Source organism: Panthera leo, chromosome A3 (genome assembly GCF_018350215.1).
Source record: "Panthera leo isolate Ple1 chromosome A3, P.leo_Ple1_pat1.1, whole genome shotgun sequence".
Lineage (NCBI taxonomy): Eukaryota > Metazoa > Chordata > Mammalia > Carnivora > Felidae > Panthera > Panthera leo.
The window spans coordinates 21,285,732-21,402,475 of NC_056681.1; the positions used below are offsets into that span (position 1 = coordinate 21,285,732).

The following is a 116,744-nucleotide window of genomic DNA, read 5'->3' on the forward strand; positions in this document are numbered from 1 at the left end:
TTCCTGAGAAATCAGGCAACTTGATCGTGGACAGCTCCTTCTTCAGGGTGGCTATTCCATAGCGGTGGGCTGAGGGGAAATGGGGGGAGTCAGCTCATTCCCTGGGGGGCAGCCAAGCGTAGCAGTCGGATGCCTGGGCTTTGAAATCACACGGCCTGGGATTGAATGTAGGACTTGTCATTTACTATTGGTGTGCTCCCAAGCAAGCCCCTTGAATTCCTTGAGACTCGCTTCCCCCCACCCGTACAATGGTAATAACAATGATACCACCCTACGCCTGAGAATGAAATTAGATCATGAATTCCAAGTGCCAGGTAAGTGGCAATTGTTATCTATTCATTCAACAAGGTCGTGGAAGCAATGATACAATACCGTGGGAGCTTTTGAGGAACGAGTTACTGCAGTGTAGTCAAACCTTCGGGGTTTTCACCATCGCCTGGACCCTGTGTTACCCATGCAGATTCCCAGGCCTCGCTTCCGTCGGTAGTAGGCGGATCTTCGGAATCCACATTTTACCGTGTGTCCCAGCAATTCCAGAACAGTCCGCTGGCCCCCCTGGGGAAAATGGCGGTCTAGCCCCACCCTTAGCCTCCGCTATTCAAGATGAGGAAACTGAAGCCCAGAGAGTGACATACCCAAGGTTTCTAAGATCCCTTGTCCTGGTTGCGACACCACTCTGGTGGGCAACAGCCGCACCAGAGGGATGGCCGACCCCCTTACCGTATTCCAGGCCTTTTCTGGTGATTCTGGCCACGAACCCAGGATTAGACGCCCCTTCTGCAAACCCAGAGACCTCCGCCAGCAGCAACAGGGCCAACACCACAGAGGACGGCCTGGCCATCATCCAGTTTTCAGCAGCGTCCTGGGCAGAGGTTGGCCAGGCTCTCTCCGTAGGAGCCTCCCTTATTGAAGGTGACAGCAGAACTGAGGTGCTTATAAAGCCAGGGGCCAGAGGAGGAACTGAGCCAGCTGGAAGAGAAGACGGGGAAAGTTCAAGGCTTTGGGCCAGTCCCGTTTTTAGCAACTTGAGACGGGGAGAAAGTCGCCTGTGGAATCGTTTGAGGTTTATTTCTGGCCTAAGGGTAGCGGAAGTGGGACCACAACCCCCACCCTCTTCCTCTTCTAAACTCTCCTGCCCAGTGCTGCCAGAGGAGCCTTCCTGCCACACCTCTCTCGTGATGAACACCTCCATTCATTCTCCGTTATTTACAGACTGAAATGTCAACGCCCCGTTGTTTGGCTCTGGCGCGCCTCTCCAACCAGACCTTCCACTGCCTTAGCCCGCCAGGCCTGTGCTCTGGCTCCACGGGCCCCCCCGCGTTCTCCCCGCTGACGTCTTGCAAGATGATCTCAAGTCAGGCCACACGTACGACAGATGGATTCTGCGACTCTAGGCTCCAGACAGTTGTAAATTTTCTCTTGTTTTTTATTGTTTTTGTTTTTAATTTTAACGTATATTTATATCTTTATTTATTTTGAGAAAGAGAGAGGGAGAGAGAGAGAGAGAGAGGCAACACAAGCAGGGGAGGGGCAGGGAGAGGGAGAGAGAGCGAGAAGCCCAAGCAGGCTCCGTGCTGTCAGCGCACAGCCAGTCGTGGGACTCGCACCCACGGAGCGTGAGATCCTGACCTGAGCTGAAATCAAGAGTCAGATGCTTAACCGACTGAGCCACCCAGGTGCCCCTTGCCTACATTGCGTTAAAGCAACTTTATTAAGATATGATTTGTATGCAATAAAACACGGACATTTTAAGTGTAGAGTTCCATGAGTTTTGACGCAGGTATTTACCGGTGTGATCACATCACGGTCAGGATAAAAACATTTGCATCACCCTGGGAATTTCCCTCGTGTTTCTTTCTTTCTTTTTTTTTTTTTTAACGTTTTATTTATTTTTGAGACAGAGAGAGACAGAGCATGAACGGGGGAGGGGCAGAGAGAGAGGGAGACACAGAATCGGAAGCAGGCTCCAGGCTCCGAGCCATCAGCCCAGAGCCCGACGCGGGGCTCGAACTCACGGACCGCGAGATCCTGACCTGAGCTGAAGTCGGACGCTCAACCGACTGAGCCACCCAGGCGCCCCTCCCTCGTGTTTCTTAGCAGCCAATCGCTGATCCCCCCTCTTTTCCCAGAAAACCACTGGCCTGCTTCCTGTGACCATCCATTCATTTTGTCTGTTCTAGAACTTCGTGTGAGTGGAACCATGCAGTGTGCATACTGACTGTGGTAACCGGCTTCTTCCATACAGCATTCTGTTTTTGAGATTAATCCGTGTTATTTATGTGTCAATACTTCCCTCCTTTTGCTCGTAGAGTAGTGCTTTACACAGCAGCACGATCAATCCGTTTATTGCCTTGTCTTGTATGTTTAATTTTCTTCAAATAAGAAGTACCTTCACATGGCTCAACAGTCAATCAATGTAACAAGATGTACAGCGAGCAGCCTGGCTCTCGACCCTCTTTTGCATCTTCCCGGCTCCCATCTCCTTCCAGTCGAATCAACATAAAATTCCACTGTGGGAAGTGCTAGGAGACACCGAAGGTGCTTCGACGGCTTCTATTCCAGGGCCCGTGGGAGCCCAGAGAGGGAGCAATCAAGACAGGAGACAGTGCTTGGTTTGGGTTTCGAAGTAATACCCGCAGGAGTCTGGCAGACGGCCACAGGGTGGAAAGGTATCCTGGACAGAGGGAACAGCACCAGCCGGAGCACGGAAGCCTGAGGCAGCACTGTGCATTCCAGAAAGCACAAGGAACTGTGGGAAAGCAAAGGGTTAGGGGTGTGTGGGGAGGGGAGAGAGTGATGGAGAACGAGGAGCACACACGGGCAGAATCTCCTCTGGAAGCACCTTGGTCAAGTATGAACACGCAAGAGTTTTCATTTCCCTGTAATTGACAATCCCTATGTTGTGTTAAATCCCCCTTTTGTCCTGCACGGGGGGGGGGGGGGGGGGTGGTTCTTTCATGACATCTCAGTCCTGATTCAAACCCTTCCATCACGGTCGGTTGAAGACTTGGTCCTGTCCAGGTAAACCTGCATCTCATATTCTACCACGTAATGTTCTCCCTCTGCCTCGTGCAGACTTCCGGAGGCTCTCGTGGCTCGGAGCGAGCAAGCGCGTATGTGCGCGCGTGTGTGCATGCATGTCCACACGTGTGTGGTTGTATACGAGCGTGTGTGTGTGCATGCGTGCGTGTGTGAGCTTGCATGGGTCTGCCTGTATGCGTGTGCATGCAGGGCGGTTTTCTCTTTCCCGCACCCCTCCCTCTTCCCTGCTCTGACCTGTAAGGAGGGGGGGAGGGGCTACCCGGGGGAACCGGAAGTCCTCTGTGTTTATCTCCGTGGCAGTGAGGTGACCCTTGCTGAGACTCATCAGCACCCACCAAACCGGGTATCTCTCAGCTCCGAGTGGGTAAACGGAGGCCCCCATAGGTCCTGTTAGTGACAGACTTCAATTCCAAGCAGCTGCCCCAGACAAAACTCAACCCTTGGGAGAATTGTCCTCTATTTGCGGCCCCCAATTTCACGTCCACAACCCGAGGCCTGTGGCCAGAGTTGAGTCCGGTTTCCTTCCCCTTTGGAAGACGGGACATCAGGGAGGTAGTCCTTGCCTCTTCTTCGTCTGCTTGTTATCGAGCCGACATTTCTAGGGGTGGTTCTCCTGGGGGCCCTTTTGTCTCGACTTTGTTTAGGGGGACAGCCAAGAGTCTTTCCCTCTCTCCCATCAGATGGTAGGGAGAAGGGATAGGAGGGGGGCTTTGTTTACAACTTCCTGGAAACAGTTTCACCAGGAGCCTGGCCAGGTGGGGTTTGGGTTCTGCCCTGAGGTCCAGCAGCAGTGGGAGGATGGAGAAGATCTCAGTTAAGGGTGCCCATGTGGTTGGCCTCCGGAAGGATTCGGGGGACAGATCATACTGCCCATAGTAGTTGGCTAGGGCCCCTGTGACCGCGTGAACAACCGGGGGGATTAAATAACAGAAGTGTGTTTTTTCACAGTTCTGGAGCTGCGACGTCTGAGCTGGGGTATGGGTGGCGCGGGGTCCTTCTCAGGGCTGCGAGGGAGAATCTGCTCCAGTCCCCTTCCCTCACTTCCTGCGGCTCTCTGCCAGTCTTCGGCATTCTGTGGCTTGTAAACACATCACCCCGAATTCTGCTCTCATCGTGGCGTGGCATTTTCCCTGTGCACGTCTGTCTCCAAATTTCTCTTGCATAAGGACACCAGTCACACCGGCTTAGATGCCCACCCGACTGACCCATCTTAACTCGTTACCTCTGCAATGGCCCTATTTGCAAACAACATCACATTTTGGGGTACTGGGGGCGAGGATTTCAGCATGGGAGTTTGGCAGGGGGCACACTCCAACTCGTAAGAGTGTCCCATCATCTGTAAGGAGTGAGGATGGCAGCAAAAGTCGTGGCAGTGCTGAAATCTGAGTCAAGGTCCCGTATGACTATTTCTCCGTAAGCCTGTATCCCATCCCCCAAATGGGCCTAACGCTACTGACCTTGTAGGAGTTGTGTGGGGATTAAACAGGAGCACATTTGGGAATGGCCTGAATGTCTGGTGCCTGCTGAGCCTAGGCAGTGAGGTCGTGTGCCCTGGGGACCGTTCCTTGAGCCGATCTCCTGAGACATCTCATCTTGCCAGAGACGTGAAGCCAGCAGCAGAGGAAAACTCCTAACTGTGGCTTTCACTTCTCCTGGCGCTGAAACTTGAGGTCATAGCCAGGAGATTGGAAGTTCATGTGTCAGAGCTCCAGGGTTAAAGCCCTGCAAAAGCTCTGTGCTGAAAACACGCCTTCGAGACGTTTTTACAGGCACTGCCCTCTTCATCGGGCCCCCCAGGGCCTCCTGCACCTGTCTCAGTGTTCCTTCCGCCACCTCATCCTGGGATTGGTCTCCTCACTGCCTCCCACCCAAGACCCTCTTCTTCCAAGGATAGGGGGTGCACACCTACCTGCAAACACCCACGGGAGGCCTAGCCACGGCATTTTACTTCTCTCCCTCAGTGGAACCGCTTGACCGCTCTCTTAGGTCCATCCCAGGCCTGCATAGACCTTGACCTGCAGCAGGGGCACTGTGTCTGTCACTGATCCTTTGGGCTCAATTCCATCCCGAGCTTCTTCCAGGACTGGGCTAACGCCCTAGTTCACCTGATTGCAAAATATCTTTATACGCAGTATCTATACACGATAAAAATGGAACAAATGATATCAAAGGGCGACCATAACTCTTCCTTCTACCTGTCCCCAGTCTTTCGGCTTTCTGCCCCAGAGGCAGTGTCTTTCTCATCCTTGCAGACGTACTTGGTGACCACAGACGCACGCATGGTAACACAAATTCTCTATGTCTGACTTTCTGCACTTGATAGATCTTGGAAATGGCTTCATAACAGCACATGCCGATCTGGCCCATCTAGTTTAATGATGGCAGAGTATCCCATGATAGGGAAATTCAGTTCGTTTGACCTGTCTCCTCTTGATGGACATCTGGATTAGTTCGATTCTTGCCGGGGCAAAACTTCACTGCGAACAATATCGTCGTGCCGATGTATTTGTGCGCATGTCTGTGGGAATTCTCCTTGGAAGCACATACGCTGGCTGGTGGGATATTTGCATTTACAAATTTTGCCAAATTGTTGCTATGTTTCCTTCTATCAAGTTGAACTCATTCACATCAGGTTGTTTCATCTAGGGAAAGGTTGGGGGCTTTGCCTCCGAAACTTGGGCCAGGAGCCAGAACCCACTGCTCGTTTGTGGCCTATCTCAGATCTGCTTCCTGTCCACATGGACCACCTTTCTTTTTTTTAAAAATCACTTTTTCCCCCGTCTGAAAAGTATTTGGTTCTATACTGTCAAAACCACATGCTAAAATACATATACCGGGTGTAAAGACGGTCTTCCATATTTTATTTACAACATATTTATTTACAACTTCCTTCCAACACACCATTGGACCCAGAATAGGCACTCAATAAATATTTGATGAATGAATGAATGAAAGAATGAACACTAGTAAACTTAAGACCTTGACTTTTCATCTCTCACACTCAAGTGAACAAAATGAAGAAACATTATGCAGGAACACCAAGTGGTTGCCTAAATCTGGGTTTTTATTATGTCCACTCCTCCTCCATGTGATTCTAGTAAATTCTGACTTGTCGAAGGCAGGCAGTATCGTTCCTTTGCCAGTGATTAACTTAGAAAAGGCATGCGATCCAATCCTGGCCACCGACAGGTGTAGAAGTCCCCCTGAGGAAGGTTTCCTAACGGACAGTACATAAGCTGCGTGGGGAGACATAGCCCGCGGCTGTTGGAGGTTGTCATGGAAGTACGTGATACCTGGAACTGTGGCAGCCACCTTGGGATATTGAGGGGAACCAGCCAAGGGTAGACTGACAGGCTGAGGATGGGTGGGTGAGGTTTTATGCCAGCACTGCCTCCCCTACCTTCTACTAGAGTCTCTGTCGCTTCTGTAACCAGTTTGCTCTACACCCCAGGGAATTTTCAGCCATCACACTCTTCTACTAACAGAATTCTAACTGAGAACTCTTTCCTCTTGCCTGCAAACTCTACACTTTGGCCCCGGGACTCTAGTTGACTCTAGAACTGTCAAGACAAAGTCTGATGCCTTTCACATACGTTTCATCCATATACCATTCCCTTTGCTCATCCCATACAAATTCATGGTGCACCTGCCCGGCACGCGCTAGAGCAAAGGTGTCATGGGAGCCTTGTCCCAAGGCTGGCTGCGACTCAGCAGTCGGGTTCCCGCTGGCAGTGTTCCCCTCTCAGTGAGGCTCTCCTGGGTGACCCCACCTCCAGGGGCCCCACCCCTGTGCCACCACCAACATGCTCTATCTGTGCATCAGTGAACTCTTCATTCCTTAATTTGTTGCACTGTCTTTCTTGAAGGACATTTTTGCTAGATATAGAATCCAATTGTTCTTTCCAACCCTCTAAAGATGTTAGATGGAGATGCTAGATGGAGCCTGTCTCTTGGCCTCCCTCGTTGCTGATGAGTCATGGATTCATGGATCCTTCAAATCACTGTGCCCCTGTTGTGACTTTGTGTCTGTGTGTGACTTCTGTCAAAACTTTCTCCTAATCTTTGTTTTTTAACAGTTGTATTATGATGTGACTGGGTGTGTTTTTTTAAAAAAAATTTTTTTTAATGTTTATTTATTTTTGAAAGAGAGAGACCAACAGAGTGTGAGCAGGGGAGGGACTGAAAGAGAGGGAGACACAGAGTCCAAAGCAGTCTCCAGGCTCTGAGCTGTCAGCACAGGGCGTGACGTGGGGCTCGAACTCATGAACGATGAGATCATGACCCGAGCAGAAGTTGGATGCTCGACCGAGTGAGCCACCCAGGTGCCCCTGGGTGTGGTTTTCTTTGCATTTATCCTGCCGGGATTAGCTGAACTTCTTGAACCTGCAATTTTATATTTTTCACCAAATTTGTGACACTTCTGAATTATGGTCATTATTTAAAAAACCTTTTTGGCCTCATTCACTCTGTTTTCTCTTTCTAGACCTACAATTACATGCACATTGGATCTTTTGACATCGTTATATTAGTTCCTGAGGCTCAGTTCTTTGTTTTTTCCCCCCCAATCTTTGCTCTCTCTGTTCTTCAGATTGGATACTTTTTCCTGAGGTTGCTCACTCCTGTTTTTCCCTACCATTTTCAATCTGCTGTTAAATCCATCCAGTGAGCATTAAGATTTCTGATATTGTAAGTTTTCAGCTCTTGGATTTCCATTTGCTTCTTCTTAAAAGTTTCTACTGAGATGTCTTATTTGTTCCTACACCATGAGTGTATTTTCCTTATGTCCCTGAGCACAGTTACAAGAGGTACTTTAAAATCCTTGTCGGGGCGCCTGGGTGGCTCAGTCACTTAGGCATCAGACCCTTGATTTTGGCTCAGGTCATGATCTCATGGATCTTCATGAATCTCAGGGACTGAGCCCTGCATTAGGCTCTGCGTTGACAAGGTGGAACCTGCTTGGGATTCTTTGTCTCCCTCTCTCTCTGCCCCTCTCCTGGGCATGCATGCTCTCTCTCACGTGCTCTCTTTCTCTCTCTCTCTCTCTCTCTCTCTCTCTCAAAAATAAATAAATAAACATTAAAAAAAATAAAATCCTAGGGGCGCCTGGGTGGCTCAGTCGGTTAAGCGTCCGACTTCGGCTCAGGTCATGATCTCACAGTTCGTGAGTTCGAGCCCCGCGTCGGGCTCTGTGCTGACAGCTCAGAGCCTGGAGCCTGTTTTGGATTCTGTGTCTCCCTCTCTCTCTGACCCTCCCCCCGTTCATGCTCCGTCTCTCTCTGTCTCAAAGATAAATAAACGTTAAAAAATTTTTAAAAAAATAAAATAAAATCCTTGTCTGCTAATTCTAACACTTTGATCCTTTAAGTGTTGGTCTCTTTTGATTGTCTTTACTTTTGGGTGCAGCTCATGTTTTTCTGCTTTTCGCACACTGAGTAATTTAGGATGTATTCTAGACATTGTGAATGATCTGAAAGCTTTAGATTTTGTTATGTTCCTCTGAAGAATATATATATTAAAAATATTTATATATAAATTTAAAAAAATATATAAATTTGTATATATTATTTATATATAAGTATATATTATTTATTTACATAAATATATATTATTTATTTATATATAAATATATTTATATATTATATTATATATAATTTATATATTTTAAATTAAATTAAAGTTAAAATTAAATTAATTAAATAAATTTAATTAAATTAAAAATTAAATTAATTTAAATTAAAAAATAAATATTTTATATTTATATATTATTTATATATTTATATATGATATATAAATATATATATATACACACACATATATATAAATATATATATTTAAAGCAGGCAGTTACTTTGGTTGATCTTAAGTGGAAAACTTGGTCTTCTCTGTGCTGTGAAGCAGCTGAAATCTCAGTTCAGTTCTTTCATCCACCTTCGGGCTGTTTAGAGTTTGCACTGTGCATGTGTCCTAGATCAGGTGTCAGCCAGAGAGTTAGGCAGACTTTATACACAGAATTTGAGGCTCCTCCTTTTCTTTTCTTTTCTTTTCTTTTTTTTAAATGTTTATTTGTTTATTTTGAGAGAGAGAAATAGAGAGTGAACAGGGAAGGGACAGAGAGAGAGGGAGACAGAGAATCTCATTCAGGCTCTTCACTGCCAGCGTGGAGCCCGGTGCGGGGCTCAAACTCGTGAACTGTGAGCTCATGACCTGAGCTGAAATCAAGAGTCGGATGCTTAACTGACTGAGCCACCCAGGTACCCCTGAGGCTCCTCTCTTTCTGAGAGGATTCTTTCTTTATTTTCAGCCACTATGGTTGCCCCAAACTCTGTCTTCTGGTTCTTCAAACCAGCAAGACTGTCCCCTTCCCTCAAATTAAAAGCTATAAAAAAAGTGGGAAACTCACCCAGTGTTGATCCCTTATTTCAGGTTTTTTTAAAAATTATTTTTAATTATTTTTAATGTTTTTTTTTAAATTTATTTTCAAGACAAAGAGAGACAGAGCATGAGTGGGGATGGGGCAGAGAGAGAGGGAGATACAGAATCTGAAGCAGGCTCCAGGCTCTGAGCTGTCAGCACAGAGCCCCAGTGTGGGGCTCGAACTCACGAACTGTGAGATTATGACCTGAGCCGAAGTCGGACGCTTAACCAACTGAGCCACCCAGGCGCCCCCCTTATTTCAGGTTTTAACTCCTTTCTGGTATCTTCCAGCTTTGGATTGCTGCCCGGTGCCTTCAGAGAGCCGTTCTGTACATTTTGTCCAGCGTTTAAAGTTGTTCTATAAGAGAGGGTGGTCAGGTCGGAGCTACCGGGCCAACACTTGAAGAAGAAGAATCTCCGTTCCCTTCCTTGCAATTCATATTTAAATTTTCCAGTTTCAAGCGTACCTGCCTTTGGGGACAATACCTTCTCTGGCATTTTCTCTTACCTCACTTAACCGTTTCTTCTCAGGATCCTTTGCTCATGCCTGCTCCTCTTCTCAACCTCTAAATGTTGGAATGTTCTGGGCTCCAGCCTTCGCCTTCCTCTCTTCTCTCACTTCCTAGGTGACCTCATCTAGTCTCTTGGCTCTACGTGTCTTCTATACGTATAAGGCTCATGTTCTATTTCCAGCTCCTTCCTCTCTCCTGGGATCCAGACTCATAGCACTAAATCTCGGCCCAGCATCTCCACGTGGGTGTCTGGTAGGCATCCCAAAGGGCTCCTTCACACATCCATTCAGTAATTAAGCCAAGCACTTAGGAATCGTCTTCCCGTTGGACTTCACTCCAATTCATTAGCAAGTTCTGGCAGTGCTAGTGTCCAGATCTGACCACTCCTTGCCATTAATCGCTGCTCATCCGAGCTTCCCCAATATCTCTACCTGGACTATGACAAATAGCTTCTTATCTCGTCTCCCCGATGCCTTTCTTGCTCCTTGTAGCCCATTTGCCGTGTAGCAGCCAGAACCATCCTTTAAAATAAGTTAACGTGATTATGTCACTTTCTTGTTTAAAACACTTGGATGACTCCCCATATCTCTTAGGACAAAACCTAAGCCCCACAAATCCTTACACGGACCCAGGGAGAAAGGTTGGCCTCACGTAGGGACTGGTTACTGCAGTCCATCAGCCAAGAGATGCCCCAATTTCTTTATTCCTTGTATCTTCTCGGTAAAGGAACATTGGAACTGGTGGGGAAGGGGCCGCTGGGCAGGTGGGATTGAGAAAATTGGCATTGCTCTAAGGAGGGGTGGGCAAAACTCATCACATAGTCTCTGAAATAGAAAAATTAGACTTCCCCCCTAACTTTTAATAAAAGTCAGTCCTTCCTGGTATATTTTTGTCTGTATTTATAATACCTAGCAAAGTATTTCATAATCCCCAAATAACCAAAGCCTAGGATGCTATGGGTGTGCAGCAGTGGGAAAAACGCCGTGTATGATTGGGTCCCTTTTCCCAAAGGGCCTCTGGATTTGGACTGTCAGGAAACTAATCCTCAAAGTGAAATTTGTGTCTCTTCACTGGACCAATATCATCTCCGGTGCCCTACAAAGTAATGTCTAAAAAACAGATCCAGCGCACCTGGGTGGCTCTCTCAGTCTAGGATCCGACTTCATCTTGGGTGGTGATCTCCCAGTTTGTGAGTTCAAGCCCCACATCAGGCTTGCTGCACAGAGCTCACTTCAGCTCCTCTGTCCTCCTCTGTACCCCTCCTCTGCTTGCACTCTCCCTCTCAAAAAAAAAAAAAAAAAAAGAGGATCCTATACTTGCCCAAGCACACTTATTTTTCATGGCATTTTTTGTGTGACAGTTTAATAGCATTTATATGTTACACATAAGTAACTAAATTTTGTAAACGTTTATTTATTTAAAAAAATTTTTAATGTTTATTCATTTTTGAGAGACCAAGCGCATGCAGGGAAGGCGTAGAGAGATAGAGAGGGAGACACAGGATTAGAAGCAGGCTCCAGGCTCTGAGCTGTCAGCATAGACCCTGACGTGGGGCTTGAACCTACGAAACGTGAGATTGTGATCTGAGCCGAAGTTGGACGCTTAACCGACTGAGCCACCCAGGTGCCCCTAAATGTTTATTTATTTATTTTGAGAGAGAGAAAGAGGAAGCAGGGGAGGGGCAGAGAGAGAGGGAGAGACAGAATCCCAAGCAGGCTCCACACTGTCAGCACGGAATCTGACTTGGGGTTCAAACTCATGAACCGTGAGATCATGACCTGAGTCGAAACCAACAGTCGGACGCTCAACTGACTGAGCCACCCAGATGCTCCATAAGTATCTAAATTTTATACATTTTGTAAATCAAACCTGAAAACCTATTCAGAATTTCTTCATTTTTTAAAACAGTCCGGGCACCTCCAAATGGAAAAGGTCCAAACTTGTTAAAAGGCTCCAAGCTGTTTTAGGTTATTCACAGTTATGGGTATTTCTCTTGGGGGTGATGAACATGTTCTGGAATTAGATAATGGTGATGTGTGTACGAAATACTAAAAAAAAAAAAAAAAAAACCACTGAATCACACACTTTAAAGGAGCAAATTTTATAGTGTGTGAATTACATCTCAGTAAAGCTGTTATAAAACAATGCGCCTGGAGCCCCTCCCACAATGGGCACGTCCTGACATGTGCAGCCTCACGCCGTCCTTGCTCCTTAAACCTCGTGACCCTAGTTTAGGTCAGTATTGCGCAGTAGAGATGTAACATGAGCCACAGGTGTAATTTAAAATTTTCTGGATTTCTACCAGGAGTCAAACCCGGACCCACAGCCTCCAGCCCCCCATGAGTTTAGCAGTGTCCCAGAGAGAAAGAGGGGGTGCACGCTCAGCCAAGCTCCCCAGAAGGGACTGAGGCTCTCCCCATCACCACAACTGAATCTCTCGAGTGCTGTTGGACTCCAAAGCTCTCCGATGTCTTTAAAAACATGCTTCTTATATTTTATCTACTTTTTCCAATTGTTCTCAGCAGGAGATTTGTCTTATTGCTGTCTTTATTATTTTAAGTTTATTTATTTATTTAGAGAGAGACAGAGACAGCGCTAGTGGGGGAGAGGTAGAAAGAGAGGGACACAGAGAATCCCAAGCAGGATTCGCACCGTGAGGGTGAAGCCCGAGGGGAGGCTCGAGCTCACGAAACCATGAGATCATGACCCGAGCCGAAACCAAGAGTTGGTCGCTCAACTGACTGAGCCACCAGGTGCCTCTGACGTCTTTATTTTTTAAAGATCTTCTTTTCTGTTTGGAAAACAGACCGAGGCAGGACAGGAGTGGGAAGCAGGGTGGCCAGGTAGGAGACTGAGGCAGTGATCTAGGTGAGGCATGTTGGTGGCTGAGACTGGGGCGGTAGAGATAGAGAATGAGAGAGATCTTTCCGTGCCAACGTGAAAGGTAAGGATGTCCTTCCAGGTGAATGAAGTCAGGAGCAGAGAAGTAGGTAAAACATGATATGATTTTTTGTTAAAGATTATACACTCAGAATGGGGTAGTAATCTTTTCATTTTGATGTGCTTTTCTCTTTTGCCCTTCCCAGCCATAATCTTTTCTCCATTACACCTCAGATATCTGTGTGGCCAGGGGGAAATTCGAATCTGTTGCAGAGAGAAGGCCAAGAAAGACCGCAGCCGTCAGTCTTTGCCATTCACACACTGGATTGTACAACAGGACACACGCCTTGCAAATCGACTTCTCCAAATTCTTATATCGATAAGCCAACTCGGAGAATCTGTCCCAGTAGAATTTTCAGGGATGTGGAGAGGCACTGCGGTCCACCATGAAGGCTTAGCTGGTGCAGGAAGACAGAAGATAAAATTAGGAGCCACAGAGGAAAAGCCTGTCGTCTTCTTGAGCTTGGGAGGTTGAGGAAGGAGATGAACAGAGGAGCAGAGATGAAAGGCTAAGCTGGTGTCCCAGTTTCCCTGCTTGGGACTCAGGTTTGAAGCCGGGGGCGGGGGGGGGGGGGGCGGGTGGTGGTGGCGGGTTGTTGGTGGTGGATTAGAGAGAACACAGAAGACAAGGAGGGGGTCATTGGCCCTGCTTGCGGTTCAGCAGTCTGCAGGAGGCGTCCCCCGGGATGTTCCCGAGGCGTTCCCGGCGCTAACCTGTAGCACAGCCTGGACAACCGGACAGCTTCGTGTGGCTGGGCAGAGGGGGGTCTGAGTCTGCTTGGGCTGTTGTAATAATATACCATAGACTGGGTGGCTGAAACAACAGAATTTCCTTTCTTTTCTTTTTAAAGTTTATTTATTTTGAGAGAGAGAGAGCGAGGGGCGCCTGGGTGGCTCAGTCGGTTAAGCGGCCGACTTCGGCTCAGGTCACGATCTCGCGGTCCGTGAGTTCGAGCCCCACGTCGGGCTCTGTGCTGACAGCTCAGAACCCGGAGCCTGCTTCAGATTCTGTGTCTCCCTCTCTCTGATCCTCCCCCATTCATGCTTTGTCTCTCTCTGTCTCAAAAATAAATAAATGTTAAAAAAAAAAAAAAAAGAGAGAGAGAGAGCGAGAGAGAAAGCACACATGAGAGACAGGGAGGGCTGGAGAGAGAGAATCCCAAGCAGGCTCCACGCTGTCAGCGCAAACCCCGACGCGGGGCTCGATCGCTCAAACCGTGAGATCATGACCTGAGCCAGAGTCAAGAGTCAGAGGCTTAACGGACTGAGCCACCCAGGCGTCCCAACAGAATTTATTTCCTCGTGGTTCTGGAGACTGGGAAGTCGTGGTCAAGGTGGTAGACACTTTGGGGTCTGGCGGGGACTCTCTTCCCGGCTGGCAGACGGCTACCTTCTCACTGTGTCCTCACAGTAGACAGAGAGAGAGAGGGAGAGAGACCTTTCTGGGGTCTCTTCTTATAAGGACTCTAATCCTACTGGATCAGGGCTCCACCCTGATGACCTCATTTTTACCTTCGTTACTTCCTTCCTCCAAATACAGTCACATTAGGGGTTAGGTTTCGACATACGAATTTTGAAGGGACACAGTTAAGTCCACAGCAGGGGGCCTTGGAATTTAGTTTCCCTGAGATACCCTGAGAGCCTGAGGGGTCTGAGCAGACCCAACCATAGGAGGAGCTGGCTGCAGGGCTTGCCAGAAGGGACCAGATCTGCCCTCTGCCTAAAATCCTGCCTGTGCCACGGTGAATTGTTGGCCCTGGGCACATGTTTATTGAAAGAATCCGTTGTAAGTTCTTTTTGCGTGCATGACGGTCTCCAGCTCTCCAGCCTTCAGGAGTCACTCTTTCCTCGAATAATCCACTGAATACCACCCCCACCCCCCAGCTCTGCAGGAAATCCATTTGAGTCTTTAGAAAATGCTGGTATGTTTCACTAGGTTTGTCCTATAGCTGTGTGTTGGATTTTTCTCTGAATGGCTCTAGTGCTCCAGGCTTCTCTGTGGTCACCCACGGCTTTTTCTTAACTTCTTCTGTGCTGTTCTTTGCCCAAGCCGTTCTGCTCCAAACATCCTTGTGATGCTAAAGCTGACACCAGGACAGCACAGACTCCAGACCCTGGCCTGGTCTTGTTTCCGCCCCAGAAGCGCATGGAGCCGTGGCCTCAGGTGGCCATCACAGCGTTTTCTAGTTCACCCAGGCAGGTTTGTTCTCCAACATTCAGCTGGGAGAACGTGAGAGTTTTCTGGAGCTTGGTAACCTTCCGTCTTCCTCGTGATCCGTGGGGTCTCACCACCCCGATGGAGTGCTTCGATCGACCCCAGGGGCTTCTGAGACGGTGTTGGTTTAGAGGGGAGGACAGATGGGTGAGGACAGGAAGGAAGCGTGGGGGGTGGGAAGCGAGTAAAGATGGAAAGAAGAGAAGGCGTCGTAGCTGGACTCCACTCCAACTGGGACACGCAGCCCAGCTTGTTAAGACAGATATCTGGGCCCCACCCCCAGAGTTTTTGATTCGGTAGGTTTGGGGTGGGGAGCCAAGAATTCTCACTTCTCACAAGGTCCCGGTCAGGGGACCACACTTTGAGGACCACCGACTTCATCCCAGACTAACTTGGAGACACCGCACCCCAGTCAGATAGAGTGCTTTGCTCTTTACAATGGATAGGTGGATCCGTTCCTTCCAAAACATCCTCGCAGCCAGGAGCCAAATCCATTTGTTCGTTCGTACGGCAGCAAGATGTCCAACAAATCCCCAAAGAAGCTAATGAGCAACTTGGATCCAACTCTTTATTGTCTGTCAGAGGAAAGGCATCCATGCTTGGTAACTAACGAGCCCTCGGTAGCTCTGTGGCCAGAATGAAGCACCTTGTCAGCTGGCTGGTAAAGGCCTCACCCGACGGTGGTGGACCAGAAAGCCTAACCCCGTCCCACTTTCCTGAACAGCACCTACTTAACACACCCACTAAATCGGAGGAGCGGTGGGTAGTTTCTACTTGCAGAATCCCGTTTATTTCTATCTTGGTGGCATGGAGGGCAGCAGAGGGTATGCGTGCCACATTGCACGAAGGCCTGGGGCATGATGGCCGCTACCCCCATTCACCCATTCCACTGGCGTTTAGTAGCCGCCTGAACCGTCCGGCCCTGAACTGGGTGGGAGCATGCTCCATGGGCATGGGGGGCAATGATGGAATGCATCCAGGATCTGCTAACAGCACCTGCTGGGCCTGGGACGCAGCTCCAGGCTGGGCACATAGTAAGGCCTCAGGAAATGTCAGCCTTGATTATTGCGGGTGTGATTAAGAAGAAGGTGCCCCAATCACGGTCTGGTGTAGAATTCTCTCGCTTGATGCAATACACAGTCCCTGTGGGAGGAAATTAGCATTCCTGATAAATGCTTAAGCAATTTTCTGATAAGCTTTAACACGATTAAAACCTCTTTGGGGAAATCAGCTACCCACACATCCAGCTGATTATTAGACATCCTTTGTCTTGTATCCAGTTTAATGGTGATGATCCAGCCACTCTCTTTTCCTGCAAAATGTCCTTAACAAAAGGGAACTGTGACGTGGCTGTGTGGCAAGACTGAAATAAAACTTCGACACGTGCTTATCACGAATTTAACCGAAAAAATGTAACGCCGTCACGATGGAGACAGGACACAGGAATAGGAGCTGGCGTCTATTAAGCACTCACTGCTTGCCAGACGTCACATGAAAGGGGCTGCAGGTATGGCTCGGCTCACTTTCTCTTCATAATGAGTTGGGTTATAATAGCTCTGCTTGACTTATAAGATGCTCAGAGAGGTGCAGTGACTTGTTCGAGATCACACAGCCAGTAAGTGGCAGGGTCGGTTTGGAATCCAGGCCTGAGTCCGTAGCCGGAGCGAGCAATACACTCTTCTGCCTCCGCCAAAGGAATGATGGCGGGAGATGGGAGAGTCGGAGAGTCTTGGAGGGAGGGCAGCTAGAGGATCCTAGGAGAGCAGAAGAGGTACAGTGTCCTCCCAGGGAGGGGGCATGGAAGGAACGTAGGTGGCTCAGCGCAGAAGAGGAGGGAGGGGAGGGCTACTGGAGGCGGTGAGAAGGGCGGCCAGGGGCAGCGACGTGAGCAGAGACAGAGCCAGGGCCCAGGTGAGTTGGGCCGAGACTGTGGGGTCCCATGTGGCAGCCGCAGGAGCGGGCCCCGGTCCTTTCAATACCGAGGTGGACTGTATTCGTCCCGTGTTGTGGACCCTACCTGCTACTGGGTGGGTTTTGATGACTCCGAATCCCAGTTTCATCACTTACTAGCTGGGAGGCCTTGGCACGCAGCTGTCTGAAGTGAAGATTTCCTCGTCTGACAACTGAGGGGGAATAAAAGCATCTCTCCCATAGGATTGCTGTGAGGACAAACAAGATAAATCTCGACAAGTACTTAGGACACGCCCGGCCCCTACCGAGGGCTTCATAAAAAGGTGGGGTGCTCTTGTTTTATTTATTTGTTTGTTTTTCCACTCTACGGTGTTTTACTTATTTTACTTAATTAATTTATTTTCAAAATGTGTATTTATTTATTTTGAGAGGTGGGGGGAGCGGCACAGAGAGGGAGAGAGAATCTCAAGCAGGCGCTGCACTGTCAGCACGGGGCCCAACGCAGCGCTCGATCTCACAAACTGCAAGGTCATGACCTGAGCCGAAATCACGAGTGGGACGCTTGACCGACGGAGCCACCCAGGCGCCCCTGATTCATTATTATTTTTTTTTCCAAAAGTATAGTTGACCCACAACGTCATATTAGTTGCAGGTGCACAACGCGGTGATTGTGCGAGCCTATATGGGGTGCAACGCTCACCACAAGAGTAGCTACCATCTATGAGGTGTTCCTGGTGTAATGACTGCGTAACTGAATGTATGCTGGCATTATGTCACTCTGTATTTTCTCAGGAGGGCTGTGAAAAAAAAATTAAACAGATTTCAGTGCAATTTCAGACTGTTAGAAAAGTTGCAGCAATGGTGCAAAGAATTCCTGAACACCCTTCACTAAGACTACACGTGTGCATATATTTTCCTTTTGAACTGTGGGCAAACTGGATGCAGACCTGGTGACCCTTTACCCCTAACGACCTCTGGGTGTGTTCCCGAAAGGCAAGGATGTTCTCTTGCAAAGTCACAGTACAATGATCAAAATCGTGAAATTGACATTGATACAATATTGTCAGAAGAGCCGTTGGGATTTTGTCAATTGCCCACGACATCCTATACAGCAAAAGAAAAAAAATCTTAGATCATATCTTGCAATTCAGTTGTCCTGTCTCTTTAGTCTGCTTGAGTTGGAAACAGTTCGCTAGTTTTCTTTGTATTTCACGAGCTTGACATTTTTGAAGAGTACAGGCCACTCTCTTTATTTAGGTTTGTCTGCTATTTCCTCCCAGTTAGTTTCAGGTTAGGTGTTTGGGGGCAGAAGTCCATCTCAGTTCATCACATCATTTTGAACACTTTTGTTCTCAACCTAACAGTGGGGGCCCCTTGTAGGAAGAGGAGGGGAGCACTGGACTGCCCGAAGGACTCATTAAACATGCGGACACCCCCAGCACCCCGAGCGTGTGGGTCAGAAACCTGCCTGGTTAACCAGCATCCTAGGTGACCAGTTGTTTACGTTCCTTCAAGCCTACCTCTCCAAGACATGGCCAGCAGGTGGCGGTGTAGCCCGCACTTTGAATGCCGTTCTTGGGCTTCTGGAAAGATCTCAGGGTACCAGGTTTCCTGCGAATTCAGGCTAACATCCATCCGAAGAGCTTGGTTCCTTAAGCTGCCTGCCTCCTGCTTTCCCTTTTTGTCCCTTCAGAGGGGCCTCTCTTGATGCGCAAGACCTCAAAGCAGCCAGAACTCACCTGGAGGCTCCTCAGCCAGAGAGGACCCGCTCTTGGGGGGAGACGCCCCTCTTTCTGATAAGGTAACCAGGAACTCTTAAAAAATAGAAGGAATAATGCCTCCGACTAGCATTTACTGAGAGCTTACTCTGTGTTGGGCACGGTGACGAGCACGTGACTCATTCACTGTCTCCTGTACGCTCACAGCAAGCCCTGAGTAAGGACAGAGGAAATAACCTGCCCGAAGTCACGCAGGAAGCCGCTGTCACCGCCTCCAGTTTCCATGTCAGCTGAAACTTGTACTCGAGTCAGAGGAGCGGATGGAACAGTATCTGCGCCGCAGGGACGTGCCCTAGAGCCCCGGGAGTGTTCTGAGAAAGGAGATGATACTCATCCCTGCCTGCGGGGGCCAGTGTGACTGGGCCAGGAGCTGCCTTGGACAGACACTGTGTCAGCCCCCCTGTGAAAGGGGCTCAAAGGGTCAGGGAGGCAGAACAACACGGGTCACAGCACACGGAGGGCCGACGGGACTGCTGTGGCTCGCGGACTCTGAAAGGCTGGAAGGGCTGGGGGCTTTCAAAGGCTGGAGGGACATTGTGAGACATTTGGTCGGTGTGATACCCATAACAGTGCAAATCGTACTTGTTACATTTGTTTCTATTTACTTAATCCTTTTCTAATAGACTACATTGAGGGGATCCATAGTGCCTGGGAGCATGCACGGTGTGAAATGAGCCTGGATATGGGGTCAGGGGGGAGTTTTTACCCATGGGTGTGGTCAAGAGAAGTGTCCTAGAGAACAGAGAAGTTTGGAGGGGCGCCGGGGTGGCCAACTTGGGCTCAGGTTATGACTTCGTGGTACCTGAGTTTTGAGCCCTACGTCAGGCTCTCTGCTGTCAGCGCAGAGCCCGCTTCAGATCCTCTGTCCCCCTCTATCTCTGCCCCTCCCCTGCTCACGTGCATGCACTCTATCTCTCTCTCTCTCAAAAAATAAAAGAAAGAAAGAAAGAAAGAAAGAAAGAAAGAAAGAAAGAAAGAGTAATTGGAGCTCTGGGCAATATCCTTATCGATATATTGCTATCGAAGCAAACACTGCCAATTGCTTACGTAAGACCTCATGTCCCCTCTTTCTGATTAGCAGAATCTTGGGTTGGCTGAAGCGGCTGCCTGTCCAGTGAAAGAGCCCTGAGCTAGTCTTGGCCAATGAGATGGGAGCCAGTAATGCTGGGTGGGTGCATTAATCTGAATTCGATCAGGAGAGAAAAACCACACGGTAATTGGAACAGGGAAAGTTTAGTATAAAGAATGACAAACTATCACGGGGATTGCAGTCCTGAGGGAGGGGCTAGTGGGAAGTGAAGAGAACACAGGATAAGGAGCAGCCGCTACTCTCAGAGCTGAGCTAGAGCTCCCACCTCCCCCATTTTCTCCCCCCAGAGGTGAGATCTAGACTTTGTTAGTAGGGCACGGTTGTGGGTCACCAGATGGTAGACAAGTCACTGCGGTCTGTGTTAGTGGAACTTGCCAGAAAATTGCCTTCTATGGTGCTGGGGAAAGCTATTCACAGAAGGTATCCCAGTGGAGACACTGGGATGTAAAATCGCCCCAGGTGGGGATGCAGGGGGAAGCTGCCGGCCCCTCAGTGCTGCTGGCTGCCACACACTGCAGAACTGGGTGCTGGAGAAGCTGCTTATGCCGTAGGAGGCTGCAGAATGAGCGCACACGAACCAGGAAGGGGTGGGCTCCTGGCAAAAGCCTTTAAAAGGGATTAGATCTGGCTGGCTCGTCCCTTTTGCACTTTGATTTTCTCTTTCTTCCTGTAGACCGGATCTAGAAGGAGGAGAACTTGGAGCAGGACTTCAGCTGACATGTGATGTGAGTGAGAGATAAACCAGGGTGGGGATGAGCCACGAAGATCTGGGGATTGTTTGTTCCGCAGCACAACCTGGCGAAAACTGACCGAGACACATAAAGAATGTTTTACATAATAATTGCCAGTTCGGGTAAATCAAAGATTACTCTGTTTCTTAAAAGACTATGAGAAGGTAAGAATTATGGTTAAAGGAAGAGCACATAAGCTCTTATTCAAAGGAAAAGGGAAAGAGTCATAAAAACACCTCCTGGGCATCAGAAATACTGGTGCTTAAAAATTTGTTACAGGATCAGGAGAAGGAATGAAAATAACAAAATGGAAAGGAGAAAGAGAAAGATAAAACGTTAAAGGAAAAACAAAGAAAGTTGGAGAGTACCGTGTTTCTATACCACTCAACGAACTCCCTGATGTCGCCCAGGAAGACAAAAGGAATATTATTAAACCAGTAAAGCCTGGTGGCCGCTTTACCTAAAGACCACGTGGAGTGGCCTGCGTGAGACACAATTCAGGGCATCTCCCTGTCCAAGAGACATGATTTGAGGCCACTGCGTTCTCTCCCAACAGCATCTTAACATGCCTCGTCTGTCCTCATCGGCGGGCACAAGGACTTCCCACTGAATTCCGGTTTCAGAGTGACCTTTGAGGTGTCCCCAGGGATCCACAAAGTTAATAGCTTTTACTTTGAGTCAGACACTTCAACACATAGTCTCTCAATTTCGTGAGGATCCAGCTACTGGCTTTCGTAGAATGTGGCAATAGACAGAAGCAATGCACTCGAATGGGTGTGAGGAGGAAAAGAGGGCTGAGTGAAAGCCCCCTGGTGACCCTCTCCAGCAGCACCAGCAGAGACAAAACAGAGGAGGGAGTCACAGTAGAACATGCTGTCTACGGTGAATTTGGCAGATGTGCGCAAACTGGCAAGAGCGTCTTCCAGACACAGGGATATCGGCCACACCTCTAAGGGCGATCTCGAGAGCCCCTGCCTATGTCCCAGATATTAAGGAGGTGCCAGTTTCCCAAAAGTAAGTGAGAGGACCTGGAAAGGTCAGGCCAACATCCTTACTTGGAAAGATGATGACTCTGGGTACAGGTGGACTGAGTTAGGGAAGGTCACACCTTGGGCCTGTCTTCAAGCCCCAGGGTGGTGGGAACCCAACCTGTAGGGAGACCCCAGTAACCTTACCAAGAGCAAGGAAAACTGAATCCGGCATTCAACCCAGGAAGATATAAAATGAGCAAGAAAATCGACCCGAGGGAAAAAGGACAGAATGAAGACAAGAAGAAATTACTGAGTCGGAAAACACAACAAAGGTAGTCTCGGTAAGTTGAGGAGCTGGTTTGTTGCGGAAAAGAGCCCCACACAGGAAAACAGATAAGCCGCCAGCTAGCCTAATCAAAGGGGAAGACAGACAGAGAAGGCACAATGAGGAATGAGAAATGACAGATAAGCATGATAAGAGGACATTTTAATATGTATCTTTTAATTGCATAAATAATGCATGGATACGTGTGCTTTAGAAACAAGAGTCAAACAAGAAGAAAATATCGAGTCAACAGCTAAAGCCCTGTCTTAGCCCGCCAGGGCTGCCTGACAAAATACTCCGGACTGGGGGGCTTAAACGACAGAAATGTACTTGCTTATCATCGTGGAGGCTGGAAGTCCAAGATCAAAGTGCCTGCACGGTTGGTTTCCTTTGAGTCCTCTCTTCCTGGGGTACGGGTGGTGGCCCTCTCACTGTCTCTTCACGTGGTTGTCTGGCTGTGCACGTGCCCCTGGTGTCCCTCTGTGTGTCCTAATGTCCTCTTCTTTGTAAGGTCACCAACCAGGGCACCTGGGTTGCTCAGTCGGGTGAGCATCCGACTCTTGGTTTCCGCTCAGGTCATGATCTCATGGTTCCTGAGTTGGAGTCTCGCATCGGGCCCTGCGCTGACAGTGCGGGGCCTGCTTGGGACCGTCTCTCTCTCCTCTCTCTGCCCCTCCCCCACTTGTGCACACTCGCTCTCTCTGTCTTTAAAAATAAATAAATAAACTTAAAAATATATATATAAGGTCACCAGCCAGCTTGGATGAGGGCCCACCCTAACAGCCTCGTTTTAACTTCATCCCTTCCTTAAAGGCCTTATCTCCAAACACAGTTACCTTCTGAGGTGCTGGGGGGTTAGGGTTTTTTTTTATTTTATTTTATTTTTTTTATTTTTTTTTTCGTTTTTTTTATTTTACTTTTGGGACAGAGAGAGACAGAGCATGAACGGGGGAGGGGCAGAGAGAGAGGGAGACACAGAATCGGAAACAGGCTCCAGGCTCCCAGCCATCAGCCCAGAGCCTGACGCGGGGCTCGAACTCACAGACCGCGAGATCGTGACCTGGCTGAAGTCGGACGCTTAACCGACTGCGCCACCCAGGCGCCCCGGGGTTAGGGTTTTAAAATGAATTTGACGGGGGACAGCATTTAGCCCATAACACCCTCATTCACCTTCTTCCCCGCAAGTCCTACCTCTTTCCCCAGAAGTAACATGACTAGGCCCTCACAGGACATTGGTGGAGCCCAGAACAAATGTTCAGCCAAGGCTCACATAGCAAATGTCTGCATATTTTTTGGTAAATCCAGCGAATAAACCCTTAAATAAAAATGTCCTATCCTCCTACCTCTAAACAAATATACCTTCATATAGACCTGGAAAACCGGGTTCAGATTTAGAATCTCTGGACTCTCCCGAGCTCCTTGCCAGAACGTGGCAGTGAGGCCACCCTGACCTTCCACACATGACTCTGTCTGCACCACGAGGGCCTGTGCACGCCTGTGTGTAAGGGGGGACTCCAACGTGTACATCCGAGCTCCTCCCCCACCTCAATACTGGTTGGACCTGGCAGGGGTCACATCATCCTCAGGAGGGGAGGCCCTCACGGACCCTGGAATGAATTTGAAGTTCCCAGGAGTAGGAAGCCTGGTCTAGAAGGAAGTCTCAGGCTCTAGAAGGATGTGTCCCCTGTGGGGTGGGATACATCTGGAGGGAACTTGAGCAGGTGCCTCAAAAGTGCAAGCCCAAGGCAGAAGGTACCTCTCGCTCAGGTCTCAGAGTAATATAATACTGTTACAACGAACTTTTATTTTGGCATTAGAGTCTCGTTTCAAAATAAAACATTGTTTTAAAAACTGGATTCTGTATTTTTACATCTTCTAGATTTTTCCTCGTCAACCTATATAGATCTACTTTATTCTCTTTAATTGTTGCATTTAGCAGAATGCAGTGGTAATCTGCTTGAAGATTAGGATGATCTCAAACCAACAGGAGTTAAAAAAAACCCAAAACAAATGACCAAAACTGACTTAAGAAGAAACAGAACGGCTAAACAGACTCATAACTGTGCCAGTGGCTGAGAAAGTTATCCAAGTGAACTGCATAGTTCCTCCCAAATCTGCAAGTGACAGGTGATTCCAGAGCTCATCAAACTCTTCCAGAGCATAAAGAAATAAGGGACACTGCCCCGTTATTTTTATGAAGGGTACCGACATTGCTGTGGGTTGTGCCCTCCCCCCACGGTCTTATGTTGAAGCCTTGACTCCCAGTGTGATGGTGTTGGGAGGTGGGACCTTCAGGAGGTGGTTACGTGTGGACGATGTCATGAGAGATCTCTCTTTCTCTCTGCTATATGAAGACACAGCAAGAAAATGGCCATCTGTAAGGCATGATTTGGACCCTAGCTGGGAACTGAATTGAGCAGCACCTTGATTTTGGACTTCTCAGCCTCCAGAACTGTGAAACATAAATATCTGCGATGTAAGTCACCCAGTCTATGGTATTTTGTTACACAGCCTGAGCTGACTAAGACAAAGCAGCAAACAAATTCACAGACTAATTTCATCTGTGGATATTGAAGCAGAATATTTCTATGAAGGATTAAGAAGTAAAATCTAGTAATAAAAGACCTCAATAAATGGAGAGATAGACTGTGTTCACGGATTGGATGGTTCAGCATAATGAAAATGATATTTCTCCCCAGATTTATTTGTAGGCTTAACATAATCTCTATCAAATTTCTAGTAAGAATTTTTGTAAATACAGGGGCGCCTGGGTGGCTCAGTCGGTTAAGCGCCAACTTCAGCTCAGGTCATGATCTAGCCGTTCATGAGTTTGAGCCCCACTTTGGGCTCTGTGCTGGCAGCTCAGAGCCTGGAGCCTGCTTTGGATTCTGTGTCTCCCTCTCTCTCTGCCCCTCCCCTGCTCACGCTCTGTCTCTCTTTAAATAAACATTAAAAAAAAAAAGCTTTTGTAAATACAGACAAGCCAGTTTCAAAATGCATGCAGAGGCAAAAGAACCAGAATAGTTAAAACACTTAAAATGAAGAATGAAGTTGGGGGAATCACCCTACCTGACTTTACTACTTGTTATGGAGATACAGTAATCAAGCAAGTGGTGTTAGTGTAGGGAAAGACACGTAAACCAAGGGGAAAAAAATAGAGTCCAGAAACAGACCCACACAAGTATGACCAACAGATTCTTGACAAAGGTATAAAAGCAACTCAATGGAGAAAGGATAGTTCTTCCAAAAAATAGCGTTGGCACGAATGGACTTACTTACAAAGGGAAACATAATGAGCCTTGACCTAAACTATACACTGTATGCAAAAATTAACTCAAAATGAATCACAAATCTAAGCATAAAATGCAAAACTACCAAACCTTTAGAACAAATTATGGGAGAAGATCTTCATGACCTGGGGCTTGGTGAACTCGAGTTCTTAGACGTTAGACCAAAGCACAAGCCATGGAAGAAAAATAATTGATAACTGGGACTTCATCAAAATGAAAACCATTTGATGTGTGGAAGATCCTACTAAAAAAGTGCAAAGACAAGCCACAATTTGGGAGAAAAGAGGTACAAATCACATATCTGACAAAAGACTTGTATCCAGAATATGGAAAGAACTCTCTAGACTCAACTTTAAGATAATAATCAAATTAGAAAATATGTTAAAGACTTGAACTGATATTTCACCAAAGAAGATGTAAAGATGGCCAATGAGCACATGAAAAGGTATTCACATAGCTATTAGGAAAATGCAAATTCAAGCCACAGTGAGATGCCATTACATACTTCTTAGGATGGCTAAATTAGAAATACTGACAATACCAAGGGCTGGCGACTGCGCCCTTCGGTATAGCCTTGACTCTCAGAACTATATTTAGTGATATTTAGTGAGAGATACTTAGTGCCCAGATAGTGGCTTCTATGTACCGTTTTCCTATTAAAAAAACCAAAGTTCTTTGAAGATATGGTTAACTCCAGAGCTTGCATAAAGATGAGCCTGAAACATATTATGGTGCTAGAGAGAAAGGAAGTGCACAGAAAAAGCTGGGGCCATAGTGAAAAGACAGAAGTGAATTGCTCCTAATGGCTTAAAGCACGGACTATTTGAGCAACGAAATAAAGACTGGATTATAACCCTGCTCTGTTTTTTCCCATAGCCATTATCATCTCTTAATTAACCACATAATTAACATATTATGTTTTTGTTTATTGCCTCTCTCTCCCCACTAGAATATAAGCTTTACAGAGGTGGGGATTTGGGGGTCTGTTTTGTTTACTGATATATGCCAAGTATCATAACAACACCTGCGCATAGTGCAGACTTAATAAATATTTGTAGAATGAGTAAACTTTCTCTCTTCCCCCATTGGCACGTAGATTGGGTAAACTGAATGTTCTCACGGAAACAAACCCTTTTTTCCCAAATAACTGAGCACCAAACAGCCACCATCATCTGCTTCTCTGCCTCAGCTCATGTGCAACTCACTTGGGCAGGCAGGGATGGTCTTGAGGGAGCTGAGCCCTGAGAAAAGAACAGGGCCACCTGGGAACCCCTCTCCCAGGGAACGCTCTGGAAGATTTTCCTCTCAAGAGGATCCCTGGGACACCTGTGCTTATTTCAGTGCGAAGACTTTTGTGTGGCGAATTTAAAGCCCATTGGTATGTTTATCTCCGCTGAAACCCTCCCACTCTTGTGAGGTTGACGTTAGGAGCCCATTTTATGGATAAGGGAAAGGAAGCATGGAGAAGGTAAGTATATTCGTTTGGGAGGGCTGCTGTGAAAAAGGACCACAAATTGGGTGGCTCAGAGAACAGACATTTATTGCCTTTCAGTGCTGGAGGCCAGAAATCTGAAATCAAGGTATCCACAGGGCCATGCTCCCTCTGAGACTTTGGAGAGAATCCTTCCTTACCTCTTCCTAGCATCTGGGAGCCTCAAGCACTTTTTTAGCTTGCTACTACATCAGTCCAAGCTCTGTCTCTGTCATCAGATCGCCGTCTTCACATCATCTTGCCTCTGTGTGTGTCTGTGTCTGTGTCCAAATTTCCCCCCCTTTTTTTAAGGACACCAGTATATTGGATTAGGGCCCATCCTAATGACCCCATTATTGATTATTACGTCTATCAAGACCCTACTTCCTCATAAGGTCATAAGGCCACATTTTGAGGTTCTGGGGCTAAAGCTTCAGCACATCTTTTTTGGAGGACACGGTTCAACCCATAGCAGTAAGGGACTTCAAATCATGGAAGGTTAGAGCTAAGAGGGACTTTTTCTGTTGGAGCCACCCCACTCTGTACTCCCTCTACACGACTTTAACCATGAATAGGGTCCCCTAAAATGGAAAGTTGTTAAGGAAATTCACCAAAACATTAACTATGGCAAAGGTCATTTCAATCTACCTACCAGGTCTCCCATCCCTGCAGCCTTTGATCAATCTCCAAAATGTAGGTCCTCTGGGTCCTCTCTTGCTTTCTGACGCCCCGGGTTTCCATCTTCTTAACTTAACATTTCATGGCTCATTCCCCCCACCGCCCAAGTACTCTCCGGAACCCCAACAGAGAGCTTAGGATCATCTGAAAGAGTGAGAAGACGGTGAGGAAATCCTTTGAGGAGCTCTGTGGTCTGAACAGCAGTGCCATGAAAGTGAAAGGCAGGGGCAACTGAGCATGTGCAGCACAAGCAGAGGCTTGTGGAGATAATTCCCAACTGACTGTAAATTGGAAGAGCTATGTGGTGAGGGCCTAAGGCAGCCCATAACTGGGGAAAAGGTTGGAGTATTAGGTTAAGTGATAAGAGACTTCAAATCAAATCACCAGGTACATGTTAAGTGCCCAACTCGGTATCGCAATGAGCCATGGGTGACACAAAGACACATAACATCTGTTTCCTGCCTTCAAGGAAATTATAATTTACTTAGGGAGGTTAGACGTAAAACTCGGGAGAAGTTACGTAACCAAATATTTAAATAGTAATCCACAATACTACAAGATCAGGTGCCAAATGAACTGTGGATGTGGTGACAAGCTTTCAGAATTCTGAACAAGGAGATATCATTTGTTTATGATCTAGCTAGTGCCTATTTTCTTGCTGGGGGGAAAGGAGGGGTTAACTGAGCAGGGACAACCGATGAAACTTAAGAGATGTTTTTTTTTTTTTTAATTTTAACGTTTATTTATTTTTGAGACAGAGAGAGACAGAGCATGAACGGGGGAGGGGCAGAGAGAGAGGGAGACACAGAATCGGAAGCAGGCTCCAGGCTCCGAGCCGTCAGCCCAGAGCCCGACGCGGGGCTCGAACCCACGGACCGCGAGATCGTGACCTGAGCTGAAGTCGGCCGCCCAACCGACTGAGCCACCCAGGCGCCCCAAGAGATGTTTTTTAACAGTGATCAGAAAAATGGGTAAACCTTTAGTTAGACGAAGAAAAAAAGAAGACTCAAATAGAATCAGAAATGAGAGAGGAGGCATTACAACTGATGACAGAAATAAAAAGGATGATAAGTGACCACCATAAACAATTATATGCCAATACATTGGGTAAGCTAGAAGAAATGGATACATTCCTAGAAACATACAACCAACCAAGATTGAATTAGGAAGAAACAGGAAGTCTGAGCAGACCCATAACTAGTAAGGAGATTAGATCTGTAATCAAAGATCTCCCAACAGAGAAAAGCCCAGGATCAGACAGCTTCACTGAGAATTCTACCACACATTTAAAGAAGAATTAATACCAATCCTTATCAAATTCTTCCAAAATATTGAAGAGGAGGGAACACTTCTTTTTTTTTTTCAATATATGAAGTTTATTGTCAAATTGGTTTCCATACAATACCCAGTGCTCATCCCAAAAGGTGCCCTCCGTAATACCCATCACGCACCCTCCCCTCCCTCCCACCCCCCATCAACCCTCAGTTTGTTCTCAGTTTTTTGTTTTTTGTTTTTTGTTTTTTTTTTATTATTTTATTTTATTTTTTATTTTTTAATATATGAAATTTACTGTCAAATTGGTTTCCATACAACACCCAGTGCTCATCCCAAAAGGTGCCCGAGGAGGGAACACTTCTAAACTCAGCTTCTGAGGCCAGTGGTACCCTGATGCCAAAGCCAGACAAAGACAGCACAAGAAAAGAAAGCTGCAGGACCACACCTCTGATGACTATAGATGCAAAAATCCTCAACAAAATAATAGCGAATAAAATTCAGTCTCATCCTAAAATGACCAGACCCCCTGACCAAATGGGATGTATCTATGGGGATGCAAGGATCCCTCAACACGCACAAATCACAAGTGGGGGAGGGGCAGAGAGAAGGAGAGAGAATCCAAGCAGGCTCCGTGCTACCAGGGCAGAGTCTGATGCAGGGCTTGAACTCAGGTCGTGGACCCTGAGCCAAGGTCAAGAGTTGGATGCTTAATCAATTGAGCCACCCAGGAGCCCCTTTCATATTTCTCTTGAAATGATTCTCTGCAGGGGCATTTCTTGGAGAGCCGCTCCTTTTTTTTTTTTTTTCCTATTTTTTTTTTTTTTTATTTTTAAGAGAGAGGGAGAGAACAGGAGGGGCAGAGAGAGATGGAGACAGAGGATCTGAAGCGGGCTCTGTGCTGACAGCAGAGAGCCAGGTGTGGGGCTTGAACTCGTGAACCATGAGATCACGACCTGAGCCGAAGTCTGACGCTTAACTGACTGAGCCACCCAGGCGCCCCTTGGAGGACCATTCTTGATGGCGCGACAGGTTCTAGAAATCTAGCTAGCAGTGGAGGGGTGGGGCTGGAGGAGACCTGGGCTTGATTGGGTCTGGGGGCTGAGGTGATGGGCCTACCCCTGTACCCCAACATAACATAGTAATGTCAAGAGCACCCTCTGAAACACAGCCTGCCTGTCCCTGGGATTTTTGCTGATAGGTCTGCTCTTAGGGCCCCACGAGATCACTTGAGGCGGGAGGAAAGCCTTCTCTAAGGGATGTGGAGAACAGAGCCCTAGATTCTTTAGTGGCCTCGGGTGGGAAATCATTTTCTTCTGGCCCATAAAACAGTTGTCTGTTCTGCTGTGTTTTACTACCAGCGTTCCCGTGCGGGCTGGGAGAAGCAGGCCCGGGCGGATGTGCCGGGGCGGGGGGTGGGATTTATGCACCAGACTCCAGTGGAAATCCTCAGGATGCCTTTACAGATCCCTTTGTCACACGGGCCATGTGCACCCCCCCTCTTCCCCACTCCTCCCCCCCCCTCCAAATCCAGTTAGCTCAAGGGGGATGTCAAGTCTGTAGTTAGGGGATAGGCCAGAGTCTCAGGAGAGGTCTGGACTCGAGACATATACAGAAGGGTCGTTGCAACAGATGATCTTCAAAGCTCTGGAGGCTGAAACCCCCTTCCTGCCTATACTAACCAGAGTGGATTCTGGAGTTTGTAGTTGGGAAGTCTGACGAATACAGAGTTTGCAGTGGCCACAAGAGCAGAGCTCAGGATGAGTCAGCTGGCAACAGGAGTGGGGGTCTCCCAGGCCCCGCCAAGCCACAGAAAACAGATATCAAGCGTCTGAGGCCAGCAATGTGTCTCGTGGCCAAAGGAGCCGGAGAACAGAAGATCCCCTGTGAAGTTAGAGGTAGGCTACAGTCCCCAAGACCACCCTCACTTCTGACCCCCATCGCAAGTTTGAGGGTCCCCAAGACCACCCGTAAGTTCCATGATTTGCTAGAAGGACTCATAGAACTCGCAGGAAGCTGTGCATCTCAAGGTGACGGTTTGTTAAAAACAAAAGATACCAGTTACAATCAGCCAAGGCAAGAGGTTCGGAGGGCAGAGCCCAGGAAAGTTCCAAACACAGTGCTTCCGGTCGACCTCTCCTTGCGGATTTGCGAAGGCCTTACTCCCCCTCCCCGCCCCCCACCCCCCTCCCCCCGTCAGTGTATAACAATGTGCACAGAGTGTTGCCAACCAGGAAGCTCACCCAAGCATTGTTGTCCAGAGCCCTGTTGTCCAGGGTTTCATCTGTGGGCACTGGTTGACCACCCCCTACCCCGCCCCATGTCAATGACTGTAGTCTCCAGCCCCTTGGGAGCTCCAGATGATGCCATGGGACCCAAAGCCCCCAGTATAGATCACACTGGTAGACACGCCCAATGCCCCCAGGTAGGCAAAGACGTTCGGATGAAGCAAGACTTCCGAAGGGCTTAGAGGTTACCTCTTGGCCTGAAGGCGAATATCAGACCTCTCTCTGAGCAAGGTTGAATCATTTACTACCAACGCCCCCACCCCCCACCCCCACTGCCATGATTCCGTGGGCGCTCAGGCCCCACCTCAGGAGAAGGAGAGAGTGTGTGAGAGGAGAGACCACGAGCAAATACTCAATCGCTGAATCGTGGAAGAGTCTCTTCCAATTATCGGATCCCATTTCTGGATATTGATTTCACAGATGTACCTGCACATATACATGAGTGGATATGTGAAGAGAAGTGATGGATGGCCCGAGCTCTTCACTGAAGCCCTATTTATTGTCAAGAGCTCGGCAGAGCTGGAGAGGGAGCTGGCCTGCCGTGTGCCTGGGTAGTGGATTAAAGCGACAACGAGCCCACATGAAAGTGACGGTGAAGTCTTCAGTCATTCACTCTGATCGTCCAAGCAAGAGGCTCACACCAGAGAAAGCACCGCCACCCCCCTGTTCCCTTTCCACCGTGGGTTGGAATGCAGAGGGGTCAGTGTAGACGTGGGGACTGTCTCACTGGAGAGGAAGACCCACACTGAAGCCTCTGGCAGTTTTATGGACCCTGGGCCAGGGGAGAGAGGGCCAGGGGGATGGGCTGGAGGTAGAAAGTCCTGAGTCCTGAGTACTGAGTCTTTAGTGGCCCCGGGGGTGGGGGGTGGGAATCTTGTCTGCCAGGCATCTCTCTTCTCTCCCTGTGTGGCAGGGGTGCAAAGGAAGAAGAAGGACATCTAGAGAAGCCCTGCGATGAAGGTCTTAGATGGAGACACTTAGGACCGCAGGCGGCTGGGCTAGGAACGCAGGTTATGTTAAGAGCGGGACGGGCTGCCACACGCAGGCTGTTCACCAGGTCTGGTGCGGGGAGGCCAGCCTTCCTCCCTGAGGCCTGTCAGGGAAAGGCTTTCTAATTGCCCATGGTCCGGCCTCAGAAAGCACATGTACGTTTTTGGCAAAAATGCCAGAATTTGGTTAAAATGAGGAGGTGGACGGACTCCTTACTGATAAAAGCAAAGTATTAGAAACAAACTAAGAACCGGTCAGTAGGGGGTTGGTTAAAGACGTTGTGGTAGATCCCCGCCAGGAAATCCTATGCGTCTTTCAGAAAGAGGAAGTCGTGGAGCACCTGAGTGTCTCCGTTGGTTACACGGCCGATTCTTGATTTCAGCTCAGGTCGTGATCTCGCGGTTCATGGGTTCGAGCCCCACGTCAGGCTCCCCCGCCGGTGGCACGGAGCCTGCTTGGGATCTCTCTCTCCCTCTCTCTGTGCTCCTCCCTCCCTTGTGCTGTCTCTGTCTCTCTCACAATAAAAACATAAACTTAAAAATAGAAAAGAAAGAGGAAGTTGTACATTCACAAGCACGGAACTCTGCGTAGCTGTAAGGAGGGGTGGTGGGGAAGTCAGGGGAGAGCAGAGGAGAAGCAAGAGCTCGTAGCCAAGAGGAGAGTCTCCGGGGTGCATCTTAGGTGTGCGGATGAGGTCCATGGTGCAATGAGACTGTGGTCTCGGGATGGTTCTTCGACAGCTCAGAGTTTTGATCATTAATAGCAGAATGTCCTGTCCCGAAGCCAGCTCATCTATACAGGTCTGAGTTGAACAGTTATATGTCCACAGTCAGATTTCAGGGTGTTGGAACCCACTATGGGCCAGCTGTGGTTTGCCCTGCACCTATCCCAGCAAGGTGCGACGACACCGTTACAAAACGAATGTGTTCAGTCTCACTGGGCAAGAACAGCCTTTCCCTGCTTCGGGAATCACAAATATCTTGTTCTTTTACAAGTAAGTGTTCTTCCCCTGTCTCATAGCAAAACGGTTGCCCCACATTCATCAAGGACTTGCCTGGGCTTCCCTGAGTCTTTTCTTGGAGCCGTCCCCTGGGAAGTTCTGGAATGTTCTAGAATGTTCAGAATGCAGGCTTGCTTGCAAACTAGGCTGAGTGTCTTAAACACGTGCATGGGAGAACAACTCACAACTTTTCCAGGCATGGTAGCAAACCGTTTTCTAGCCTGTCCAGGATTTTAAAGCTGGTGAGCTCTTACCCCATTGTAGGACCATATCAGTGCCCCAACCCATCTTCCCACAGCCGTGGACACCGACCCCATTTCTGCTTGCTGGCACTTGTATTTCTTTGCCTGAGAGGTTCCTACGGCTGCCAGAACCTTCTCTGCCAAGACTGGAAGAACTAGGGGACTAATGTCCACCAGGAGCTCCCCTCAACCAGCGAGTGATGGGAGATGGTGTATAAATATTCACGCTCCCTTGGCCCTTGGGTGTATACTCTGAGGAGTGTTCTGTGCTGGCTTCCAGAGTTTCCCCGGTGGGATTACGCTCTGGTCACCGTTGGATTGATCACATACCCTTTCTAGGCTGCTTTCCCTTCCCCATCCCATTTTCTCTCCTCCTGGAACTTCTTCCAAAGAAACTACTTGTACTCACGTGCTTGTGTCAGGGTCTGCTTTTGAGGACCCCAAAGGAAGATGGCGGGTAGTCACATTGGCCATTTACCAGGACCTAGTATGACCCCCGCACCCCCAAGGGCTTGACGTGAACTCATGGAGTCCCTTGTCACCCGGCAAGGAGGGATTCCCAGACGCAGTTGACAGGTGGGGAAACAGAGTCAGACAGGCTTTGCCTGGGGGCCCAAAGCAAGTAAACTGGAGTCAGGCTTCCACAGAACCCGGGGCAACACTCTTGCAAGTGGGGACTGGAACTGGGTCAGTTGCTGCCTCTACTTCCCTCACGCTGAGCCTGCGAGGAGGAGATGATCGGTAATCACGTCCAGCCAAGAAATGTCGAATCCCCACTACAGCTAAATAAATCCTTTTACGTGGGTTACCTAATATGACCATTATAACCGCCCCAGGAAGTGGCTACTGTTATTATTATCCTTATTTGATTTATTGATTTATTTGTTATTAAAAAAATTTTTTTTAACATTTATTCATTTTTCAGAGACTTTCTCGAGAGAGACAGAGCATGAGTGGGGAAGGGGCAGAGAGAGAGGGACACACAGAATCTGAAACAGGCTCCAGGCTCCGAGCCGTCAGCACAGAGCCCGGCGTGGGGCTCGAACTCACGGACTGCGAGATCCGGACCTGAGCTGAAGTCGGACGCTCAGCCGACTGAGCCACCCAGGCACCCCAATCCTTATTTTATAGATGAGGATCCCGAGGCAGGGGGAAGGGACCTGACCGAGGCCACGTGGCTAGGAATAGACGAAGCCCAGGTCTGTCACCCGTGCAGCATAGGGATGGGTGATGCAGGCAGACAAGTGAACAAAAGGAAAGAGGAGGGGGCACGTGAGACCATGGCCCACCCTGCCAGCAGCTGGGTGACAGAGCGTTGTCCCATCTCGGAACGCAGCTCTGTCACACACAGGGTAAATGGGTCTATTCCCCGTGAATTATCTCTTAGCCGGCAGCTCCATCCATCTGCTCATTAACCCAATAAAAAAAATATATCAAACGAGCCTTCTGATTCCCAGTCCCCGGGGGCCCAACTACATAACTTGGAAATGACTCTTTAGTAAGTCTGATCAAGGGCTGGTTGTTCAGTGATTAGAAATCATGGCCTCTTCCTCCAGGCTGGGGGCTCGTAAACAACAGTTGGATGAGCTTTTTATGGGGGTCGGACCGAAAACCTAGAGGGATCCATTTCTTCCTAATTTACACCCATTTCAGTGGGGAGAACAGCGGGAGGCTGAGGGTTTGCTCTGGGAGACCCAGCGGCTCCCTCGGCTGCAGCAGGCAGGAAGTGAGGACGGGAGCACATATTGAGGTGCGCCCATGAGCTGCCCAAGCACGGTGATAGACAAAGTGCCTTACAGACCGGGTGTCACTACCAGGTCCAGGGCTGGGTGGGGAGCAGAACCCCTTGTTTCCTCATTGAAATTCCCATAGTAGCAGCCAGTGAGAAAGGGGAATGTGGTCGGGGTTGAGCCTTGCAGAACATGGATGGGGCTGACCATCCAAAGACCCCTCAGTCAAAAGATGGTGGGTGGTAGGGAGGTTCAGCGAGAGTACCAAGTGGTTCCTTCATTGAACCATTCAATAAATATTTATTGAGGACCTACTACGTGCCAGGCACAGGGACCTGATGGTGTCTGCCCTTAAAGATAGTATAGGCCAGTGGGGGAAGATGGTCCAATCTTGGGGGAAAGTGAAGTCCAGAGTCAGAGAAGGTGTGGGTGCACCTGCTGAAGAGGAGCGGTGTGGGGGCCGGGGCCAGGCAGACCTCTCCCCCAGATCTGAGAACGGAAAAATCTTCATCTTCTCAGAATCTCCGGGAATATGCTGCACATCGGAAAAGCAACTTGCCGATCTAGCTGTGGCCTCCAAGCCCCCGTCTCTCTCCTTGCCCTCAAACTCTCATGTACTGGACATTGGCACCTAGGAACAGGAAGTCCTAGGAGAGACAAGACAGGACAAGATGGTAAAAGCATCCTCTACTCCGAAAAGATGTATCTCCACTTAAAGGGAGGCCCACGTCTGGGGAAACACAAGCTCTGGCAGAAACAGGTCAGTGCATAAATCGCGAACGTACCTCCATCCCCAAGGTCTCCATAAAGCACAGCTTTTGCCAGCCACCTTCTCTAAGGTGGCAATTTATCTGTCATTTCCCAAGCTGCTGCTTCCTGGCAGGCCTCATAAATGTCCTTTGTGTCACCTAAATTTTCTCTCCTTCGTGAATAACACAAAATTGTGCGCGGCTGGGATTTACTCTCCTACCTCCTGGTGACTTTCCATCACCCGAAGGGGCGGGAACTCTGAACTCCAGGCGAAGTCCAATTCTCTCCCACAGTGATCCATCCCATGCCTTTGGAGGTCAAACAAACGACCTCAAAATTCTAATGAGCATGATAGTGTAGAATAAATCTTCTGATGATTTCCCACGTGCCATCCTGAGGCCAGCTGTGTGAATTGTCAGTTTTGACTTCAATAACGAGCTGTCTGACTCCTTGTAATCACTCAGCAGGAGTTGGATGTTGAGCATCTCTGGGCCCAAAAGGACTTTGGATATTTGTTTTTCCAAATATAGCAGTTGGTCAGTGTCTCAGTGTCCCTGACCACTCTGCTGCCCTTCACTCCCTTGAGTGACTGTTATTTGCTGGATATTGACGATGGACCAGATGCGATCTGGCATCTCCTTTACTGCTCACAGGGCTGCCGACCCAGTTGTCCCACCTTGCAGATGCTATTCTAGAAAGATAGCCTGAACCGTGGGCACAGACAGACCAGAACATGCTTGGACAGCATAGTGAAGAGGAGAGTGAACAATCAGACGTGTTCCTTGGTATTGAAATCGTTCAGTAGGTTATGGTCTCTGATGGCCAGAACGGTATTTAACGTTGGAGCGCCAAGGACTAGTTTGCAACAACAACAAAAAAGAAAAACAGCAAAGAAAGAAAAAGGGTCTGGGCACCAGGAGTGCAACTATCCCAAACAAACGAACGAACGCATTTTAGAAATACCTAGAGGGGCGCCTGGGTGGCTCAGTCGGTTAAGCGGCCGACTTCGGCTCAGGTCATGATCTCGCAGTCCGCGAGTAACTGTAGGGGTGGGGGGTGGGGTATGGGGTGATGGTCTATGAGCGGGAGCACATCAAACCTATGTTAATAATAACGTTCCTCCACTTAAGAATTTAGAAGAAATGTTCAAAGCTTACAAATGGCTTTCACAACCTGGGCTGTTGCCATGGCAGTGTTTTCAAAATGAGCCGGTCTTGAAGTTCCCCATGGTGGGAGGGGGTGGGAGGCAGTGGGGGCAACAGACCGTGTCAAATGCCTCTTGCCCCGGTAGGGGTGCCACCTCTGAAGGACACGTCGATCACTGCATGGCATCTAGCCATGCCCGGGGCATCCCTCCCCAGTCCAGGCCTTCTGAGCTGTAAGGCTGGGCTGGCTCCGACCCCACTGAGCTATGGCCCCTGAACTTGGAAAACTAATCAACCCCCTGCCCCAAATCCTCAAAAGCCCACCTGAGCCCACTGACCTTGTGGATCTCGAGAACAGGGTCATAGAGCTGAATGTGCTTCAGCAGAGGGAGGGGGAAGCCTTCTGCCAACTTCTCTGGAGGTCGAGGCATAACATTGAGAGAGATTTGTTAATAAACAACAATTATAAGGTAAGTTCCTCTCTGCCAACTCTATACACGGTGTATTCCCATTTAGTTATCACCAAAGATTATGAGGTAGATAAGACTATTATTTCCATTTCACCGATAAGGAAATTGAGGTGCAGAGTGGCCAAGGAACCTGTTCGAGGTCAGAAACTGGCAGAGCTGGAATGTCAACCCAGGCAGGCTGCTACAGGAGCCTGAAATACCAGCCACGGTGCCGTATGGGAGGAGTGGCCAGGATGGGGCAGCACACGCTCATGCTAAGCTAGTGGGCACCTGCTCTCTGCCCTCCGCCCCTGTCCTGCCCTCTGTCGCAGCCAAATGAAGCAGGTCCTTGTGGAAACAGTGTTTAGGGCTTTATGCTTTATTTTCTGATTAGGGAGTTGGCAACCGACTGGGAAATTCAGAGATGGGCCGCCTCGTGCCCTCTGTATTAACTTGGTCCTCTGTCTTTTGCCTGCCATTTTGGGGTGTAGGGGGCACTTCTGTGGGCCCCTCCTTCTCTCTCAGGAGGAGGTTTCCTGTGCTCCAAAGAGCTGCCTCAGTGTCCAAATTTCGCTAGAGCCTTGGAGGGAGATGAGGCCACCTCCAATAGGCCCATCTCACAGACGGGCCGCTGAAGCTCAGAGGAGAAATGACTAATCCAAGGTCACTCAACCTGCAGTAGAGCCCTGTTTCCCATCTCCAAGTCCAGCTCCTTTCCCCCCAAAGAGTATTGTCCTTGATTTGGAAAAATCCATAGTGATTCTTACCGTTGACCTGAGGGTAGAGGGTGTTGAGAATGTGGTAGTTGAGCAGTGCCTCCAACAGCTCCACCTGGTGGAGAACAGGAGAGATACAACTGTGACCACACGCGCCATTTTGCCTGGGCTCAGCTAATTCTCTACGTGCTGCCATGGCAAAAAAGACGGAAAAAAAGCAAACTTCAGATAGATGGTTACATCATGCTATTTTAGGAGATAAAACTATTTTGAGATGCACATTTACGTGCGTGCAGAGGGATAGAAACATTTGAAAGATTACACACCCAACTGTCCTTCCTCAGAAAGAACATCAGGGTTTGGCTTAGCCTTATCTTTTTTTTTTTTTTTTTTAATTTTTTTTTTAACGTTTATTATTTTTGAGACAGAGAGAGACAGAGCATGAACGGGGGAGGGTCACAGAGAGAGGGAGACACAGAATCTGAAACAGGCTCCAGGCTCTGAGCTGTCAGCACAGAGCCCGACCTGGGGCTCGAACCCACGGACCGTGAGATCATGACCTGAGCCGAAGTCGGACGCTTAACTGACTGAGCCACCCAGGCGCCCCTAGCCTTATCTTTAGTATTAATTTTCTTCTTCTTCTTTTTTTTTTTTTTACAATTTAATTTTTCCTTCAAAGAATGTTTTCCTGAATGAATTTTTTTTTGGAAAAAATTTCAAAACGAAAGTTATGAAACCCAACTTTTAACATTCACCATGCGCCCAGTATAGGGCTCAGAGCATGACGTATACATCTGATTCAATCTTCACAATAACCCTTTGAAGTTGATATTACTGCCCCCATTTCACAGACAGGAAAACCGAGACCCACAGAATGAAAGTGACTTTCAGAAACTGAGCAGCAGGGGCCACATTTGAACCTGAATTTATCTGATTCTATTATTCTTGCTTTCTACATCCTCTGTTCTGGTAAGATGACTTTTTGTGAATTTTTACATTTGACTGTTCACCTCATAGAACATTTTTAATTTTTTTAATGTTTATTTATTTTTGAGAGAGAGGGAGAGGGAGAGAGAGAAACAGAGCATGAGCGGGGGAGGAGCAGAGAGCGAGGGAGACAGAATGAGAAGCAGGCTCCAGGCTCTGAGCTGTCACCACAGAGCCCGACGCGGGGCTCCAACCCATGAACCATGAGATCATGACCTGAGCCAGAGTTGGTCGCTTAACCGACTGCATCACCCAGGCGCCCCACCTCATGGAACACTTTTTCATGCCACGCACAGAGGCAATATTAGCGTGTCATTATTCCCTTCCTCCTTTGTTACGGAAAGAGGTCATTGTTTGGGGTCCTTGGGGGTAGCATCTCTCCCCACAGTTTATGTGCTTGTTTCTACTTGGTAAGTTCGTAAGGGAAGGTCTGGGCAGCAGAGGGCAGGGGGTGGTTGGCCAGAGGGGCCAGTGAGGGCGGGATGGTGTTTGCAAGTTAAAGTCTATCCATCTCCTGCTTGGCCTGAGGAGGAACTGCCGTCCTCCTGTCTTCCCTCTTGTCAGAGACTTTTCCCTGATTACTTCTTCCCATACTGATGTTCCCACAGTCTTTCTTCCTTCAATATGGGGCCATCCATTTCACTGTCTGTTCCTCCTTGTGGAATCACCTCTTGGGTTAGCCTGCCCCACAATCCATTCCTCTGGTTTTAATAACGGAGCTCTTATTTTCCCCTGGGGACCCCCTCCTTTCCAGGCTCAGTCCGTACGGTTTGAGACCCCACATCCTGGCCCCAGGAGTCCAGATGAAACCCATGTTTGGTCAATCGGCCTTGTCCAATTTTTAACCACAGTGAGTGTCTAAAGAACGGCCACGTGATTCAGATTAATCCAATGAGAGCTAGCACCCGATATCTTATCTTGTATTGGGATGTAACTGCTCCTTGGCCCTATGTTTCACGTCTTTGAGAACTTCTACCCTTTTCTAGGGCAGAAAGCAGATCTTCTAATTTTTCTGTTTTCTTTTTTTTTATATTTAAAAAATTTTATTTATTTATTTATTTATTTATTTATTTATTTTTGAGACAGAGAGAGACAGAGCATGAGCAGGGGAGGGGCAGAGAGAGAGGGAGACACAGAATCTGATACAGGCTCCAGGCTCTGAGAGTCAGCACAGAGCCCGACGCGGGGCTCGAAGTCATGGACTGTGAGATCATGACCTGAGCTGAAGTCGACACTCAACCGACTGAGCCACCCAGGCGTCCCTAATTCTTCCCTTTTCTACTAATGGGTGCCATAGCATTGCTTAGTAAATGCATGAAATTCACTAATACCTTAAACATTTCATCAATAAAAACAATAAGAACTTACATTGAATACTCCAACTTTAGATTCTTTCAGTTCCACTTGTACCCTGTAACAAATCCGAGAAGATTCAGAGATGTGGTCATTATGCCCATGGGAATTTCCACTCAAGTGATGTGGGGTCCCCAGAAAGGAGGCACTGGCTTGAGAAGACACAGAGCCAAGGATGGGGTAAGGATGGGACTGAAAAAGATGATTAAATAACAAAACCCCCTTATTGTGATACCCCCTTATCGTGAAGGCTTGCAGAGGGGAGATGGGTCGTGTAGAGGAACTCAATCTTTATCTGATATTAGAAAGTCAACAGAGCTGATGTTTGAAATTCACAGGCTAAACAAAAGCAGTATTAGTTAATTCTTTACTATTACTTTTTTAATGTTTATTCGTTTTTGAGAGAGAGAGAGAGAGAGAGAGAGATGGAGTGTGAGCAGGGGAGGGGCGGAGAGAGATACACACAGAATCTGAAGCAGACTCCCGGCTCTGAGCTGTCAGCACAGAGTCGGACGTGGGGCTCAAACACACAAACCACAGATCATGACCTGAGTCGAAGCTGGGTGCTCAACCGACTGAGCCACCCAGGTGCCCCAGTTTTTAAAAAAATTTTTTTCAAAAATTCTTTAGAAATTTGGAAGTAATGGGGATTAGGTGGGAAGGAAGTTTATGGAGGCAGGACCCATGGGGCAACTACTCATGTAAAATTTAAGTTTCCTTCCCTAGTCGTGGGCCCCAACGTTGAGAGGAGGCTCTGCTCACAGCCCCATCCCCAGCTACAGAGAATCAGCTAGAGGGTCCAGATGGACGAAGCCTAGTTGAGTATCCCCATGTGAGCGGGAGGCTGACTTACTTTCCTGGCTTCAGGGCCCCAGTGATCTTGCTGGTGTTGAAGGTCAACGTGGCAGACACATTGGTAGCCTGGGAATTCCAGTAGAAGAAAACAGGTTTTTATATGAGAAAGGTTGTCCCCTATGGGAAGGGTACCTATTAGTACCAACTGTTTCCTTTAAACAAACAGCTGAGCAAGTTAAAGCAGGAACTTGTCCACTAGACTGTAGGCTCCTAGAAGGCTCATCACAGGTACTCCATAAATGTTTGAACTTGGACTTGAACATTTTTTACTTGAAACTGCTGACTATGAACGCGTTTAAACTGTGAACAGACTACCGCGAAACGGTGTAGGGTGCCTGTCCCTGGATATCTCTAAAGGGATCGCTTTTAGCTATCTCAGGGCTAAGAATCAGCCCTAGTGGTGACAGTAATAAAAAATAATAATGATAAAATTTTGTTTTAGTTTACAATATGTACAATAGATTAAATGTACAATCCATTAAACAACAAATTTGATAACTGTAACAATAATATCAAACTGCAGATACAGCATCCAGAAGCAATTACCCTGCCAGAAATCGGTGTGGTTGAGTTTCAGATCTGAAACAAGAGAGCAAAGTTCTCCATCCGGTGGGCAGGAACCCAAAAGGACTCAGAATCCCTTCTCTCTTGGACGGGAGAAAGGAGAGAGCACTCTCAATATTTAACTCAGCGGGACTTTAATATAGGGAATTGGTTATGCAAGTGATGCAATTGCCAAGAAGCCAAAAAAAAAAAAAAAAAAGTTAGAGGGGTGACTCAGAGACTACCAAAGGCAGAAAGCTGCTTCTACCCCAGGACTAGAAGAACCGAAGGAGGAATTAGGGTTAGGAAAGCCACCGCCGAGGAGAAATAGTCAATGCCTGAGTCTCTGTCCAGAATCGAAAGAGGAAGAAATATTCTGGCTTTTTCCTTCCTCCCACCTGTAGCCTCTTGATGGTACATTCCATTGGCTGACCTCGCCTGAAACCAGCGTTCAAGGGCGCCTGGGAAATGTCATCTTCAGGGGTCAGATATAGATGCAGAGTAAACAGGTCAAAGACCCCCTCCACTTTCCTTCTAACAATAGCCCAGTCTCACTTGGTGGGAGACACATACATTAAACAAATAAACCTGCCAACAGCTATATAAGTATCTTTATAATTGCTATGCAATTATAATAATAGGGTGCTTTAAGGAAAAAAAATGACAGGGGCCTAAGGTGGGTCAAGGGTAAGGGGTAATCAAGAAAGGTCTCTCTGAGGAAGTGAGATTTGAGATCTGAAGGAATTAACCAGGTGGTGAGTAGGGGGAAGAGCATGCAGAAAAAGGGAACAGCATTTGCAAAGGCTTTGCACCTTACCACACCAAGCCTGAACACAGGCTCCCTGACGGAGCTGGGCAGGAGCACAAAGCCTTCAATCTCCATCTGGGGGGTCAAGGACAGATTCCCAGGGCTGAGGTTCAGGAATGGGGCTGAGGCCATTGTTCCCTGGAGCTCCAAGTTCATGTTGGGGTACAGTCTGGCTAACTGCGGGGACAGAATGAGGAGATTATGCCAAGAGAAGGAAATATGCAAGTTTGCCAAGGGTGCCCCAAAGGGAGTCAGATAAAGCTGAGAATGCTTTTTGATTGATTTTATTTTCACAAAATAATGCTCTGTTCTTCTTTCTCTTAATGGGTCACCTGGAGATCTTTCCCATCATCAGACATCTGGAGTCTGCATCACGTATCTGGTGGCTGCACTGGGTCCATTGTGCGTGGGTCTGTAACTGATCTAACCACAGTGAAAAGCAGGTGGTTTCCAAGGCTTCGCCATGATAACGATCACCCTTGTGTGTACCTTTGGCTATTTTGGGGAGGTGGGTGGAAGATGCTCCTAGAAGTGGAATTGCTGAGTCAAAGGGCAGGGATATTTTTCAAGCTCTTGACAGGTATTGTCAAACTGTCCTCCAGAAAGGTCGGGCCAATTTTCTCATGCCCCATCCCTCCTGGGGCGTGAGGTGAGAGACCTATTGCGTCTCGGGCCCTCCCTGCACTCGGGGAAACTGTGCACGCGGAGACCAGACCCGCCCCCCCCCTCCCCACCGCCGTCCGTTTTTGAAATATGACCAGACTAGATGGCACAGTTTCACCAGTGCTCACGGTTTGCTGTTTAACTGGAATTTAATTGGGGGGCAAGACTTGTTCCTTTTTAGGGGAAAGAACAACAGTCCCTGTGAGTCTTTTTTGTTATGCAAATATAAAACCTGCATCCTACAGTAAAAGGGAGATATTTAGAAGGTTGGGGAGGTAAAAGGCTTTACTGAGAAGCTGGGCTGAGTTGCGTCTGCCACGTCGTCGAGGCTGATGTAAGCAGGAAGTGCGAGGGGAAGAGTTTGCTCCTCTTTCTAGGGCTAAAAGGAGGTTGGAGCCACCGAGGGCTCTCCAAATCTGACAACTTGGTAGCCTGATAAGCGGTTCCGGAGCTCAAGGGAGAGAAGGAGCCTATGGGGGGCACCTTATGGAAGGATGCGACCCAGGCACTGCAGGACCTTAAGTTTAAAAACTTTCCCGTTATAACCCCCTCAGCCACCTGCAAGGCTTCTCCAAGGCCTGTTCAACACTCCTGACTGTCTGAGCTGTGTCCTGCGGGGGGCTGGGAAGGTGGGGGAGAGGACAGGTGGATTGCTGTCGGGTTAGATGAGATGCCATGCACAGTGAGGTTTAGCCCCACGGTGACAGAGTTGCGAGGATAGTCCCTGCAGCACTGATGTAGCGATGAGGGCAAACAACCCCCCGGGTCCCTCAGGGGAGACGGGTTAAGCTACAGAAGTCCACCGGATGGCAGGCTGGATACCCAATGGAAACAAGAGTGAGGAAGCTCCTTATCTACCTCGACGGAATGATCTCCCAGGCCAGTAAGGCGAAAAAGGAAGGTACAAAATCACGTGTGTGGTATGTTTCTGTTTGTGTAAAAAAATGGAAAAGACTCACGGCGTTTGTTTGGATCCACACGGAACATCCCCAGAAGGATATATACTGGGGGTGGGCACTGGGGGGTTCGGGGCCAGGAGCAGATGGGAAAATTTTCCACTCTAGAACCTTTTATGTGTTTTGAATGTGGAGCTATGAGAATTTAGTGTGGTTATAAACAAATTTCTTATTTACTGTTAGGGTGCCTGGTCCCTCACGTGCCTGCTGTAATTATTAATGTCATTAATAATGATGGTATTATTAATGATGGTATTAATTAGGGTGCATTTGGCAGGACGTGTTGGCATTCTTTGGGATTCTCAGGTACCATCGGTAAAAGACCGGGCCACCTGTGGCCCCACGAGACATGGGGCTCTGGCGTCTGTCGTTTGGGCTTTGGAGAGAAGCCCCCAAGCCTCCAGAACGAAGCACCGCCCCCGCTGGGGGCTTCACTGCTGGCCTTGGTCAGCTGAGAGTAGCACCGAGGTTTTAAAGAGAACCCCCCGGAGGCTAGTGAGCCTGGCCTGCACCTGCCCAGGGCTGAGAGAAGGCTTACCCGGGGTGCAAAGGGGCGGAAGGACTTGGTGGTCAGCCGGATGGTAGAGCCAGAAGGAACCTGCAGCAAAGAGACACGGTTTTAGGGTACTCCCGCTGGAGCTGAAGGTGTAAGAATAAGGAGGTGTGGCGGGGAGGGGGGAGATGTTCAAGACAGTAGCTTCTTGACTGCCTGTGTTACTATGGCAACAGTCGCCAGGGTCCCGGCTGCTCTCCTTGGGACACAGGCGACATGCGGTGTCCTGAGTGAGGGTGCAATCTGCAGTCACAAAGACTGTAGTAGGTATAGTTCCCGGCTTTGTTACTGTGTGGTCTCAGGCCATTCCCTTCACCTCTCTGAGCCTCAACTTCCTCATCTGTAGCATGGGGATAATAGTAGTCCCTGCTTATCAGGTCATTGTGAGGGCTAAATGGGACAGTGTGAACAACACACCTAGCCCAAGGCCCAGCACGTAACTATTGTAAAACACAGCTATTCTGATCCGATCCACTAAAAAAAAGGGACTGCACCACAGGCAGGGTGGGTTACTCAAATGTGATAACAGAAGTAAAAGGCCTGTGTGCATGTGTGAGAAATCAATGAAAAGACAAAAAGCCACTCCCTCCACCCGCCACACGGCCCCTATCTACCATCAGAGCCGGCTGGACCTTCCAAGCCGGCCCGCACTCTGTGCTTCCCCCATTATCCCGACGCTGTTCACGAGGCCTCAGCTTTACAAAAAGCGACGGGAAATAATTTTCTGAGACCCAGAAATACTAAAGAAACTTGAGAATTATTAAAGATGTCATCCATGGTAAAATTTAAGACTCCTGACAAAAAAAATCCCATTTAAGACAAGTATTTTAAAGGTAAGTCCTAGGAAGACTTTGCCTTTCTTTCTACCATGAATCACTAGATCATGGACCTTTTTCACTTTGGCTACAAGGAAGCTCCCAGAGAGATTTTTTATTAAAAAAAAATCAACTTGGGGCGCCTGGGTGGCGCAGTCGGTTAAGCGTCTGACTTCAGCCAGGTCACGATCTCGCGGTCCGTGAGTTCGAGCCCCGCGTCAGGCTCTGGGCTGATGGCTCGGAGCCTGGAGCCTGTTTCCGATTCTGTGTCTCCCTCTCTCTCTGCCCCTCCCCCATTCATGCTCTGTCTCTCTCTGTCCCAAAAATAAATTAAAAACGTTGAAAAAAAATTAAAAAAAAAAATACAGAAGGCCTGCACAAGAACGGCCTCAGTCTTTTAAAAGAAAAAAAAAAAAAAAAATCAACTTAGGGGTATAGTGTTTTCTTTAATTGTACTTTACTTGTAACTTGGTCTTAATTTCCTATTCCATGTAATTATATGCATTTATCGGGGTATTTATTATCCTGCCTCATTTACTAAATTTTTTTCATTTTTTTTTTAAACCTCCGCAACCAAGCATGAGAGAAAATATGAATTAGAGCAACAGGTCTAGACTGGGGCAAAAGTAAAACACAGACAAGGAAGCCACAGTCTTTCACAGTTCTAAGGGAGAAAGAATTTTGATTTGAGCTTTCTGGTGGCCAAAGAGAAAAGGGAAATTGTGCCAATTTGTATATTTCCTTGTCTTAATCTTTTTTCACGACAGCTTCCCATTTCACTGATGTAAATGGGGTAGAAAGGAAAGAAGGAAGAAGGACAGGTTACACTGTCACTCGTGAGTGCTATTCTGCCACCACCCTCACCATGTCATCTGTGATGGAGAAGTTCAGGTGCCCTGCCTCGTGATAAACCCGACTGGCTGTGTTGAAGACATAATCAGAGATGGCAAAGTAGACCATTCGGTTGTGCTCCTCAGGAAGACTCATGACAGGAGCAAGGAAGGTGACTGGGGAATAGCGATCGTGGTTAAAAATTTCACCCTGGAAAGAGAAATAGGATGCATTTGAACTTTTCAAAGTCCGTCTCAGAGCTGGACAGCTGAGCTAGGCAATCGCTCGCATAGACTGATGTGGGGGCACTGGCGAGAGTCACTGCCTGAAACTCTACCACGAAAGGCATTTTCCTAAGGGTCCAGAATCCCTTAATGACAAGCTCCCCAGCTTTGGCATATTAACCCATAGTACCCTCTACACCACCGTCTACACCACCTAGCTGGGTTCTGATTGACCTCACCTGCATGGTGGTCAAGATGAAGGAAGGGAAGAGCGTGGGTTTCAAGGTCTAAGGGTTGTAAGATGCCTGTTGGAACTCTGGCTCTTGAAACCCTCCCCATCACTCCATATCGCCCTGCCCTCAACACAGTGGGCACCGCTGGGGAGATGGGGCCAGATCTGAAGCCGGAGAGACAGGAGGCCCCGAGTGAGGGCCGGCCCTGAGGGCATGCCACCCTGGGGCCCAGCCCACCCCAGCCCCTCCTCTGGGCCTCTCACCTTAAACATCACGTCCAGCATTTGGGCTGTTGCCCGAGGGGCTTCCGTTAAACTGTAATCGATGCCAGCGAAACTGTCGATCTCTGTTGTGACTGTGAACCAGGAGAGGGGCGGAATCAGGAGCCAGGTGGTGGGGGATCTGATTGACCCACACCCTTGTAACTTTCTTCATGGCTCCCTGCCCCTCTGCCCCCAGACCTTCTACCCAGCCCAGCCCCACAGCAAGGAGCTGCTTCTCCAAGAAAGAGATGGCATGGTTCTATTGTCCCACTGGTGGATTAGCCATGAAGAGGGTAGTATGCTCAGCCTGGGGCCCGAATGGGTTCCAGGGTTACACACACACACACACACACACACACACGCACGCACGCGCGTGCTTGCGCGTGCGCGCGGGGGAGGGGCAGAAGGCGAGACTCCCAAGTAGGCTCCACCCTCAGCACAGAGCCCAATGCGGGGCTCAATCCCATGGCCCTGAGATCATGACCTAAGCCGGAATCAAGAGTCAGACACTCAACCAACTGAGCCACCCAGGCGCCCCTGCGTGTGTATATTTATATTTGCATATACAAAAGAAAATCTCTGAGAGGATACACCCTAAACAGAGGTTACCTCTTGGGAGAAAACTGGGGGAGAAAAGGGGACTTAAAATGATTACTTTCCATGTTTCTGTCCCGTTTAATGTTTTATGAGGTATGTATATGCGCGAGTATCCCAGGGACGGGTGGGATGGCCTACCTGGCAGAGTTTGGAGATACGGCTGTAGGTCAGAGGCCACCGATTTCTGGATCCTTTCGCAAATCTGCAAAACACAGGAGGAGAAGCCTGAGCAGGTCCCCCGGCTTTGGTCTGCCATCGTGCTAATCGCTCTAGTCACGGCCTTTCACGTATTTGCTCATTGACCAACGATTCTACAAAAATGTATCAGTGCTTACCATGTGCCGTGCGTCAGGAAACAGAAACGATCAAAAACATGTAGGTCCCATGTGGACCTCAATAGGGTCCAACTGGATCTTTCAAAGTTGTTCCCGGGGTTGGACATCTGAGCTGGGTGGTCAGTGACCCAGCCTGGTGAGGGGACGTCGGCCGGAGGCACTTCCTGAAATACTACCACGAAAGATACTTTCCTTTGGGAGGCGTTGGCCTCCCAGAATTTAGAATCGAATAGCAGAACTAGACCGTCAGGAGCAATAACCACACAGATAGCTGCATAATTAGTAGATACTTCACTCGACAAGTTGGATGGACTGGTCAGTATTCTGTTTCCCCTTTGTTGAGCGGCATGGTTTTCAAGAAAAGGGAACGTATGTTCCCAAGCCAGTTTGCCATACTTGCTCTTGTAATCACTCAAATTATTTATTATGTAAACCCACGAAATGTGGCTGAGAAATCCAAAGATAAATGCCTTGGAAAGGTGAGCTGCTTAAAGAAAATGCTGGTGGGAACCAAGAGACGTTCTTGGTGTGAACAGGAAAAAGCTTAGGAGGAAAAAAAGTCATCAAAATCTAGAAGGATTCTGCACTGGGATTGCTTTGCAAAGGTCTTCAAATTCTCATTGTGGTTAGAGAAATCTGAGCCGGAACTTGGGGCAGATCAATGTCTTATGCAAGAAAGACGAAGTCCATTGTCAATCAATCAAGAGACTATTTTCATTTTGTTTGTTTGTTTTAATGTTTTACTCCGTGTTTTGAGAGAGAGAGAAAACGTGAGCGGGGGAGAGGCAGAGAGAGATGAGGACAGAGGATCCGAAGCGAGCTCTGTGCTGACAGCTCGGAGCCCGGAGCCTGTTTCGGATTCTGTGTCTCCCTCTCTCTGACCCTCCCCCGTTCATGCTCTGTCTCTCTCTGTCTCAAAGATAAATAAACGTTAAAAAAAAATAAAAAAAAAAGAAGGATCCACGCATATAGGAAGGAGAGGAACATGGCGGGGTGAGCTCTGAGAGCATGGGGTGGGGCCCTGGCTTTGTGTGGGGGTTGCAGGTGCCTTCCCTCAAGAGGTGACATTTTAAGGGAAGGCTAAAGGGTGAGCAGACATAAATCAGGCACAAGGTTGTGGGGAAGGAACTACGCTGGGGGCAGAGCAGGCAAGAGGTGAGATCGTAGCCTCCCTTCGTAGCTGGCTCAGTTTGGGGAGAGGAGCTTGGCATCAGGTTGCTGCTAAAGAGCAAAGAAAGGTGTGGTGAACAATAGTCATGGTTGATTTCACATGAACAAGGAAATGCTGCTGCCCTCACTGGAGCCTGTCCCCTTCTTGTTTTTCCTTCAGACAAAGGCCCATCGGATCTTCCTAAAGGCCCCCCTGGATGCCCCACCCCCCGGAGGGGACCTGCACGATGCGGGGAGCGAAGGCCCTTGTGCCCTCAGGCCCAGACCTGTAGTAGGGCCTCCCAGAGAGGCGGGGTAAGGGTGTAGTACGTGAGCTGAGCAAACCTGGGTTCAAATCCTGTTCGGTCCCCCCGCTGGCTGTGTGACCTTTGAAGAATCTTTCCCTGCTTTCGAGTCCTCACACACAGGATCCAGTGACAAGGCCAATCCCTGCTTCCCAGGGATTTTGGGGGGACTAGGGGAATGAGACAGTACGTATATACGGCCCAGAGAGCAAACATGTAGTAAGTGCCTATTATTTAAAAAAAAAATTTTTTTTTAGCGTTTATTTAATTTTGAGACAGAGAGAGACAGAGCATGAACGGGGGAGGGTCAGAGAGAGGGAGACACAGAATCTGAAACAGGCTCCAGGCTCTGAGCTGTCAGCACAGGGCCCGACGCGGGGCTCGAACTCACGGACCGCGAGATCATCACCTGAGCCGAAGTCGGCCGCTTAACCGAGTCACTCAAGCGCCCCAGTAAGTGCTTATTCTTAACCCTGTTGGTCAGATACCATATCCCTTCCTGAGTGAGGAATTTGAAAGGTCCTGTATCAGGCTCTTAGCCTTCCTGGAAGAAGGAGATTTCTGAAGACCCATAAAGGTCAGGGTCAGGTGAGATCTCCATCTTTCACGAGACACCCAGCCCCTGTGAGGCCTTTGGTACAAGATGCTCCATGTTCTAGGAAGTTCTAAACCCAACCTAGCTCCTCACTAGCAAGGTGACCACCGGGCAAGTTATTCCACCTCTCAGAGCCTCTTCTATCAAATGTAGAAAACAGCACCTTCTTCAAAGGTTGTGGTTGAGACTCAATGGCATATCAATGGTTCAGTGCTTAGCACACTACTTCTGGCCAAACCACAGGCTCAATAAATAGCTGCCATTGCTATAAATAAGAATAATTAGGGGCGCCTGTGTGGCTCAGTCAGTTAAGCGTCTTCAGCTCAGGTCATGATCTCACGGTTCGTGAGTTCGAGCCCCGCGTCGGGCTCTGTGCTGACAGCTCGGAGCCTGGATCCTGCTTCGGATTCTGTGTCTCCCTCTGTCTCTGCCCCTCCCCCACTCATGCTCTGTCTCTGTCTCTCTCTCAAAAATGAATAAATGTTTAAAAAAATTTAAAAAAAGAATAATTATACAGTGATATATTCGGTTCACATTAATTATATTAACTGATCAAAACAATAATTAATAAATTACCATGACAATTATTATATCAACGCTACTTGTAATGTATTACTATATTATATAATATACTAGTCATTATTTGCACCCACACTGCGGAAGAATACTGTGTCCTATTCAGAAAGCCATGGCATCGTGGAAATGGGGCGCACAATAAGGAGGTTAGCATATGTCCCCAGCTCACCTACACCCCAGGACTCCAGAAAAAGGAAAGGAACAGAATCCAGGTTGCCATTCCCATCTGTGGGGTCTGTCTGCTATTCCCACTTCAACCACCAGGGGGCACTCAAAACAAGACCGGGGCACCTGGATGACTCAGTTGGTTAAGTGGCCAACTCTGGATTTCAGCTCAGGGCATGATCTCATAGTTCGTGGGTTCGAGCGTCGCATCGGGCTCCGCACTGACAATGCAGAACCTGCCTAAGATTCTCTCTGTCCCTGTCTCTCTCTGCCCCTCCTGTGCTCTCCTTCTTTCAAAATAAATAAATAAACTTATGAAACAAGACCAGACGTTGGACCAAGTGGAGTGTGAGTGTGTGTGTGTGTGTGTGTGTGTGTGTGTGTTTTCCTCTTTCTTCCTTCATTACTTTCTCCCTTCTCAAGCACAATCGTTGCTACAGACACAGCTCCACATTCATAATACCTCAGGAATGGGATTTTGGGGATGAAATGAGTGTCTAACGTGAAACCTCTTTGTTTTAGCCAGAGGTTTCAAAATTTGGAGATTTCACGTAATTTTTTTTTTTTAAATGGGAAAAACCGACCCTCTGTGGCTGCCTTCCCGTCCAAGGCAGGGGCTCATGAACACCCGGTTCTCACGTTCCCCAAGTTTCCTGCCTGCTGTCTGCAGGCACCTAAGTGTTAATTTCCTTTTTGGCCTTGTGGTGTGCAGGGCAGTGAGGGGGCGGGGGGAGCACGCCCTGAACAAGTTCAAGCAGAGAGAAGGGGAGGAGTCTGTTCGGTCCCTGCTGTTTTACCATTGGCTGAACTTCTTACCATTCTCTGCCTGACCACACCCACTTGGAGTCCAGAGACCCACATTTTGCCCCAGCCTGACTGCACACTGGCTCCAAGTGATTTGTCCTTTCTGGGCCTTGGGCTTAAGTATGTCTGGGCCAGCCCTCCTGACCATCTAGGACCAGAAGTCGGTGAGGAATTACACCTCACCCTTGCATGGCACGGCGGGATACCAGCCGCGTGGACATTCCTACCTTGTTTTCCAACGCTTTGCGTAACTTGGACTCAATCTGGTTGTCGAAGAGATTCAACAGCCACCTGGGGAGAGGAGCACAAAGGATGGTCAGCTGTGTTCCGCCGAATGCAGGGGCAGTGAGGCAGCAGAGGGGCCAGGCCAGTCTCCAATGGAGCCCTCTCAACCCGTCTTGGTGCCCTGCTGTGTGACAGAATTCTGGACAGGATGAAAATCCAGAGTCCCCAGCTCCCAGTACGTTCACTGATTCAGCGCATCTGGTCTCCCAGCCCCCTGCTGCACCCCGATCAGGCTCAGTAGATTTGGAGGAGAGGCTTGAGAATCCATATATTTCTTATTTTTAAATTTTTTTTTTCAACGTTTTTTATTTATTTTTTTTGGGACAGAGAGAGACACAGAGCATGAACGGGGGAGGGGCAGAGAGAGAGGGAGACACAGAATCGGAAACAGGCTCCAGGCTCTGAGCCATCAGCCCAGAGCCTGATGCAGGGCTCGAACTCACGGACGGCGAGATCGTGACCTGGCTGAAGTCGGACGCTTAACCGACTGCGCCACCCAGGCGCCCCGAGAATCCATATATTTCTAAACAAGGAAACTGAGACTCAAAGAGATGTACTCAAGCACTTGTATATTGTCCGCACCCTCTCCTTTGGCCAAAGGCCCTTGTGTTCTTCCAATGATCAGATTTCACTCCCTTGATGGTGGTCCCCACCAGCATTCCTGGCTTGAAACTACCTCTGTTCATCTCAGCAGGGTCCTCCAAGGAATGACCTCTAAGTGCCTGTGATGTGCCTGTGTATGACGCCTGGACACTTATGCTTATCAGAAGCCAGGCTTCGGGCTGGGTGGATCTCGGGCTGCACCCAGGGATCAAGTTGGCCAGGGTCCCGATGGTGACCTACCCCAAATCTCCCGACACGTCCACCTCCACATCTTGAATGTGGCTGCTGCAGCTGGTGGCACTGACAGTGGGCCTCCCAGAGAGCTCTCTGCCCAAGAGAAGGTTGACTGAAATGGTAATGCCCTTGACCTCCACATCAAGGGAGCCGTGTAGTCTCCTGGAGGAAATGAGAGAAGCAGTCATTGATTCCTAGACTAAGATCAGCCACCATCTGGGGGGAAAATAGGAAGCTCAATTCTCACCCCAAAATAAATGGAGCTGGATCAAAACTTTAATTACAAAAATTATTACAAAGTAAAGATTTATTACAAATAAGACCACAAATGATCAGGAAGAAAGACTGGGTCTAGTTATTTATGGGAAGGAGTGGGCAAAAGCCTTTCTAGGTAGGATCCAAGTCTCAAAAGCCATAAAGGAAATGGTTAATAAACTGGCCAGGATAGAAAATTAAAACTTCAGTGAACAAAAAAACCCTTCCATATTCAAAGTAAAAAAAAAAAAATTGCCTGGTGAGCCAGCCGAAGAGCTAATTTCCGTAACATATGAGCTAATTTCCTTAATACACAAAGAACAGGCTTATACAAATTAATAAGGAAAGGGCAAAACAACCCAAGAGAAGAAAAAAGGGATCAAAGATATCAAACAGGAAGTTCAATTGCAAATAAACATATGAAAAGTTATTAAAAATGAAAATAAAATGATGCCAGTTTTTACCTATCAGATTGGTGAACGTTCTTGAAGCTTGTGAAGGTAACGGGTAAACAGAAGTCCCAGACACCGTGGTTGGGAGAGCATATCTGGAACATAGACTGGTGGGATCCATCCTAACACACGCATCTTTGGCCTAGAGATTTTGTTTCTAGAACTTTACTCTGTGGCTCTTCCTGCCAAGTTATATGCGTGGGGCAGCTCACAGAAGCATCATGGGTAATAGCAGAAGGTGATGAACAATCTAAATGTCAACTGGTGGGGCACAGGTTCAACAAGCCGTGGGCATCTATGCCCTGCGGCCTTTAAAAAGAATGAGGGCTAATGTGGTCTGTCTATACAATGAAACAGTACTCATCAATAAAAAAGAAGAAAGCACTGGGACGCCTGGGGGGCTCAGTCGGTTGAGCGTCCAACTTCGGCTCAGATCATGATCTCGCGGTCCATGGGTTGGAGCCCCGTGTCGGGCTCTGTGCTGACAGCTCAGAGCCTGGAGCCTGCTTCGGGTTCTGTGTCTCCCTCTCTCTCTGCCCCTCCACCTCGTGTGCTATCTCTCTCTCTCAAAAGTAAAAAAAAAAAACATTAAAAAAATTTTTAAAAAGGAATAAAGCACTGACGCATGCTATGTTGTGGACAAACCTCAAAAACATGATGATAATATATGCCAGATACAAAATGTCCCATGTCGATATCATTCCAATTGTATGAAACGTCCCCAGTAGGCAAACCATAGAGATCTAGTGCAGATTGGTGGTTGCCTGGGGCTGGGGGAGGAGGCAATGGGCCGTGACTGCTTAATGGGTCTGGAGTTTATCTCGTGGGGGGATGAAAACGTTCTGGAACTAGATGGAGGTGGTGGTGGCACAACACTGCGAATGTTCACTTTAAAATGGTTACTTTTATGCTATATGAATTTCACCTCAAAAAATATTACATTAAAAAAGGTTAAAAAAAAAAAGAATGAGGTAGATTTTCATATACTCATACGGAAAGATCTTTGAGATCTTTAACTGAAGAAAGCCAGGACAGAAGAGCACGGCTTGATTCCTTTCAGGGAAGTGAATAAATATGTGACTTGTCTACTGAGCATCTTTCTAAAGCCCTGCTGTCCAATAGAAATATAATGTGAGTCCCGTAGGTAATTAAAACATTTCTAGGAGCCACGTTTAAAAAGGCAAAATGAAAGAGGTAAAATTAATTTTAACAGCATATATTACCATTTCAACATATAACAACATAAAAATCATTAATGGGATTTCTTATGTTCTTTCTTGTACCGAATCCTCAAATCTGGTGTTTCACACTTACAGCAGATCTCAACTGGTACCAGCCGTTTTTCTTTTCTTCTTCTTCTTTTTTAAAAGTTTATTTATTTATTTTGAGAGACAGGGACAGTGCGAGTGGGGGTGGGGCGGAGAGAGAGGGAGACAGAGAATCCCAAGCAGCCTCCTGGCCAGCGCAGAGCCCGGTGCGGGGCTCGAACTCACGAAACTGTGAGATCATGACCTGAGCCAAAACCAAGAGTCAGACGCCCAACCGACAGAACTACCCAGGCGCCCTTGGCTGTTTTTCAGGTACTCAGGAAAGACACGTGGCTAGAAGCTACCATATTGGACAGCGCAGGTCCAAAGTATCAATACAGTCAGGTCACCCAGAAGAGACTGGTCCACCTTCCTGTTATGGGCTGAATTGTGTGTCCCCACCCCAAATTCAAATGTTGAAGGCTTGAATCCCAGGACCTCGGAATGTGACTACATTTGAGACAGAGCCTTTGAAGAGGTGATGATATTAAAATGAAGCCATTAGAGGGATGCTTGACTGATTCAGTCCGTCGAGCGTGCAGCTCTTGATCTAAGGGTTGTGAGTTCCAGCCCCATGTTGGGTGTAGAGATTACTTAAAAAAATAAACTTGAAAAAAAAAATGAGGCCATTAGGGTGGGCCCGAATCCGATGTGACTGGTGCGCTCATAGGAAAAGCACACACTGAAAAGAGGACACAGAGGGACACCCGGGGTGCCTGCACACAGAGGGACCACCATGTGAGGACACAGCCAGAGGGTCACCATCTGCAAGCTAAGGAGAGAGGCCCCGGGAGAAAGTAGGCCTGCTGACACCTTGATCTTGGACTTCCGGCCTCCAGAAGGCTTGTTTAAGCCACCTAGTCTGTGCTATTTCATTATGGCAGCCCAAGTAGACTCATCTACCTTCCATCCAAGGACCTTGGAGGTCGGAGAACAGTTCAAAGAGCCAGAGATTTTGTGCCCCTGGGAGCTGCCCTTGACCAACAGCAAATAAGGAAGAAGGGGTCGTAATGGCTGAGTTGGGGTAACTCAGAGGTTTGCTCTGCCTGCATGGCTTCCAGAAGTCCCAGGAGGGCTGAATTACCATCAGCTGCCAGGCCGACTTCCTTCCCTCCCTGCCTCCCTTCTCCACCCCCACGGATGCTTCCTTCAGTCATTTCCCAGGTAAAGTACTTGCACTTGAATTCTTGCCTTGGGGTCTGCTCCTGGGGAAAGCAAACCGAAAAGAAACAGCATTCTCTCATTCAGCTCTCCCATAACCCCACCAGGAAAGCTTAAGTCTTAACCAAGAGCCAGGGCTCAGGCCCCTGTGGGCTCCTTTCATCTACCGAGTGGCCTTTCTGATGAGCCGGGAATACCTTGGGCTCAAGAAGGATGGGAGAAAGACCAAGGCCAAGGTCCCAAGAGCCTTGGGGCAGAGTCTACTTACACGAAAGATTTGCGCACCTTCCATTCGCTCTGGACTCTGATGAAGGAGTCAGAGATGGTGAAACTCAGACCCTGGCCGGGAAGGGGTGTCAGAGTGGAGCCAGGCAGCTCACAGCTGTGGATCTGCAGGCTAAGGATTGAGAGGCACGGAGTGCCATGTCAGCCCCAGCTTGGGTCCCTCCTCAGCAGGGCTCTTGCTCTGACCTCCACCACCCCCTACCCCCACCCCACGGGGACTTGGCGGGCAGAGCCTGCTTCAGGCAGGCGTGTGGCTCCCCCTGACTGTGCGGCCATGCTAAGCGCGTTCCATCCATTATGTCACTTAGGCCTCTCAAAGGGGACAGCACTGTCCTCATTCCCTTGTTACAGAGGGGGAAATAGAACCTCTTGAAAGGGCCGCACTTGCCCAAAGTCACGCAGCTGGGATCAGAGCCCATGAATCTCGTGGTCCTGGGTAGGATCTGGAATTGGGCCCACAGGCACACCCCTTTGCGTTTTGCGGCTCCCTTGACAGATCCGGGTTGAGGGATCAGATCCAGGGAAGGCTGGGGCCAGCCTCAAGTAAAGACACAGAGTGCTGGGAGAAGCAAACCAAGACGACACATATCGTGGGGCCGTCAGTGGGAAAACAATGGTCATTTCATTTTATTTGCCCGGCACATAGTAGGTGCTCAATAAATGTTTGCTGATGGACTGAATAAAAGAAAGAAAGAATGAAGCCATCAGTGGTAGCGGGCAGGGAGGGGGTGATGAGCTGTGACTGGATTGCCCCCCTCCATTGGCTGTGCCTCAATAAGCATTTCATGCCCTTTTTTGGCATCAGCTGCTCATGTCTAACGATCCTCTGAAGGCTCAGTTCCAATGCCGGCTCCTCTGGGAAGCCTTCCTTGACTCCCCCGGATGTACAACCCTCAGCTCTAAGAGCTGGGCTACTGTCTTTAAAGTTTAAGGTCTATCTTCCCTTCCAGACTACATCCAGGGGCCAGACTGGAGCCTAGATTATCACAGTGTCATCCCCATTTTACAGATAAGGGAACTGAGGCTCAGGTCACACAACTGGTGGGTCTTCTTTGATATTTATTGGATGAATGAATGAATGGGGGAACCCAACTCCTCCCCAGGACCTCCCTCTGAATGCTGCAGTGAACTCTCCCACTGCTGCCCCAGGGAGGTCCTGGGGTTCTCCTTCCCCTGCTGACCCCCACCCCTCCCCACCCTCTCAGGGCCCCTGCAGAAGGAAGGTCCCACCTATGGAACTCGTAGTGCCCACGGCCGAAGGGCTTGATCTTGAAGTCCCCGGTGAAGTCAGGCAGCCTGATTCTGAGCAGTTCCTCCCGCAGGGTCACCAATCCCTCGCGGGCCACTGTGGACAGGAAAAAGCTATGAGTCAGCCTGGCCTGCCTGCCTGCCTCCCCTCTAAACCCTTCAGTGGCTCCCGCCTGCTCTAGGGAGACAGGCCGACTTCCTTATAAGTATTAATGACAGTTACGGAATCTTGAGCCCCTGTTGCGTACCATGTGACTTCAGGAAACAGGCGCATCACCCCGTTTCACGTGGTGCTGTTATGTGGGTGCCCAGCTGATGGGTGAGGAAACTGTCTTTGTCAGCAACCCCACCAGGGGAGGAGTGCTGTGGGTGTGGGTGGGTGGTCCTCTGTCCTGGCCTTCCCGGCATCTAGCCTGTGCTAGATGTAAAGACTTAAGGACTGAATCCCGGCATTGAGGTCTTTCTAGCTGGCTGACCTTGAGCAAGCCTTCAGCCTTCACTTTCTCCATGGCAATGGTAACAGAACTCTCTTCTCGGGGCTGGCATGAGGATTACAGGAGACCCTTGCAGAGCAAAGAGGGGCCGGGGGCAGATAACAAGCACTCCTAGCTTGGGGTGTGGTGCACATAGTAGGTGCTCAGGAAAGGCCCCGGAGCAGCAAAGCAGGGTTTATGTTCTAAAAATATGGAAAGGACCAAAATGTCCAACTCTAGACGATTGGCTTAAGTAAACATGATACATTCACACAGCGGAAAGGAACCAAAGGCAAATTTTGCCTGACTTAGGGTTTCAAAACACACAGCATTTACCAGGCCCCTTTGTTCGGGTACACGAGGGACCCAGGGTTCTGTCCTCAAGGACGGCATGTGTGCACAGAGGACCGGTGGTCTTCCCTTTTTCCAGCTGTACTCCTGTCTCTAGTGAGTGCGTGTGCCGGGCCTTCTGCCAGAACGCTACCCCTCGTCCCTGGTTAATTCCCACTCACCTCTTGTGCCTCCCCTAACCTCCTCCAAGAAGCCTTCCCTGATTTCCTTTTCTCGTCTCCCAACAGCCCTGCCTGAGGGAACATTATCACCCCATTTAACAGAAAAGGCAATTGAGGCTCCATGGATGTGAGGACAGCCGTGCGGTGACTGTGGGGACTGGTGTATAAATACCTCAGCACCCTGGCCCTTGGATGGGTTAATTTTGACGCTTGGCTTCAGCAAAGCAGTCCTACTTCTCACTCTTTTAAGAGTGAGCTATGACATAGATACAAGGCATTGCCGGGTAATTCTTAAATGTTCGTATACGCGTGTAACCACCACCCAGAGCACATTCCCAGCACCCGGCGGGCTCCCTCCCGTCCCCTCCGGGTCACTGTCTTTCTCTGGCGGTAACCGCCATTCTGACTTCTGGATTTAAGACAGAGGTTTCCAAGCTCTACCGAGAACTTTCCAGGGGACTTGTCCCAGTCACCTCTCCTGTCCTTACACACCTCTCCTGTCCCCCAGCTGCCTTCCCTTTCTCATCTCATGTTCCCACTCTCCTGTGCTGTTTCCTGGCATCCTCCCCCAAATCAACTGCTTGCTCTAAATCCTTATCCCTGTTGGCTAGTGGGGAGACCCCTGGCTCAGACAAATAACGCGCCCGAGTGGCACAGCAGGTGGGTGACAAGGCCTGACCTCGGCTCGCCGCCCCGAGGGAGAGCACCCCGTTGGTGTCCTCCACCGTTCCCAGAGCAGCCTGGTGCCCAGCGGGTCCCCAGTCCAGCCAACAGCCACAGCTTCTTACCATACTCTAGTCCCTTGTCAGTGATCCTGGCGACCAGGCCGGGGTTGGCACCCAGGGGCTCAGGGGAGGATGTAAGCAGCAATCTCAGCAGTAGAGAGGGCAGAGCCCCGGCCAAGGCCCTCATCCTGGATTCCCAGTGGAGTGGCCCAGGCCGGGTCCGGCTCCCATATACCAGGAGGGCTGGGGCAGGGGTGGCTCCCGAGTGGGGGCGGGTTCCTGGGATCCGGTTCGGGGCAACGGGAATGGGAGGTACAGAGACTGGAACTGGCTTGCAACATTGCTGGGGTCATGGGTCATGCTTAGAAGGTGGTTGCTGCTGTCCCGGGTCAGAGGGTGGGTTGGCCTGACCCTGGGTGACAATCTCCGTCCACCCTTCCCACAAAAAGACCCCACATGCATTGCTAGGAAAGCCCGATGTTACAGACTAGGAAACCGAGGCTCAGAGAGGCCACGTCCGTCCCTCAAGGTCACACACCTGACAGGTAGCAGAGCTGGGAGTCCGAGCCAGGTTGGGCACCACCCAAATTCTTTCCTCTCGTTTTAAATAAACAGGGTTGAGTATGAAGAAATCTTTCCCCCCACGCCCCCATGGAAAAATGGGCTTTCTCAAACCTTGCTGGTGGTAAAATTTTCTGGAAGGCAACTTGGCAAATCTCTAAACACTTGCATTCCCGGTAACCCGCAGTTCCACCTCCGGAACGTAAGTACATAATCAAAGTCAGCGTGAAATATGTCACTGCAACAAAATGCTCATTGCTGTGCAGCATGAAACAGGCAAGGGAGCAGTGGACCCAATCCGGAGTGTCCAACAAAAGGGGATTGGCCAAATTAGTTACCATACATTGAAAGTAATGCCTCCCTTGAATGTATCATAAATGTATTTCTTGATTCCGTATATTTATTTCTTGATGCAGAAAGATGCTCAGGAGGGACAGTTTCCAATGACACCACAGAGTGAGGTTCTGTTCCCACGTTTGCCGGTCTGGAAAATGTTTAGCAAGGAGTTTTGAGGAATTGTCTCTGTTTGGGGGGGCAGGATTTTGCGCGTTTTGAAAATCTTTTTGTTTGTTGATATTCAAAATTTTTATTTTCTTGGGGATTCACTGCATCCGCAGTAAGTAAAGATCATAAAATTTCATTTTGGAGAACAAAATTTATAGTAGGGATTGTGCTTAATACATAAGGATCCTCCCCCCCCTCCCCCCACCCCACGGATCCTATATTTGTGAGTTTTGTTCTGCTTCCACTTCCAGGAAGCCTTCCCTGATCACCCCCATGTTTCCCTGGATTAGAGAGAGGTCCTCCTCTGAGGTCCCAGAATATCTGCACCTCCTCCCTCATAGCATTAACCACTCTCTGCTTCTTGGTAATTGTGGTCCTTTAAAAATATGTCCACAAATTCTTTTATACACGCCATCAAAACGTGGAGTCTCTATATCCTCCCCTTGACCCTGGGCGGGTCTCTGCGACCGCCTCAAGAGATCGAATATGGTGGGAGGAACAGTTTCTTCCCAATGGGTCATAAAAGGCACTGGCATCGGGGTTTGGATCAGAATTTCCTGCGATGAGCACAGGGGAAGCCTCCAGCCCAGGCCTCTCGGCTCCTCTGTCCCCTGTGCCCCAGCCTGGGTGCTCCTGAGGGCAGGGCCGAGGCTTCCGAATCCTGAGCCCTGCAGCCTGGGGCGGGGTGGGGCAGGGACGAGAGGCTGCGAGCTCCTGCCTTGTGCGGGACACTGTGCGGGTCGTGTGCACCTGTCGGCCCTCTAACGCGGGTGTCTCAGTCTTACTTCAGTGGAAAGATCCGAGTCTCGGAGAGGTGAGGTGATTTTGGCCACAGTCAGCCGCCGGGGGTTCGAACCCAGATCTGTGGGCGCCAATCCAATACGATGGTCAAGGAAGGCTTCTCTGAGGTAACGTGTTGAGCTGAGCCCCCAAGGATGAGAGAGGGCCAGGCTCTGGAAGAGTCGGTTCAGGCTGAGCAGAGAGCGAAGAAGCAAGCAGCCTGCCAGCAAGGGCTCCCCAACGTGCCAGGGGGCCCTGCTTCCGGGACTCAGCCTGTGGTGGTGGGGAGGGGTCCTGGGCCGGGAGCTGGGAACCCTGGTTCTGACGTGGCTCAGCTCCTGCCTGGCGTGACCCACGGCAAGCCTGAAGTCCGTGTCCTCCTGGTGCGTCAGTTTGCTTCTGTAAAAGGACGGGGACAGAACGGGTGACTCCCATGTGGAGTAGGGGGGGACAGTCTGGAGAGTGGGGACCTCCTGGGGACACAGGTGTCACTCCTTCTATGGCAGGAGTCTGAGGATGTCCCGGGCTGGGGGCCGTCTGCAGAAGTGGGAATTCCCACAGCAGTGACCCTTGGACCTTAGACCTGCCCAGCCAGCCACATGCCCCACGGTCCCGGGCCAGGCCTCCACCCCCATGGGTTCCCACCCCCCGCTCAAGGTCCCTGCTGGTGACCCAGAACCCATCAGAGGCTCCTGGGGCCAGCATGATTCCAACACTGCTCAGATCCCCCGGGCCTTTCTTCTCCCAGGCTGTCCATCCGCTTCCGTGACAGTGATGGGTGCCACTGAGCTCCTGCCACTGCTAAGTCCCACAGCAGTGAGAGCGCCCTTCCTTCTCATAAGGACAGGTTGAAAGAGTTTGGAAAACCCAGCATTTGGAAACCGCAGTGCCTGGAGACTGAGCAGCACATAGCGGGTCATTGTTGAAAGAGGGAACGAACAGGAAGCAGGAAGCAGCATAATGGTTAGGGGTGTGGACTCTGGCTCCAGACGGCCTGGGTTGAATCCTGACTTGCCCCCTGTGTGACCTTGGGCACTCTGTGACTCAGTTTCCTCATTTGTAGCTGGGCTCAGCCAAAGGGCGGTATGGCAGGAAGTCAGAGGTCTGGAAGAGAGAGGGAACAGGGCACTTGTCCGCTCGCTCTTTGCTTTGGATCTCAGTCTGATAGTGGCTGTGTCCCTTCCACCCGAAAGTGGCTGTAGCCCTCCCTGGGCTTGCACACCGGACCCCTTTCTTTGCTGCTTTAAGCCAGGATCCAGGGATGCTAGTTCCTGGGGACCTCAGCATCTTTTGCCGGTGTCCTTAAGCCTGTCCCTTACCTCTATAAATAGCCCCTTAATTCAAATCCCGAGAACCATCTGAGTCGGACTCTTTTTTCCTGCCTGGGCCCCGATGGGCACCATTACCACCCAGAGCATTTCTCCCGCATTTATTGATCTGTAGCAAATGCCTTTCTCTTGTGGAAAGCTTTGAATTCTTTTCCAAAGTCTGTACGGGCCTTTTGTGGGGAGACTCGGCTGCAAAAGACGGTACTAAAAATACACAGTGACCCATGCTCTGCCCCCAGGGGAGTCTCTGCGGGTCACCGAGGAAGGCTTCTTAGAAAGGTAGCATCCTGCCGCGTCCTGCCGGTCACACTGAGGTTTTGCAGAGGAGAGAGCAGAGGGCAGTCCAGGAGGAGGGAGCAGCGTGTGCTGGAGACATAGAGCCATAGGAACATGGGAAGGACTAGCAGCGAGGAAGCCTGGGTCCTCGTCTAGGCTCTGCCCCCGACAGGCTGTGTGACCTGGGACAAACCGTGCCCCTCTCTGATCCTCACTTTCCTCCGCAGCCAATCCAGATGAGGGCGTTGGACCAGGACAGCATTTCTCAAATCACCCAGGAATCTTGTTTATTTTATTTTAAATTTATCTTTATATGAATCTAAGATGTGCCGTGTGTCGATCTGATAACGTTTATATTTTGCAATATGATGGCCACCATAGAGTTAAGTGCCACCTCTACAAGGTGACGTGATTATCATTTCTTTTTTGCGATGGGAACAATTAAGGTCTTGTCTTTTAGCAACTTTGAAGTTTGTGAAGTCCTTTAAGAGGACTTATCTACTAGTTCCAAATGTGTCTCCTTAAATGACATCTCCCCAATTCCCCCACCCCCAGCCTCTCTGCTCTCTGCTTTGAGGAGTTTGGCTTTTTTATTTTTATTTTTTTTTTAATGTTCATTCATTTATTTTGAGAGAGAGTGTGTGGGGAGAGGCAGAGGGAGAGGGAGAGAGAGAAAGACAGAGAGCAAGTGGGGGAGGGGCACAGAGAGAGGGAGACCCAGAGTCGGAAGCAGGCTCCAGGCTCTGAGCTGTCAGCCCAGAGCCCAATGCAGGGCTCGAACCCACAGACTGTGAGATCATGACCTGAGTTTGGCTTTTTTAGATTCCACATATCAGTAATTTCATATAGTATTTGTCTTTCTCTGTCTAATTACACCTAGCACAATGCCATCTAGTTCCATCATGTTGTTTCGAGTGGCAGGACCTCCTTCTCTCTCATGGATGAATAATATTCCATTGTGGGGTGTGTGTGTGTGTGTATGTGTGTGTACAACTTTTGGATGTGGAGATAAAGGAACCCCTGTGCACTGTTGGTAAGAATGCAAATTGCAACAGGTAACTTTTTCCAACTGCGGAAAATCAAAAAATTAAAAATAGAACTACCCTATGTACAGCGATTCCACTTTGGGGTGTATATTCAAAGGAGACGAAAATAGGATCTCAGAGAGATGTCTACACCCTCATGTTTACTGCGGCATTATCTACAACGGCCATGACACAGAAACGATCTAATCCTCCAACAGATGAATGGATTAAAAAGTTGTATATATATACCAGGGATCTTGTTAAATGCAATTCTGCTTCATCAGTTTCCTCTAGGGCCCGAGACTCTGCATTTCTTCTTCTGTTTTTATTTTTTATTCATTTTTAATTTTTTTTTTAAGTAATCTCTACATGCAAGGTGGGGCTCGAACTCGTGACCTCCCAGATCAAGAGCTGCATGCTCTATAGACTGAGGTGGCCGGGCACCCCTGAGACTCCGCATTTCTAACAAGCTCCCTGGTGGTCCCACCTTAGACTGTGCTTTGAGAACAAGGGACTAAAACCAGCTCCGATTTCCCTCCAGGCTCGGCGATTCTATAACTCTGTTCGTTCCTATTTCATGCAGAGCTGTCTGTGACAGGACCCACACTCCTGAGAACGTCAGCTCTAGCTGGAAGAGACCGATGTTATCAAGACCCGTGGTTCTGGATCTCTGCGGGGTACTTTGGAGTGGAGAGTTTGATATTTATGGCGGCCTCCTTCCCAGCCCCATCATCTGCAGATCTGGGCGTTCAGATTTACAGAAGAGAATAGTACGGTCGGTGATGAGCCAGTGTGATTTGAAAATTGTGTCGCCTACTCGCGCTGCCGGGAGGCCCTCTGGAGCAGCAGCGTGTGCATTCGTAGCCCCTCACCCCAGGGGGACTCTAAGGAGCCTGAGGACCCTCCCATCTCTCCCTCCGCCCTCCCTTTGCCTCTGCAACTGTGGCGGCATCTAAAAATCCCAGCCATAGCCTCGTTTCACTGGGTCTTGTTAGCTTTGGGGACCCTAAGGAGCTTCTGTTAAAATGAAAATTTCTCAGCAGGGAAAGGTTCTTTAGTATTTGCCAGAACCCACCTTAGTGGATTCCTTTCCTGGATTTCCAGAGGGCCCTGGAAACTGAGGACCCTTCCCCTGATAGGGAAACTGAGGCCTAGAGAGGGAGAAGGACTGGCCATACCATGAGTTTGTCACTGCACCCAGGTTTCTGGCCAGCTGATGGTTCTGATGCTTGGGGTTAAGCCTGTCGAGGCAGGCAGGCCCAGATCATACTTTGAAAATCATAACACGGTGGCTTTGAGTCACAAGGAGGTGGATTCAAATCCTAGATCATGAAAAAAAAAAATTAGTAATAAGTCTTGAGCACCAACTGTCGGGCAGGCATCAGGAATTCAACTGTGGCACGTCAGATACAGTCCTTACAGTACAGGGAGAATTCCCGGGTTTATTAATCTTTACAGCTTATTTTGATTTCTTAAAAAAAAATGTTTTTAATGTTTATTTTTGAGAGAGAGAGAGAGAGAGCAGGGGAGGGGCAGAGAGAAAGGGGGACACAGAATCGGAAGCAGGCTCCACGTTCTGAGCTGTCAGCACGGAGCCCGACGTGGGGCTCGAACTCACAGATCGAGAGATCATGACCCGAACTGAAGTCGGATAATTAACTGCCTGCACCACTCTGGCTCCCCCAGTTTGCTTTGATTTCTATTCCTCAGGTCCCGTGCCACACGTATGTTTGATTCTCATAACAACTCGGTGAGGTAGGGACTCCTGTGTCCTCATAGCTGAAGGCCAGCTAATTGCCCGAGGTCACACAGCGGGAAGTGGCGGAACTGGGACTTGAAACCACCATGTCCGGGACCACAGCTCATGCTGTAAACCTCCATGCCGTGAACTTAGTAATTGTACCACCGATTTCTCCCAACCGTCTCACGCCAAAGAGGAGGGCAAGTTTTCATTGTTACTTTTCAGAGAAGGATCAGAGAGGTTAAGTAACATTTGGAAAGCTGTGCAACCCACGAGGGGCTGGGTTGATGTTTGAAACCAGGCTCTGAGCTCAGTGACCTCGAGAGGGCCAGGTAGGCTGTCTAAACCTCGCACGCCCTCCGTCCTGCACCCGGCCGTCTACCTTTGGATGTGGCCATGAGGATTAAAGTTTGAGGACATTGGCTCAAGGCAGGGCCACCCGTGGCCACCAATGGGATGTGGCAAACGGTGAACATAGTGGTTAGTCTCCCTGGGACCCCTCCCCATTCTCTCCCCCCGTAGGGTACCCTCCCTTCATATTTAACAACTCACCATTTCCAAAAGGAACCCCCAAAGGCAATGCTTAACCCAGAAGGGAAACTGCTTGAATGGTGAGCTTTCAGGCAGTCTGGAGTGGCGATTTTTTTTTTTTTTTGGCGGCTTTATTGACACATATTTCACGTGCCGTGACATTCGCCATTCAAGCGGACGGTTCAGCGGCTCGTAGCGTGTTCAAACAGTTGTGCAACCAGCACCGCTAGCTAACTTTAGAACGTTTCCAACACCCCCCAAAGAAACCTTACACTTTAGCAATCAATTTGGAGCGGGCAATGCTTAGCCTGCAGGGAGACGTTGATCAAACAGTGGTTTTGGGGGCAGCGCGGTGGATCATTTGGAGCGTGGTGGTCAATACTCTTCAAATCACGCCTCAGACAACTGCCTGTTTCCCCCATTCGAGAGCCGTCCGTGGGGCTCGGTGTGTTCCATTCACCGATATTTAGGTCCAAGAAATAATGGCATTTTTTTTTTTTCTGTAGAGAGTGGGGCAGGGGCTGCCTGAACGTCAGAAAGTAGAGGGTCAGTGTGTGTGTGTGTGGGGGGGGGCAACTATCCTCAGAGAGGTGGTGGGAGAGGATATGGGGGTGGGGGGCGCAGGGGTCCCCATCTTCAACAGCACTGTCCCCCCACCAAAGCCAGGTGGCTCTTCTAGAAATGTGAATTGGATTCTGTTGCTTTCCTGATCAAACTCTCCAATGACCCCCCCCCCCTTACTTTCTTGGAAGGCAAGCCAGAGTCCCTAGTAGTCTGAAGGCCACCAGTTTCATCCTGCTGCTACTCCCACTCATGGTCTTTCTTCCAGCCTCACTGGCTGCTTTTCTGGTCGTAGTCTGCCTCCATGGCAAAGAGAAAAAAATGTGGACCCTCTTGGTGGACAAATTAGAGGAAGGATTTTGTTCTCTCAGCCTGGTGCCTTTTTATAGTACACAACGTATGCAACTGAACGCAGCAGTCCTGCTTTAAATACGCCAAGCCCCCAACAGACAAGATTTTGACCGAGTGTGGGCTCTGAGGGCAGATGGTGGGGAATCCCAGCTCTGCCACTTGCCAGCTGTGTGATTCAGGGAGGGTGACTCAGTCTAAAAGGATCGAGTGATTCCCACCTTGGCGGATGGAAAGTGCCTTGAGGATTAAATGAAATCATTGGTGTGCTGTGCTTGATCAATGTCCCTCCCTGCCCCTGTGCGGCCCCAGAATCCCCACCTCCATTTAACAGCGAATCAATGATGTTAGCAGAGCATATGCATTTTTCTTTAAAAACAAAAAATGTTTAAAGTCTTCTGTCCGCTTCTCCTCACTACAAACACTCCTCTCCATTTTTACGAAACAGTCTGGATGAAGTCTGACTCCTAATTTGTGCCCACCTCCTTCCACTTTTGCCCCTCCAAATGCTTTCAGGAGTCACAAGCAAACATTTTTAAAACTAAATCTGCTTATGTCATCCCATACCCCACCGCCTGCTTCGAACTCATCTTTCTGGTCTCAGACCAAATGTCAACAGTGCAAGAGCCCTCCAGGACTGCTCGGTCAATGCTAGCAGGACCTGGCTAATGACCCGAGATGGCCACCGCTGGTATGCCATGAGGGGAAATGGCCCAGAGCCCCCAAGGAAACTCACCAAGGGCCCGAGGGTAGTCTGGGCTAGGGGTCTGGTGCCAGCCCTGAACGTCATGGGGGAGAGCTATTGCAGCTAAGGATGTGACCAACACTTCTAATGGCATCTGTGCCCTGGCCCAGTGTTCTGCTTTGGGGTCAACGGCTGAGCAGGAGAGCTTGGGAAAAGGGAGCCACATCAGAGCAAAGGGTGGGGAAAGGAAACAGGCTGTGCAGGACAGCCGTTCAACAGCGACACCGTGTGGTGGTGACAGGAGCAACAGGCTCCGGAGGTTGTAGTCAAGACGACAGGCTGCACAGGATAGCTGTTCAACAGCGGCACCGTGTGGCAGTGGCGGAAACAACAGCCCAGCAGGTGGATCCACTCCGCCTGACCTTACTTAGGAGGCAAGATGCGCTCCCTTTGGACTGAGTAAACTCTAAGTACTCTTGGGAAGTGTGGCATGAGGGGTGTCCCCAAAAAGGGAGAAGACTTTCTACTGAGAAGGGCGTGTGGGGGCTGTGCTGTCAGCACCGCAGAGCATGCTGGGTACAGACGGTGAACAAAAGAATGGACATAAAACAAGAAACGACACCATCACACAGAATTCCACAGAGAAAGCAGTGCTTTTTGGGGGGCGGGGATGGGGGACTCAGGCCTCGCAGGATGCTCATAATCCCTGAAATACACATCCCACGCTTTCTCAAGGAACACAGTTCCTGTATGGAGGTCATTTCCGAATCTGAGTTCCGAGAAATTTGCAAGGGCCTCTGGTGCAAGGGCTGGAGAAAGGCAGCCTCTGCCCCACGGGCACGTCAGGAGCAGGTGCGGACAACCTCTCCCCTCCTGGCGCCCACGGCCACTTCAGCCGTAGTGAACATCTGCACCGAACAGCAGGAAATTCTAGGGAGAGAGGAGAACGCTGCCATCAGCAGGACGTGCGCCCTGGTTTGTGAGCGCGGGGCTGCTGGGGTTTCTGAAGGAAACCTTGGGAGCACCTGCCCGACGGGAAGGAGAGCAGAGCGGGGCCTGTCTGCTGACAGAAAGGCAGGAGTGGGGGGGGGGGCGGGCACTCGGGGTGTCGCCGCCGGGGTCTGCATGTCAGCGCCGTGATCCTATCAGCAGCCGCCCTGGCAGCTGTCCCCTCCCAGACACGGGTGGGGGACCGCGGGCTGCGGCACAGGCCTTCATTTGTCATCCCTGCCTCATGGCAGCTCAAGGGAGCCTCCTTCCCATCAAGGCTGCAAAACCACTTTTCTTTGCTCCTTCCTGCCCTTTGCTCAGCATTTTCAGAAATGAAGAAATTACATGGTACCATGGAGTCATTTTTTTTTTTTTTAAGGATGAACTTGGTAAAACGTGGGGAACATGGGGGGATGTGCGGCCTCTGCTTTCTTGGCTACTGTTCTGTAGTCTCAGCCCCATTGGTAGCCTGCCTGAAGAACTGGGGACTGGGGGTGAGGGAGGGCGGGGAATCTGGGCGACGTGGCCAGGCCCCACGAAGGTCACGAGGTTAACAGGAAAGCCACTGAGCAAGTTAAGGAAAGCTATAGTGGGGTGGCAGTGTCATTACCCAGTAGACATGCTGGGTTAAGGGGCCTCAGGGCCGAGACTCCAGGGACACCAGCGAATGCACAAGTTGGGAGCATGGAAGAATCTAGAAGTGCAGCTGGGTCACTGGGTGGCACAAAGGCGGCTGCTGGCTTGAGGCAAGTGGGCAGGGAAAGCCAAGAGTGGGGGAGGGCAGAGGCCTGGGCAGGAACTCTGGAGAACTCCTGCTGGTAGGGTGAGGGCAGGGGGCGGAGGAGGGGAAGAGGGAGGGGGAGGGAAGGTGAAGGGAAGAAGGGGAGGGAGGGGGAGGGAGGAAGGAAGGGGAAGGAAAGGGAAGAAGGAGCCAGGAAAGAAGCCGGCACTGACCCCGTGAGAGGCAGCTGGGAAATCGGGAGAGGGAGCCTTTGAGGAGAAGAAAGCATCCCTAAGTAGTCTCAGATGTTGTTGTGGGTCTGGCTGGGGGACAGACAAAAGGAGGTCTCCATTCTGGGACTAAGTCCCCTCTTGGTACCTCACTTTTTACCACCCCCCCCCACCTCCTCTCCCCCAGGCCTAGAATGTTGCCAGGCCGCCGAGGGAGTCATGCGATACCCACTTGCCAAATATTTAAATACATCCACTTATAAAAGAGGCCCTGTGGCCCCCAAGTGAGCTCCATTTTTACCGAACACAGTGTGGGAACGCTTCCAAGCCAGTGGTTCAAAGCGGGGGCGGGGAGGGGGGACCTGGCTTTGAATTTGGACTCCACTGAATAGCCACGTGGCTTTTCTGAGCCTTCCTCTTCCCTGCGGGTGAACAGTCCCCCACCTCGCGGGGTGTTGTAAGGGCAGAGGGTGCTTGCTGCAGGGCTGGCCTGCGGGAAGCTTTGTGGCAACAGGTTGCTGGTGTTGGGGGACATTTGGCGGAAAGAGCCCCTCGGACCTACCTGGTGAGACTGAAGCACCAGATTGAAGAGCTGGACGTTTTTGGGCATCGGGAGAGGGAAGCCTTCTTGCAGCCGCTCTGCCGTGGAGGAGGAGGTCAGCAGGGGGGAGGGGAGGGGGCGGCCTCCCTGAACCAGCGTCCCCGGCTCTGGGTAGGGACTGGCACTACTTGCAGGCTGGACAAGTAGGCTGCCCCAGAGACGCTCTTCACCACGCGCAGGGACCCAGAGCCTTGCCTCTCGCCCCGTCAGCCCCCAGCCCACATTCAGGATGCGTGCAGACCTCTTCCCCAAGACCCCCCTCCCGAGGCTGATGGCAATGCTGGTGTACAAGGTCAGGGGCGGCTGCTTGCTGGGGGTGGGGGGGGGGGAGGGGTAGACAGCCCGTGGCATGCGACTGGGGGTATCTACCCGTGTGCACACGAAGCCCCTCGATGTTTAGGATGAAACTAGAGACGGGTGGTAGCCCGGGACCCCTCCCCCCCCATACCACCATATTCTGATGTGAGCCTCTGGAGACTTCTAAACTCAAACCTGGCCTCCCAGATCATTAGGAAGCTACATTTGCCAAGGTGGGAGATGTCGTAGCCTATATCATAACTTTTGTCTCAATTGACAATTTCGAACTATTCTAGTCCCGTGGTATGTGGTCCTCTAAGAGAGGTATGTGCTCTCTTGTCCCTGGCTCTGCAAAGGTTAGGCTTTTATCAGGGCGATGAGCGGAAGCCGTTAGCCGAGGTTAGCCCTTCTTCCCTGGCCCTTCTCCCAGAGGTGGGCGGGGGCTGAGGGCTCTGGCTTCAGAGCTGGGATCAGATCCCAGCTTCATCTCTCACCCTCCCCCGGGACCTGCAACCAGCCCCCTGTGACTTCTCGGATCTCCCATTTCTTCCCACAAAAATTGGAGAGATTACTAACCCGCATGTCATGGGGCGGTCTTAAAGACTGGGTGAAATGGTGGATGAGCACATGATAGGAGCTCAGCCCGTGGGGTCCCCTTTTTTTCCATCCCCTTTTCTGGGTCAGATGCCACGTGAGGTTCATTGGAGTGACCACCCTCCAGCCTCCATAACTGGGGCCAGGTGTTAGGCGGCTGTAGGACTTAACTCCCTCCGCCTCCCCTAGGACTGAAAGTCAACCGTTTCTCCAAAGCGCCTTACCGTTGACCTTGGGAATCACAGCAATGGGTACAACATAGTTCATGACAGCCTGCAGCACTTCAACCTGCAAATCAGAAAAGGACGGAAGCGGGGTGCCTGGGTGGCTTGGTCGGTTGAGTGTCTGACTTCGGCTCAGGTCATGATCTCACAGTCCGTGAGTTCGAGCCCCGTGTCGGGCTCTGTGCTGACAGCTCAGAGCCTGGAGCCTGTTTCAGATTCTGTGTCTCCCTCTCTCTCTGCCCCTCCCCTGTTCATGCTCTGTCTCTCTCTGTCTCAAAAATAAATAAACGTTAAAAAAAAATTAAAAAAAAAAAAAAAAAAAAAAAAGAAAAGGACAGAAGCCATGTCAGGGCGCCCGGGCATCAGCCTCCCTCCCCGATAGGACAACCTCCGAGCTGGCACCCAGGTGATGCCAGGCAGATTCCGCAGCCCAATCAGGTCACCCAAGTGATCTCTTTTGCACCCAAAGGTTCCAGATGTGAAGCGTGTTCTAGATGGAAGGTACCAGGCCAAAGAAAGGAAGGTCATTCATCAGAGAGTATTTAACCATGAAAACCGTTGTGTAAGAAAATGCATCACCTCAGACACTGCCGGCGACGGGGCAAACTGGTTCAACCCTTCTGAGGCTCTGTTTGGCAATGTTCAGCAAAAGCCTTAAAAATGTGTGTGCCCGCCCGGGTGGCTCCGCCGGTTGAGCATCCGACGTCGGCTCAGGTCATGATCTCACAGTCCGTGAGTTCGAGCCCTGCATCGGGCTCGAAATGTCTAACAAATGGGGGAATTTCCTAGGGGGCCCGGGGGCGCTTTGATTCTAGGAAATACTATGCAACTGTTAAAAATAGTACCGTAGAAATTTAATTGTCCACACAGAGATATTCATGTTATATTTTTGAGTGAGGAAAAGCAGGCTATGGAAACCACACAATTCTGTTGTGTTGTTGGCTATGCACAGCAAAAGGTCAGGTAGGATATACTCCCAATGATCAAGTGGGAATGGCTTTTATTCTCTTTGGTTTGCACACCTGTAGGTTCTGATTATTCTATAACGTACATGTTTTGCTTTTGCGATAGTAAAACACTATTCAAAGGTAACGTGGCACCTCAAGATGATTGCCCGGTGACATTTACAGCTTGTAAATATGTACATTTTTGTTCTGGGAGCAACTGACTTTCCTTCTCCAGGCTGTAAATCCCTGGGCTCATAAAATGTGGTGCCCTTCTTCCCATGAATCTGAGAACTTTAAATTTTGATCTTATGCAGAAGCAGGCATTGGTTACCGACAGAGTCAAGCCACTGTATATCTGGAATATTCCCAATATTCTGGAAATACTGGGAAGAAGCAGGCCCACAAAACTCTGGCACCAGTAAGTCTGTGAAAATACAATGAGGACACTTTGGGTCCTTCTGTTCGTTGTAGTCCTTTTGGGTGGGAATGGCTGGCTGGATTTCCATCCAATGTGGAGGGATGTTGGGATGGTCTGACGTCGGGGCCAGGTGGCTTCCAAGGTACCCACTTGGTGGGGCTCTTGGGGGGCATTTCAGGGATCCAAGAAAATGCTCTCCAGGGGTTCAACAGGACGCCCCCCTGGGAGATTGGGCCGTGTGTAGGACAGAATCAGCATGCCGTGGCTTCTAATGGAAGTCACAAGGGCAACGCTCATTCAAGGTGGCTGGTGAAGAGTGCTAAGCTGCTATTTACTTGGGCAACTCCAGTGCCCTAGAGGGAGTGAGGGGGGTGGGCAGGGGTGAGTCTGCTTAATGATGGTCAGTGATTGCAGGCAGTGGAATCATCTAGCGGGCTGGCGAGATACCTACTGTCTCCCCTCCCACCTGCCCTTCTCCACCTCTACACGACCCCGCCCTTCACCCAGCTGCTCAGGCCGAAAAACTAGGAATCATTCTTCACCACCCCCTCCGCCCACATCAAAGTTCTCACCACGCGGCCTCGAATACCACTTCCAAAGTGTGGCTCCAATCCACCATTTTTCTCCTTCTTCACCCACAAATGCACTCCGTCTCCCTGCTGATCCACCTGGGCTGGCTCTTGTCCTCCCAAATCCATTCCCCCCCACCCCAGCCAGGGGCATCTTTAAAAAGCTACAAACCAGAGCAGGCCGCCCCCTGCGTGGAACAGTTCACCGGCTTCTCACTGCCCTTTGAACACAATCTACTCCAGGCCAGAAGGCCCAGGATGAGCCAGCCCCACCTGCCTCTCAAGCCGCATCTCCTCCTATACCCCCACACCCAACTTGATCCGCTCCAGCCATGCAGGCTTCCCTCCATTCCCCAAACATGTGGAACTTGTTCTCACCACAGGGCCTTGGCTCCCGCTGTTCCCTCTGCCTGCAGTAGTTCTTTACCTTGCTGGCTCTTTCAGCCCAGATATTACCTCCTCAGAGAGGCTTTCCCTCTCTGAGCCTTCAGCCCTCCCCGCGACTTGCTACCACACCCTCATTTTGCCCTTCGTGCAATTAGGAAGGATTATCCTGGGTTTGGGGGAAGGTTGGAAGTTCAGAGAGGGGAAGTGTGGAGCAGTGATTGGAGCTTAGGTCTGTGGGCCCACAAAGCTCCACCCGCCGTGACGTCACATGCAAATTACATGCAAACGGCCAGGTGGCCTCCACACCGGATGCCATGAGCCCTGGTGGCTCTGAGGACAGTTCATGAGCCTTAGGGGCCCTGAGGACAGTTCTCTCCAAATCAGGGGGACGGAAGGAGCCACCAAGGGCCTCAGACTCACCGAGAAGGGGCCGATGTCTGAGTGCTTCAGTTCTAGGAGCAGCCTGTGAGAAGGGGAGGAAGAAACTGAGACCAGCACTTGGCTGAGCTGTGTTAGAGCCCAGTTGCTGGGGAGAAGGGGCCCTCTCTGGTGGATGCCGTCTGGTTGTCCCACCCAGTATTCATTCCCCTTCCTCTGGTCACAGCCCCCTGATTGTTTCTTTAGGGTACTTAGGGTATCCTACGTTGTTAGCCCTGAGCTCTGGGGTAGTCTGGCGAAAGGGCAGAGTCCACCTTCCCTGCCATCGTGATTGTTGGAAGGAGGGACCTGTGACCCATGCTGGTGCAACGAGAGTTGGCCCTAGGACTTCTGGAAATATTGGGGAGGAGGTGTTTTCTTTCCTCCGGGAAAGGAGAGCTCCCGGTGGCCATTTTTGTGGCCCCTTGGTGACAGCCTGCTGTGAAATGGATCACGTGTAGGGGAGAGCAGAACCAAGAAATGGAGAGAGTCAGAATCCTCAGGATATCATTTGAGCACTGGGATCCACCCTTGCCTGAAATCCTTAGACTTCTCAATTACCAATAAACTGTCCCCTCTTTACAGTCTTTATGACATTTTAACAGTGATCAAAGAGGGGGGGGGACCACGTGGCTCCTTGTTGAACCTCCATCCCTCACTATGTTGTGTGCTACCCTCCATGGGAAATCATAGAGCCCCCAGGAGGCAAGGGCCATCACACTCGCAGGTCACAGATAAGGAAACTGACGGAGCCGCTAGGCAACTTACAAGGTCTCACAACTAACAATCAGCAAAGTGGAATCTCAATCCAATCTCTCTGATGCCTGAGCTCTTGTCTCGAATACCCTAGAAGGGGAGCTTGCAAACTCACCCTTGTTCGGCGAGAGGTGGGAGCCCCGGGACTCCTGCCCTGTGGACTCTCGCACCCCAGCCCCGCGTGTTTGAGAGTCTGTTCAGCCCTCACCCAGCTGTATCCTCTCCGGCTCCCCTACTTGGGAGGCCCATGGGCGTTCAAGGAAAATTAAATCCACATGTATCTGAGGCAGTAACACCTGTCAGAATGATGCCCGGAGAAATAAGCCGCGTGTAAACCTCAGGAGCCAGTCTCAAGGTTAAGAAGGACAGCTCTGTGCTGGAGAGAGGGCAGAAATGGGCAGGAATGTAGGTCAAGACTCCATCCGAGCAGCGCGAGCGTGATTAAGAGGCAGACAGCAGGTCTAGCGGTTGGGGCCATCACATCTGCTCTCTGAGGATCTCCCTCTCTGCTGTGTGTGTGTGTGTCCTTCTCTCTCTCTCCCCCCTTCTGTCTCTCTCTCTCTCGGTCTCTTTCTTATCATGCCTCTCCATCATCTGTCTGTCTGTCCCTCTCTGTCTCTCCCACCCCCCCTTTGTGTGTATCTCTCTCTGAGAGTTTCTCCATGTGTCTCCGTTTCTGACTTTCTCTGTCTCTCGCCTATTGCTGTCTTTCTCTTTTCCGCGTGTGCCTCTCTGTCTTGCTTACTGAGCACTTAGATTTCTTGTGTTCTCAATATCTTGACGCGTTTGAATACCTGATTTCATTCTCACCTACAGTGCTGCTGGCCAGGAACAATTATTGGGCTTACTTATTTGTTTCTTCTAAATCAATGGCCTCTTCTGCAGCCAGGGCGACAGGACCTTGGTGAGTTCAGTGTTTGCAAGGTGAGCTGCGCTTTGAGGGCAGGCGTCCTCAACACCAGAGCCCGCGCTGAGCCACAGTGGCCTCTGTTGGGGTTTTTCCAACACGAGGCGGCTGACAAAGTCCCAAGGATGGGGTAGGAAGAAATCGCTGTGGGTTTTCCGAGCGCTAAGGCAGATCAGGGATGCGGGTGGCTGGGCGCTGGCGTGGCTCAGCGCGGGTTGGAGGCACCAGCTGGCATCACCCAGCCACGCGTCTGCCCAGGACGGAGGGGCCGTCCAGGGTGCAGGACTTTCAGTGCTAACGGCGGGGGGCTGCGGGCAAACCAAGATGACCAGTCACCTACATGTATGACCTTGGGCGGGGCCCTTCTCCTCTGCACACCAGTTTCACTGTCTGTAAAACAGGGCTATGGGGCCCGCTGTGCACCATTTGAGGCTTAATTGCCACCGATGAACAAGAAAGCAACGACACTGTGCTCGTGGTGTTGTGGGGCCACTGCTGGCCCACGGGCCCCGAGAACGGATGGGCAGCCACTCCTGTCGTCCCCACAGGCCCACTTACCTGTTCAACCTGAGCTGTCCCACAAGCCTGTCAGGCGTGGCTCCGACCGTCACAGAAATGTTCATGCTCTGCAAAGCAGCAAGCCGAAGAGTGAGGTCCCCGAGCCCACGCAGAACCCGAGGGGGAGGGGCTCTTCCTTTTGCTCCGTGCCTGTCGGTGAGTCCTGGGTTGTCAACCACTTACCACTTTCTCCCACTGCTCTTGGATTCCATTCCAGAGTTCCCAGGCCATTCTCACAGGCTAGGTGAGACAGACCTCGGGGCTGGAGTCCAGGCCAGCCCTAATGTCAAGATACTCATTCATCCATCCATCCATTCATTCATTCATTCAACAAATATGGACGGAGCCAGAAAACCGAGCTCCCCGCCTCAGCTTTCCTGCCCACTGTCTGTAAGACCCGGGACGACCCCCCCGGGAGCCCATTTGATTGGCAAAATGGGGAAATGGGTCTCGACTTGAGAGCCGGCAGACCTGCCTGAGGCCTGCGAGCACCCCCCGGTGGGGAGAAGGTCTGGCCTTCACCTCCATGGTCACAGCGGGTGCCACCGAATGTTCACGGGGAGACAGAGAGAGGATGAACCCGCACACCAGCAATAGAACCCAAACTTGAACGAGCAAGGGCTTACACATGCAGATGAAGGAATCGACAGAGATGTGCGTCAGCAAATAAAAGATGAATGGATGAACAAATATACACATGAATGTTTAATTGAACAAAGGTATAAGTAAATGAATAAATGAATAACGGCACAGATTAATGCATGTATGCACCAGAACAGATCTAGCGCGTTTCAAGTCAGCAATCTAATGAATACTTGAATGAATGAGCAAATACACAAACGCTTAACTGAATGACCAAAGATACAAGCGAATGAACCTGAAACGGTACACGTATTTCAAGGCAGCGACAGAATGAAGAGTTGAATGTATGAATGCCTGCAGAAGCCAGAAACAGTACCGTGGCTCTGGTCTCAGACCCTGGAGCGTCTGAACCTGGGCAGGTTCACCCTGGTCCCCCAACTCCCAGGGCGCTGCCCTCGTCTGCCCACACCTGCGAACCGCTTACCAGGCGAAGCATGAACAGGGGGGCCAAGGAGGAGTTCGGGAGGACAGCAAAGGCCTGGGCATCCAGGGTAGGGGTGAGGACAAGGCCTTCGGGGTGCATGGTGAGGTGCGGCGGGGAGGAGGCCCAGAAGACGAGCTGCACCTTCATGTTGGGGAACATCTTGGCCACCTGCAGTCCCCAGTGGGGACAACAAACAAAATGACGATTTTATTAAACTGTTTCTAAATCCTATCTTGTGTTGGCCCTGCATAAACGCCTCCAATGTATTCTCATTGTTTTTAATAAAAAAAGTTTGTTTATTTATTTGTTCATTTATTTATTTATTTTTGAGAGACAGAGAGAGAGAGAGAGAGAGAGAGAGAGAGGCAGAGAGAGAGGGAGAGAGAATCCCAAACAGGCTCCACGCTCCGTGCACGGCCCGTCACGGGTCTCGATCCCACGACTCATGAGATCATGACCTGAGCCGAAAGCAAGTGTTGGATGCATAGCCGACTGAGCCCCTCAGGTACCCCTTCCCATTGCTGTTGGAAAGATTGCACTCTCTGCACTCGGTGTCCACGACCTCACCCCACGGGCCCCACTCCCTGCTTTCCAGCTCCAGCCATACGGGACTCCTTTCTGTTCCTCAAATATATGACCCACTCTGTTCCTGTCCAAGTTCCCCTGCTGAATGCTCATTCCCCTCCCTCCTCCCCCCCCCCCCCCCCCCCGTTCCTTCCCAGTTTGGCTCTTTCCCTTCCTTCAGGAGTCAGCTCAAATGTCACAGAGCAGTGGTGGCTTCCTGGGGGAACTGAGGAGGGCTTTGTGACATTGCCCCTGTCTCTCCTAGCTTCCAACCCTCCCCCAGGCAATTCATGGTTAGGCCATAAAGCTTCAAGGAGAGTCCCCTGGTCCCCCTACCAGTCACACTTCCCCACACCAGTACCTCCTGTATAGAAATTTCTGGAAGGGCCACCACTGGAGAGGCTGTTATGGATGGAATGTTTGTGTCCCCCGAAACTCATGCATTGAAGCCCTAACCCCCTGTATGGCTGTAGCTGGAGATGAAGCCCTAAGGAAGAAATTAAGATTCAACAAGGTCATAAGGGTGGGGCCCTAATCCAACAGGATTAGTGTCCTCGTAAGAAGAGACACCCGAGCTTGCTTGCTCAGAGGAAAGGCCATGTGAGGACACAGCAAGGAGGCAGCCATCTATTAAAAAAATTTTTTTAATGTTTATTTATTTTAGAGAGAGACAGAGCGCAAGCAGGGGAGGGGCAGAGAGAGAGGGAGACACAGAACCGGAAGCAGGCTCCAGGCTCTGAGCTGTCGGCACCGAGCCCGACGCGGAGCTCTAACTCACGAACTGTGAGATCATGACCTGAGCTGAAGTCGGACGCTCAACCAACTGAGCCACCCAGGCGCCCCAAGAAGGCAGCCATCTATTAGCCCAAAAGAGGCTCTCCCCCAAACCCAAATGTGTGGGTACCTTGATCTTAGACTTCTTGGCCCCCAGAACCATGAGAAATTTATTTCTGTTGTGTCAGCCACCAGTCCGTGGCACCTTGTTATAGCAGCCTGAGCAGACTGAGACAGAGGTCCTTGTCTAAAGTGACCTCATCAATCTGTTGGCTTCATTTATCTTGGCGTGCATTTTCTTATTTGTTTTGGGTACCTGAATAAGAATTTTCTCTCTTCACTGGACTGGAGCTCCAGGAGGGCAGGGAGATGGTCTGCTTTGCTAGACGCCAAGAACAGGGCCCTGGGCACACGGTGAGCCCCCAATAAATATTTGTTGCATGGAAAAGCCCCCAGTGTCTACCCTCATGCCTGGTCACCTGGGTGCTCGGTGCCTTTCTCTGCATTGAGGACGGACTACACAAGGCTACTTCCACTCCCAGGCTGGGTTGCCGCTAGATCTGGAGAGGGGGGCTCTCATCAAGCCATTCGGCAGAGCTTAGTACTCCCCGGTACCCCCAGGATGCCTCGTGAGTGGACAAAAGGGGAACAGACTCTTTCTTACCTGGGGTATGAGGATTCCAAAAACTTCGGTTGTCAGTCGGACTTTGGATTCCTTTGGTATCTGTAGCAAGAAAAGAAGAGAAAAAGATCTTGGGGGATTATGTTATAGATTGGGGGGGGGGGTCCGTAGGAGGGGAGAAAGACTGAATCCACAAATGCACAACGGCCAGTCTACACGTGACAATAGAATGGGGACCCCCAACTTCTGCAGCAATCAGCCTGGAACAGCCAGGACTGCCAGCTTCCCCCCCTTTTTTTTTTCCCTGAAAAACTCGGATAGGCTCTCCAAACCAATCACATAGGATGCCCAGCTTCTCTTAGCTCACCTCCAGCTTCCCCGTGCCAAAACTCTCTTAGGAGCACACTTGTAAAGGTATAAAGCCATCACGTTCCCCCTCCTCTGAGTGTGTTTGAGTCTCTGCTAAATGCAGGTGTTGGTGGCTGACTCTCTCACCCGGAAGAGTTCTCATTCGGGAGGTCTTTGTTTATCTTTCCAGGGGACACATGGTTGGTGACCTGGTTGCACCTGGACTCTGGACAGGATGGTTATTTCCTCATTTTACAGATGAGTGAACTGAGGCCCAGAGCAGGACTCAGCTTTGAATATATCGATAGAGACACTGAGGTTGATGATAATGGTGGTTTGAGGCTAAAACTGGATCAGGGCACAAGGGCGAGGGCAAGGGCGGTGTTGGCTGTGACTTTTATCCTCGTCCAGGACTTCCTATGTGCTAAGCCCGTGCTGAGTGCTTTGAGAGGTTGACCTACTGCTCTAAGGTCACCCAGCTAGAAAAGAGGAGGCTGACATTCCAACTCAGGTCTGGCTGCCCCTAGAGGCTGGACTGTGATCTCCCCCATGTAAACACAAGTTCAAGTCCAGACGGCCTGCTGTGCTCCGAGCCCCGTGCTCTTCCCGCATCCACCCCCAGCCTGGCCTTACCATGTTGTCCGTGACGGTCAGGTTCAGGACCCCGGCCTGTTGGTACACGAATCCCGCTGTGTTGAAGAAGTAGTTGGAGATGCCCAGGTACACCATGCGGTCGTGGTCGCTGGGAAAGGCCAGTGGCGGAGGGGCAAAGGGAGGGGGACTGGGGTGGGCCCACCTGAAAAACTCCCCCTGGGGGCGGAGGCGACAGGGTGAGCCTGGGCTTCCTTCAGGAATTATAATTCAACGTCTTCATTCCAGGAGAAAATGGGCTGGGGGTACCAATCACGCACTCACAGAGGAGGAAGCCATGGCAGAAACTAACAAGAATGTCCTACGCCTCCTCGGTGCTAGTTTCTAGGGCCTCTTCCTGCCAGTCCTGCGAGGGGGATGTGATTATGCCCATTTTGCAGGAAAGCATACTGAGGCCCCGGGAGCTGAAGAGGCTTGCCTGAGGCCGCTCGTGCGACACTCCCAACCTCCCGGCCACTCCGTCGGCCCAGCTTCAACCTTGCCAACAAGCACGGAAATTCTACCAGAAGAACAGCGAGGTTCTGTTTGTTTGCTTTCATCTGTCAAATTAGCAAAATGTTAAAGGGAGAGGTAAACTGTTTTAAGTGTAAGCATATTTCAAGCTCACACCATCCAGTTTTGGGGGAGAGTGTTCAGATGCTGTGAGGGAATATATGTTTATAAGTTTCTGAAGAGCAACTTGGCCACACGTTGCCAAAGCAGATCATTTATTTAGCTAAAAAAACCCAATGCTGAGTTATAAAAGAGTAAGTTGTAGATACATATGGTAGAATATCATTTATGTAAAATTTAAAGGCATATAAAACGTACTATTTAAGAATTATCGACACATAGATAAGCAGTAAAAGTGTAAACACCACAGGTAAGAAGGATACACACGGGCGTCTTATCCGTGTGGGTTCCCTGCGGGGTACAGGTGCCCAAGGAAGCCTCGGTGTTTATTTTTCGAATGTTTCAAAGAAAAAAATCAGAGGCAAATACAGCAAAATGGTAACATTTTTTTCCATTTTTCTTTCTCTCTCTCTCTTTTTTAATGTGTATTCATTTTTGGGAGAGACAGAGTGTGAACAGAGGACGTGCAGAGAGGGAGAGGGAGACACGGAATCCGAAGCAGGCTCCAGGCTCCGAGCAGTCAGCACAGAGGCCGACGTGGGGCCTGAACTCATGAACTGTGAGATCATGACCTGAGCCGAAGTCGGACGCTCCACCGACTGAGCCACCCAGGCGCCCCTTAATGGTAACATTTTTTAAAGCTCGGTGGTAGGTACGTCAGTGTGTAATCTTCTCTGTACCTTTGAATCGTTTCGTCATAAAAAATTAACCACCCTTTCACCTATCTTACAGAATACCATGCAACTCTTTAAAATAATAAATAAGTGAGGGGCGCCTGGGTAGCTCAGTCGGTTAAGCATCCGACTCTTGGTTTCGGCTCAGGTCATGATCTCATGGTTTGTGAGTTTGAGCCCCACATCAGGCTTTGCACTGACAGCGTTGAGCCTGCTTGGGATTCTCTCTCTCTCTCTCTCTCTCTCTCTGCCCCTCCCCTGCTCACATGCATGTGCTCACTTTCTCTCTCTCTCAAAATAAATAAATAAGTGGACCCATGTGCCAACTCTAATGCAGATTTTTAAACGAGAAAAGCAAGTGAAAAGATGCTATGTATCCATTCATGCAAACAGATTACCAGCAAAACCGGATGGGCTTGCATTTATGTGAATGTTTAGAACCAGGGAGCCTGGAGATTCACATATAACACACCCTGAGCCTCACAGCCATGACCTCTGGGCAGGAGACTGGGGGGGTCAATAAACAGGTTATTCTCATCCTTTATTCCATTGTACCACTTAGATTTTTTTTTTTTTTTAAAGTATACTATTTGGTCCAGCAATGCCACTTCTAGGAGATAGCCAAGGATGGGCAGAGACCCAGATACAAGGATGTTCACGGCAGTTCTGGTTAGGGTATACAGTGTGCTCTTGGTTTGGGGGGCAGACTCCCATGATTCATCACTTACATACAACACCCAGTGCTCATCCCAACAAGTGCCCTTCTCCTCAATGCCCATCACCCGTTTTCCCCTCTCTCCCTGCCTCCCCCATCAACCCTCAGTTTATTGTCTGTATTTAAGAGTCTCTTATTTATGGTTTGCCTCCCTCCCTCTCTGTAACTCTTTTTTCCCCTTCTCCTCCCCCATGGTCTTCTGGTAAGTTTCTCAAGTTCCACATATGAGAGAAAACATATGGTATCTGTCTTTCTCTGACTGACTTATTTCACTCAGCATAATACCCTCCAGTTCCATCCATGTGGTTGCAAATGGCATGATTTCATTCTTTCTCATTGCCAAGTAGTATTCCATTGTATATATAAACCACATCTTCTTTATCCATTCATCAGTTGGTGGACATTTGGGCTCTTTCCATAATTTGGTTATTGTTAAGAGCACTGCTATAAATATTGGGGTACATGTACCCCTTCGGATCAGCACCCCTGTGTCCTTTGGAAGAATTCCTAGGAGTGCTATTGCTGGGTTGTAGGGTAGGTCTATTTATAATTTTTTGAGGAACCTCCACACTGTTTTCCAGAGTGGCTGCACCAGTTTGCATTCCCACCAACAGTGCAAGAGGGTTCCCATTTCTCCATATCCTCACCAACATCTGTTGTTTCCTGAGTTGTTAATTTTAGCCTCTGAGTTGTAATATTTGGGTAATCTCTCTCCCTCTCCTCCCTTCCCTCCTCCTTTCCTTCCTATTTGTTTATTTCTCTGCTCTGCTTCTCTGTAGTTTCTAAATTTTCTTTTTTATATCAAATGTATTTTAGAACCAACAAGTAAACAGTAAACAAACAAGCCAATCACCAATCGTGGAGGGACTGAATGAAGTACATCCAGAGGGAATTCAAGGGTGGGACCCACTCCAGCTGGGGTGGTCAGGGAAGACTGCTTTGGGAGTGACATCCAAGCACAGACTCACCTGGAGTAGAAGAAGCCAGTGGGTAGAGGGGGGCATGTGAGGGAAGGCAGTTCAGGCAGAGGGGATGGGTAAGACAAAGGCTCTGAGGTGGGAACGAGCTTGGTGTGTTGAGAAAGTGCAAAGCCCATGTTCCTGGTTGGAGGGTGGTGAGTGGGGGGAAAGTAGCATGAAATGATACTCCATCTATCCACCATCCATCCATCCACCATCCATCTACCATCCATCCATCCATCCATCCACCATCCATCCATCCATCCATCCACCATCCATCTACCCATCCACCATCCATCCATTCATCATCCATTCACCATCCATCCATCCACCATCCATCCATCCATCCATCCATCCACTATCCATCTATCCATCCACCATCCATCCATCCACTATCCATCCACCATCTATCCATCCAACATCCATCCATCTATCCATCCATCCATCCACCATCCATCTACCCATCCACCATCCATCCATTCATCATCCATTCACCATCCATCCATCCATCCATCCACTATCCATCTATCCATCTTACCAACCATCCATCCATCCATCCATCCACTATCCATCTATCCATCCACCATCTATCCATCCATCCATCCACTATCCATCCACCATCTATCCATCCAACATCCATCCATCCATCCATCCATCCATCCATCCATCCACCATCCATCTACCCATCCACCATCCATCCATTCATCATCCATTCACCATCCATCCATCCATCCATCCACTATCCATCTATCCATCTTACCAACCATCCATCCATCCATCCATCCACTATCCATCTATCCATCCACCATCCATCCATTCATCATCCATCCATCCATCCACCATCCATCCATCCATCCATCCATCCATGCATCCACCATCCATTCATCATCCATCCACCATCCATCCATCCGTCCATCCATCCATCCACAATCCATCCACCATCCATCCATCCACCATCCATCCATCCATCCATCCATCCATCCATCCATTTGTCATCCATCCACCATCCATCCATCCATCCATCCATCCATTTGTCTGTCCAAGCAGAATATTTACTGAGCAGCTAATAGATACCAAGCATGGTTCTGGGTGTGCACCTATAGTCAGGAACAAAGCAGCTATAGTCCCTCCTCTTTCATCATAGTGAGGGAGACAGACATGTGACTCTGTGTGTGTGTGTGTGTGTGTGTGTGTGTGTGTGTGTGTTGGGGGGTTGTTAATAATATGTGATGTTGAGAAAAATAAATCAGGATATGGGGGGGGAAGAAGGAGCTATTTCAGTGGGAGTGGGCTTTAGTGGGAGGGATATTTAAGTAAAGACTTAAAAAGAAGGGAGAGTTTATGTGAATATCTGGGTGAGAGTATTCTGGGCAGAGAGGGAGCAGGTGCAAAGGCCCTAGGGAGCGAGCAGGGATAGAGTGGTTCAGGAATAGCGGGAGGCCAGCCAGTGTGACCAGAGCAGGGAGAAGATGCCGAGATTAGGATGTTGGGGAGCCCCAGGAGGGCCTGTGGCAAAGGCATGAGGGTACAAGTTCCCCAGTGTAAGTCTCACCTTCAGCTGCCCATCCAGGTTGTCAGTCGTGGCTGTTGGAGGTGCCACCAGTGAGTAATTGATCCCAGCGACATGATCTATTCGAGTTGTCACTAGATGGGAAGAAGATGAGCCATGAGCTGCCTCCCATGGCAGCATCTTTAGGGCCTGAGATGCAGTGTTGGCATCTGCCAGAGTTGAACGGCAAGGAACTGCAGTGCAGGTTCCATTCCCACCTCCTCCACGAAGCCCTCCCTGGGCTCCCTTTAAAGGAAAATGAACCCCCACCCTACACAAACAGACATTATCTCTTCCCCTGCTTCCATAGCCCCGAGATGTAGCTAAAACACAGGGTCAAGAAGCAGAGAGACCTGGGCTTGAATTGAACTCTATCTGACCTTGGACGAGTTGCTTTCATTACTCTAAGCCACTTTTTGTCACGTGTAGAACGGGGCAGTACTGGTGACCCCACAGATGCCCCGGACATGGGAGGGGCTCAAAAGCCAAAGGGACCATTACTAGCAGTGATAATATCCCAGGCTGAGCCCAGGTTGGTTCAGGTCTGAACAGTGTCTGTGGTTCCCAGCAGTAACGAATGAGAATTAAATAAATGCCGGTCCTTCCTTAAGCCCTTCCTTCCCACATCAGAGGGGGAAGACACGGGGCTCGGAGATGTCACTCCTCCAAATGGCACAGCTGGAGAGTGATGGAGCCGGGACTCAAACCAAAGTCATTTTCCTGCCTGCTGAGGCCAAAATGTGGACAGTGTCATTGCACTGAACATGCCCAGGTAGGGCCCATCCCTGGAGGGTCTGGGGCTGTGCCTGGGGAAGGAATGCATCTTGAATGGGCTCGCACCATGGGCTGCCATGACTGCTCCACCGGGAGGGAGCCTGGCTAGCAGGTTGGGGTACAGGCTCTGGGGTAAGAAAACCCCAATTAGGATCCTGCTTCCGCTTCTTTCTGGCTTTGCGACCTCGGGCAAGTCACAGTTCCTTTCTGAGCCTCAGTTTCCTGGCGGTAAAGTTGGGAGACTACACCAACCTCCGTGAGGCGTTGGGAGGCTGAGAGGAGACAGTTCCTCTGGGTGCGAGGACATGGGAAGCACTCAGCCAGCGGGAGCCTGCCCCCCAACCTGCAGCTCTTCAGTTACTGGGAGGTATGGAGAATTGTCCCCATTTTAAAGATGTGAAAACCGGGGCCCAGAGAGGCGAAATGACCAGCGTCAGATCTCAGGGCAGCTATGAGTGCCCGACCACAGAGAGCTGGGACTGTTTGTTATTTGGCCCCGGCACCACCGGTGGGGGAATGAATGGGCATGGGCTGTTCTTGCACCTGCCACGAGGGCCTGGCCCATTTGGGGTCCGATGCGAGCTGCCGGTTGAAAATCGTCCGTTCTACCCGTTTCCACCCAGACCCAAGCCTGTCTGGGAAACTTGGAGGCTCCATCACACTCTCCTTGTTGTCCTGTGCTCCTCCCCCTTCTCTCCCTGTCTCCTTGACCTCGCCCAGCGCTCACCTGGCAGTGTCTCTAAATACTGTTGCAGTTTGGAGGACACAGAACTGGTCACCACCTTGCAGATCTGGAAAGAACCAAAGAAGTGGCCAGTGAGGGCTTCCCGTGGCGGAAAATGTCTTTCGGGAATGAGGAACCGGGCACGTTTTGCTTTCTTTGAATGCTTCTTCGAAGGAAGGGGGGAGGGTAGGAGGGAGGAAAGAAGTGGCGGAGGGAGAAAATTGGTTGCCCTGAGTGTGTTTCTATCACACGCGCAAGACTCTGCACGCGCCTAGAATATCGTCCTCTGAGGAGCCGGTACCTCTGCCGCGAGTGGTCTGGGGAAGGGGGTGGGGAGGGGGTGGCACATCTGGGAGCTGGGGCTGCCTGCCCCTGGGCTGCTGGCCTCCAGTGCCACTCCCCGACGAGGGCCACCAGATGGCTCCAAACCACAGCAAATCGCATCACAGCCTAGAGCCCAGCTTCCAGCGGCTGCTTGTGTCGTCCCCCGCTCTCCGCCCCCCCCCCCCCACACACTTCGCGCAGACCGGGGCTCTTCCTTCCCTCAGATGCCCACCCTTCACTCTGTATTCCCAGGAGTTAACTGCCCAGCTCACTCCTCGTCATTTCCAGCCCTTGCTACGATCATGGACACCCTGGTACCTCGTTTATCCATCCATCCATGCATCCATCCATCCGTCCATCTGTCCATCCGTCCATCCATCCACCCATCCATCCGCCTGTCCACTCAAGCCAGTACTGTCTTCTAAAGAGTATCTTGCTATGATCAAGAGCTTCACCTCGGAGGGGGGGATAGCCTGGATTTGAACCCCAGTCCCATCACTTCCCCCTCTGAGCCTCAGTTTACCCATCGGTAAAATGGAGAAAACCATGACACCCCCTAGCATAAGGATTTTGTGCGGATTAAATGCTGGGATCCTTGTAGACAGCTCGAGACATAGGACCAATTTCACTGCAAGCACTCCGTGTATGCAGACATCCTCCCCCTCCCCCTCCCCCCCTCCTCCTCCTCCTTCTCACGTTGTTGTCTAACAACAGGTGCATCATTACTTTTTAACTTGGCTGCTCCTGAGGGCCACTCTGAAGGTGTCACCAAGAAATGCTCTGTTTTAATAGTTCCAATGTTAAATGCTGCCATTGCCCTTGTACTATGATTTAACTACAAGGACAGTTGAACCACGGGTTAGTCAGGCTGGTGGGTGAGTGCACCGCCTGCGTTGCCTGAGCAGCTGGGTGCAAGGAGGTATTAATGTCCCCATTTTACAGATGGTCGAACCGAGGATCTGAAATCTGCTCAAAGTGGCAAAACGAATTAGACCCGGGGGCCGGATTCTGCCGCTAAAACCCATTTTATAATCTGCTGTGGTACACATTTCGACAACCACGCACTGCTTTTGTTTTGTTTTGTTTTACAACTTTGACAGAATGCCGTCAGACCAATGATCTGATCTGACTGATGTCTCCCTGTCCCCACTGTCAGTGCCTTTGACGGAGAACCCAGTGGCTGCCCTCTAGAAGACTGTACAGCTTCCTTGGGCTCCGTGAGGTCCCCTGCCCCATCTTTTGGCTCCTCCAGTCATTCTCACGGCAGCCACAGAAACTCTTCCAAAGCACAGATCTGGCCGGGTCACCCCCTTGCCTAAAATCTTCAGTGGCTCCCCGCTTTCCTCAGCTCACTTGGCCTGGGAGACAGGCGCAGGGCATTCCTGGCAGCTAATGGTTTATTCATGGAAAACCAGCCGGATGAATGGCCCCTTTTCTCAGCCGAAGAAGCTGGCCTGGGTGGATTTAGGGCGAGGGAGGGTTGGGGAACGCTAGCCAGTGACCCTTTTCTGTTCCAGCCCCAGGGGATACTTTGCTGGCACTCTAGCCTAGCAGCTTCATCAATCGTGTGGTTTCCGGGTGGGGAGCACCAACAGGGGGGGTTGGGGGATGGCAGGGATGGGGGAGGAGGCCAGAGAGCTGGGAGAAAGGACTTGGGGAGAAGGAAGTTTGCCTGCGGGAGGAAGGCAGGGGGAAGAGCAGAGGAGGTCCAGGCAGGGCGTGGGGCGAGTGCACGCTCTGTGGGTGTGTGCTGTGACCCTCGTTTCAGTCTCTTGCTGGACTCCTCACGACTGGTTTCTAGAGCCGAGCCGGAGGTCTCAAAGAGCTATGAGGACGGCTTCCAGTCCTCTGGTCCGAGAGCGGAAGGATCCAGCGACGCCTGCGCTGAGGGCCCCGCCCACTCTGAGCCCGTCTTACCTCGCTGGTCATCCTGTTTCGGAGCGAAGATTCAATTTTTTCGTGGAAGAGGTTGATCAGCCACCTGGAGATTGACATGTGGGGACAGGCGTGAGGCTTCCCAGGTGTCCCTGGGCTGCGTTGGAGGCTGCCTCATCTGGGACACCTTCCTCCCTCCTTCAAGTAACCTAGGCACCCTCGTGCCCGGGCTTTAACTGTGCACACCCCCATTAGATACTTGGCCCTCGGGGTGCAGTGACTTGTTCATGAGTTTGTTTCCTCAGCTGGTGCACGGCTGGGGCCCCACCCTGTCTCAGCCTCTCTCGTCGCTGCTGCTCTCCCCCTTGACACTCCAGCCGCGCTGCTCTGCAGTATCCTCCTGTGTTCTATGCTGCCTCCCACCACAAGGCCTTTGCACATGCTGTTCCTGCTACTGAAAACACCCCCTGTCCCCCACATCTGCCTAATTAACTCCTACTTATTCTTTTCATTTCAATTCAAATGTCGTTTCATCAAGGAAGAAGCAGCCAGACTGGGTCAGACCCTTCCGTTCTATGTGCTCATAGCACTTTGTACCCCTTTTTCTTAGTTCTTACATTCTTTTGTGATCCTTTGTGAATCATTCATTAACGCAATGATTTGATTAATGTCTATCTCCTCCAGTGGGTCGGAAGCTTCAAGAGAACAGGGGCTGAGTGGCTCGGAGCCTGGGGCCGGATAGCCGTGGGCTGAATCCCTCTTCAACACCCACGAGGTATGAAAACTCAGGCTCTTTTCTATCCCCTCTCTGCCTTGGTTTTCCCTTCTGAAAACGGGGGCAATAACGGACTAACTTCACCGTGCGGCTCGACTGAGACAATTCACAAGCTGAAAAGCACGCTTGGCTCACGGTAATGCTAGCTGACGTCCCGCTGATGTTCGCTATTGCTAAGTCTTTATCGGCCACTGCTGTTTCCTGGTGCACAGCAGATTCTCAGTGGACATTTGTTGAATGGGGGAATCAACGCCTACAGATCTGTGGTGAGGGTTGTGCGGTTCAACGCACGTCAAGGGGTTAGCCAGAGCCCGGGGCATAGTCAGGGCTCAGGAGAGTCTGTTGAATGAATGTCGGATGATCAAATGACTCCTGGAGGCGGGGGTGGTCTCTGTGCTGTCTGCGGACCCTGCCCCTCCCCTACAACGGAGGCCTCTGAACAAGGCCCGGCAAGAGGTGCACTTGGGACGTTCTCTGAATGCAGGGCAGTGCTTCTTAAGGTCTCTCCTCCCGCCCACGGCCCTAGGAGACCATACCCCAGGCTGCTGCCTGAGATGTGCACACGGACACCGTTGATGTGGTTGTTGCATCTGGGACAGGACACGGTGCAGTGGCCGGAGGCGGGGTCAAAGCCCAGCTTCAGAACGGCCGAGATGGAGACGCCCTCCACACTCAGGTCAAAGTTGCCGCTGGTTTTGCTGAAGGGAAACACAGATCAGAGTCAGAGCAAGCCGTTTCTTCCCTAGTGCCATTCAAACTTCAAGCCTGGGCCGGAAGGTAGGTTTTGCTGCTTGAGATGGAATTCAGAGAGGGGAGGCCGCCTGCCCGAGGTCACACAGCACGGAGGGACGCGTGGATCCGTGTCTGCCCGGCAGAACGCTGCTCTCTCCCCTTGCCTCTGCCCTTGCTGAGTGGCTTTGGGTATGTTTCTCAACTGCTCTGATTTCCAGTTTCCTCGCCCAGACCCTTGACCGGCAGTTGATCACCGGCTTTGCCCCTAAGAATCTGCATGTTTGGAGACTTTCACTAATTAATGTCCTCGTTCATGAAATGGGGTCAATAAATGGGTTCAATAAATGGGGTCAATAAATGGGTTCAATAAAATGGGTTCATGAAATGGGCTCCTTCAGGGATGGAACGAGTTTGGGGTAAGACGGTGGACGTGAGTGTGTTTTGCCAACTCTCCTTTAACATAATGAAGTACATTACCTTTGGCGCCATCAGCGAGTGAAATGAATGATGCAAAAGAGCCCACGCGAAGAGCTAAGCGATGTTTACTGTGGGGAAGGGACAGGAAGGCAGACTCACGTCCCTCTCCCCAAAGTGTCTTCTCCCCCGTGATCCCCCTGGAATCGCCACAAAGTCGCTGAAGTGATTGGTCGTTCTGAGCCGCCACCCCTAGAGGGCAGGCTCACCGTGGTGAGAACCCAGTATTTCGATTCAGAGTTGTGGTTTGGATGATTTGCCCCAATTTTCCATTCCTTTGCCTATCTTGGGGGGGAGGTGCATGCGTTTCCAGGCTCTTGCCTTTGGGCTTGGCCACGTGACTTACTTTGGCCAATGGTGGAAGTGAGTAGAAGTGACCACGGGCTAATTCTAGACCTTAGAATGTTTCTGGTTGCCCTTTTCGCATGTCTGCCACCACCGAGGACATGCTCTGAGTAGCCCGCAGGTCTAAGGAGGAGGACGAAGAGATACGTGTGGAGAAGGGCTGCCTCAGCTGAGCCCAACCCAGATCAGCGGAACCCCAGCTAACGCACAGATACATAGTGATAATATATGACTATTGTTTTCAGCAGCTGAGTTGGGGTGTTTTGTTACACAGCCATAGCTAACTGATAAAGGGGTAAATTATAGGTCCCGCTGAGCCTTCCATCCTACGCTTCACGTACCAAACTCAATCTTGTCAATGTCTTGCGTTCTGACACGGACAAATGCTCGGCTATTAACCAGGGGCTATGAAAAATCCCCCCCAGGAGCCCTGTGGGCACAAGTGGTGATGGGTAACGCAAAAATTGAGTGTTCCTGAGATCCTGGCCCTCACCCCTTTCAAGTATCACCTAAAGCTCACCCACACACTCAGTCAACACCAAGGTTGGAAACGCACATGAAGTTCTTTCGTGCCTTCCATTTTCCACTAATCTTGACGTTGGCGTCTGCGATGGAGAGATCGAGGCCCTCACTGGGAGCTAGTTTTATCTGGGAACTGGGAAGCTGGAATCCACGGATAGCCAGGCTGTGAAGAAGAAATGCTCAGTTAGCCTCCTGGGGGCCCACACAAGAACTCAGTTAATGGTTAGTGCAGACTCATCCCACCCCCAGCCCTTCACCACATCCACTGCAGAAGAACCCGGAAACTACGAGAGCCACCTTGGAAACTCTGTGGGCATTGGGCAGAGCGGCCAGGCTTTAACGTCAGACAGATCTGCATTTGAATCCCGTTCCTCAGTGTACTGTTGTGTGACCCTGAGTATGCCACTTGATCATCCTGAGGCTCAGTTTTCTGGGCCACAATAACCTCCATCTTGCGGGAAGTGTGACCATCAACGAGGATAACAGATGTAACCTCGCCCGACTGCAAGTTCCATGAAAGGGTGGAGTGTGTTTCTCTCGGTTCACTGTTGTAGCCAAGCCTGTTGTGTCAGACACATAGTGGGAGCTCAAAAATATCTGTTGAGTGAATAGGTGTACAAAAGTCCGTAGTGGACATTTATGGGTTTTCTGCCCGGCACCCACACTCCCTTCTTGTGGTAACAGAACTCCCTTGCATCTCTGAGGGGACACCCCACCTGAGAACTGGACCTCCTCAAGGGAAGCGATGCTGAGAAGCGGCAAGGAGAAAACAGGGGCCAATGTCATTTGGGGCTACCTCAAGCTGAACCCGAGGCCAGACTACTCCAGAGACTTCTCAGACACGTGAGCCAATAAATTCTGGTTTGAGCCATTTTAGATTAAGCTTTCTGCTCTTGAACCCCCTCCTCCAAATCTTGCTTGCTATATGGGCCTGGCACAGAGTTTTGGGGTTCGTGACACATTCACCCTGCCTTGGGAGTCATGGTGAGCACCTTCTGTGGCCTCCTCTACACTCAGCTTGGGGGACTATATCCCCTTGGGGTGGGGTCAACACTGGACGGGGGGTCTTAACCTCTCTGAGTTTAGGAGTTTGTGGCTCTGTGATTCTAGGTCTTGGTGGCCCCAGGACACTACAAGTTCTGTACACTGAGGGTTGAGTTCGACAGGCCTCACCTGTAGAAGCTATAATGCCCTTTCCCAAGATGCTTGATCTTGAAGCTTCCTGAGAACGTGGGGATGGTGATCTTCTCCAGCTCCTTCTGCAGCACGGCCACTCCCTGCTGGCAGGCTGAGGGGCGAGAAAAGGGGTGACAGTCAGAGGCACAGCCTGTCCCTGTCCATATCAGGGGTCAGCTAGGGTTTTCTGTAAAAGGTCAGATAGTGAATATTTTTGGGTTTGTGGCTCACACGGTCTCTGTCACAACCACTCAGCTCTGCTGTGATTGCACGAAAGCAGCCACAGACAATAAGCAAGCGAATGGGTGTGGCCGTGTTCCAATAAAACTTTAAAACTTCATTTACGGACACTGAGATTTGAATTCCAGATAACTTTCACATATTATTCTTTGACTTTTTTTCAATCATTTAAAAATGTAAAATGTAAAAGCCATTGTTTGTTCACGGGCCATACAAAAACATGTGGCCAGCCAAATTTGGCCCGAGGACTGTCGTTTGCCAATCCCTGGTCTAAAATGTCACCCCAAGGGGCACCGGGGTGGCTCAGTCAGGTCATGATCTCATGGTTCATGGGTTCAAGTCTGGGGTGGGGCTCTGTGCTCACAGCCCGGAACCTTGCTTTGGATTCTATCTCCCTCTCTCTCTGCCTCTCCCCTGCTTACGCGCTGTCATTCGCTCTCTCTCAAAAATAATAAACGTTAAAAAACATTTTTAATAAAATAAAATATCACCCCAAACACCCAGTCATGCATTCTATGAGTATTCACGGAACACCTACTCTGTGCCTCGCTCTGTGCTGTGCCCTCGCAAACACTCCATCTCTCTAACCTTTGGCCTCTCTCCACAGGACCTTTGCTTGTGCCATTTCTGCTGCCTAGGAAACCCTTCCCTCCCACCTTCACCTGGTTAACTTCTGGTTTGCTCGATCCTCACTTCCTCCGGGAACCTTCTCTGACCCAGGAGACGAAAGCAATCCTCCTTGTTATCATTCTCATGATGCCACGGGCATCTCCCGAGGAGCCCCATGACTGTTTGTAATTGTACATCTATTCATGTGACGCTGTGGTTACCACCTCTCCCAACTGCTAGACAGGAACCCTTCAAGGCTTGCAGCGGCCACATCCGTTTTGTTGATGAATGTGGCCCCTCCATTTACCGTAGTGATTGGCACTTACTATTAGAAGGCACTTAATATCGGGTGAATAAATGAACGAACGCCCAAAGTCAGGAATCCTGCCATCAGTTAGGTGGCTAATGGCGTCCAAGGACCCGTCGAAAGGCAGACACGTTACTTGAGAAGGAGGAAGTGGTAAGAAGAGGATTCCCAGGCTTTGTGTTTTCCAACAGCCAGTGGAAATGACGTCTCCCCCACATTTACTCTTATTCTGTGCCAGGCGCTGTTCTGAGCTCTGTACACGTATTAAGCTATTGAATCTGAAAACCCTCGGGAGGAGGTCCTGTCACCACCCCCAAGTCACAGGTGAGGAGGAGGAAATTTGGGAAAGTGGCCACACAGCTGACAAGTGATGGGTCAGGATTTGAATCCTGGCCCTTCCGGTTCCGGAGCCCGTGCACCGGGCCAGGTCTTAAAAGGATCTCAAATGCCATGCTAAAGGATCAGGACATCTTCTGACGGCAGGGACACGAGCAGATTTGCCGTATTTCAGGACACCCACTCTGGTTGCCACATGGGGAAACTGAGTCTGCTGTGACAGAACACGAAGACTTCTGGGTTTAAAGGCTGAGCCCAGGCCTCTGCTCCCAGGAAGCCTTCAGGGCCACCCGGTACTCTTGCCTCCGAGCTCACGTGGAGCCTTCTGCCTGCACCTGGGATTCAGAGACGTCCTGCCTGGACTGGGGAAGGAATTCGGGGGTGGGGTGCCAGGTCCCCCTGAGTTCTGTCCCCATTCCCTCAGCGGCACGCCAGCCCACGAGGGTCTGCCTTCTCCTCGGTCTGACCTCTGCGCGCCTGGGTCTCCCGCACTGTTCCACAGTTCATCTCTCTGCCACTGGGGGGCAGCGTCGAGCAACCCCGCGCGGGGAAGGTGGGGGGCATGAGCCAAGACTGGAGGCGAGATCTAGGCGCGCACTTCCCCAGTGCCCCCTCCAAGCTTCAGTTTGCTCATCTGTGGATGTTGCTGGTGACGGTATGTCCTACCCAGGGTTGAAATAAAGATGAAATGACCGGCACAGAGTGGAGCGGCAGGGGCTGTTTTATGCCACTCTTTCCTCTGTCTGGACCTGGATGAGCGGCCTGGGGGGACCCTCTCTGGTGCATCCAGATGGGTAATGTGCGCAGGGTGGCTGCCAAGCCCCTGCCCTGGGGGGAGACCGTGAAGAAGGGCCCTCCTCCCCCGTCCCCGTCACTTAGCCTCCTCACAGGGCCTGGGCTCTGCCCACGCTGAAGATGGAGCCAGGAATCTCAAGGCAAAACTCAATCTCAAGACTGAGAATCAGCTTTGGGGGGAAGAGAAGGGCCTAGAAGCCTGAGCTGGCAGTTGGGTAGAGAGAGGGAGGAGACCATGAGGACCCTCAGCGGCCTGAGCACTGGACGTGGAGTCCTCCAGATCGGCACTCCAATCCCAACCCTGCCGGCCACCTTGCAGCTCTGTGACCTTGGGCCACTCACCTTGCCTCGGTTTCTTCATATACATGACAGGGGTCAGAGGGCCTCCTTTGAGGAGCTGTGAGCAGGCCATGCACTGGAGTTAAAGGACTGCACACAGGAGGTGCTCGATAAGTGCTCCTTAGGGGCAGGAGAGGAGGGAAGGAAAGCGTCTGATTACCGTAGTCCAGGCCTTTCTGGGTGATCCTGGCCACAATGCCGGGGTTCGTGGTCGCGATCGCAGCTGTGCCCAGGGTGGCCAGCACCACCAGGGTCGCTGGTGTCAGTGCCTTGTCAGGTTCCCTGGCCATGTTCTGTCCTCCAGAGCCGCCAAAGCCTCGAGGCCTTGGAGGGGAGCCAGGCATCTATAAAGGATCTGGCGGGGGTGGGGGTGGGTGTGGCGGGGGGGGGTGTGTGTGTGGGGAATGCAAACTAGTAAAATGTAGAAAGGAGGAAGGAACCCAGGCAGGGGCGGGAGAGGGGGAAGCCACAGCCCCAGAGATGGCCAGCGTGGAGCCTGAGAGCTGGGGGGGGGGGAGTGGGGGAGGGGGGCACTGTGTGTGTGTGTGTGTGTGCACGCGTGTGTATAATAGGATGAGACTTTTGGCTCTGGGGATCATCCCCTCCCTAAGTATCTCCACCCCCTTCTCTGAGCCCCCGCCCAAATCCCTCCACCTACAAACTTTCTTGAAGCTATGGGGTAGGAACATCAGGATTCATGATATTTTCCTTCCCCCCACCCCCATCCTTTTGAGGCATAATGGTCACACAAAATTGTATGCCTGTTTTTTAATGCTTATTTTTAATTTTTTTTTCAACGTTTTTTATTTATTTTTGGGACAGAGAGAGACAGAGCATGAATGGGGGAGGGGCAGAGAGAGAGAGGGAGACACAGAATCGGAAGCAGGCTCCAGGCTCCGAGCCGTCAGCCCAGAGCCTGACGCGGGGCTCGAACTCACGGACCGCGAGATCGTGACCTGAGCTGAAGTCGGACGCTTAACCGACTGCGCCACCCAGGCGCCCTTAATGCTTATTTTTGAGAGACCGCATGAGCGGGGGAGGGGCAGAGACAGAGGGAGACACAGAATCCCAAGCAGGCTCCAGGCTCTGAGCTGTTGGCACAGAGCCCGAGGCGGGGCTCGAACCCGTGAACCGTGAGATCATGACCCGAGCTGCAGTTGGACGCACAACCGACTGAGCCACCCAGGCCCCTAAAATTGTATACATTTAAAGTATACAGCGTGATGATTTGATATATGTATACATTGTGGAATCACTGCCACAGCCAAGCTGATTAACACAGGCATCACCTTACACAGCTATCATTTCTTGATAGTGTGTGTGTGGGGGGGGGGGGTGAGGGGAGACACTTAAAATCTGTTGGTTTAGCAAATTCCAAGCACACAATCTAGTATTCTTAACTGTACTTTACCATGTTGTACATTAGCTCCCCAGAATTTATTCACGTCATAACTGGAAGTTACAGTTTTCTTTCTACTTTTGATATCCTTGATATTTCCCATAGTAAAACATTTTTCAGAAACAGACTCGTTCGTATTTTCTTGTCCTGAGAAGCAGTAGTGGATAATGAAATGCTCGAACTTTGGAGTCTAGTAGCTTAGCTGTGGTTTTAAATCTGAGCCCTGTCACTCTCTGGTGGTTTGACCTTGGTCAAGCCCCTTAACCCCTCTGAAGCTCAATTTCCTCTTCGGTAAAGTGGGGATAATCAGAGTGCCCTCACTTCTGGGATTGTTGTGAAGACAGAGAGGGCTTTAAACCATGCAAAGCAGTGGGCACAATGCCCCCGCATAATAAGCACAGAAATGGTAGCTAGTAATGTCTCTCTGACTTTAAAAGTAATCCACGTTCATTGGCCAACATTTGGAAAGAACTAGGAGAAGAAAAATCGCATGCAAGCCCCACTTCTGGAGACACCAAGCCGAAGTGAGTTTTAGAGTACCCCTTCCGTGTTTTTTGAACAAAGAAAAATGGGATGACACTGGTCAGTTTTTAAAAAAAATTTTTTTCTAATGTTCATTTATTTTTTAAAGAGAGAGACAGAGCATGAGCGGGGGAGACGCAGGGAGGGAGACACAGAATCCCAAGCAGGCTCCAGGCTCTGAGCTGTCAGCCCAGAGCCCAACGCGGGGCTCGAACTCACGGACCGCGAGATCATGACCTGAGCCGAAGTCGGGCACTCGACCGACTGAGCCACCCAGGCGCCCCCACACTGGTCAGTTTTGTAAAGTTCCCTTTTTCCAATGAACGGTACGTAGTGAATGTTCCCCCCCCCCTCCCCAGCACTAAATATGCTTCTACGCGCACCATATGTCATTGCTTCCACGCCCCACATGCTTCTTCGCGCACCATATGTCATTGCTTCCACGCCCCACAGTGTTCCGCACCAAGCTTTTTTTTGCTCCTTTTTCCCCCTTCCTTTGACAGATGTGGAACCTGAGGCTTGGACGGGGGAAGTGTTCTTCCCCCAGTCACACAGCTAGCTGCTGGCAGAGCTGGGACTCAAATGCAGGTTGTCAGGCATATCCCACATCAGCCTGAGTCCTTGAGCGCCTGCAGGGGGTGGGGAGGTGGGGGAGGTGTAGCCACTCCCCACACCCCCACCCCAGCTTTCCAGACAGGTCTCCGTCTTCTTCGCCCCTGCCCCTCCCTTTGCCGCAGCCTCAGGCCCTGGGTGGGCGGGAACCCCACCGGGCAGCCGGTTCAGTCTCCATGGTGATGAGAGGAGGGGCGGGGCTGCTGAGGGGGAGGCCAGCTTCTCTCCTGCTGGGTCCCCATCAGCCCCCTGGTGCCCCGTCTCCTCGTCTCCTCCTCGTCTCCTCTAATTTTATGAAAGTCTAATGACGCCCGCCGAGCCGGGAGGATGTGAGACTCGAGGTTTTTTGTTTTTGTTTTGTTTTGTTTTTCCTTCTCTTTGCCTGGTGCTAAAAGGCTCTCCCTTCCTGCCCCCATCCACAACAAGAATCCTTCTGGCTTGCTTAAGAATAAAAAACGGTGGCCACCCCTGGCATCTACTATGTGCCAGACGCTTTGCATATATTATCTCCAAGCCTAAAAACAGCCCTCGAGGGAGGGATGAGAGGGAGGGGTGATTATTCTCCATTTTGGAGATGAGGAAACTGAGCGATCATGTCCCTGGCAAGGTCACCCCGCCTTTCACGGAGAGAAGACTTCTTCCGCTTACTTGGAGCCATTGCCAGGAGGACTGGTCACCCTGGGCCCTCACCCTGGCTCTACCTTCTTGGCCCCCCAGAGTCAGATGCCTGTGTCTGTACAAGGAAGAGAGCGCTGAGCAGCAGCCGAGACACCTAGACTGATGATTTGTCAAAAACTTAGATTTTGAAAAAAAAATTGATCTCATACAGATTTGAACACTTGCAGCTCTCACTTCCCCCAAATTCCCGAGTCCCCTGGGCCCAGGCAGATGTTGCATCTGTGAGGGTGTCAGGCAGGAAAGGAGCGTTATGATGGAATTCATGTGACTGTGACTTACATTGCCACCAAAACGAAATCTTAAAGCCAACTGGCGAGTTTCTGCACAAGCCACCCCTCCACCACCACTTCGCTCTGATGGCTCACGCCCAGCCATATCCTTTTCGGTGCTGCCACTGGCCACGGAGGTGCCTCACTGCTTCCCATCTGACTCTCTACCGAGTCACAGAAATCCCCAGTTGACATTGGCTTCCACAATAGGCACATTATCTCAGAGAACTCCAAAGAGACAGGCAGGTTTATGCTGATTCAGCAGCTAGCAGACATTTGTCATCTCTCCACCTCTCTGTCTGTCATCCTGGCGTCTCAGATCTACCTTCACCCTGGCTTCTTTCATGGCTATAAGATGGCTGCAGCAGCTCCAGCCATTGCAGCTAAGCAAGCTTCTTCCAGTGTCTCCTCTTCCTCTGCTCCTCTTCCTCCTCTTCCTCCTCTTTGTTGGGTCTTATCATTATTGTAAAATATTCCAAACATGTAGATAGGAATAGACTACCCAGGTTTATAAAATCTTCACATTATGCCATGCTTACCTCCTATAGTTTCTTTCCGATCTGTGAATTTTAATACACGTGTAGCTATATGTAAGGATTAGAATTTGTCCACCGTCCTCTCAAACTCTCTCCTCCTGTCCCGACTCACCATTGCTGCAAGCATAAGGAAAATACAGCATCCCTACAGGAATTCCAAGGTGGGGTGGATCCAAGATAGTTAATTCAGGGGCTGGTTTTGTCCATCTTTCTACTCTGTGGTCCTTGGGAAGCTGACTTTTCCCAGAGGCAAGAGCATCGGGTTTAGAGCAGGTGGGTCCGTCGTGCCCCCAGGCTACCCCACTCTCTGTGCGACCCTGATCACAGAATCCCTTCCGAAATTCAGGTTCCTTATTGAAAGATGGGGAGAAGTGCCAGTCATGTGATGTGTTCTGAGGGCTGAGCTCATGTGTGAATCAGTCTGCACGGAGAAGGCGCTCGGTACGTAGTCTTAGTTCAGTCACTGGCTGGCTGGAGCGTCCTGAAACCGCCAGGAAAACATGGCAGGGGCGCTACAGACTTAGCTCTCCGTCCTCTTGAGCCTTGGGTCTGGGCTTGACGTGTGCAAGAGAGAGGAGTCCGTGGCTCGCATCGCCTCGGGGAGCCCCCTGGTGCTGTGAGCAGTGGCCGGTTGCCACACAGCAGTCGAGAGTGTGGGCTGGGAACCTTACAGACCTGGGCCCACATCCCAGCTCGCCACCTGCCCGCTGTGTGAGTTTCGGCTGGTAGCCTAACCTTGCTGAACCCCGCGTTCCCCCGTGGTCCCCACTTTATCCTCAAGCGAGAGTCCTTCGTGGAGGTCTGACCTCAACGTGCACTATGTACAAGGCAATCAGACGCTGCACTGTGTGGATGACCCCTTGAGAGGGTGTCTCCCCGACCTTGTTATACTAAGGAAGTGCCTCCTTCTGAGCCTCTGTCTCATAAACGGGCCCTTTGGGGTTCTCTGGTCGGGGAGGTGTGGGCAGATCTTCCTTATGGTATTATTATTATTATTGTTGCCGCTGTTGTTGTTGTGGTTGCAATTGCTGCAAAGCCCAGAGTAGATCACAAGATGTATTTAATGGTGAACAAATGAAAGGAGGGTCAGAACCTAGAGCGTGAATTCCAGACGATGCGTGTTTGGAGCCTGAGAAGCTCAAGCGCAGCCTGACCTGACGATCCCCCAAGGCTTCCAGAAGGAGGCGACCTTGGCCCTGGAGTGCCAGCCAGCCCACCCGAGTGTGGTGCTGGCGGAAAGCCGGCCTCTGAGACTGAAGGCGCTGGCCCTGCACAGAGGTCGGTTACTGCAAAGAGGTGAGTCGCCCTCCCAGGGGACGGCAGGGACAGAGCGTGGCTCTCACTTCTTTCTCTCCGAACAGCTTCACCTCTGTTACGACACGGGCTCTGGCAGTCTGGGCCTCTTCCAGCCCGAGGGAGGGTCACAGGAAGTAAGGCAACATGCGGTTGCCAAATGGCCAAGGGCCTCCAACAGCCAAAGCCAAGTCCCCTCGGCCACATGCGGAAATCGGTGCCTGTGCTCAGCCAGCCCCGGGGGCCGAGGGTGGTGGTCCCAAGGAGAACTGTTGCTGGGAAAGAGCAAATGATCCCTGCCTGGCCCTACCCAGGGTGATAAGAGCACGGGGCCGGGGACACAGACAGGCGGGGATGAGAGGAAGCCAGTGACGGACAAGGGCCTGGCTTTGGCTTTGCCTCTACGTGGCCCTGCCTCTCTGGACTCCAGGGTCCCCGTCCATAAGAGCAGCCTCCATCTTTGGAGGGCTTAAACCATGCCAGGAATGAAGCCAAGCCTTTGGCTAACGTTCCCTTTTAATCCTCCCCCATCCCTGAAAGTAGGTCTCCTTGGCTCCATTTCACAGATGAGAAGCTTGAGGCTCAGGACAGTGAACCAGCTTGCCCAGGGCCACACAGCTGAGAGGTGGCAAAGGGATGTTGAGGGCTTCTGAATGAGGGGACAGAGGACCTCCTGCCAGGTCGTGGGGTGGCAGACCAGGTGGAGGGAACAGCTTGAGTCAAGGCACGGAGGGTGAAGATCCCCAGGGGCTGCAGTGTGGACTGCAAGGGGGAAGGTGCTGGGGGAGGGCCGTGGGGCCAGGCCGTGGTCTTGTTCTTGGGGACCAGGGACCACCCAAGTTTTTCAAGTACGAAGGTCGGCCCACGACCCGTAGCTGGATTTGCAGCTGGTGGGCCGAGGAAAACCACCGCAAATTTAGCAACTCTTTTAAATGAATTTGCATTTTTCTGGCCTCCCCTTTGCAGGCATTTGACATGAGGAGCCGGGGGCATGTTTGATGATATTTGATGGTTTGGCGAAGGGACCTCTGAATGCCCAAAAGTTGCCCTGCCCGTTCCCTGCCCCCCTCCCCAACCTCCCCACCCCCCACCCCCGGCCCTCACTACACCTGGGAGCTGAACCCAGAGACCGTCCTGTTCAGAAACAAAGTATTGATTCATTGTCATCTGGGCCGGTGGCCAGTGGCTGGGCTGGGCAGGAGCCAGAAGGCAGTGGGACGGGCCTCTCCCCCCTGCCTAGCCCTTCTCGTCCCGGCCTTGGGCTGGCCTCTGTGCTGCGTGTGGGGGAGGAATCCCAAGGATGGCTGGCTTGGCTGGAGGGGGAGAGAGGGAGAGAGTTTGCGATTACTAACCAGTCACATAGTTTGAAGAACAGAGAAAGGGACCCTGGGCCTCCAGCCACAGAGGCTAGGACACCAAGGCCTAGCGGTGTCCTAAATCTAGCTGATCGGAGCAGTAATTCCAAATTCCTAGGGGTCGGGGAAGGGCCAGAGATCAGAGAGGCAGGTGGGGTGAGTGTTTCTTCCCCCTGACTTGAGGACGTGTGCCAGCCCCCCAGACAATGCTTCATGGCCACGTGGGTTTGCAGACCCTTGGAAAGAAGTCAGAGCCTCTATCCCCGTGCCCACTGCGCATACCCACAGCCTAGAGGCCAAGGCTTCCTTGGTGACAGTTGGGACCATGGAAGGACTTGGAACAGAGATGTGCTTTCGTTATGGGGTAACATTTATGGGACACGAACTCGACGCAAACGCACACAGTGGCCGCCTGAGCCGCTCAATTAATTTTTAAGAAGTTCACTCTGCCTTCGCGGTAGAGGCCTGGAGAACTTCCTATGATTCCACAAGTCAAACTCTTATCCTTGGCGCAATTCCTTTTCTGCTCCGATTAGCCACAGTTGCTCTCTGTTGTTTGCAGTTAGGAACGACACCCGCGTCTGTGCTGTGTACAAGAGCACGCACGCGTGGCTCTAAGGAGACTAGGGGGTGGGGCTGAGGAGAAGTCCACACCCTGGCCTGCTCCCACCGCGCCCTCTTCCTGCCCCATGACGTTGACGCACTGAGGGCTCAGTGGCCGGGGAGGTAGCTAGGTGGGTGTTGAGGGAGACAGAGCTCTGTGATGTCGCCCAGAGGAAACCCTGGCTGGGCCAGTGAGCGCCTCCCTTCCCCCGCCACCACACGTCTCCCAGCACATCAGTGGGTTCTGACGTGGGCCATCCATGGGCTCCAAGAGGGATCAGTCCATGGGGCGCCCTAGAGAGCCCTGCCGGCCATCAAGAGCCTACTGTGCCCCTTGTCCTGTGGTATGCATTCCTCAAAGGGTGAACAACTTTGGGGCTCTGCCCGCAAGTTGCTGCCAGTCCAACTGGGGATGAGGTGACTGCTGGAAACTGGGGCCACCCTTGCTGGGCCAGAGCCGGCGCTCTGCACGCGTAATGGGACACCGTTGTTGATGGCTGGAGATACTCAGTCTCTGCTCAAGCCCTGCCTGCTGAAAAGAGTCTGGCTTCGCCGACTCAGCTTCTTCTGTCCCCTGCCACCTGAGGAGGGGGCTGCAGGGTTTTCTGGAGTTCTGGATGAAGAGGGTGGGGAAGGACCAAGGTTCTAGGTTCTAGGGTCCCCTCTGGGGACAGATCTGGAATCTACATGTGAACAACGAAGATTCTTACCTGTTTCCTGATTTATCCTAAGTATGGCTCCTGGCACCCAGTAGGTGCTCAGTACGTGCCTGTTGGCTGAACCAAGGGAGTTTGGAGCAGGAGGACCCCCAGAGAGATGGCAGAGACAGCGGCGAGGGAAGCGGCTGGCTGAAGAGACAGAAAGATTAGAAAGTGTTTCTGTAAGACTGCGCGTATTCCCTTCAGGATGCTCTAAATCACCATGAAGACCTTGAGCCGTTTTAAATTCATCCGGGGGATGTCGGGTCTGTGACCCTGAGACCACCACATGCCCTGGGATGGGGCCAGTAGGCTCATGCATCTATCGGCTAGATTCCCACAACAATCCCTTTATTTTTTAAATTTTTTAATGTTCATTATTTATTTGAGAGAGAGAGAGAGAGAGAGAGTGTGAGCGAGGGAGGGGCAGAGAGAGAGGGAGACACCGAATCTGGAGGCTCCAGGCTCCGAGCTGTCAGCACAGAGCCCGACGTGGGGCTCGAACCCACAAACTGTGAGATCATGACCTGAGCCGAAGTCGGAAGCTTGACCGACTGAGCCTCCCAGGCGCCCGATGCAACAATCCTTCTAAACATTACTGACACTTAAATGAGCCAGGTATCCTTCTAAGCTATTTGTACGTGCACACACGCACATATGCACACACAACATCCTGACGATGTCCACACCATGTTTATCCCCGTGTTACAGGGGAAGATACGGAGGCACAGAGAAGTTAGGTAACTGGCCCAGGGACACACAGCGGTAAGTAACGAAGTGGGAGTTGATCTGGCGGGCGCCAGAGGCCACCCTCTTGACCTTAACAGTTATCTACAAGAGCCTGGGGAGCGAGGGAGGGGTGAGCTGGCTCTGAGGGGCAGGCTGCCCTGAACGAGACTTCTGAGTCTGAATTTCTGTCCCTCTTTCCAGTCCCCGGCCTTGTCTGCCCAGGGAGGAAAAATAAACATTGACAGGACGAGACTCAGGGTTCATTCGGGGGCTGCTGTTTTCCCAGCTGCAGAGTGGCCGTCTCCTCCCAGCGTCCCCAAGCCAGCCCTGGACTCCAGCGGCTCCAAAGAGCCAGGACAAAGTGTGCTCATCGTGGGAAAATGAGCAAACACAGGAGCAAAAGAAAATAAAGATGAGCTGTAACCCCTGCGCTCAGAGAGACTCCTGGACACCGTTTAGGATGCTTATCTGGCAGTTTGACTTTCTACCAGTGTGTGCATATGTGCACACACACACACACACACACACGGAAGCTCATTTTACAGTTGTAGGACATGGATATTCATCTGACGATACTGTGGATGTTAATTCCATCTCATTGAATTGTTCTCGCACAGCAGGTGTTTTTTTAGCTCTCGCATTGCCGGCTCATTTCATTTACAACATGCGGCACGTCTTACAGTTTGCATTTTGTTATTGAGGCGTCATTCGCCTACAGGAAGAGCCACCCTTTCTAGCGTTTAGGTCTCAGTTTTGAGCCAACTCACGGCCGTGTGATCACCACCATAATCAACGCCAATCGCCTTCATCCCCAAGTTCCCTGTACCCCTGTGTAGTCAGCCCCGCCCAACTCCCCAGCCCCCGGCAACCCCTGGTGTTTTCTTTTCCCAGAAATTTGCCTGTTCCGGAAAGTCATATAAAAGGGATCACAGAGTATGCAGCCTTTGAGTCTGGCTTCTGTCCCTTCACATAGTGCACTGAGGTTAACCATGGAGCTACAATCTATCAGCAGTGTTTCTTTTTACAGCTGAGTAATAATCCACTGTATGGATATACCACAGTTTGTTTATCCATTCCCCAGGTGAAGAATCTGGGTTGTTTCCGGCTTTGGGTGATTATGATTAGAGCTGCTGTAAACATTCATGTGCAGGCTTTGGTGTAAACTTATGCTTTTTTACTCTTTTGGAAATTCCTTAGGTTGGGATTGCCAGATCCTATGGTATGAGCCTAAACACACACCACATTTGGGGGGGGGAATATGTAAAAAAAACGAATTGCATTTATTTGTGGGTTTTTTTTAATTTTTAAATTTTTAAAAATGTTTATTTGTTTTTGAGAGAAAGAGAGACAGAGCACAAGCAAGGGAGGGTTAGAGAGAGAGGGAGACACAGAATCTGAGACGGGCTTTAGTCTCTGAGCTGTCAGCACAGAGCCCGATGCAGGGCTCATACCCACGAACCATGAGATCATGACCTGAGCCAAAGTCGGACGCTTAACCGACTGAGCCACCCAGGGGCCCTTTATTTGTGTTTTTTTCATATTGTTATAATGATTCAAATAATACAGAGGAAAAACTAACAGCTTACTGTAAATCCTTTCTTCTTTGTAATGTGTGTATGGACAGCTTCTGGAGTACACAAAGAGGATTATACTATATATGTGGTCCTACCACCTGCTGTTTTCAGTACGTCCGTGTTACCGCGTTAAAACCCACCACATCTTTTTGGGTTACTGCACAACATACCGTTGTATGGATACACAAAAATGTATTTAAACAATCCCCTCTTGTTGGACAGACAAGTAGATGGTTTTTATTTTTCGGTTCTTACAAACAACATCCTACAACTAAGTATTGTTTCACATTGACGGTTATTTCTTTAGGATAAATTCCTAGATGTGGACTTGCCGACATTAAGAGTCACAGGCCAGTTGATTTCATTTCACTTTTTCTTTCATATTTTTCTTTCTCTTGCATAGACGAGCAGCTGATATTCAGCCCAACCTGCGTTGCCAATCTGGGAAGAAAAGATGGCCTGTCAAATAAACAGTGCCGGAACAATTGGCTATTCAGACGGAAGAAAATGGAAGTGATCCCCTAACTCACGCCATACACTAAAAATCTATACCAGATGGATTAAGGATTTAAATGTAAACGGTGAAACTTACAGCTTTAGAATGAAATATAGGACAGCCTCCTTACAGATAGGTCCTTGAGGAAAGCTTTTAAACATATTATTCCAAAAATTTAAACCATAAAGGAAATATTTGATAAGTTTGGCCACCTTCAAGTTGAAAACTTCCATTCATCAAAAACCCCATTAAAAGAATAAAAAGGCCAGTTCACGATCTGTAGTAAGATGTTTGCAACTCTCATTACTAGACAAAGAGTAGCATCCATAATATATAAACAACATCTATGAATCAAAGAGACTAATAAATAACACAACAGAAAATGAACAAAAAAACGTGAACAGAAATTTCATAAAAGAAGGAACATTTGTCATTATTCTCCAAACTGCACACACACGCCTTTCTTTCTGTGGTACGTTCCACAATAAAAATGAAAAAAATCCATAATCATTTTTATTTCCTGTAAAAGCAACACATCATTGTACCAACATTAACTTGACAAACGTGCTATGATTGTGCAAGACGTTATCATTAGGAGAATTGAGGTGAAGGATAAATCGGAATTCTTTATACTGTCTTTGCAACTGTTCCGCAAGCCTAAAATTATTTCAAAATAAAAAGATTCCTGTTCAAGTACTGCAGAAGTCAAGCCATGCAGAGACTTGGAGACTAACTCCTCTGAAGAACTTGGATTCTGTTCTGTGAGCCGTGGGGTCAACGGAGGGTTTCCAGAAGGTGGGGCAGAGTCCAATGGATGTGAAAAGACAAAACACAGCTTCTTAAGAGTCTCAAATACTGTCAGAGATGTGGAGGCAGAACTTCCCTTCGGCCAGATGGAGACTGCCTTGACCATGGTCCCTGTGAGTCCCTGTGATGGGGGGACGCGTGGAGGCGAGCCAGGGAGAACACAGTATCCATTGATCAGAGTGGACATCGGGTGGGGAGGGAGAGTCCCACAGCCGGTCGTCACAGGGTCCTGGGGGACACAGGGAGGAAACGGGGGGGGGGGGAGCCAGAGGCTGTGGGGGGGGGGTTGGTGGGGTTGGGAGGGAAGCCTGGGAACTGAGCATACAACGCCCCCCCCACCCCCAACTTCCTGTGTCCTGCAGTCAAACCCTGGGGCTGTCTGCTCCCCCCAGCCTCCCACCTCTGGTACTTCCACCCTCAACAAGTGGCCTCCTTCTCCTCCTTTCTCTCTCTTCCGATGCTCAGGCACACACACCTGCCTCTTCCCCCTCTGCCTCCCTCCCTTCTTCTCAGCTCCCAGAAGAGGCTCTTGCCTTTTCTGAATTTTTTTGTCTTCTCAGCTCACAAAATTCTCCATCAGAAAATCAGATAAACCTTCTCTTTGATCCCACGCCTCCCTCCTGCCACCCCTTCCTCCTCCTCTCCTTGGCCAAACCTCCTCAAAGCCCCATTTGTCTCCGGGGGGCCTGACTTCTGCTTCTTGCCCTCAGGCCACCCTCTCCACTCAGCCGCTGGAACCTCCCATCCCATAGATGAGAGCAACACCTTTCCCTTGGCCAACTCACCCCTGCGCCCTGCTTTCTCTCTTTCCGTTACACCCCTCATCCCCCAGAGGTGTTGTGTTTCTTGTCTGTCTCCCTCACCCTGTTGAATTGTGTGTCCTCCCCCCTCCCCCAGCCCTGCTGCTGGATTCCTATGCTGTTGTCCTGACTTCCAGGACCACAGAATGTGTCCTTCTTTCGAGATACGGTCTTTACAGAGGTGATGAAGTCAAAATGAGGTCGTCGCAGTGGGCCCTCATCCACTATGACTGGTGTCCTCATAAAAAGTGGAAATTTGAGCCCGCGTATTCACAGGAACACGTCGCGCGAACATGAAGGTGGCCAATCACAAGCCAACGAGAGAGATCTAGAACAAACCATTCCATTTCCTCCCTGCCGCCACCTTGATTTCAGACTCTTAGCTTCCAGAATGGGGAGAAAGTAAGTTTTTGTCGTTTAAACTATCCGGTCTATAGCACTTGGTTACGGCAGCCCTACAGACTGATCTAGATGGTGACAGCAGGGACCTCGCTCTGCTCACTCCAGTGTTTCTGGTGCCAATAACAATGCTTGGCATACAGCAGGAACTCAGTAAAAATATTTGATGTGGGAGGGAGTGAAAGGCCTTTTTCTAAACTCAATGGACACTCCTGTTGGTCACCTGGTAATTATTATTATTTTTTAATATATTTCTTAGACGGGGAGGAACCTGTAAGATTTCTTAGACGGGGAGGAACCTGTAAGGGACAAGCCACAAAGAGCATCTCCTCTCAGAGGTGTTCACTGAAACAGGCACCGTGTGCTTAGGTAGTTGCGTGACCTTCTAAAGACTTCCACAAACCACTGTGCACCAAACATACGGTGTTCTTACTGTCTTCGTTGTGGAGGCTGGCCTCCACGGTGGCCCCCGGGGACCCCTGCCTCCGTGTAGAGTGCCCTCCCACACCGAATAGGACTGTGGCATGGAGGAAATAACAAGGTGTGACTTCCGAGGTTAGGCCATAAGACACGGTGGTTTCCACACTCTCAGGTCGCTGGCTCTGGGGAAAGCCAGCCGCCATGTTGTGAGGCCACTCAGGCAGCGCCCGCGGGATGAGGAACTGAGGCTTCCTGCCAACAGCCAGCACCAGCCAGCAGCCGTGAGCACCAGCGGCCTCGGAAGCGGGTCTGCCAGCCCCAGTCAAGCCTTCGGGTGACCGCAGCCCTGGCCAACGGCCTCATGAGAGACTCTGAGCTGCGACAGTGTGACTACGCCATTCCTGAGTGCCTCATCTGCAGAAAACTGGGCAACAGTCAACGCTCCTTGTTGCTTTAAGCTGCCGAGTTGAGGAGCCATTTGCTACCCAGCAACATATAAGGAACATGACCTTGGAGACAGCTCCACATCAGTGCACCGAGAGCACTGTCGTTCGGCTCAACGCCCGGCCAAGTTCCCACCACGGATTTTAGCCCTCGATTGAATGGGTCTTTGAGCAGCCTGAACACTGCCTGCCTCTCTCTCCGCCTGGAGCATCCGTGCCTTCACCCAGCTCTCTCCTCACTCTCCTGGGGGCCCGGACAACTCCTGATCTGGCTTCGTGGGGGCTTTTATTCCACACCTTAAGCCCCGGGGCTTCCTGAGGCTCCATCCTGGGCTCCCTTCCCTTCCCACTCAACAATCATGAGCCAATTCAAACCACCAGGGGGTCAAGGGTCTCCCCCACCCCTCATCGTGCTGCCAGCTCCCCAACCCCCTCTCCAGCTCAGATCTCCCGGGAGCCCCCAGTTCGTCATCCTCCTGGTCAGGGACATCCCCCACGAGGCTCGAGCCCAGAGTTCCGATCCAAAGGCACCTTTTCATCAGTCTGGCTCACCCGGGTACGCCTCCATCATGAGTGGCATCCCACCAGGAACCTGATGCCATCCTGGGCCTCCTTTGCCCCCAGAGATAGCAACCACTCCAGCCCTGTGGGTTTGCCTCTAGTACCGGGATGTAAGGTCCGTGAGGGTGAACATTTTGTCTGCTTTGTTCAGTGTGCCCAAACTCAGTGCCTGAATAGGGTCTGGCATACAGTAAATCAATGAATGAATGAGCCTGGATCTAGCCATAAAACTTGCTCTGTAACCCTGAGCAAGTCTGTGTCTCTCTCTGGACCCTAGTTTTTCTCCTCCGTGTAACCAAATGTCTCACCAACCAGCTGTGTTTATTAAAAATACAGTTTCTGGTCCTAGCCCTGGGGGTTCTGATCCTAGTGAAGGGGGGGATATCTGCATGAAGCGCCCCTCAAGGGCCACTCTGATGTGGCAACGGCTTAGACACCATGGCTTTCCAGACCCCGTCTTGCCCTGCAGACCTGAGATGCCGCTTTGACAAGAAACCAGAAGGGGACGGTGGCGCCTGATGGCCCCTGGAGGGCTGGGGGTGGAGGTACGAGGGTGTGGGCACAAAGAAGGCGGCTGTCCCCTCTCCTATCAGGGCTGTGAGACTGAAAGGGGGAGAAAGACCAGCACAGCTGCACAAGACAATTTAGCTCTTTCATGACGAGCTAAGTTCTCGGGCAGGATGACCCTGCCCCCTCCCCGTTGCCGTCCCCACAGCACCATCTGCCCAGTTTTTTCACACTGTCCAGACCCCTTCACCCCAGGAAGAGGCCCAGGGCGTCCTTGGGCGGCCCCAGATCCCTGGAGTGGGGCCACAGAGGGAAGGGGCCACCGCCATGAGAAAGGATTCAGAGGGAACTAGCACTTTGGGGGAGGAGACAGCACTGCTGGGACTCCCAGGGATGGGGGTAAATCAGGCTAAGGTGTGGCCTTGGAGGCAGTTGTGGCTTGGGGAGCCCCACTTCCTCTTTTTTGGCAGCTCTGACACTCCAAGGTGATGTGGGGACAGTCCACTAACCCTCCGAGCCCCCCTTGCCTTCTCTGTGCCAGCTCTGGTGATGCTTTAAAGTGGCCTGTCTGGTCCCTGCCATTCCCAACACTCAGATTTTGGGGTAGATCCCTGGGCTAGGGGTCAGAATGGTATATTCTTATCCTGACTCTGCCATGGACATGCTGTGTGGCCTTGGAGAAGACTGTTGCCGTCTCTGGGCCTCTTTGCAAGGCAGGTAGGGTCAGAATGGAGGGTGCCTGAGACAGTCTGTAACTTAATTACCCCGTTCTTACAGCATATCAGGAGTATCAACTATCAACATGACTCATCAGTGTTGATGTTGACCTTGATCCCCTGGTCAGGTTTATACCCTGTAAAGCTGTCTTTCCCTCCTTTCCATACATGCTCTTTGGGAGGAAGTCACCAAGTACGGTTCACTTTAGGACTGGGGAGTTCTTCTCCATCTCCTCAAGGGCTAAGTATCTGCATAAATTCTTTGGAATTCTTGTGCATGGGAGATTTGTCTATTCTCTCCCATTTATTCATATCCATGTAATGCTTCCAGTTTTTTTTCTTGCTCAGATCGTCCCAGCTTTGGTCATTAGGAGCCCTTCCAGTGGGTTCCTGGGTCTTTGTGCCATACTTCCATCATTGTGGGTTTTGTCTGTTTTTTTTTAGCACTTCCTTACGTTTTCCAGGCTCACTGTGTATTTCCTACCTCAGTCCTAGAATCAGCGATTTCCCCCTCTGGTTTCTTTTATTGGAGAATGATATTAGAAACCAAGATGTGGGTGCTACGTATGCTTGTTGCTGCTGGGGTATCATTAGCTTGTAAGCTCCTTCAGTTAATAGAGCAAGCAAATATATGTGTATATACTGAGTTCTGTATACACACATATCTGTAATTTTCTATACGTATCTATCAATCTCCCTTCATCTTTATCTATATTAAACTAAGCATGAGTTTGTATCATCTCTGGCTCTAACCTACTAGCTGCTTGTCTGTAAGCTCACACCATCCCTGCTTATCTGTAAGCTCTCACTCCAACAGTGAGAAACCACATCATTTTTCTTTTGATGGTCAAATGGTCTGAATTTTGGTTAGTGGAAGCCCTTTAAGTTGGATCCTTTCACTTGGCCTCACCATTCTTGAGTGCTTCCTTGCTTTCCGATGTGAGCTCTCCCAGGTTCACCTTGTACTTTCCCTGTTCTATCCTGGGATCCGTCTCTTCTTTAAAGATGTGGGTTTTATTTAGTGGGGATTGGTATTTAGGAACCAAGATCTGGGCACTGGGTGTGCTAATTGCTATGAGGGTATTGCAATTTCCTAGTCCTGTCAGTGGGCAGAACTAGGGAGTGTGTGTGTGTGTGTGTGTGTGGGGGGGTTAATGGTATGTTTTTTGTTTGTTTGTTTGTTTGTTTGAGAGAGGGAGAGAGAGAGAGAGAGCACAAATGGTAGAGGGAGAAAGAGAGAATCTTAAGCAGATTCTATGCCCAGCACAGAGCTCCAGGTGGGGCTCTATCTCACGACCATGAGATCATGACCCGAGCTGAAATCAAGAGTCAGATTCTTAATCCCTGTGCGTTTCTTTTAAAGCATGAGATAGGGGCGCCTGGGTGGCTCAGTCGGTTAAGCGTCTGACTTCGGCTCAGGTCATGATCTCGCAGTTTGTGAGTTTCAGACCAGCATCGGGCTCTGTGCTGACAGCTCAGAACTTGGAGCCTGCTTTGGATTCTGTCTCTGTCTCTGTCTCTCTGCCCCTCCCCTGCTCACGTTCTCTCTCTCTCACACAAATAAATAAACGTTAAAAAAAGCATGATCTCATACTGACGTCTCCAGTTAAAACTCAGAGCCACAGATCTTTCCTCCATTCCATATTTTTAATTTCCTTTTCCCATAATGAGGGCTTGGGTTCCCAGGTCAACATATTTGCTCATTTCTTCAACACACACAGTAGCTTCAGAATTATAACACTGATACTCTGCCAACTCCTACATATTAAAGTTCAGGATTTCTTTTTACCTTTTTTTTAAGTTTATCCATTTATTTTGAGGTTGGGGAAGGGCAGAGAGAAGGAGAGACAGAATCCCAAGAAGGCTCCATGCTGACAGTGCAGAGCCCTACGCAGGTCTCCAACTCATGAACCATGAGATCATGATCTGAGCCAAGGTCAAGAGTTGGATGTTTAAATAGACTGAGCCACCCAGGCGCCCCTAAAGTTTCGGATTTCTTTGTTGTTCTCTTTATCCATAAAGTCTATCCCACTAAGGGGTCAGGACTCAGTTACTTGGCCAAAAGTTACTTGAATGAATTCTTTTCTTTGTGTGGCTATACTATTTACTCGACATATGGTTAAGCTCATGTTTTCTCTTTGTTTTCAAGTTTAGAGTTTGGGTTTTCATATCTTTATTTAATTTTTGAAAATGTAAAGTGTTTACATCGTTAAAACGTCAAGATTGTATTATACAAATATATTCAGAAAAATCTCACTGCCACCTCTTTCTTCTCCACGGTGTTACCACCAGCTCCTTATGAGTAACGGTTCTCAATACGTTTCTGATTTATCCTTCCTGGATACATTTTTGCATAGTTAAATAAGTAAGCACACACATAGCACAAATACATGGTTTTTAAAAACTTTTTCTTACATGGAAAATAACACACCGTATACAGTCTTTTATACTTTGCTTTTGTCTTTGGTTTTGCTTAACCATATGTGCTGTAAATCACCATATAGGTTCATAGAGACCTTCCTGCCTGCTTACGTGACTGTGTGATATTCCTTGCTTGGTATCATAGTTCATTCACCCCATTTCCTATACATGGATATGGCTATTCCAATATTTTGCTATTACAGATAATGCCTCTGTGAATAAATTTGTGCACGAGGTTTTTTGTTGTTGTTGTTGTTGTTGTTTGGTATTTGTGGGATTATATCTTCAGGATAAGTTCTGGAAATAAAAATCCTGGGTCGTAGGGTACAGCGTTTGTCATTCTGTGAGGTATCATCAAATTCCCTTCTACCAGTGAGCGTTCCTACCAGTGATGTGTGAAGGTGCCTGTTTGCTCAAAGCCTCGCCAGCATGTGTTGTCAAGCTTTTGAGCCTTTGCCAACTTGATAGACAAGAAATGGCATTTCAGCGCGGGTGGATGAGTATTAAAGCTTTTCCTACGTGTCAGGCTCATTTGTAGATACGTTTCCTTGGGACACATGCTGGGCTATTTCAAATAATCCCAATGGACTGGATCTCAGGGTTGACCTAAGCCATGAGGGGCTGGTGGCTGTGGCTCCCCATCACGCCGGGGGCCAACGGGGTCCCCACAGAAGATTGAGCCAAGGGGGTAACTGCTTCCTCCGCACAAAGAAGACTCAGTGAGGAGGGTGACTTGCTCTCCGAGAAGTGCTCAAGTCTTGACCTCCTCCACAGCCCAGAGGGCCAGTCGGGGCTGGGGAATGACAGGGCCAGAAACACGGGGTGCAAAGGATAGAGTCAGGCTGCTGCTGGGGGAAGCTGAGTCTGGAGACACGAGGCAGCCCGTCTCCCCAGAATGACTGACACAGCCACTTGCTTGGCTCTCAGCCCCAAGGCTCGTCAATTCCATCGTCCCCTACCTTTCTGTCCGAATGGCCCACCTAAAACTTAGATATGACTGTGGCAGTCCCGGATTACAAATTCCTTTTGGCTTTCCAGGATCTGACCCCCCTCTTGCTTTCCCAGTAGACTCTCTGTCCCTACCTAACACACTCTTTATCCATTCATTCTATCTATCCCCCCCCCACCCATCCTGGGTTGGAGGGTCCACGTGTGGCCCGTTCCCACGGCCAGCAGGTTGGTACCGACCGCCGGCCGGAGGCTTCGGTTCCCGCCACGTGGGTGTTTCTGCAGAGTCACTCGAGCGTCCCAACAACACGGAAGCCGCCTGTCTCTTACGACCTACTCCCGCCAGTCCCGTGCCATCACTTCCTCCACAGTTTTGATTCTTGCCAGGTGGGTGTCTAAATCCAGCCCACACTGAAGGGGGCCCCACCTGGGGAAGGCAGGAGTGCTAAGATATTTGTGGACACGGTTGAGAATCACCCTATCCATCCAGCGGGCCAGCATTTACCGATCACCTGCTGTGTGCCTGGTGCCGTTAGCAGCTTGCGTGGTTCAGGGCCTTGGGAAGCATCTCGTCCAGACCAGGGGTGCAAACTCGAATGTCTACAGGGTCCAGAAGGTGACTGAGGAAGTGTCAGTGAGTGAAGTGAGCCAGGAGGATACCAGGCACCCGAAGTGCATGAAGGGAGAGGCTGCTGCCCGGGTTAGGTAAAGCCTCCCTGTTGTTAGATGTTGACAACTAGTTCCGCTCTGGGTGTTTTCGTTTTGAACCCCGTGTTTGCCTGGTTTGGCCCATACATCGCCACCTTTGCAAACGGATGCAGCTCTCCTGACCTTCTCCATGTTCTCCTCAAACCTTCCTTCATTAAGGGGCGCCTGGGTGGCTCCGTCGGTTGAGCGTCTGACTTCGGCTCAGGTCATGATCTCACGGTCCGTGGGTTCGAGCCCCGCGTCGGGCTCTGTGCCGACCGCTCGGAGCCTGGAGCCTGCTTCGGATGCTGTGTCTCCCTCTCTCTCTGCCCCTGCCCTGCTCATGCTCTGTCTCTCTCTGTCTCAAAAATAAATAAAAACATTAAAAAAAAAAAGACGTTCCTTCATTAAAAAATGCATGGGGGCCCCTTTCGCACATTACAGAAACGACTCACAAACACAAACTGTGTCCTTGGCCCAGAAGGCCTTCTCCTCTTTCTTCCCAGCCCAGGTGCAAATGTCTCTCCCTCAGCCTCCTCTGACCCTTCTCCTGGGGGTGTTGCTGGTTTCCTCCTGAAGACTGCTACCGTATTTGTGTCCCCAGTGACATCTTTGTACTCCCCTGCCTCCCTCCCCTTGAAGAGGGCTCCTGAGGGCTTCGTGGAGGGACGGGGTTGTTGAACAGAGGGGGCGCAATCAAGGGTAGCGCATGGGGAAGAGCTTCCCAAAGGAGGTGGTCCCGGGGTGGGGGGGTGATGCAGATGCAGATGGGGAATCTCCCCGCAGGAGGGAAGATGAACAAAATCAGAGGCAGGAAAGCGTGGGTGGCGCCTGAGCTGGCAAAGCCCCAGCTCCTTCCTCCCCGGACTTCCCCCCAGCTGGAGGGGCTCTTGGCTGCCTTCCTAGATGGTGAGGGGCTCGAGGAGCTCTAAGTAGCTGGGGAGGGGGAGGGGGCTGGAACAAGAAATCCAAGTCCTGGATGAGTCATGGATGGAGTCTGTCCTACAATAATAAGAAAAGGGCTGGACTGGGAGGCAAAGAGAGACCTGGGGGGCTGGGGTGCAAGCCCAGAGGGGTGGGGGCTAAAGGATGGGCTGGGGGAGTGGGGTGGCCCTCGGTGATCCCTGCCCTGGGGTCTTGGCTCTTGGTTTCCACTGTCCTTAGAGCTCTGCCTTTCTCCAGCTCTTCGTGTCAACCCCTTGCTGGTGGGTGTCCTGGCAGCCTCTGCCCCCCCCCCCCCCCCACCCCCAAGCAGCTAGAGGAATCTTTTGGGGAAAAAAGCCTGATCACATTACTCTCTTCTTTGTTCCCTCCCATGGCTTTTCGGGGGCCCTAAGGAGAAAAACCTCCCCCACCTCTTCTTGTGTTCCTGTCCCTCCCACTGTGCCTCTTTTGTGCCTCCAACCGTTCTCCTGCCCCAGGGCTTTTGCACATGCTGTTCCTTCTGACCGGAATGCTCTTCCCTGACTTCTTTCACTAGTTCATTCTTTTCTGTCTTCAGATCTCAGCTTAAGTTTTCAGAGGAGCCCTCCAAGACCCTTAGAATCTATTGGGTCCCTTTGATATGTGGCTTTCCATACCACAATCTGTATGATGCTTCGTTATTACGACACGATCCCCTACTGCCCTGTGAACTGCACGAGGGCAGGGCCCGTCTGCCACGTCCACCCTGCTACTCCCAGCACTCAGCACACTGTCCCTGGCATACAGGGGGTGATCAATAAATGCATCTCTGCCTGTTGTAGGACACGGCCAGTGCCCATGACTACTGCCTCACAGCAGACAGGGGACGGAAGCAAAGCAGAGATTCTTGGCTCCGTGGCACAGCTGAGAAAACTGAGATTTGGATGATTTAAGTAACCCGCCATGAACCCCCAGGGAGTGAGTTAGTGGGTGGGCAGGGACTTGAATTCAGGGCCCTGGATATATATCATGGGCTCCCCTACCAGGAAGCAATGTCAGCAACAGTCTAAGACCTGGTATCAGGAAGCTCATTTAAACATCACACTTTCACCTCCAAGAGGAGAAGGTCCTTGAGGGATAACACCAAGTCTTTTCCGTCTTTTCTCTTCCCACTGTTTACGAACCGGGCAATGATCCCCCAAGCTTTTGTTGGCTTAACCTGTGTTTCCATCCCCCTCCTTCTCATTTCTTTGAGGAACGTCTCCCCACACCGTGCAGTCCTAACAGAGGTACCATCATGTGCTCTCACGCAGGGGTGGGCATAGAATCTATTCCAATGAAGCAGAATATCCTCGCTCCCCTGACCATGGTGATTGGCTTAGGAATAGCCGTGGGGCCCAGACAAGGCCAATCAGGGTCTCTTCTTTAGGA

The 116,744-nt window shown here is 50.3% G+C and overlaps 3 protein-coding genes and 1 long non-coding RNA gene across 5 annotated transcripts in view; 1 reads left to right on the plus strand and 3 right to left on the minus strand.

Moving 5' to 3' along the window:
• The window catches only part of LOC122214915 (lipopolysaccharide-binding protein-like), a 3,353-nt gene extending 2,463 nt beyond the window's left edge, over positions 1-890 (minus strand). The window contains exons 1-2 of the mRNA XM_042930125.1: positions 721-890; positions 1-69 (exon numbers count right to left, since the gene is read on the minus strand). The exon at positions 1-69 is cut by the window's left edge and continues 46 nt beyond it. Of these exons, the coding sequence (XP_042786059.1) occupies positions 1-69; positions 721-844 (193 nt within the window). The 5' untranslated portion in view covers positions 845-890. The remainder of the gene's footprint in view (positions 70-720) is intronic.
• A 33,346-nt stretch (positions 891-34,236) lies between these two features.
• LOC122215558 (lipopolysaccharide binding protein) lies at positions 34,237-59,340 on the minus strand. The gene is made up of 15 exons (XM_042930991.1): positions 59,164-59,340; positions 57,373-57,487; positions 56,126-56,254; positions 52,689-52,844; positions 51,788-51,851; positions 47,770-47,833; positions 47,035-47,126; positions 46,348-46,524; positions 44,654-44,713; positions 42,506-42,673; positions 41,144-41,211; positions 40,306-40,348; positions 38,002-38,065; positions 37,124-37,200; positions 34,237-35,537 (listed from the first exon to the last, which is right to left on the minus strand). The coding sequence occupies exons 1-15, from the start codon at positions 59,285-59,287 to the stop codon at positions 35,493-35,495; spliced, it is 1,446 nt and encodes a 481-aa protein (XP_042786925.1). The 5' UTR covers positions 59,288-59,340; the 3' UTR covers positions 34,237-35,492.
• An 8,743-nt stretch (positions 59,341-68,083) lies between these two features.
• LOC122215559 (bactericidal permeability-increasing protein-like) lies at positions 68,084-95,248 on the minus strand. 2 transcript variants are annotated; one of them, XM_042930993.1, is made up of 15 exons: positions 95,098-95,248; positions 92,309-92,423; positions 91,170-91,298; positions 89,599-89,760; positions 88,330-88,393; positions 86,092-86,155; positions 84,594-84,685; positions 80,064-80,240; positions 79,125-79,184; positions 77,123-77,290; positions 76,057-76,124; positions 73,839-73,881; positions 71,098-71,161; positions 69,944-70,020; positions 68,252-68,370 (listed from the first exon to the last, which is right to left on the minus strand). In XM_042930993.1, the coding sequence occupies exons 1-15, from the start codon at positions 95,225-95,227 to the stop codon at positions 68,332-68,334; spliced, it is 1,452 nt and encodes a 483-aa protein (XP_042786927.1). In that variant the 5' UTR covers positions 95,228-95,248; the 3' UTR covers positions 68,252-68,331. The 2 variants fall into 2 exon arrangements, with proteins under 2 accessions (XP_042786926.1, XP_042786927.1); XM_042930992.1 differs by lacking the exon at positions 69,944-70,020 and having other exon boundaries at positions 68,084-68,370.
• LOC122215560 lies at positions 72,102-76,898 on the plus strand. The gene is made up of 3 exons (XR_006200452.1): positions 72,102-72,462; positions 75,408-75,495; positions 76,047-76,898. It is a non-coding gene; the product is annotated as an uncharacterized LOC122215560 (long non-coding RNA).
• Positions 95,249-116,744: the final 21,496 nt, after the last annotated feature.

Coding starts and splice junctions, on each gene's coding strand:
- LOC122215558 (XM_042930991.1), bottom strand. CDS start 59,287: ATGAGGGCCTTGGCCGGGGCTCTGCCCTCTCTACTGCTGAGATTGCTG. Junction 56,255..57,372: donor GGGCACTACGAGTTCCATAG/GTGGGACCTTCC, acceptor CTCAATCCTTAG/CCTGCAGATCCACAGCTGTG. Junction 38,066..40,305: donor CTAAAGTTGGAGTATTCAAT/GTAAGTTCTTAT, acceptor GTTCTCCACCAG/GTGGAGCTGTTGGAGGCACT.
- LOC122215559 (XM_042930992.1), bottom strand. CDS start 95,227: ATGGCCAGGGAACCTGACAAGGCACTGACACCAGCGACCCTGGTGGTG. Junction 92,424..95,097: donor CCAGAAAGGCCTGGACTACG/GTAATCAGACGC, acceptor CTCGCCCCTCAG/CCTGCCAGCAGGGAGTGGCC. Junction 76,125..77,122: donor CCCTGTTCATGCTTCGCCTG/GTAAGCGGTTCG, acceptor GCTGCTTTGCAG/AGCATGAACATTTCTGTGAC.